Genomic DNA, 143,798 nt, shown 5'->3' with positions numbered 1-143,798 from the left:
ACACTGCGTTTTGGCGGGATCGGTAGAAATACCTGAGCGCCCCACGATGTGCCCCAAATAACGCACCGACTCGCGTAACAAATGGCATTTTTGGGGCTTAAATTTCAAATTAGCAGCCCGCATCTTTAGGAAAACCGCCCGCAACCTCTGGAGATGTTCCTCAAAAGTTTTTCCAAAGACAATGACGTCATCCAAATAAATCAGGCACGACTCCCATTGCAATCCAGCCAAAACCAATTCCATCAACCGCTGGAAAGTTGCCGGCGCTGAGTGTAAGCCCATCGGCAACCGGTTGAATTGAAACAGGCCGTGCGGAGTACGGAAAGCAGTTTTAGGCTTTGAATCATCGTCCAGAGGAAGCTGCCAGAATCCCGAAAGTAAGTCCAATGTGGAGAAGAATCGCGCTCCCGCCAAGGCGTCAAGCGATTCGTCCATCCGTGGGAGCGGGTATGCGTCGGCAACCGTAATTTTATTAAGGCGCCGAAAGTCAACGCAAAACCGCAACGAACCGTCCTGCTTCTTAACCAGGACGATCGGCGCTCCCCAAGGGCTGTTGGAGGGAGAAATTATGTCGGCGGCTAGCATGTCATCAACAGCCGATTTGACATGGTCCTTTTCGGCGGGACTCAACCGAAAAGGATTTTGGCGTATTGGCGCGCTGTCACCCGTATCAATATGGTGACGCAGCAGATGAGTGCAGCCCAAATCGTATTTATCCCGACTGAAAACGTCGGAAAATTCCCTCAGTAGTGTCTTAAGACGTTGGCGCTCTAAATTTGACAGGTCCGTCGATCCCGCGCAAAGCGCCTCGAGCCACCCTTCATCGCTGTCTGAATGTGGTCGCGGTGCAGGGGCAGCGCCGACATGACTCGCGACGGGTTCCTCACAGGGCACCGGCGTTGCGTGAGCAAGCACGGTCCCCTGTGGGACCACCACCGTCTGCGAGCCCACATTGAGGACCGCGATGAAGGGTTCTCCATCCCCTCTCACTATGGTCTGGGCCGGGAGTAAATTAGGTCCACTGACCCCGGCCCTAGACGGTCCCAGCAAAACCCCTTGAGCCCCAATGCCCTTAGCGAAGGGCCGCCGAAGTCTCAAAGGAATTAACATTTGCGCCCCCGGAGGAACGCGCACCGTTCTATCTACGAACGCCGGCACCGTCGCGAACGCCGTCCGGCTCGTAACGGGGGATGGCAAAAACGCCATGCGTCGGCCCGATGGGAGCTCAATGCATCCCTGGTCGATTAATATCCTAATCGGCATTTTGGCCAGGAAATCCGTCCCCAGCAGGCACGGAACCGCCAGCGAGGAGGAAACAAAAATCGGCCCAGATAATTTAATATCCCCGACACAAATTTGGGCTCAAATTTGTCCGATGATGCCAAGTGAACCCCCGTTAGCAGCAAAGAATGGCACATTAACAGGCATCAAAGGACGGCTCTGGGCAGGGAGAATGTTATAAATCAACTCCGAAATAATGGTCGCCGATGCTCCTGTATCGACCAGGATGCGCACCTCGACCCCATCGATGTGACCCACAACGGCCGACGACCCCGATGACGCGGCTACAACCCGATGGGCCAACACGGACCACTGGCTGGGTTCAATGTGAGTACCCAGAGCGGTGCGTGTTGGTGCCATGGTACGCGATATTTGCCCCCCCTTCGCTGCGGTGTTCGAGTGTGTGACGGGCGTGTGCGTGGGCCAAACATGAGGGGTGCCGCGACTCGCCGGATTATGATGGTGGAGCTTGTGACGAGGGCCGGCGTCCCGTTGAGGTGTCGTTCCGCGCTGCCGAGGAGAGCGGCACCCCGAGGCGACGTGGCCCCGGATGCCGCAGTTATAACAGCGTGGAAGCGCTGGTGGCGACGATGGACGTTGTAGACGGCTTGAACCGGCCCGGTCCTCCCGCGCTCCCGCTCCGTGCTGCCGTTGATGGTTGATGGCGCAAACCTCTTCCGCCGGGAGGGTGGCCGCAGCGACGGCGCGCCCGCTCGCCGCCTTGCTGGCCTTCCGTCGTTGAGAGGACAGGTTTGCGTGGAGGAGACGGGCCGCTTGGAGGGAGCACATCTCTGCATCGTCCTGTGCGACAATGACGATGTCTAAGTCGTCCGCCAGCAAAAGTATCTTCTCTGTCACCATGGCGTCGACACCCTCGTCATCCATTCGTGGAAAGGCCTCCTTCGCCAGTGCCAGGAGGCTTGTGCGGTACGCCAGGGGCGACTCCTTCGTCCCCCGCTGGCGATCGTAAAAGAGTTGGCGACAGTCCGATGGTGGACCATATACCGCCGACAGCACCTGCATCGCCTTCCGCAGCGTGGAGCGCCTCTCCTTCGAAGCCGATGTTAGAGTGGCGAGGGCGTCGCTGTCGAGAAGTGCTGGCAGCGCGCGGAGAGCCTCGGCGTCTGTCCACTGTGCCATCTCCTGGTGAGCGAGGAAGCGCCGCTGGAAGCCGCCCCAGTCGCCATCCTCGCCCACAAATTCCTTGAGTGGAGGTAGCCGCTGATGTAAGGCAGCGGCTGCAGAGGAAGAACGCACTCCCTCGTCCGCCTCACTCAACTCAGCGTCGGCACGAACCAGCGATGGCATCGCCGGTCGCACCCGTGGTGACGCGGCAGGCACTGTACTCCCGCCGTTGGACGCGATGCTTAGAGCGGCCACGCCCTCAACAGCAGCTGCGGCGATGGCGGGAGTTTCAAAATGTTGCTCCGTTGAAATGGCGGGAAGGCGCTGTGGTCGTTGGCTGCTGTCGCCTCGTGGCGGTCCCGCAGCCCCCAGCCGCGTGATGTTGTCGAGCATGGCGGCTGCGGCGTACAGCAGCTCGGCCAGCTTCGCGTGCGCCTGCCTCAGCCCCTCCGTCGACGGCTCCCCTTCCTCCAGCTGCTGTGGCGTGGATGCACCCAGCCCCGGCTGCTCGATGGCGTCTTCAGCCATCTCGGGCCCTCCGACTGCAGCGGTGTCCTCCGCCCCTGGTACTCCGACTCGAGTCGTCCGGCGTGTATCCATGTTCGTACTTTGTTTCACTTCTGACGCCAGATGTAGTAACGCTCACGACTCGTTCACACCGGAGTTGGAGGCACACTGGTTTATTTAACACCAACGTTGTGACATACACATTTGAGGGGGTATCGGCCCCCTCACCCGTCTATCTGAGGACACACCTCTCTAGCTAACCCTAGCCTGCCTCTGAGTCCTCCACTAATGGGCTAGGGGAGGCTATCTTGGCCCGACACTGGTCAGTCGGGCCCGGTACCCAGAGTCCAGACCAGCACTGGCTCTGGCTCTGGTACCACGCCACTGGCTCGAGCCTGCGCGGTCCTGATAAGGACGGCGTACCAGGGGGAGTCCAGGGCTCTATCTCAGACGTCTTCCGCCTCCTCTTCTTTAGCTAAACATCACTCCCGAGCCCTTCGATACAATCCCCTTTTATACCCAACCCCTCCCTGAGGGGTGGGGCCCCGGGGGATCATAACGACCGAATCGACCCCCCAGGGTGTCTGGCGCGGACGTCGCAGAGGGCACCTGCTTGTGCACACATGTAGCCCCGCCTACTGTGTTTGTTTACCATAGGCTGCCATGCATAACGGGCTCTCTCTCTAACACCCCTACAACAGCAAAGACGGAAGCTTGTGTTGCCTCCGAAACGTCGTGATTTTTATTTTATTTTAATTTAACTTTTATTAATTTACATTTTTTACCGACGTGACTTTACCGAAAAAACCTAAGAACCACCTCACCCACCCACCCGCCACTCACCACCTCACCCACCCACCCACTCACCCACCCATCCACCCACTCACCCACCCATCCACTCACCCAATCGCCACTCACCCACTCGCCACTCACCCAATCGCCACTCACCCAATCGCCACTCACCACCTCACTCACCCACCCACTCACCCACCCACCCATCCACCCACTCACCCACCCATCCACTCACCCAATCGCCACTCACCCACTCGCCACTCACCCACTCGCCACTCACCCAATCGCCACTCACCACCTCACTCACCCACCCACTCACCCACCCATCCACCCACTCACCCACCCATCCACCCACTCACCCACCCATCCACTCACCCAATCGCCACTCACCCACTCGCCACTCACCCACTCGCCACTCACCCAATCGCCACTCACCACCTCACTCACCCACCCACTCACCCACCCATCCACCCACTCACCCACCCATCCACCCACTCACCCACCCATCCACTCACCCAATCGCCACTCACCCACTCGCCACTCACCCACTCGCCACTCACCCAATCGCCACTCACCACCTCACTCATCCACCCACTCACCCACCCATCCACCCACTCACCCACCCATCCACCCACTCACCCACCCATCCACTCACCCAATCGCCACTCACCCACTCGCCAAAGGACAAACTAATTCGCTTCTTTAGCCCACCGGTGTGTTGAAGAGAGAATCAACAGCATTTTAAAATGCGAGTAGTTCGACGTTTCGCTGGTGACTACAATCAGCTTCGTCGGGCAAGAATGTTGAAGCATAGGGCAGCAGCAGATGGTGACGTCTTCAGTTAATTCAATCTGGTGCAGTGATTCGAGGCAAAGAGGGGGAGGGCAGAGGTGGGACAAAGTCATTGTTATGCAAGTCCAAGTCGAGTCGCAAGTCATCAAATTCATGACTCGAGTCTGACTCGAGTCCAAGTCACATGACTCGAGTCCACACCTCTGGGGGAGGGTATTGTAATTGTATCGATTGGTAATCATTCAATTGCTAGTCATTGGTGTTTGTTTCCCTTATAAGGAATTGTAATTGTATTTATTTAATAATACGCTTCCAGGCCGCACTAAGCCTGTAGTTGTCAGAGCCATTGAAGTTATTGCTGTTTTTCTCAATTTCAATGGACACATTTATAAATAACGCGATCTGACACAAAAACCTATATTATGTATGGTGGTGGTGATGGTGGTGGTGATGGTGGTGGTGATGGTGGTGGTGATGGTGGTGGTGTTAGTGATACGTTGTCGTTGTGTTGTTGTTGTGTGGTGTTGTTGTGTTGTGTGTTGTTGTGTGGTGTTGTGTTGTTGTTGTGTTATTGTGTTGTTGTGGTGTGGTGTGTTGTTGTGTTGTTGTTGTGTTATTGTGTTGTTGTGTGTTGTTGTTGTACGTAGCTCACCTGTTGGGTTGTGGCATCGCGAGTCGCGCAGCAAGCTGAGCCCCGCTGAGCGGCTGATGAGTCACTGAATGATGAAACCCAGACGCTGCCTGTGAACATCTGGGGCAGTCCACCAGACATTGGCTCAAGCTGCGCTGCTGATGAGTCACTGAATGGTGAAACCCAGGCGCTGCCTATGAACATCTGGGGCAGTTCACCAGACATTGGCTCAAGCTGAGCGGCTGATGAGTCACTGAATGGTGAAACCCAGACACTGCCTGTGAACATCTAGGGCAGTTCACCAGACATTGGTTCAAGCTGCGCTGCTGATGAGTCACTGAATGGTGAAACCCAGACGCTGCCTATGAACATCTAGGGCAGTTCACCAGACATTGGTTCAGCTGAGCGGCTGATGAGTCACTGAATGGTGAAACCCAGACGCTGCCTATGAACATCTAGGGCAGTTCACCAGACATTGGTTCAGCTGAGCGGCTGATGAGTCACTGAATGGTGAAACCCAGACGCTGCCTATGAACATCTGGGGCAGTCCACCAGACATTGGTTCAAGCTGAGCGGCTGATGAGTCACTGAATGCTGAAACCCAGACGCTGCCTATGAACATCTGAGGCAGTTCACCAGACATTGTATCAAGCTGCGCTGCTGATGAGTCACTGAATGGTGAAACCCAGACTGCCTATGAACAGCTGGGGCAGTTCACCAGACATTGGCTCAAGCTGAGCGGCTGATGAGTCACTGAATGGTGAAACCCAGACACTGCCTGTGAACATCTAGGGCAGTTCACCAGACATTGGTTCAAGCTGCGCTGCTGATGAGTCACTGAATGGTGAAACCCAGACGCTGCCTATGAACATCTAGGGCAGTTCACCAGACATTGGTTCAGCTGAGCGGCTGATGAATCACTGAATGGTGAAACCCAGACGCTGCCTATGAACATCTAGGGCAGTTCACCAGACATTGGTTCAGCTGAGCGGCTGATGAGTCACTGAATGGTGAAACCCAGACGCTGCCTGTGAACATCTGGGGCAGTCCACCAGACATTGGTTCAAGCTGAGCGGCTGATGAGTCACTGAATGGTGAAACCCAGACACTGCCTGTGAACATCTGGGGCAGTTCACCAGACATTGTATCAAGCTGAGCGGCTGATGAGTCACTGAATGCTGAAACCCAGACGCTGCCTATGAACATCTGAGGCAGTTCACCAGACATTGTATCAAGCTGCGCTGCTGATGAGTCACTGAATGGTGAAACCCAGACTGCCTATGAACAGCTGGGGCAGTTCACCAGACATTGGCTCAAGCTGCGCTGCTGATGAGTCACTGAATGGTGAAACCCAGACTGCCTATGAACAGCTGGGGCAGTTCACCAGACATTGGTTCAAGCTGAGCGGCTGATGAGTCACTGAATGGTGAAACCCAGACGCTGCCTGTGAACAGCTGAGGCAGTTCACCAGACATTGTATCAAGCTGAGCGGCTGATGAGTCACTGAATGGTGAAACCGGTCCCGGGTTGTGTCCGCGTTGACCCAATACGCACTCCGTGTCGCTGATGGAATGAGCAAAAACAAGTGGTGGTTGTTGTCGTTGTTATTGTTGCTGTTGTCGTTGTTATTTTTATTAACTTAAGGAGCAGTTGTTTGGCCTTACGACGTTTCGGGACAAGGACCTCCCTTCTTTCTCAGCACAGAACGATCTGAACTGCAAGTTGCGGCCATTGGCCAGAAGATGGCACCAGAGGAGCGGAGTCCGTGGCTCTGAACGCCGTGAGAGTCGGAGGGAGGAGGATGAGGAGCGAAACCCTCCCGCCTACCGCCGCCCCGTAGCGGCACCCGCTGGTATCACACGGGGGATGCTGCGAGGCAGGAGGGCAGGGAGTGGGGGGGGGACTGCATCGCCCCGAGAATTGAAGACAACTCAACTCACCGTCCCGGGGCTCCCATCTTTAGTCTCTAAACTTCAAAGGCCCAGGGTGACGTCATATCGCGCGCTCACCTGTGCGCCGTCTACATGGAGGGCCACGGGGTCTGCTACTTCTGCTGCAGAGGTCGCAACCGGGTACCCGATACCCCCGTACCCTACCCGATACCCGGCTACCCGTACCTGGCCGGGTACGTGTAGCCGGGTATCGGGTAGGGTACGGGTATCGGGTACCCGGTTGCGACCCTGGTGCGGCCGGGTACGGGTACGGGTAGACCGTGAGTCACTGGTGAGTCACCGTTTGTCACTCATTTCGGGTAGGGTACGGGTAGGGAACGGGTACCCGGTTGCGACCCTGGTGCGGCCGGGTACGGGTACGGGTAGGCCGTGAGTCACTGGTGAGTCACCGTTTGTCACTCATTTCGGGTAGGGTACGGGTAGGGAACGGGTACCCGGTTGCGACCCTGGTGCGGCCGGGTACGGGTAGGCCGTGAGTCACTGGTGAGTCACCGTTTGTCACTCATTTCCCAACGTCTTGTCTCTTCTCACAATTCAAGTTCCTAGAATCAACCCACCCACGCCTGCAACATGGCTTCATCCCAGAGGTCGTAATCGGGTACCCGTACCCTACCCGATACCTGGCCGGGTACGGGTACCCATTTGCGACCCTGGTGCGGCCGGGTACGGGTACAGAGGGTACGGAATCAAAACCCGTTTGCGACCTCTGCGCTGCTGCTGCCCCTCCCCCATCGTCCTCCCGTGCTCATTGATTCTGACCCGCTGCTCTGCCCTTCTGGTCTGATATTGCACCCTCCCAGTGTCGTGAGCAACTCACACTGCGGTTGGCCCCCAGTGAACCTTTTCGTTCCGCGCCCCGACAACGTGAAGCCAATTGAGGGGCACCGCATAATGTGACCGGTCCCGGGAGGGTCGGCCAATCTCCTGGCGGCGCCGGGAAACCGCGGCACTCTCCCTGTAGGGGCCCTGCGGATGAAACCCCGATGTGCCAGACAACCCCCCCTCAGTCAGGGCACCGCCACGTGGCACCACAAGCAGCGACGTTGACACAGCCTGCTGCCAAGGCCTGAGTCGTCCTCTCTCTCTCTCTCTGAGTCATTCTCTCTCTCTGAGTCGTCCTCTCTCTCTCTTAGTCATCCTCTCTCTCTGAGTCGTCCTCTCTCTCTCTCTGAGTCGTCCTCTCTCTGAGTCGACCTCTCCCTCTCTCTCCGAGTCGTCCTCTCTCTCTGAGTCGTCCTCTCTCTCTCTCTGAGTCGTCCTCTCTCTGAGTCGACCTCTCCCTCTCTCTCTGAGTCGTCCTCTCTCTCTGAGTCGTCCTCTCTCTCTCTGAGTCGTCCTCTCTCTGAGTCGACCTCTCCCTCTCTCTCTGAGTCGTCCTCTCTCTCTGAGTCGTCCTCTCTCTCTGAGTCGTCCTCTCTCTGAGTCGACCTCTCCCTCTCTCTCTGAGTCGTCCTCTCTCTCTGAGTCGTCCTCTCTCTCTCTCTGAGTCGTCCTCTCTCTGAGTCGACCTCTCCCTCTCTCTCTGAGTCGTCCTCTCTCTGAGTCGACCTCTCCCTCTCTCTCTGAGTCGACCTCCCCCTCTCTCTCTGAGTCGTCCTCTCTCTCTGAGTCGTCCTCTCTCTCTGAGTCGTCCTCTCTCTCTCTCTGAGTCGTCCTCTCTCTGAGTCGTCCTCTCTCTCTGAGTCGTCCTCTCTCTCTCTCTCTCCGAGTCGTGATGTTACAAGTTGACACGTGCGCTTCAGCAGTGGTGGTCCAGATGTCTCGTGACCCCCACTCTCCACCCCCCCCCCTATTGACCCCTCAACACTATTCGTGTCCTTAGCACATTCACTTCTCTTGCTAAACAAACTTCACTTCGACAGCAGCGACAATCTTTACCTTTTAAATCATTCAATGGGGGTGCGGGGGGGGGTCACAAGACATCTGGACCTCTCCCTCCCCGGTTCTGTTTGTGTCCATTCAGAGGCCTGGAGCCGTTGGCGATGAGAGCGACACCTCGAGACGTGAGATTATCACTTTTATTCGATTTAAAGCTTCTTTCGTGACTGCAGGGATTCATCTTCTTGGTTCTTTCGGTAAAGTCACGTAGAAGGGAAATAATAAAAATAAAACGTAATAAAATATTATGCAGGGATCCATCTTCTTGGTTCTTTCGGTAAAGTCATCACGTAGAAGGGAAATAATAAAATAATAAAAATATAACATAATAAAATACAAAAATAAAACATAATTAAATACAATTCTCAAACATAATAAAATACAATTGTGAGAATTGTATTTTATTTCGATGTAAAGCTTTCGTGACTGCAGGGATTCATCTTCTTGGTTCTTTCGGTAAAGTCACGTAGAAGGGAAATAATAAAATAATAAAAATAAAACATAATAAAATATTAAATTTCGATTTAAAGCTTTCGTGACTGCAGGGATTCATCTTCTTGGTTCTTTCGGTAAAGTCACGTAGAAGGGAAATAATAAAATAATAAAAATAAAACATAATAAAATATTAAATTTCGATGTAAAGCTTTCGTGACTGCAAAGATTCATCTTCTTGGTTCTTTCGGTAAAGTCACGTAGAAGGGAAATAATAACGTCGTGAGAATAATTTTATTATGTTTTATTTTTATTTTATTATTTCCCTTCTACGTGACTTTACCGAAAGAACCAAGACGATTATCACTTTTTATTTAGTTTGGAGGTTTAAAAAAATAATAATTCCAGAGAGATGTACCGTGACGATTAGAATAAGTCGAGATTTACCAATTGCACGCACGTGGTCGCACTGTCACACCGGCACAACACGTGGTCGTACTGTACCGGACACGTGACCTTCTTTACTAGGAACACGTGGTCGTACTGTACTCGAGCACGTGACCTACTTTACTCGGAACACGTGGTCGTACTGCGTGTAGAACACGTGGTCGTACTGTACCTGGGACACGTGACCTACTTTACTCGGAACACGTGGTCGTACTGCGTGTGGAACACGTGGTCGTACTGTACCTGGGACACGTGACCTACTTTACTAGGAACACGTGGTCATACTGCGTGTAGAACACGTGGTCGTACTGAACTCGAGCACGTGACCTACTTTACTAGGAACACGTGGTCGCACTGTACTCGAGCACGTGACCTACTTTACTAGGAACACGTGGTCGCACTGTACTCGAGCACGTGACCTACTTTACTAGGAACACGTGGTCATACTGCGTGTGGAACACGTGGTCGTACTGAACTCGAGCACGTGACCTACTTTACTAGGAACACGTGGTCGCACTGTACTCGAGCACGTGACCTACTTTACTAGGAACACGTGGTCGTACTGTACCTGGGACACGTGGTCGTACAGTGTCTTCTCACTTGAATGGCGTCTTGCGCCTTGGCCTCGTCAAGGAAGAGGAGCAGAAGTCGTCCTCCCCGTGCCATGGGACGTCTCAGCAGGTCGACATTAATCACGACGTGTTTACACATCTCTGTCTTGTTTTACACATCACGTCAGCCGCGCGCCATGACTTCGTTTTGCTCTGCTGGGATCTGCTGCGACATGCAGGGCCTCATCGGCAGTGAGAGTCGTGATTCAGGCAGTATCTGGTGACCTGATCCAGGTGTTTATACACCACGACTGGGCTTCCACAAGCAGGCCCTCATCGGCAGTCAGAGTGGGTAGAAGAATGGGTGGGTGCGTGAGTGAACGAGCGGGTAAGTGAGTGAGTGGGCGGGTTAATTAGTGGGTGGGGGAATGAGTGGATGAGTGAGTAGGTGAGTGAGTGGGTGAGTGAGTTGGTGAATGGGTGAGTTGGTGAATGAGTGGGTGAGTGAGTTAGTTGGTGAATGAGTGGGTGAGTGAGTAGGAGAGTTGGTGAGTGAGTGAGTTAGTGAATGGGTGAGTGAGTGAGTTGGTGAGTGGTTGAGTGAGTTGGTGAATGAGTGAATGGGTGGGTGAGTGAGTGAGTTGGTGAATGAGTGAATGGTGGGTGAGTGAGTAGGAGAGTTGGTGAGTGAGTTGGTGAATGGGTGGGTGAGTGAGTGAGTGAGTTGGTGAATGAGTGAATGCGTGGGTGACTGCGTGACAAGATCTGGACACAATCCCCATGATCAATGAGCTCCTCCGGCAGGCGAGGCTGCGTTGGCTGGGTCACGTAGCCCGCATGCCCAGCCACCGCATGCCCAAGCAGCTTCTGTTTGGCCGCATAGAGGGGGCTAAGCGGGCACGGCACGGGCTGGAGAAGAGATGGAGCTGATGGGTGAGTTAGTGGGTGAGTGGGTGGGTGAGTGAGTGAGTGGGTGAGTGAGTGACACGGGCTAGAGAAGAGATGGAGCTGATGGGTGAGTTAGTGGGTGAGTGGGTGGGTGAGTGAGTGGGTGAGTGAGTGACACGGGCTAGAGAAGAGATGGAGCTGATGGGTGAGTTAGTGGGTGAGTGGGTGAGTGGGTGAGTGGGTGAGTGGATGAGTGAATGACACGGGCTAGAGAAGTGATGCGGTACAGGAGGACGTGGAGCTGAGTGGACTTGCCGATGACTGGTACCAGCGGTGTAGGCCTCGGCAAGGTAAGGTAAAAGTTAAAAGGTAAAAAAAACAAGCTTACCTTACCTTTTACCTTACCACAATGCAATCTCTCTTTCCCTACCTTTTACCCTTTAGCAGGTAAGGTAAAAGGTAAAAAGCAACGAGCCTACCTTTACCCTACCTTTTACCCTTACCCCATACAAATGACCCGATTACAGGGTAATTACTGGGGTACTACACATGAACAAGGTTTACAACGGTAAATGCTAGCTAGAGCGCTTTATACATATAGAATACTCTCGATGATTCCAATTTTACACGCTTTCTTTTAACTCACTCTGTTGTTGTATCCTCAAATCTTGTAACTCAATTTTAACCCACTTCCCAATGTTGGTATCGACTGCAAACTTGGTATACTTATGTCATGCTGATGACAACACTATATTCTATCATAAAAATACAAAAATATGTTTCTAAACATTAATTTTTATACGTGATGTTTCGGCTTGGGTCTAATTGTCCACGCTCAACTGACGTTGGCTGTAAATGACCACGGTCCCTTGCGTTGTGGCAAACTTCGGGGCCACTTCCTGGAGTCGTGGAGTTCTGCCACTACTCGTACATTTCATAAAAGCGAGTTTAAAAAAAAGTAAAAAAAAAAATCACTTATTAAATGGAGGCCACGGACTGCGCCACGGAGCTTCTAGCGGTTAACTAGGTACCGTATTTACCGGGTAATTCTTCCGAGCTACCTTTACCCTACCCTTTACCTTACCCCTTGGCATGTCGACACCTTTACCATTTTACCCGGTAAAAAGGGTAAATTACCTTACCTTGCCGAGGCCTACAGCGGTGTCAAGATCGGCCTCTGTGGAGGAGGCTCGTGAAGGACGCTGCTACTGGGCAGTTGGAGGCAGTCGCCCTCCAACAACAACGGAGGGCGGAGGAGCGACGCTCACAACAACGAGCGGGGCGCCGGGCGGATAAAACGCAGCGAGTTGGCACAGTGGGGGCCACAGGTGGTGGTGCATCTGACGGCCATCTCAGTCAGTAAACCCATGGCATCTGCTCGGTCTGTCCCGTGACCTGCACCTAGCTTGGCACAGCAGTCAACCAACGGCACCTGGCTCCGTTCCGTGACCCCCTGCCAGCGAAGCCTTCCAAACTTCACGTAGCGTCATCGGAGTGCACCTAGCCTGGCACGAGCGCCGTGGTGATGTGGCCGTCACTCGGTGGTGAACATCGGCTGCTGTTGTGGCAGTGTGGGGAGCGGCGGTGCAGCGGTTAGCGCACTGCGCAATGAACCCAGCAACAACCGGAGTTCGATTCCCTGCTCACGGCCACCAAACACCGGTGACGGTGATCTGAACCGGACCTGGGCCTCCACTAGGTCGACTGGGCCTCAAATCGATACAGTAGATGGTGCGGCACAGTGCCGCCCTTCGTAGGCACTGCCGCCGCTGCTGCTCGCTAAGAGCACTTGCCCCCAATCGTTTGTCAAGGCTATATGGGGGACCTTTGTCTTTGTGCGTGCGAGTGTGCCGGTCATCCCGGCCAAGCCGTGGCCTCGTGCACCTAGCCTGGCACGGCTGTCGACGCCACGGCACCTGGGCCTGTCCCGCGGCCTCCTCCTGCCGGCAGCGAGGGCCTTCCGCGCGTCGCTTGGCGACCTCGAGGTACACCTAGCCTGGCACCGGCCGCCACGTCGCGCCCGGAGCCGTGCCCGCGTGGGACCGGCGCTCAGAGCCAAGCTGACCTGCCGAGGAGTCGCCGAACGCCGAAAACGCCGTCCGGCAGGGTCCGGGACCAAACGTCGGCCGCTCAGGGAGACAAAGGCGGCCGGGCGTGGTGCTGGTAGCCACCCACCCCCTCGTGTGCCACAGTGCCGGTAGCCTTCATAGGTGCTGCTCGCTAACAGCACTTGCCCCTGCAGTCTGTAGAGGCTACACGGGGGACCTTTGTCTGTGTCTACCTTCATAGGTGCTGCTGCTACTCGCTACTAACAGAACTTGCCCCTGCAGCCTGTTAGAGGCTACACGGGGGATCTTTGTCTGTGTCTACCTTCATAGGTGCTGCTGCTACTTGCTACTAACAGCACTTGCCCCTGCAGCCTGTTAGAGGGGCTACACGGGGGACCTTTGCTTTGTGCACGCGGCTTTGTGGGCGAGCGTGGCTGGCAGGCCCGCGCTTGCCGCGATTGGCGGCGTTCTTTGAGCCGCGCGGTGAGATCATCGGCACGCATCGGCACGCTTCGGCACGCCGCGGTCGCACGTTTCACGCTCCGCCCGGATCCACTCCGGAATTCCGGCCGCAGCGTCGGGGAGAGGCCCGGCTCTCCCCTTGCGCCGGGGGGGGGGGGGGGGGGGAGGCCACCGGACCAGCGACAGTTTGCCGGAACGCCGGAGTGGCGGCGTTCCGGCAAACACCTTGGTGGGAGAGCTGCGGCGATCGTGCCGAAAGCATTGATGCAGCGTCGCTTCGCGTAGCCACCAACACCACCACCGCCACCACCACCACTACCACCGGCACTGTAGTCACGATCCCGACCACCACCGCCACCAACTCCACCACCGCCACCGCCACCACCACCGCCACCACCACCGCCAACTCCACCGGTGGCCCAGAGGCAGATCGCCGCTCGTTGTCGCCGAGGTTCCGATCCAGCAACCCGCCCTGGTCAATACTACGGCGGCAGCGGTGATGATGGCATTGGTGTGGGTGATGGTGGTGGTTGGTGGTAGTGGCGATGATGGTGGTGGTGGCGGTGTGGGCGGTAGTGGTGGCGGTGCGGGTGGTAGTGGTGGCGATGATGGTGTTGGCGGTGGTGGCGGTGCAGGTGGTGGCGATGATGGTGTCGGCGATGATGGTGTCGGCGGTGGTGGTGGTGCGAGTGGTGGTGGTGGTAGTGGTGGTGGTGGTAGTGGTGGTGGTGTTTTCTATGTAATAATATTATAATAATATTTTTTACGACAAATGCTGCATCTGCACCCAGCCCTTTTCGCAGTTCTACGGCCTCCACGCAGAGCTCCCCGTGTCTCCACACAGAGCTCCCCGTGTCTCCACACAGAGCTCCCCGTGTCTCCACGCAGAGCTCCCGTGTCTCCACGCAGAGCTCCAGTGTCTCCACGCAGAGCTCCAGTGTCTCCACGCAGAGCTCCAGTGTCTCCACGCAGAGCTCCCGTGTCTCCACGCAGAGCTCCAGTGTCTCCACGCAGAGCTCCCCTTGTCTCCACGCAGAGCTCCTGTGTCTCCACGCAGAGCTCCCGTGTCTCCACGCAGAGCTCCGTATCTCCACGCAGAGCTCCGTATCTCCACACAGAGCTCCCGTGTCTCCACGCAGAGCTCCCGTGTCTCCACGCAGAGCTCCCGTGTCTCCACGCAGAGCTCCCGTGTCTCCACGCAGAGCTCCAGTGTCTCCACGCAGAGCTCCAGTGTCTCCACGCAGAGCTCCCGTGTCTCCACGCAGAGCTCCAGTGTCTCCACGCAGAGCTCCCGTGTCTCCACACAGAGCTCCATTGTCTCCACGCAGAGCTCCCGTGTCTCCACACAGAGCTCCAGTGTCTCCACGCAGAGCTCCCGTATCTCCACGCAGAACTCCCGTATCTCCACGCAGAGCTCCTGTTTCTCCACGCAGAGCTCCCGTGTCTCCACGCAGAGCTCCAGTGTCTCCACGCAGAGCTCCCCGTGTCTCCACGCAGAGCTCCCGTGTCTTCACGCAGAGCTCCCGTGTCTCCACGCAGAGCTCTCCGTGTCTCCACACAGAGCTCCAGTGTCTCCACGCAGAGCTCCCGTGTCTCCACGCAGAGCTCCCGTGTCTCCACACAGAGCTCCCGTGTCTTTACGCAGAGCTCCCTGTGTCTCCACGCAGAGCTCCCGTGTCTCCACGCAGAGCTCCAGTGTCTCCACGCAGAGCTCCCCGTGTCTCCATGCAGAGCTCCTGTGTCTCCACGCAGAGCTCCCCGTGTCTCCACGCAGAGCTCCCGTGTCTCCATGCAGAGCTCCGTATCTCCACGCAGAGCTCCGTATCTCCACACAGAGCTCCCCGTGTCTCCACGCAGAGCTCCCCGTGTCTCCACACAGAGCTCCAGTGTCTCCACACAGAGCTCCCGTGTCTCCACGCAGAGCTCCCGTGTCTCCACGCAGAGCTCCCGTGTCTCCACGCAGAGCTCCCGTGTCTCCATGCAGAGCTCCCGTGTCTCCACGCAGAGCTCCTGTGTCTCCACACAGAGCTCCCCGTGTCTCCACGCAGAGCTCCGTATCTCCACACAGAGCTCTCCGTGTCTCCACACAGAGCTCTAGTGTCTCCACGCAGAGCTCCCCGTGTCTCCACGCAGAGCTCCCCGTGTCTCCACACAGAGCTCCCCGTGTCTCCACACAGAGCTCCGTGTCTCCACGCAGAGCTCCCCGTGTCTCCACGCAGAGCTCCCCGTGTCTCCACACAGAGCTCCCCGTGTCTCCACACAGAGCTCCCGTGTCTCCACGCAGAGCTCCAGTGTCTCCACGCAGAGCTCCAGTGTCTCCACGCAGAGCTCCCCTTGTCTCCACGCAGAGCTCCCGTGTCTCCACGCAGAGCTCCCGTGTCTCCACGCAGAGCTCCGTATCTCCACGCAGAGCTCCGTATCTCCACACAGAGCTCCCGTGTCTCCACGCAGAGCTCCCGTGTCTCCACGCAGAGCTCCCGTGTCTCCACCCAGAGCTCCCGTGTCTCCACGCAGAGCTCCAGTGTCTCCACGCAGAGCTCCAGTGTCTCCACGCAGAGCTCCCGTGTCTCCACGCAGAGCTCCAGTGTCTCCACGCAGAGCTCCCGTGTCTCCACACAGAGCTCCAGTGTCTCCACGCAGAGCTCCCGTGTCTCCACACAGAGCTCCAGTGTCTCCACGCAGAGCTCCCGTATCTCCACGCAGAGCTCCCGTATCTCCACGCAGAGCTCCTGTGTCTCCACGCAGAGCTCCCGTGTCTCCACACAGAGCTCCAGTGTCTCCACGCAGAGCTCCCGTGTCTCCACGCAGAGCTCCCGTGTCTCCACACAGAGCTCCCGTGTCTCCACGCAGAGCTCCCTGTGTCTCCACGCAGAGCTCCCGTGTCTCCACGCAGAGCTCCAGTGTCTCCATGCAGAGCTCCCCGTGTCTCCATGCAGAGCTCCCGTGTCTCCACGCAGAGCTCCCCGTGTCTCCACGCAGAGCTCCCGTGTCTCCATGCAGAGCTCCGTATCTCCACGCAGAGCTCCGTATCTCCACACAGAGCTCCCCGTGTCTCCACGCAGAGCTCCCCGTGTCTCCACGCAGAGCTCCAGTGTCTCCACACAGAGCTCCCGTGTCTCCACGCAGAGCTCCCGTGTCTCCACGCAGAGCTCCCGTGTCTCCACGCAGAGCTCCCGTGTCTCCACGCAGAGCTCCTGTGTCTCCACACAGAGCTCCCCGTGTCTCCACGCAGAGCTCCGTATCTCCACACAGAGCTCTCCGTGTCTCCACACAGAGCTCTAGTGTCTCCACGCAGAGCTCCCCGTGTCTCCACGCAGAGCTCCCCGTGTCTCCACACAGAGCTCCCCGTGTCTCCACACAGAGCTCCGTGTCTCCACGCAGAGCTCCCCGTGTCTCCACGCAGAGCTCCCCGTGTCTCCACGCAGAGCTCCCCGTGTCTCCACGCAGAGCTCCCCGTGTCTCCACGCAGAGTTCCCGTGTCTCCACACAGAGCTCCCCGTGTCTCCACGCAGAGCTCCCCGTGTCTCCACACAGAGCTCCCCGTGTCTCCACACAGAGCTCCCCGTGTCTCCACACAGAGCTCCCGGTGTCTCCACACAGAGCTCCCTGTGTCTCCACGCAGAGCTCCCCGTGTCTCCACACAGATCTCCCCGTGTCTCCACGCAGAGCTCCCTGTGTCTCCACACAGAGCTCCCTGTGTCTCCACACAGAGCTCCCGTGTCTCCACACAGAGCTCCCCGTGTCTCCACGCAGAGCTCCCTGTGTTTCCTCACAGAGCTCCCGTATCTCCACACAGAGCTCCAGTGTCTCCACGCAGAGCTCCCGTGTCTCCACGCAGAGCTCTAGTGTCTCCACGCAGAGCTCCCCGTGTCTCCACACAGAGCTCCCCGTGTCTCCACACAGAGCTCCACGTGTCTCCACGCAGAGCTCCCGTGTCTCCACGCAGAGCTCCCCGTGTCTCCACACAGAGCTCCCCGTGTCTCCACGCAGAGCTCCCCGTGTCTCCACACAGAGCTCCAGTGTCTCCACGCAGAGCTCCAGTGTCTCCACGCAGAGCTCCCGTGTCTCCACGCAGAGCTCCCCGTGTCTCCACGCAGAGCTCCCGTGTCTCCACGCAGAGCTCCCGTGTCTCCACGCAGAGCTCCAGTGTCTCCATGCAGAGCTCCCGTGTCTCCACGCAGAGCTCCAGTGTCTCCACGCAGAGCTCCCCGTGTCTCCACGCAGAGCTCCAGTGTCTCCACGCAGAGCTCCCGTGGCTCCACGCAGAGCTCCAGTGTCTCCACGCAGAGCTCCCGTGTCTCCACGCAGAGCTCCAGTGTCTCCACGCAGAGCTCCCCGTGTCTCCACGCAGAGCTCCAGTGTCTCCACGCAGAGCTCCCGTGTCTCCACGCAGAGCTCCAGTGTCTCCACGCAGAGCTCCCTGTGTCTCCACGCAGAGCTCCCCGTGTGTCTCCACGCAGAGCTCCCGTGTCTCCACGCAGAGCTCCGTGTCTCCACGCAGAGCTCCGTATCTCCACGCAGAGCTCCGTATCTCCACACAGAGCTCCCCGTGTCTCCACGCAGAGCTCCCGTGTCTCCACGCAGAGCTCCGTATCTCCACACAGAGCTCCCCGTGTCTCCACGCAGAGATCCCGTGTCTCCACGCAGAGCTCCCGTGTCTCCACGCAGAGCTCCCCGTGTCTCCACACAGAGCTCCGTGTCTCCACGCAGAGTTCCCGTGTCTCCACGCAGAGCTCTAGTGTCTCCACGCAGAGCTCCCCGTGTCTCCACACAGAGCTCCCGTGTCTCCACGCAGAGCTCCCGTGTTTCCACGCAGAGCTCTAGTGTCTCCACACAGAGCTCCCGTGTCTCCACACAGAGCTCCCGTGTCTCCACACAGAGCTCTAGTGTCTCCACACAGAGCTCCCGTGTCTCCACGCAGAGCTCTAGTGTCTCCACACAGAGCTCTAGTGTCTCCACACAGAGCTCTAGTGTCTCCACACAGAGCTCCCTGTGTCTCCACGCAGAGCTCCCGTGTCTCCACGCAGAGCTCTAGTGTCTCCACACAGAGCTCTAGTGTCTCCACACAGAGCTCCCGTGTCTCCACACAGAGCTCCCTGTGTCTCCACGCAGAGCTCCTGTGTCTCCACGCAGAGCTCTAGTGTCTCCACGCAGAGCTCCCGTGTCTCCTGCCAGCGAGCTCACGGCGTCCTCCAGCGCCCACCGCTCCTTGAAGACCGGTACGGCGTGGGTCAGCCGCGCATGGCGGAACTCCACTCTCTCTATCACTATCTCACTCACTCACTCTCTCACTCACTCTCTCACTCACTCTCTCTATCACTATCTCACTACCTCACTCACTCACTCACACACTCACTCACACACTCACTCTCTCACTTTCTCACTCACTCTCACTCACTCTCTCTCACTCACTCTCTCTCCCTCACTCACTCACTCACTCTCTCTCACTCACTCTCTATCACTCACTCACTCTCTCTCTCTCTCTATCACTCACTCACTCACTCTCTCTCTCTCTCTCTCACTCACTCACTCACTCTCTCTCTCTCTCACTCACTCACTCACTCTCTCTCTCTCTCACTCACTCACTCTCACTCACTCTCTCTCTCACTCACTCACTCACTCACTCACTCTCTCTCACTCACTCACTCACTCTCTCTCTCTCACTCACTCACTCACTCACTCTCTCTATCACTATCTCACTACCTCACTCACTCACTCACTCACTCTCTCTATCACTATCTCACTACCTCACTCACTCACTCTCTCTCTCACTCTCTCTGTCTCTCTCACTCACTATCTCACTATCTCACTCTCTCTCACTCACACTCACTCTCTCTCACTCACACTCACTCTCTCACTCACTATCTCATACTCTCTCACTATCTCACTCTCTCTCACTCACACTCACTCTCTCTCACTCACACTCACTCTCTCACTCACTCTCACTCTCTCACTCACTCTCACTCTCTCACTCACTCTCTCACTCACTCTCACTATCTCACTCTCTCTCTCTCACTCACACTCACTCACTCTCTCTCACTCTCTAACTCTCTCTCACTCACTCACTCACTCTCCCACTCTCTCTCTTATGTTGCAGAACGTGCCCCTGAAGAGTGCCCCGAACACAACGCTCTCCACGTGCCATGTCAAGGCGCTGCACTCCTCGGGACCTGGCCGACCTACCGGACACAAACTGAAGAGACCATTTCTCTCCCCTCATTGCGGCCGCCCCTCCGTGCAGACAAACGTACAAGTCTCCCGTATTAATTCTAGATTCCGTCTTCAGGGGAAACCGTCACAGCACAATTGCTGTATCAAGTAAGTCTCTCCCGTAGCCAAACGCTGCGGTGACCTCCAGTGGAGGTTGGCACACTCCACGTTGCCATCGGCCGTCTGGCTCAGCCGAATCTCTTGCCGGGGGTAACAGATTTGTGCATTTCCTGCGGTGCCAGGGAGGATCTGCCCCACCGGTACTTACGCTGCCAGCGGCTCAAACCAATGTTCCGCCTTTTGGGGGACATCTTCAGGAAACTGGGGGTGCCCTTCTACAACAGCAGCTTCGTATCTGGGGGGTGCCTTACCTGGCTAACAAGCGCCGTGACCTCGCAAACTTCGCCTGTGCTCAGGCGAAGATGGCGGTGTTACAGAACGAGAAAAAAGATGCTGGAGGGTGACACTGACGGCTGCTCTGTGATGATTCCAATGTTCAGGGGCCTGCTTAAGGCGCTGCTCCGGCTGGAGCATGCCATGTACCACACACATGCCGGTGATGTGCGTAGCGTCTTCTTTGACTGCTGGGGAGCCGGACAAGCCTCTCTCTGTACCAGCGTGGACGGCACCCTCGTGGTGTTCACCTTCTGAAGCGCTCGCTCGTCACTGTGGCGTGCGCGATGACCACCACAACCACCACAACCACCACCACGTGGCTTTTATTTTGTGTTGTGCGCGGTGCTTTTAGCGCCACAGCGCGTGGATTTAGAGCGTTTATTTATTTGCTGGTGACTTCGTATTTCGTATCGGAATCGCCTCCAGTGCTGTTGCTGTTGGCGGTTGTTTAAAAGTCAAAAGTCTCACTCTCTCACTCTCTCTCACTCTCTCTCACTCTCTCTCACTCTCTACCATTCTCGCTCCCTCACTCAGATTCCAAATATACAGCAGCAGCAGCAGCAGGCATCGTCAGGGTCGGGATTGAACCCACGACCTCCTGTAGACCAGGCGAGGTAGTTAACAGCCGCTTGCAGCACCACGGCCGCTCCGAGTGTTGCCGCTGATTGCAAATTGTATTCATTAACTCATCCAAAACAGAACGCTCGTCTCATGTGACACCCAGACCCAGGGCTCGAACCCAGCATCTCAGCCGTGATGACTCCGTGTCTCTGACACGGCCATTATGAACCCCCTGAGAGAGAGAGAGACACCCAGACCCAGGGCTCGAACCCAGGTTCACAGCTGCGATGTCGCGGCCGATGCTTAAACCCCTTGGTGATGACGTCTCCCTTCCCGCGCGAGGGGCAGAGGCTGCGCTGCTCAAGGGTTCAGGTGGAGAGGGGCTGAAGGTGGGAAACTTCTCTGCTTTGGATGGGGGGCGGCGTGGAGGGAGGGATTTTTTAGAAATGTCCTATTACATTTTTTGGGATTTTTTTATTTTATTCTCGCGAAACCCGACCAACGCTTGCCACGCCGTGCCAAAACCTCCACCCCCCCCCTCCGTCCCTCCCCAGCGCCACGGCCGGCTGGCATCCGGCCAATCGCCGCGCCCGATGCTGGGAGGCGAATTCCCCGAGCAGCCAATCGATGCGGCCCGACTTGGAGCGGTGCCACCGTCTGGCGGGTTTGGGCGGCCTCCCCCCCCCCACCACACGGCCGCACCCCCCCGTCCCCCACCCCCCCCCACACGGCCCCCCCCCCCGCATGACCCACCCACCCGTCCCCCCCCCCGCGACCGCCCCGACGGGCCCCTTGCGTCGAACACTGTACGCGGCGGCGACGACGACGACGACGGCGACGTTCGTTACGGAATGAAATAACGGGCGGCCGCCTCCTCCTGCACGGAGAGAGAGAGCCGAGTAGCCGCGGTCGCCCATGTAGACACACCGCGCCGCAACACCACCACCCGGCAGTGCCACCACAACCGCCACCACCGCCATCACCGCCATCACCGCCATCACCGCCACCACAGCCACCACAGCCACCACCACCATCACCGCCATCACCGCCACCACCGCCACCACCGCCATCACCGCCACCACCGCCACCACTGCCACCACCGCCACCACCGCCATCACCGCCACCACAGCCACCACCACCATCACCGCCACCACCGCCATCACCGCCACCACCGCCATCACCGCCACCACAGCCACCACCACCATCACCGCCATCACCGCCACCACCGCCACCACCGTCACGACCACCCAGCACCCAGTGGCAACACCGCCACCGCAGCCACCACCACTAACCAGCACCACCACCATCACCGCCACCACCACCACGACCACCCAGCACCCAGTGTCACCACCGCCACCACCGCAGCCACCACCACCTCCGCCCACCGCCCAGCACCGTATTCATAACCCCCGAGGGAGGATGAGAGAGGGGAGAGAGAGGGGTGTGTGTTTATTTTATTACTGGGGAATTTATTATCATTTTTTTCCACACCGCAGATGATGAACTTTCTCCCCGTGTCTCTCTCTCTCTCCCAGTCCCTCCCGGCTGTGGCTGGTGGTGGTTGTTGTTGAAGAGAAAAAAAAACAAGTTGACGCGAGAAAAAAAAATTCACCGTCCGTCGACGGCGCAGGGAAGTTCCTCCACCGCACGGCCGCCGTTTGAACGCCGGCAAGACACGGCGGGGCCGTCCGTGGTGCCCCCCTCCCCCACCGCCCCCCAGCTCAGCAAAGCAGCCGATTGGCCCGCGCGTGATCACGTGACCCGCCGCCGCGGCCGCCGCCGCTTTCCTCTCGGACCCACCCATTTTTTTTTTCCACGCGAGCAAGTCTACGAGTAGAAGAGTTTTCAACGCGACACACGCCCTGCCTGGCGCTCTCCCCCCCTCCCTCTCTCCCTCCCTCTCTCCCTCTCTCTCTCGTCTCCCGCCCGCCCGCCCGTCGCCGCCTGCCGCCCGTCCGTCGCTCGCCACGCGTCCCTCCGTTCCCACGCCCCGCGGCTCGCCGGCGAGGACACGACGACCGACCCCGGCCCTGGGTACGCTCGGTGGAGATGGTGCGTCCGTGTGTGTGTGTGTCCGTGTGTGTGTCCGTGTGTGTGTCCGTGCATTCGTGTGTGTGTGTCCATGCGTCTGTGTGTGTGTGTCCGTGCGTCCGTGTGTGTGTTCGTGCATTCGTGTGTGTGTGTCTGTGTGTGTGTTCGTGCATTCGTGTGTGTGTGTGTGTCCCCGTGCATCTGCGTCTGTGTGTGTGTGTCCGTGCGTCTGTGTGTGTATCCGTGCGTGTGTTCGTGTGTGCGTGTCCTTGCGTCTGTGTGTGTGTGTCCTTGCGTCCGTGTGTGTGTCCGTGTGTGTGCGTGTCCTTGCGTCCGTGTGTGTGTCCGTGCATCCACGTGTGTGTCCGCTTGCATCCGTGTGTGTGTCTGTGCATGTGTGCGTTTGTCTGCGTGTGTGTGTCATCATGCGTGTGTGTGTCTGTACGTGTGTCGCGTGTGAGTCCGCGCGTGAATCCGCGTGTCTGTGCGTGCGCCCGTGTGCGTGAGTCCGTGTGCGTGTGCGTGAGTCCGCGTGTCGACTCCCGCGAGTACCCGCTGTGGCGGCGTGGAGTAAGCGTCGCCGCCGGGGGAGACAAAGACGGCCGGGCCGAGCGGTGGGCGTTGCCGGCCACCCGGTTGCCCCTCGTGCGCCACGCTGGCGGCCGCCGCTGCCACCGCTCCCGCCCACGTTGCCCCGTCCCTGTGGCGCGTCCCGACTCTTCTTGGCACCTTTGCTCCCCCCGTCCCCCTCCCCACCGTGTCGTGCCAGCGTGCAGGTGAGGCGGGCGGGTCGAGGTGGAGGTCGACCGCCAGGTGAGGCGGGCGGGTCGAGGTGGTGGTGGTGGTGGTGGTCGACCGCGAGGCGCTTTCCATGAAAAAAATGTTTTTCGTAATTTGCCGGCCATTTTTTTTTTCTACACTCCACCACCACGAGGGCGGCCAATGATGCGGCCAACTGCCCCGGTGTGGCGAGATGTTGACTACCTCGCCTGGTACGCAGGAGGTCGTGGGTTCGATCCCGACCCTGACGATGCCTGCTGTCTATTTGTGTGGTGAGATGTTGACTACCTCGCCTGGTACGCAGGAGGTCGTGGGTTCGATCTCGACCCTGACGCCTGTTGCTGTGTTTGTGTGTGGCTATGAAATGTTGACTACCTCGCCTGGTGCGCAGGAGGTCGTGGGTTCCATCCCGACCCTGACGCCTGCTGCTGCTGTATATTTGCGTCTTGTGAGATGTTAACTACCTCGCCTGGTACGCAGGAGGTCGTGGGTCCGATCCCGACCCTGACGACGCCTGCTGCTGCTGTATATTTGCGTTTTGCGAGATGTTAACTACCTCGCCTGGTACGCAAGAGGTCGTGGGTTCGATCCCGACCCTGACGACGCCTGCTGCATATTTTCGTCTTGTGAGATGTTGACTACCTCGCCTGGTATGCAGGAGGTCGTGGGTTCGATCCCGACTCTGACAACGCCTGCTGTATATTTGCATCTGGTGAGATGTTGACTACCTCGCCTGGTACGCAGGAGGTCGTGGGTTCGATCCCGACCCTGACGACGCCTGCTGCTGCTGCTGCTGTATATTGGGATCGCACGTGCCCCCCCTTCTCTCTGTGGTCGCGTGGATTTTTCTCCGGGTCCTCCGGTGTTTCACTCCACATTTGCAATCGGCGTTCCACGTTTTAGAGAATTTTGCCACTGCTATAAACTTGCACGTGATGATGATGATGAGCCGCTACTCCCCTACCTTGCAACTGGTAGAGTCTCCAGACATTCCCCTAGTTCACGGTAATAACAAACCAGGTCGTATTACAAGTGAAATTGCACGTATGCACGTTGAACTTATTTTGCACCATACGTAGATGACCGTGCTAATCGGAGGTGCAGTGTTGAGTCTATGGTGCAGTGTTGAGTCTATGGGCAGTGTTGAGTCTATGGTGCAGTGTTGAGTCTATTGGCAGTGTTGAGTCTATGGGCAGTGTTGAGTCTATGGTGCAGTGTTGAGTCTATGGTGCAGTGTTGAGTCTATGGTGCAGTGTTGAGTCTATGGGCAGTGTTGAGTCTATGGTGCAGTGTTGAGTCTATGGTGCAGTGTTGAGTCTATGGTGCAGTGTTGAGTCTATGGGCAGTGTTGAGTCTATGGTGCAGTGTTGAGTCTATTGGCAGTGTTGAGTCTATGGGCAGTGTTGAGTCTATGGTACAGTGTTGAGTCTATGGTGCAGTGTTGAGTCTATGGTGCAGTGTTGAGTCTATGGTGCAGTGTTGAGTCTATGGGCAGTGTTGAGTCTATGGTGCAGTGTTGAGTCTATGGTGCAGTGTTGAGTCTATGGTGCAGTGTTGAGTCTATGGTGCAGTGTTGAGTCTATGGGCAGTGTTGAGTCTATGGTGCAGTGTTGAGTCTATGGTGCAGTGTTGAGTCTATGGTGCAGTGTTGAGTCTATGGGCAGTGTTGAGTCTATGGTGCAGTGTTGAGTCTATTGGCAGTGTTGAGTCTATGGGCAGTGTTGAGTCTATGGTACAGTGTTGAGTCTATGGTGCAGTGTTGAGTCTATTGGCAGTGTTGAGTCTATGGGCAGTGTTGAGTCTATGGTGCAGTGTTGAGTCTATGGTGCAGTGTTGAGTCTATGGTGCAGTGTTGAGTCTATGGGCAGTGTTGAGTCTATGGTGCAGTGTTGAGTCTATGGTGCAGTGTTGAGTCTATGGTGCAGTGTTGAGTCTATGGGCAGTGTTGAGTCTATGGTGCAGTGTTGAGTCTATTGGCAGTGTTGAGTCTATGGGCAGTGTTGAGTCTATGGTACAGTGTTGAGTCTATGGTGCAGTGTTGAGTCTATGGTGCAGTGTTGAGTCTATGGTGCAGTGTTGAGTCTATGGGCAGTGTTGAGTCTATGGTGCAGTGTTGAGTCTATGGTGCAGTGTTGAGTCTATGGTGCAGTGTTGAGTCTATGGTGCAGTGTTGAGTCTATGGGCAGTGTTGAGTCTATGGTGCAGTGTTGAGTCTATGGTGCAGTGTTGAGTCTATGGTGCAGTGTTGAGTCTATGGGCAGTGTTGAGTCTACGGTGCAGTGTTGAGTCTATGGGCAGTGTTGAGTCTATGGTGCAGTGTTGAGTCTATGGTGCAGTGTTGAGTCTAAGGTGCAGTGTTGAGTCTATGGGCAGTGTTGAGTCTATGGACAGTGTTGAGTCTATGGTGCAGTGTTGAGTCTATGGTGCAGTGTTGAGTCTATGGTGCAGTGTTGAGTCTATGGGCAGTGTTGAGTCTACGGTGCAGTGTTGAGTCTATGGGCAGTGTTGAGTCTATGGTGCAGTGTTGAGTCTATGGTGCAGTGTTGAGTCTAAGGTGCAGTGTTGAGTCTATGGGCAGTGTTGAGTCTATGGACAGTGTTGAGTCTATGGTGCAGTGTTGAGTCTATGGGCAGTGTTGAGTCTATGGTGCAGTGTTGAATCTATGGGCAGTGTTGAGTCTATGGACAGTGTTGAGTCTATGGTGCAGTGTTGAGTCTATGGGCAGTGTTGAGTCTACGGTGCAGTGTTGAGTCTATGGGCAGTGTTGAGTCTATGGGCAGTGTTGAGTCTATGGGCAGTGTTGAGTCTACGGTGCAGTGTTGAGTCTACGGTGCAGTGTTGAGTCTATGGGCAGTGTTGAGTCTACGGTGCAGTGTTGAGTCTATGGGCAGTGTTGAGTCTATGTGCAGTGCTGAGTCTATGGGCAGTGTTGAGTCTATGGGCAGTGTTGAGTCTATGGGCAGTGTTGAGTCTATGGGCAGTGCTGAGTCTATGGACAATGTTGGGTCTATGGGCAGTGTTGAGTCTATGGTGCAGTGTTGAGTCTATGGGCAGTGTTGAGTCTATGGGCAGTGCTGAGTCTATGGACAATGTTGGGTCTATGGGCAGTGTTGAGTCTATGGGCAGTGTTGAGTCTATGGTGCAGTGTTGAGTCTATGGACTGCAGTGTTGAGTCTATGGACTGCAGTGTTGAGTCTATGGGCAGTATTGAGTCTATGGGCAGTATTGAGTCTATGGTGCAGTGTTGAGTCTATGGGCAGTGTTGAGTCTATGGTGCAGTGTTAAGTATATGGTGCAGTGTTGAGTCTATGGGCAGTATTGAGTCTATGGTGCAGTGTTTAGTCTATGGGCAGTATTGAGTCTATGGTGCAGTGTTGAGTCTATGGACAGTGTTAAGTATATGGTGCAGTGTTGAGTCTATGGTGCAGTGTTGAGTCTATGGGTAGTGTTGAGTCTATGGGTAGTGTTGAGTCTATGGGCAGTGTTGAGTCTATGCGCAGTGTTGAGTCTAAGGGCAGTGTTGAGTCTATGGGCAGTGTTGAGTCTATAGGTAGTGTTGAGTCTATGGGCAGTGTTGAGTCTCTGGGCGGTGTTGAGTCTATGGTGCAGTGTTGAGTCTATGGGCAGTGTTGAGTCTATGGGCAGTGTTGAGTATATGGTGCAGTGTTGAGTCTATGCGCAGTGTTGAGTATATGGGCAATATTGAGTCTATGGGCAGTGTTGAGTCTACGGTGCAGTGTTGAGTCTATGGGGCAGCGTTGAGTCTCTGCGCAGTGTTGAGTCTATGGGCAGTGTTGAGTCTATGGTGCAGTGCTGAGTCTATGGTGCAGTGTTGAGTCTATGGTGCAGTGTTGAGTCTATGGGCAGTGCTGAGTCTATGGGCAGTGTTGAGTCTATGGGCAGTGCTGAGTCTATGGGCAGTGTTGAGTCTATGAGAGGGGAGTGGAGTGAGACGAGAGGGAAGAGGTAGGAGAGTGCGTGGAGGGGAGTTGGAGTGAGATGAGAGGGAAGAGGTAGGAGAGTGCGTGGAGGGGAGTAGAGTGAGATGAGAGGGGAGAGGTGAGAGAGTGCGTAGAGGGGAGTGAGATGAGAGGGGAGAGGCAGGAGAGTGCGTGGAGGGGAGTGGAGTGAGATGAGATGAGAAGGGAGAGGTGGGAGAGTGAGTGGAGGGGAGTGGAGTGAGATGAGAGGGGAGAGGTAGGAGAGTGCGTGGAGGGGAGTAGAGTGAGATGAGAGGGGAGAGGTGAGAGAGTGCGTAGAGGGGAGTGAGATGAGAGGGGAGAGGCAGGAGAGTGCGTGGAGGGGAGTGGAGTGAGATGAGATGAGAAGGGAGAGGTGGGAGAGTGAGTGGAGGGGAGTGGAGTGAGATGAGAGGGGAGAGGTAGGAGAGTGTGTGGAGGGGAGTGGAGTGAGATGAGATGGGAGAGGCAGGAGAGTGCGTGGAGGGGAGTAGAGTGAGATGAGAGGGGAGAGGTGGGAGAGTGCGTGGAGGGGAGTGGAGTGAGATGAGAGGGGAGAGGTAGGAGAGTGCGTGGAGGGGAGTGGAGTGAGATGAGAGGGGAGAGGTGGGAGAGTGCGTGGAGGGGAGTGGAGTGAGATGAGAGGGGAGAGGTAGGAGAGTGTGTGGAGGGGAGTGGAGTGAGATGAGAGGGGAGAGGCAGGAGAGTGAGTGGAGGGGAGTGGAGTGAGATGAGAGGGGAGAGGTAGGAGAGTGCGTGGAGGGGAGTGGAGTGAGATGAGAGGGGAGAGGTAAGAGAGTGTGTGGAGGGGAGTGGAGTGAGATGAGAGGAGAGAGGTAGGAGAGTGTGTGGAGGGGAGTGGAGTGAGATGAGAGGGAAGAGGTAGGAGAGTGCGTGGAGGGGAGTGGAGTGAGATGAGAGGGGAGAGGTAGGAGAGTGTGTGGAGGGGAGTGGAGTGAGATGAGAGGGGAGAGGCAGGAGAGTGAGTGGAGGGGAGTGGAGTGAGATGAGAGGGGAGAGGTAGGAGAGTGCGTGGAGGGGAGTGGAGTGAGATGAGAGGAGAGAGGTAGGAGAGTGCGTGGAGGGGAGTGGAGTGAGATGAGAGGGGAGAGGTAGGAGAGTGAGTGGAGGGGAGTGGAGTGAGATGAGAGGGGAGAGGTAGGAGAGTGAGTGGAGGGGAGTGGAGTGAGATGAGAGGGGAGAGGTAAGAGAGTGTGTGGAGGGGAGTGGAGTGAGATGAGAGAGGTAGGAGAGTGTGTGGAGGGGAGTGGAGTGAGATGAGAGGGAAGAGGTAGGAGAGTGCGTGGAGGGGAGTGGAGTGGAGTGAGATGAGAGGGGAGAGGCAGGAGAGTGCGTGGAGGGGAGTGGAGTGAGATGAGAGGGGAGAGGTAGGTGAGTGCTTGGAGGGGAGTGGAGTGAGATGAGAGGGGAGAGCCAGGAGAGTGCGTGGAGGGGAGTGGAGTGAGATGAGAGGGGAGAGGTGGGAGAGTGGGTGGAGGGGAGTGGAGTGAGATGAGAGGGGAGAGGCAGGAGAGTGCGTGGAGTGGAGTGGATTGAGATGAGAGGGGAGAGGCAGGAGAGTGCGTGGAGGGGAGTCGAGTGAGATGAGAGGGGAGAGGTAGGTGAGTGCGTGGAGGGGAGTGGAGTGAGATGAGAGGGGAGAGGCAGGAGAGTGCGTGGAGGGGAGTGGAGTGGAGTGAGATGAGAGGGGAGAGGCAGGAGAGTGCGTGGAAGGGAGTGGAGTGAGATGAGAGGGGAGAGGTAGGTGAGTGCGTGGAGGGGAGTGGAGTGAGATGAGAGGGGAGAGGTAGGTGAGTGAGTGGAGTGAGATGAGAGGGGAGAGGTGGGAGAGTGAGTGGAGTGAGATGAGAAGGGAGAGGTAGCAGAGTGGATAGTCCGTCTAGGTGACCGCTATCCATTAATGGTCCAGCCTCTCTGGGTCACCCATTCGTCAACTCGCCTGTCCCGTGTTCCCCAGTGAGGTATGATGGTACTGCCCTTCTGGGTGTCCCCCACCTCCAAGCAGTCCCCGGGTAACGGCAGGGTTAGGTTCCCGAGAACGATCCAGAAACCCGAATTTCCCGTACGTCGGAAACTGAACAATTCTCCTCCCTCCCCCAAAATAAACGATGAAATCCCATAGCCGGAAGTAGTTGTAGCCTCCCTTACTACCCCAATGATTGGGACCGGGTTCCTTTTCTCTCAGTGCCGTATGTCTTTGTCTCCCGGCATCGCTGTGCGTACGTTCTGCACCTCCTACGATTCTTTGATTTCATCGGATATCTACCCCTAACACTACCCTGACCCGTAGTTAAACTAATGGGACGTAGACTGCATGCAATTGTTTACGAATACCATGAAACATTTTAAAATGTTGTTAACAGAAAGAAGTCGCTTCCGAATGTTCGTTTAGCGCGCACTAGGCCAGGCCTCGACTTGTCCGAGGGCCGTTGGCTGGCTGAGCAACAAATGCAAATGGTGTCCAACAAATTGCACGCGGCAAATAACTCGCGAATTAAACGTACGTTTAAGGAAAGAGGAAGAAAGAAATAAAATAACACACGTGGGTGGGGGCGGGAAGACCGTCCCAGACGCAGAAAACAATTCGCGTGGTGCGGCGAGAGGATTAAAAGTTGCGTCGTGCTACGAACAATTCTGTTCTCCTGGTTCCTCGTGGATCTCGGCGAAGTCGTCTTGGTGCAGCGAAGAGGCATCAGGGCGGGCGACCGCCACCTTACGCCTCCTCACTCCGCCGTATTCATCCGCAAACCTCACCGCGTCACTTACAGATGTGTCGTAACCCTCCACCACCCGACACGGCCAATCAGTAACAAAAAAGTGTCACGTTGACAAAAGACAAAATAGTTCACTGCTTTAGCCCACCGGTGTGTTGAAGCGTGAAACAACATTTACACATTTTTTTTGTAAATGTTGTGGTTTCACACTTCAACACACAACACACCGGTGGGCTAAAGTAGTGAACTATTTTGTCTTTTGTCAACGTGACACTTTATTTGCTGATTGGCCGTGTTGGGTGGTGGAGGATTACGACACATTTATAAGTAACGCGATCTAAACCCACAAACGTCGATTATGAATAATATTGGTCTCGAAAGCCTCACACGTGTTAGACTGACAAACCTCACCGCGCGGCACTACTTGCTCTCACGTAACTAACGCAAACATTTCCGCATGTTCATTCTGTTTACATGACGTATGGGAGCTTTACGTAAGTCGTCGGGTCTTCCGCAACCCTTGGACTTTATCAATGTCTAACCCGTCTGTGTCACCCCCTCCGTGTGACAATGGTCTATTCCATCTTGGTCACCCCTTCGTGTGATAATGGTCTAATCCATCTTGGCCACCCCCTTCGTGTGATAATGGTCTAATCCGTCTGATTCACCCCTCCTCGTATTAATGGTTCAGTCCGTCTGGTCCACCCCTCCTCGTATTAATGGTTCAGTCCGTCTGATTCACCCCTCGTATTAATGGTTCAGTCCGTCTGGTCCACCCCTCCTCGTATTAATGGTTCAGTCCGTCTGGTCCACCCCTCCTCGTATTAATGGTTCAGTCCGTCTGGTCCACCCCTCCTCGTATTAATGGTTCAGTCCGTCTGGTCCACCCCTCCTCGTATTAATGGTTCAGTCCGTCTGGTTCACCCCTCCTCGTATTAATGGTTCAGTCCGTCTGATTCACCCCTCCTCGTATTAATGGTTCAGTCCGTCTGATTCACCCCTCGTATTAATGGTTCAGTCCGTCTGGTTCACCCCTCCTCGTATTAATGGTTTAGTCCGTCTGGTTCACCCCTCCTCGTATTAATGGTTCAGTCCGTCTGGTTCACCCCTCCTCGTATTAATGGTTCAGTCCGTCTGGTCCACCCCTCCTCGTATTAATGGTTCAGTCCGTCAGGTCCACCCCTCCTCGTATTAATGGTTCAGTCCGTCTGGTCCACCCCTCCTCGTATTAATGGTTCAGTCCGTCTGGTCCACCCCTCCTCGTATTAATGGTTCAGTCCGTCAGGTCCACCCCTCCTCGTATTAATGGTTCAGTCCGTCTGGTCCACCCCTCCTCGTATTAATGGTTCAGTCCGTCTGGTTCACCCCTCCTCGTATTAATGGTTCAGTCCGTCTGGTCCACCCCTCCTCGTATTAATGGTTCAGTCCGTCTGGTCCACCCCTCCTCGTATTAATGGTTCAGTCCGTCAGGTCCACCCCTCCTCGTATTAATGGTTCAGTCCGTCTGGTCCACCCCTCCTCGTATTAATGGTTCAGTCCGTCTGGTTCACCCCTCGTATTAATGGTTCAGTCCGTCTGGTCCACCCCTCCTCGTATTAATGGTTCAGTCCGTCTGGTCCACCCCTCCTCGTATTAATGGTTCAGTCCGTCTGATTCACCCCTCGTATTAATGGTTCAGTCCGTCTGGTCCACCCCTCCTCGTATTAATGGTTCAGTCCGTCTGGTCCACCCCTCCTCGTATTAATGGTTCAGTCCGTCTGGTCCACCCCTCCTCGTATTAATGGTTCAGTCCGTCTGATTCACCCCTCGTATTAATGGTTCAGTCCGTCTGGTCCACCCCTCCTCGTATTAATGGTTCAGTCCGTCTGGTCCACCCCTCCTCGTATTAATGGTTCAGTCCGTCTGATTCACCCCTCCTCGTATTAATGGTTCAGTCCGTCTGGGTGTCCCCCCCCCCCCTGCTGAGGTGTAATGGTGAAGTCTGTCTGGGTTTCCCACTTCTGATTGGACGAGAACGTGTGAGTGAAGCTCACACACACACAGACACAGACGCTGTATAATAATCTATAATTATTCATGATGACGATGATGATTATTGACACATACACAGCTATTGTACGTACACTGTCCAATCACAATCCTATTGCGTGCACAATTATAATCGAACACATAGACAAAGGTCACCCTTGTAGCCTGTAACAGGCTGCAGGGGCAAGTGCTGTTAGCGAAGCAGCACCTATGAAGGCCGGCACGGCACACGAGGGGGTGGGTGGCCAGCACCACGCCCGGCCGCCTTTGTCTTCCCTACTACACACCGCACCAGGTACTCATTTGAGGCTAAGTCGACCTAGGGGAGGCCCAGGACCGGTTCAGATTAACGTCACCGGTGTTAGCCATGAGCGGGAATCGAACTCGGGTCGACGGGTTCGTAGCGCAGCATAGCGCTAACCACTACACCCACCGCTCCCCACAGACACACACACACACCCACCAACACCCACACACACCCACCAACACCCACAACAACAACCGCGGTGACGTCACCACGACGCTTGTGCCAGGCCATGTGCACCTTGAGGCCACGTGAAGTGTTGAACGCCCGCTGGCAGGAGGTCACGGGGCAGACCCAGCAGGTGCCACGGGTCGACTGACTGAGATGACCGAGACGAGTGGCTGACGCACCACCTGTGCCCCCTACTGTGCCAACTTGCTGTACTTTAGTCACCCGGCGCTCCGCTCGTTGTTGTGAGTGGCGCTCCTCCGCCCTCTGTTGTTGTTGGAGGGCGACTGCCTCCAACTGCCCAGTAGCGTCCTTCACGAGCCTCCTACACACACACACCCACACACACACCCACATCCACACACCCACACACACCCGCACACACACCCACACACACACACCCACACACACTCACACCACACACACACACACCATACCCACACACACCCACCTACACACACCCACACACACCTCCACACCACACACACCCACACACCCACACACCCCACACACACCCACACATACACCCACATACACACACACCATACCCACACACACCCACCTACACACACCCACACACCCCCACACCACACACACCCACACACCCCACACACACACATACACACACACACCCCACACACCCACACACCCCACACACACCCACACACCCACACACACACCCACACACACACATACACCCACATACACACACACCATACCCACACACACCCACCTACACACACCCACACACATCCCCACACCACACACACCCACACACCCACACACCCCACACACACACACACACATACACACACACACCCCACACACCCACACACCCCACACACACCCACACACATACACACACACACATACACACCCCACACACCCACACACCCACACACACCCCACACACACCCACACACACACATACACCCACATACACACACACCATACCCACACACACCCACACACACCCCCACACCACACACACCCACACACCCACACACCCCACACACACCCACACACACACATACACCCACACACCCACACACCCCACACACACCCACACACACACACCCCCACACCACACACACTCACACACCCACACACCCCACACACACCCACACACATACACACACACATACACACACACACCCCACACACACGCACCCCCCACGCCCTCTCCGTCACTGGCAGGCGGCTGGGAGAGGTTCCCTGCAGCGCCACCAGCGTCGTGCTGGACGCCTCCAGCACCCGCAGCATGACGAGCGCTGCTGCTGATGATGCTGCTGATGATGATGATGCTGATGATGCTGCTGATGATGCTGCTGATGATGCTGATGATGATGATGCTGCTGATGATGATGATGCTGATGATGCTGCTGATGATGATGATGCTGATGATGCTGCTGATGATGATGATGCTGATGATGCTGATGATGATGCTGCTGATGATGATGATGCTGCTGATGATGATGATGCTGCTGATGCTGATGATGCTGCTGCTGATGATGCTGCTGATGATGCTGCTGATGATGATGATGCTGCTGATGCTGATGATGATGCTGCTGATGATGCTGATGATGATGCTGCTGCTGACGATGCTGCTGCTGATGATGATGATGCTGATGATGCTGATGATGATGATGCTGATGATGATGGTGCTGATGATGCTGCTGATGATGATGATGCTGCTGATGCTGATGCTGCTGATGATGATGCTGCTGATGATGATGATGATGCTGCTGCTGCTGATGATGCTGCTGCTGCTGCTGATGATGCTGATGATGATGCTGCTGCTGCTGCTGCTGATGATGATGATGCTGCTGCTGCTGATGATGCTGCTGCTGCTGCTGATGATGCTGGTGATGATGCTGCTGATGCTGCTGATGATGCTGATGATGATGATGCTGCTGCTGATGATGATGATGCTGCTGCTGATGATGATGATGCTGCTGCCGATGATGCTGCTGATGCTGCTGCTGCTGATGCTGCTGCTGATGCTGATGCTGCTGGGTGTAGTTGGGCTGAGACTGCAGTGGGCTGTGTCAGTCACTGCCCGTGTCTCTGTGTATGTCTGTGTCTCTCTGTGTGTGTCTCTCTGTGTGTCTCTGTATGTTTCTCTGTGTGTGTCTCTGTGTGTTTGTGTGTCTCTCTCTGTGTGTCTCTCTCTGTGTGTCTCTCTCTGTGTGTCTCTGTGTGTGTCTCTCTGTGTGTCTGTCTGTGTGTGTCTGTGTGTGTCTCTCTCTGTGTGTCTCTCTCTCTGTGCGTCTCTCTGTCTCTGTGTCTGTCTTTGTGTGTGTCTGTGTGTGTCTCTCTGTGTGTCTCTCTTCCCGTGTCTCTCTTCCCGTGTCTCTCCCCGTGCCTCACCCCGTGCCTCTCCCCGTGTCTCTCCCCGTGTCTCTCTTCCCGTGTCTCTCCCCGTGTCTCTCCCCGTGCCTCTCCCCGTGTCTCTCCCCGTGTCTCTCCCCGTGTCTCACTCTCCCTGTGTCTATCCCCGTGTCTCTCCCCGTGTCTCACTCTCCCTGTGTCTCTCCCTGTGCCTCTCCCCGTGCCTCTCCCCGTGTCTCTCCCCGTGTCTCACTCTCCCCACGTCTCTCTCCGTGTCTCTCCCCGTGTCTCACTCTGCCCGTGCCTCTCCCCGTGTCTCTCCCCGTGTTTCTCCCCGTGTCTCACTCTCCCCGTGTCTCTCCCCGTGTCTCTTCGTGTCTCACTCTCCCCGTGTCTCTCCCCGTGTCTCACTCTCCCCATGTCTCTCCCCATGTCTCTCTCCGTGTCTCCCCGTGTCTCACTCTCCCCACGTCTCTCTCCGTGTCTCTCCCCGTGTCTCACTCTCCCCGTGTCTCTCCCCGTGTCTCCCCGTGTCTCACTCTCCCCGTGTCTCTCCCCGTGTCTCACTCTCCCCATGTCTCTCCCCATGTCTCTCTCCGTGTCTCCCCGTGTCTCACTCTCCCCACGTCTCTCTCCGTGTCTCTCCCCGTGTCTCACTCTCCCCGTGCCTCTCCCCTTGTCTCTCCCCGTGTTTCTCCCCGTGTCTCACTCTCCCCGTGTCTCTCCCCGTGTCTCCCCGTGTCTCACTCTCCCCGTGTCTCTCCCCGTGTCTCCCCGTGTCTCACTCTCCCCACGTCTCTCTCCGTGTCTCTCCCCGTGTCTCACTCTCCCCGTGCCTCTCCCCTTGTCTCTCCCCGTGTTTCTCCCCGTGTCTCACTCTCCCCGTGTCTCTCCCCGTGTCTCCCCGTGTCTCACTCTCCCCGTGTCTCTCCCCGTGTCTCCCCGTGTCTCACTCTCCCCATGTCTCTCCCCATGTCTCTCTCCGTGTCTCCCCGTGTCTCACTCTCCCCACGTCTCTCTCCGTGTCTCTCCCCGTGTTTCTCCCCGTGTCTCACTCTCCCCGTGTCTCTCCCCGTGTCTCCCCGTGTCTCACTCTCCCCGTGTCTCTCCCCGTGTCTCACTCTCCCCGTGTCTCTCCCCGTGTCTCCCCGTGTCTCACTCTTTCCATGTCTCTCCCCATGTCTCTCTCCGTGTCTCCCCGTGTCTCACTCTCCCCACGTCTCTCTCCGTGTCTCTCCCCGTGTTTCTCCCCGTGTCTCACTCTCCCCGTGTCTCTCCCCGTGTCTCCCCGTGTCTCACTCTCCCCGTGTCTCTCCCCGTGTCTCCCCGTGTCTCACTCTCCCCATGTCTCTCCCCATGTCTCTCTCCGTGTCTCCCCGTGTCTCACTCTCCCCACGTCTCTCTCCGTGTCTCTCCCCGTGTTTCTCCCCGTGTCTCACTCTCCCCGTGTCTCTCCCCGTGTCTCCCCGTGTCTCACTCTCCCCGTGTCTCTCCCCGTGTCTCACTCTCCCCGTGTCTCTCCCCGTGTCTCCCCGTGTCTCACTCTCCCCATGTCTCTCCCCATGTCTCTCTCCGTGTCTCCCCGTGTCTCACTCTCCCCACGTCTCTCTCCGTGTCTCTCCCCGTGTTTCTCCCCGTGTCTCACTCTCCCCGTGTCTCTCCCCGTGTCTCCCCGTGTCTCACTCTCCCCGTGTCTCTCCCCGTGTCTCCCCGTGTCTCACTCTCCCCATGTCTCTCCCCATGTCTCTCTCCGTGTCTCCCCGTGTCTCACTCTCCCCACGTCTCTCTCCGTGTTTCTCCCCGTGTCTCACTCTCCCCGTGTCTCTCCCCGTGTCTCCCCGTGTCTCACTCTCCCCGTGCGTCTCCCCGTGTCTCACTCTCCCCGTGTCTCTCCCCGTGTCTCCCCGTGTCTCACTCTCCCCGTGCCTCTCCCCGTGTCTCTCCCCGTGTCTCTCCCCGTGTCTCCCCGTGTCTCACTCTCCCCGTGCGTCTCCCCGTGTCTCACTCTCCCCGTGTCTCTCCCCGTGTCTCCCCGTGTCTCACTCTCCCCGTGTCTCTCTGTGCTTGGCACTGAGCGATACAAATCCGTGATGGGCGTTCCTGCAACAACTCCTGCTGTGTTCTCTTGAGATGATGATGTTGATCGTGATAATGATGATGTTGATTGTGATGATTGTGATGTTGATTGTGATTATGTTGATTGTGATGTTGATTGTGATAATGATGTTGATTGTGATAATTGTGACGTTGATTGTGATGTTGATTGTGATGATAATGATGTTGATTGTGATAATTGTGATGTTGATTGTGATGATGTTGAATGTGATGATGATGTTGATTGTGATGATGTTGATTGTGATGTTGATTGTGATGATAATGATGTTGATTGTGATGATTGTGATGATGTTGATTGTGATGTTCATTGTGATGATGATGATGTTGATTGTGATGATGATTTTGATGTTGATTGTGATGATGTTGATTGTGATGATTGTGATGATTGTTATGATGATGATGTTGATTGTGATGATTGTGATGATGATTGTGATGATGATGATGGTAGCGGTGATGTCGGGGACGATGTTTATATTTTGGGGGGGGGGGGGAGCGGTGGCACAGCGGTTAGCGCACTGCACTACGAACCCGTAACATGTGTGTAACACGCGTGTGTAACGTGTGTGTGTGTGTAACATGTGTGTAACGTGTGTGTGTAACATGTGTGTAACACACGTGTGTGTGTAACGTGTTACACACACACGTGTGTGTGTAACGTGTGTGTGTGACACGTGTGTAACATGTGTGTGTGTTACATGTGCGTAACATGCGTGCGCAAACCCCAACCCTTCGTGTGTTCCAGGTCACCACGAAGTCTGCATCAAGGGCTTATCAGTGTAAGTCACAAGCTACACCTAGCCACGGTGGCCAGGAGGTGTTCACCACCTCGCCTGGTACGCAGGAGGTCGTGGGTTCGATCCCGACCCCGACGCCTGCTGCTGTTGCTGCTGCTGTTTGTGTGTGGCCAGGAGGTGTTCACCACCTCGCCTGGTACGCAGGAGGTCGTGGGTTCGATCCCGACCCTGACGCCTGCTGTTGCTGCTGCTGTTTGTGTGTGGCCAGGAGGTGTTCACCACCTCGCCTGGTACGCAGGAGGTCGTGGGTTCGATCCCGACCCCGACGCCTGCTGTTGCTGCTGCTGTTTGTGTGTGGCCAGGAGGTGTTCACCACCTCGCCTGGTACGCAGGAGGTCGTGGGTTCGATCCCGACCCCGACGCCTGCTGCTGCTGCTGCTGTTTGTGTGTGGCCAGGAGGTGTTCACCACCTCGCCTGGTACGCAGGAGGTCGTGGGTTCGATCCCGACCCCGACGCCTGCTGCTGCTGCTGCTGCTGTTTGTGTGTGGCCAGGAGATGTTCACCACCTCGCCTGGTACGCAGGAGGTCGTGGGTTCGATCCCGACCCCGACGCCTGCTGTTGCTGCTGCTGTTTGTGTGTGGCCAGGAGGTGTTCACCACCTCGCCTGGTACGCAGGAGGTCGTGGGTTCGATCCCGACCCCGACGCCTGCTGCTGCTGCTGCTGTTTGTGTGTGGCTAGGAGGTGTTCACCACCTCGCCTGGTACGCAGGAAGTCATGGGTTCGATCCCGACCCCGACGCCTGCTGTTGCTGCTGCTGTTTGTGTGTGGCCAGGAGGTGTTCACCACCTCGCCTGGTACGCAGGAGGTCGTGGGTTCGATCCCGACCCCGACGCCTGCTGTTGCTGCTGCTGTTTGTGTGTGGCCAGGAGGTGTTCACCACCTCGCCTGGTACGCAGGAGGTCGTGGGTTCGATCCCGACCCCGACGCCTGCTGTTGCTGCTGCTGTTTGTGTGTGGCCAGGAGGTGTTCACCACCTCGCCTGGTACGCAGGAGGTCGTGGGTTCGATCCCGACCCCGACGCCTGCTGTTGCTGCTGCTGTTTGTGTGTGGCCAGGAGGTGTTCACCACCTCGCCTGGTACGCAGGAAGTCATGGGTTCGATCCCGACCCCGACGCCTGCTGTTGCTGCTGCTGTTTGTGTGTGGCCAGGAGGTGTTCACCACCTCGCCTGGTACGCAGGAAGTCGTGGGTTCGATCCCGACCCCGACGCCTGCTGTTGCTGCTGCTGTTTGTGTGTGGCCAGGAGGTGTTCACCACCTCGCCTGGTACGCAGGAGGTCGTGGGTTCGATCCCGACCCCGACGCCTGCTGTTGCTGCTGCTGTTTGTGTGTGGCCAGGAGGTGTTCACCACCTCGCCTGGTACGCAGGAGGTCGTGGGTTCGATCCCGACCCCGACGCCTGCTGTTGCTGCTGCTGTTTGTGTGTGGCCAGGAGGTGTTCACCACCTCGCCTGGTACGCAGGAGGTCGTGGGTTCGATCCCGACCCCGACGCCTGCTGCTGCTGCTGCTGTTTGTGTGTGGCCAGGAGGTGTTCACCACCTCGCCTGGTACGCAGGAGGTCGTGGGTTCGATCCCGACCCCGACGCCTGCTGCTGCTGCTGTTTGTGTGTGGCCAGGAGGTGTTCACCACCTCGCCTGGTACGCAGGAGGTCGTGGGTTCGATCCCGACCCCGACGCCTGCTGTTGCTGCTGCTGTTTGTGTGTGGCCAGGAGGTGTTCACCACCTCGCCTGGTACGCAGGAAGTCATGGGTTCGATCCCGACCCCGACGCCTGCTGCTGCTGCTGCTGTTTGTGTGTGGCCAGGAGGTGTTCACCACCTCGCCTGGTATGCAGGAAGTCGTGGGTTCGATCCCGACCCTGACGCCTGCTGCTGCTGCTGCTGTTTGTGTGTGGCCAGGAGGTGTTCACCACCTCGCCTGGTACGCAGGAGGTCGTGGGTTCGATCCCGACCCCGACGCCTGCTGCTGCTGCTGCTGTTTGTGTGTGGCCAGGAGGTGTTCACCACCTCGCCTGGTACGCAGGAGGTCGTGGGTTCGATCCCGACCCCGACGCCTGCTGCTGCTGCTGCTGTTTGTGTGTGGCCAGGAGATGTTCACCACCTCGCCTGGTACGCAGGAGGTCGTGGGTTCGATCCCGACCCCGACGCCTGCTGTTGCTGCTGCTGTTTGTGTGTGGCCAGGAGGTGTTCACCACCTCGCCTGGTACGCAGGAGGTCGTGGGTTCGATCCCGACCCCGACGCCTGCTGTTGCTGCTGCTGTTTGTGTGTGGCCAGGAGGTGTTCACCACCTCGCCTGGTACGCAGGAGGTCGTGGGTTCGATCCCGACCCCGACGCCTGCTGTTGCTGCTGCTGTTTGTGTGTGGCCAGGAGGTGTTCACCACCTCGCCTGGTACGCAGGAAGTCATGGGTTCGATCCCGACCCCGACGCCTGCTGTTGCTGCTGCTGTTTGTGTGTGGCCAGGAGGTGTTCACCACCTCGCCTGGTACGCAGGAGGTCGTGGGTTCGATCCCGACCCCGACGCCTGCTGCTGCTGCTGTTTGTGTGTGGCCAGGAGGTGTTCACCACCTCGCCTGGTACGCAGGAGGTCGTGGGTTCGATCCCGACCCCGACGCCTGCTGCTGCTGCTGTTTGTGTGTGGCCAGGAGGTGTTCACCACCTCGCCTGGTACGCAGGAGGTCGTTGGTTCGATCCCGACCCCGACGCCTGCTGTTGCTGCTGTTGTTTGTGTGTGGCCAGGAGATGTTCACCACCTCGCCTGGTACGCAGGAAGTCGTGGGTTCGATCCCGACCCCGACGCCTGCTGTTGCTGCTGCTGTTTGTGTGTGGCCAGGAGGTGTTCACCACCTCGCCTGGTACGCAGGAGGTCGTGGGTTCGATCCCGACCCCGACGCCTGCTGTTGCTGCTGCTGTTTGTGTGTGGCCAGGAGGTGTTCACCACCTCGCCTGGTACGCAGGAGGTCGTGGGTTCGATCCCGACCCCGACGCCTGCTGTTGCTGCTGTTTGTGTGTGGCCAGGAGGTGTTCACCACCTCGCCTGGTACGCAGGAGGTCGTGGGTTCGATCCCGACCCCGACGCCTGCTGCTGCTGCTGTTGTTTGTGTGTGGCCAGGAGGTGTTCACCACCTCGCCTGGTACGCAGGAGGTCGTGGGTTTGATCCCGACCCCGACGCCTGCTGTTGCTGCTGCTGTTTGTGTGTGGCCAGGAGGTGTTCACCACCTCGCCTGGTACGCAGGAGGTCGTGGGTTCGATCCCGACCCCGACGCCTGCTGTTGCTGCTGCTGTTTGTGTGTGGCCAGGAGGTGTTCACCACCTCGCCTGGTACGCAGGAGGTCGTGGGTTCGATCCCGACCCCGACGCCTGCTGTTGCTGCTGCTGTTTGTGTGTGGCCAGGAGGTGTTCACCACCTCGCCTGGTACGCAGGAGGTCGTGGGTTCGATCCCGACCCTGACGCCTGCTGCTGCTGCTGCTGCTGTTTGTGTGTGGCCAGGAGGTGTTCACCACCTCGCCTGGTACGCAGGAGGTCGTGGGTTCGATCCCGACCCTGACGCCTGCTGTTGCTGCTGGGTATTTGGAGTTTGTGTCTCTCTCTCTATCCCCGTGGTGGTCGCGTGGATTTTTCTCCGGGTTCTCTGTTCAGAGGGCAGATCAGCTCCACGGTAGGTCCTGGTGTCAAGGACATGGGCTCGCATCCGCTGGTCCGTCACTATGTAGTCCAGCAGATGTTCTTGCTTGGACCCGGCATGCATCCATGATGTTGTGTGGATGCGCCGATGCCGGAACAGCGTGTTGTTAATTACAAGCCCATGGGCTGCACAAAAATCTAGCAGCCTCCTACCGTTGTTATTGAGCTGATCTGGCCCATGCCCTCCAATCACTCCAGACCAGGTGCCATCATCATGACCAACTTGGGCATTGAATTCACCCAACAAGATGACTATCCCGAGTGGCCACTTTAGCCAGCACCTGTAACAAGAGGTCATAGAGGGCATCTGACTCATTGACTTTGCCTGCATCCCTCCACAGATGTTCGGCTTCGGTGGGAACATAAGTAGCCACGACCAGCACTCCTCGCCTCCGGTTAATGGGAAGGCGAGCCCAAAGTAGCCTGGGGCTTACAACTTCCCACACCTCACCGCCACGCTCCCACGCCCCCGTCAATCTTTTGTTCAGAAGAAGAGCCACTCCCTGTTGTTTGGCAGTCTCCTGCCCCGAGTAGAGGACTGTCCACCCCTCATGGTGGCAGGAGCCAGAGCCGGTCCACCGGACCTCCTGAATGCCACAGAGATCCAGGCGGTACTGGTCCAGCTCCCGACAGAGGAGTGGCAGCCTCTCCTCCGCAGTGAGCGTTCGAACATTCCACGTGGCCATCCGTAGTGGCTTTTCGTTGTTTCTGGACGAGCCCCGAGGATAAAGATTCAATCTCCTGGTTCCTCATAGACGCCTGACCCCCGGGGGCCTTCGGCACAAGCTTATTAATTAGATATTTTGCACGTGGTTTAGTGGTCATTTATTGAGGGTGGAGGGGTTACCAGTCCCTCGCACCCGTCCAGAGCCCCCGTTTAGCCGCTGTGGTGGTCACAGACGCCATGAGGGGAAAGGCCAATCGGAATTGGCCCTCCCCCACATGGCAATGTCCACGACAGCGTTGCCCGCCCGGCACCACGAGGAGGTAGGGGGTTGTTTTTCCCGAACCGTCACCATCACCGCCACCGCCACCAACACCACCGTCACCATCACCGCCATCACCACCACCACCACCACCGTCATCGCCATTTTCTCTCAACCACCGCTCAAGGCTCACCGAGTTGGGGGCCTTTAGGTGAGCGGTGAGCGGAGGAGGAGGCGGAGGCGGAGTGGAGGAGGAGTGGAGGAGGAGTGGAGGAGGAGGGCATGGAGGCGGTGTCGTCTCCGTCGCTGTCTCCGTCGCTGGTGGGGCACCACCACCACCACCACCACCAGCAGCACCACCAGCACCACCACCAGCAGCAGCAGCACCAGCAGCACCAGCAGCAGCAGCACCAGCACGTGGGGCGCGAGGCGGCGTCCCCCCGCGACCCGCGCTGGCTCACGCTGGAGGTGTGCCGTGAGTTCCAGCGGGGCGCGTGCACGCGGCCCCACGCCGACTGCCGCTTCGCGCACCCCCCCGCGGCCTGCCACGTGGAGGGCGGCCGCGTCACCGCCTGCTTCGACTCGCTCAAGGCGAGCCCACGCACACACGCACTCACTCACTCGCTCGCACATACACTCACACACACGCACTCACTCGCATATACACTCGCACACATACACACACATACACTCACACATTCGCGCACACACACACGCACACTCACACACACAAACTCGCACACACTCACGCACTCGCACGCACACACGCACACTCGCATACACACACACTCGCACACACACTCACACACACACTCGCACACCCCACACACAACAACCGCGATTTGCCACTAAGTGGCGGTGACATCACCACGACGCTTGTGCCAGGTCACGTGCACCTTGAGGCCATGTGAAGTGTCGAATGCCCGCTGGCAGGAGGTCACGGGGCAGACCCAGGTGCCACGGGTCGACCGACTTGAGACAACTGGCCAACGCCCTCCCCCCCACCGCTCCCCCCACCGCTCCTCCCACCGCTCCCCCCACCGCTCCCCCCACCGCTCCCCCCGCCGGTCCCCCCGCCGCTCCCCCCGCCGCTCCCCCCGCCCGGCGATTGCCGCTGGTGTTCGCGGCTGCGTGTGTCCTGCAGGGTCGCTGCGCTCGGGAGAACTGCAAGTACCTGCACCCGCCACCGCACCTGAAGACGCAGCTGGAGATCAACGGGAGGAACAACCTGATCCAGCAGAAGCTGCTCACACAGCAGATGCACAGCCTGGCCGGGCCCGCCGTGCTGCCTGGCCAGCCCATGCAGTCCCTGGTGAGTGTTGCCAACGGGATGGTGGGTGGGGTGGGCGAGTGGGCGAGTGGGTGATTGGATGGGTGAGAGGGTGAGTGGGTCAGTGGGTGCGTGGGTGAGTGGGTGGGTGCGTGAGTGATTGAGTGAGAGTGATTGAGTGAGTGAGTGATTGAGTGGGTGGGTGAGTGAGTGAGTGAGTAAGTGGGTGGGTGAGTGAGTGAGTGAGTGATTAGAGTGAGTGAGTGATTGAGTGAATGGGTGGGTAAGTGAGTGAGTGATTGAGTGAGTGGGTGAGTGAGTGATTGAGTGAGTGGGGTGTTGAGTGAGTGATTGAGTGATTGAGTGAGTGATTGAGTGAGTGAGTAAGTGAGTGTCTCTCTCTCTGTCTGTCTGCCTCCTCCTCAGATCTTTCCTTTCGGCGCCAGTCTGGGCCTGGGCCCGGGGGCGAGTGGCGGGCCCCACGGCTTCGGCCCTTACCTGGGGCCCGTGTCTCCCGGCCTGGGCCTGCTCCCCCACGACCTCCTGCCGCCCCCCGGGGGGGCCGCCGTCGTGCTGCCGGGGGGCGCCGGGGGCGGCCACGCGGGACACCTGCAGGGCCTGCACGCGGCACCCCGCACCGACCGCCTCGAGGTATGGCCAAGGGGTCACGTGACCCAGGGACCATGTGACCAAGGGGTCATGTGACCCAGGGGTCATGTGACCCAGGGGTCATGTGACCCAGGGGTCATGTGACCAAGGGGCCATGTGACCCAGGGTCATGTGACCAAGGGGCCACGTGACCCAGGGGTCATGTGACCAAGGGGTCATGTGACCCAGGGGTCATGTGACCAAGGGGCCATGTGACCCAGGGGTCATGTGACCAAGGGGCCATGTGACCCAGGGGTCATGTGACCAAGGGGCCATGTGACCCAGGGGTCATGTGACCAAGGGGCCATGTGACCCAGGGGTCATGTGACCAAGGGGTCATGTGACCCAGGGAGTGCGATGTAGTGAACATCTCGCCGCTGTGATGATGACGACGACGGTGAAGACGATGACGATGAGAGATTTGAAATATACAGCAGCAGGCCTGGTCAGGCTCATGTATACCAGGCGAGGTGGTCAACATCTCCTCGCCCCCCTCGCCCCCCCCCCCCGGTCCCCCTGGCCCAGGTGTGCCGCGAGTTCCTGCGTGGCAACTGCTGCCGCGGCGAGTCGGAGTGCCGCTTCGCTCACCCGGCTGGCGAGGGCGGCACGGCGGCCCCTGCCGACCCCTCCGCCTCCTGCGGCGCCGCCTCCTCCTCCTGCACCGGTGGCGCTGGTGGCGGTGGCGGCGCCGTGACGGTGTGCATGGACCACGTGAGGGGCCGCTGCTGCAGGGAGCGCTGCCGCTACTTCCACCCCCCGCCCCACCTGCAGGCCAGGCTCAAGGCGGCGCAGCAGCAGCAGCAGCAGCAGCTCCTCTTCGCTGCTGGCCACCACCACCACCAGCAGCAGCAGCAGCAGCAGCAGCAGCTCCTGCACCACCACCAGCAGCAGCAGCAGCACCAGCAGCAGCAGCAGGCGGCAGCTGCTGTCACTGCCATGGTGGGTGGGGTGGGAGAGTGGGGAAGGGGGGGAGAGTGGGGAGAGGGAGAGTGGGGGGGGGGGGAGTGGGGGAAGAGTGGGGGGGTTGGGGGGGTGGGAGAGTGGGCAGGGGAGAAGAGTGGGGGGGGGCAGTGGGGGGGGGGGAGAGTGGGGGGGTTGGGGGGGTGGGAGAGTGGGGGGGGAGTGGGAGTCGGGGGGGTGGAAGAGTGGGGAGAGGGGGAGAGTGGGGGGGGGGAGAGTGGGGAGGGGGGGAGAGTGGGGAGAGGGAGAGTGGGGGGGGAGTGGGGGAAGAGTGGGGGGGTTGGGGGGGTGGGAGAGTGGGGAGGGGAGAAGAGTGGGGGGGGGGAGTGGGGGGGGAGAGTGGGGGGGGTGGAAGAGTGGGGGGGGGGAGTGGGAGTCGGGGGGGTGGGAGAGTGGGGAGGGGGGTGGGAGAGTGGGGGGGGAAGTGGAGGATTGACGTGCAGCAGGGTGAGCGCCGTGGCTGGGTGAGTGTGGTGGCTGAGTGGTGGCTCAGTGAGTGTGGTGTTGTCCCCAGGCGCTGGCTGGGTACGCCGTCGTTCCCCAGCAGGCGGCGTTCCTGCACCCTGGAGGTACCAATGCAGCACCACCTTTGTCTCTTCCCCCCCCCCCCCCGGCTCGCGTGAGTGAGTGGGTGAATGGGTGGGTGGGTGAGTAGGTGGTTGAATGAATGAGTGGGTAAGTGAGTGAGTTGGTGAATGGGTGGGTGAGTGCGTGAGTGTGTGAGCAAGTGAGTGGGTGAATAGGTGGGTGGGTAAATGTGTGGATGTGAGTGAGTGGGGGAATGAATGAGTGTCTATGCGAGTGAGTGGGTGAGTGGGTGGGTGAGAGGGTGAGTGGGTGAGTGAGTGGGTGAGTGTGTGAGTGAGTGGGTGAGTGAGTGTGTGAGTGAGTGGGTGAGTGGGTGAGTGAGTGTGTGAGTGGGTGAGTGAGTGTGTGAGTGAGTGGGTGAGTGTGTGAGTGAGTGGGTGAGTGTGTGAGTGAGTGGGTGAGTGTGTGAGTGAGTGGGTGAGTGGGTGAGTGAGTGTGTGAGTGGGTGAGTGAGTGTGTGAGTGAGTGGGTGAGTGTGTGAGTGAGTGTGTGAGTGAGTGTGTGAGTGTGTGGGTGAGTGTGTCAGTGAGTGGGTGAGTGTGTCAGTGAGTGTGTGAGTGGGTGAGTTGCGTAACCTCACCCACAATCCATTGAGATTCGTTACCTTCTGATTTTTGTCTCCCCCCCCCCCGTGTCTCTCTCCCACTTGGAATGGTCCTTCAGCATCAATCTTCTGCATGACCCCCGGAAGTGGGAACATTGGTACGTCCCGTGGCTGTCAGGGGACCGGGTCTCAGGGTCAGAGTCTGGGGTGAGACTCGGGGAGACTGTAATTTTACTGCAGATTAAATTTGTTTAAATGCAAGAATAACTTTGATGATGATGGTGGCGACTGTGACGACGCTGACGACGATGATGATGTCACAGTTCCCATGATGCACGCTGGCACGCCTGCCACCATCTCCACGACAACCGCCTCGCCCAGCACCGTGCCCTTCATGGCAACGGCCAATCAGGTGAAGGCAACGCCTCTTCACCACAGACATCCACACCACGTGGACATGCTGCCTTATTTGACCAGTCTAATAAGGGCCCAATGCTGAGCTTCTAACGTAGCTCTCGTGCCTGGGCCGTGGCAAATTGACAGCAGCAGCTCAACGGGGAGTGGCTGATGGTCGCGTGGACATTTATAGTCAAGAACCCTTTCAACGCGTGGTGACGGCGATTCGACATTGTGGAGGGGAAAAAACCGGAGGACCCGGAGAAAGATTCCACGGGAAGAGAGAGACACGCAGACTCCAAATATACAGCAGCAGCAGGCATCGTCAGGGTCGGGATTGAACCCACGACCTCCTGTAGACCAGGCGAGGTAGTTAACAGCCGCTTTCAGCACCACGGTCGCTCCGAGTGTTGCCGCTGATTGCAAATTGTATTCATTAACTCATCCAAAACAGAACGCTCGTCTCATGTGACACCCAGACCCAGGGCTCGAACCCAGCATCTCAGCCGTGATGACTCCGTGTCTCTGACACGGCCATTGTGAACACCCTGAGAGAGACACACAGAGAGAGAGAGACACAGAGAGAGACACACAGAGAGACACCCAGACCCAGGGCTCGAACCCAGCATCTCAGCCGGGCTGACTCCGTGTCTCCGACACGGCCATTGTGAACACCCTAAGAGAGACACAGAGAGAGAGAGACACAGAGAGAGAGAGACACACAGAGATAGAGACACAGGGAGAAAGAGAGACACAGAGGGAGAGAGAGAGACACCCAGACCCAAGGCTCGAACCCAGCATCTCAGCCGTGCTGAACACCCTCATCTCTGTGGTCGTGAACGATGTGTGGATGTCTCCGTAACGTTCGTCTCATTTAACCCCCTCCCTCCTTCCCACTTCCCGCAGATCATTCAATGAATGAATTAATTAATAATCGCAACAAAAGTAAATATTAAATAGAGACGACGATAAAAATCTGCAAAAAAAATTAAAAAACTGAACGATATTCTGCCTACAAAGATGGCGCCCGTCGGCCCCCAAAACTTTACCGTCGCCACTTGTGGAGATCATCGGTCGCAGCGGCGGCGGTGGCAGCTCCCCGCTCGCTCCCCCCAACCACCGACCCGCCTCTTCTGCCACACGACCGACCGTGGGGCTCCGGCGCAGCCAGCCACCAGCGCCAGCGACCGGCGCCCACCTCGGGAGCCCAAACGCCAGGGAGAGGCCCACCCCGTTGTGCCACCACCACCACCGCCGCCACCACCACCGCCACATCTACCGCCGCCGCCGGCGCCGCCACCACCACCGCCACCACCACCACCGCCAGCGCCAGCCCTCCGCCCCCGCCAGCCGCGCCAGCGCGGGGAGCGCTCGGCAGGCAGAGAAGGCGCTTCCCCCGTGAGGCCCCAGCCAACCTACGTCCACTCAGCCTCCACCCCCCACAGAGACTCCAGGTGGAAGTGGGGGGGGGGGGAGCTTGTGGGGTCGGTGGATCAGCGGCGGCGGCGGCGGCGCCATCTGTGCGAGTGGCGGCACAGCGACAGGATCGTGGCCGCGATGGTGGTGGGGGTGGATTTACACCGACGTTGGGGGGGTGGATGTTCGTTCTACCCCATGGCGGTGACGAAGGGAGATCCGAGTCCCCCCGGGGAGCGCGAGAGAGAAGTGTTCGTGGCTCCCGCGGGGGAGTTCCATCCCCCAAGGGGTCACTCCGCCTCTCTCTCGCACACACACACACAGAGAGGGAGGGACCTCCCCAAGTGGAGACGGAATCAAAGAGTCCGGTTTGGTGGTGGCGGCGGCGGCGGTGGGCGTGGACGGTGCACGGTTAGGTTTACTTTTTAGGTTTATTTTTTGTTTATTTTTTAGGTTTATTTTTTGTTTACTTTTTAGGTTTATTTTTTGTTTATTTTTTAGGTTTATTTTTTGTTTACTTTTTAGGTTTATTTTTTGTTTATTTTTTAGGTTTATTTTTTCTTCAAATGTACGAGTAGAAAGTGTAAAAGGGCTTCATGTTCACGGGTGCCGGGGGGTGGTGGTGGTGGTGCGGTGGTGGTGATTGACGGTGGTTGGCGTGGGGGGTGGTAGCGCCCACAGACTGCACATTTGCATTGGAACCGCAAACGGCCTCCAAACCGCTGCCACTGGCGATGACGTGGTTGCCATGATGACGGCGACGCGGTTTCCACGGCGACGACGGCGACGCGGTTTCCACGGCGACGACGGCGACGCAGTTTCCACGGCGGCGACGACGCGGTTGCCGCGGCGACGACGGCGCAGCTGCCATGGCGGCGGCGAAGACGGCGCGGTTGCCGTGGCGGTGGTGAGGACGACGCGGTTGCCACGGCGACGACGGCACGGTTGCCGTGGCGATGGCACGGTTGCCATGGCGACGGCGAGGACGACGCGGTTGCCGTGGCGGTGGGGACGCGGTTGCCGAGCTCGTTAGAAACTCAATCGGTTGCAAGCGACCAATCGGAATCGAGGATTATTTGCACAAGGTGTGACGACGACGAGGAGGAGGAGGATGAGTGCCTATTGGTGGAGATTGGGTGGGAGGAGCAGACGAGGGGATCGATCAGGTGACTTGCGGCGACCAATCTGGAGTGAGGGAGGACACTGTGACGTAGCGGACGTCACGTGCCCCTCAGCCCCCCCCCTCCCCCCGTTTGCACTACAATCACCGCTCGGCTAGGAAACCGAACGTCTCAGCGACGACGCACAGACGTTGGAGGAGGCCGGCCGGGTGGGTGGGTTTCTTGGGGGAGGTTGGGGGAGGTTGGGGGAGGTTGGGGGTTGGTGGGTGGGTGGGTTGGGGGAGGTCGGGGGAGGTTGGGTGGGTGGGTGGGTTTGGGGAGGTTTGTGGCGGTTGGGGGGGAGGTTTGTGGCGGTTGGGGGGGAGGTTTGTGGCGGTTGGGGGGGAGGTTTGTGGCGGTTGGGGGGGAGGTTTGTGGCGGTTGGGGGGGAGGTTTGTGGCGGTTGGGGGGGAGGTTTGTGGCGGTTGGAGGGGAGGTTTGTGGCGGTTGGGGGGGAGGTTTGTGGCGGTTGGGGGGGAGGTTTGTGGCGGTTGGGGGGGAGGTTTGTGGCGGTTGGGGGGGAGGTTTGTGGCGGTTGGGGGGGAGGTTTGTGGCGGTTGGGGGGGAGGTTTGTGGCGGTTGGGGGGGAGGTTTGTGGCGGTTGGGGGGGAGGTTTGTGGCGGTTGGAGGGGAGGTTTGTGGCGGTTGGAGGGGAGGTTTGTGGCGGTTGGAGGGGAGGTTTGTGGCGGTTGGAGGGGAGGTTTGTGGCGGTTGGGGGGGAGGTTTGTGGCGGTTGGGGGGAGGTTTGTGGCGGTTGGGGGGGAGGTTTGTGGCGGTTGAGGGGGAGGTTTGTGGCGGTTGGGGGGGAGGTTTGTGGCGGTTGGGGGGGAGGTTTGTGGCGGTTGGGGGGGAGGTTTGTGGCGGTTGGAGGGGAGGTTTGTGGCGGTTGGAGGGGAGGTTTGTGGCGGTTGGAGGGGAGGTTTGTGGCGGTTGGAGGGGAGGTTTGTGGCGGTTGGAGGGGAGGTTTGTGGCGGTTGGAGGGGAGGTTTGTGGCGGTTGGAGGGGAGGTTTGTGGCGGTTGGGGGGAGGTTTGTGGCGGTTGGGGGGGAGGTTTGTGGCGGTTGAGGGGGAGGTTTGTGGCGGTTGGGGGGGAGGTTTGTGGCGGTTGGGGAGGAGGTTTGTGGCGGTTGGGGTGAGGTTTGTGGCGGTTGGAGGGGAGGTTTGTGGCGGTTGGGGGGGAGGTTTGTGGCGGTTGGGGGGGAGGTTTGTGGCGGTTGGGGGGAGGTTTGTGGCGGTTGGGGGGGAGGTTTGTGGCGGTTGGGGGGGAGGTTTGTGGCGGTTGGGGAGGAGGTTTGTGGCGGTTGGGGGGGGGAGGTTTGTGGCGGTTGGGGGGGAGGTTTGTGGCGGTTGAGGGGGAGGTTTGTGGCGGTTGGGGAGGTGGTTTGTGGCGGTTGGGGGGGAGGTTTGTGCCGGCGAGAAGAGAAGAAACGGCCCAAGATCGACGACGGAAAATGAGGGCGGAGATCTCCGCACTGCGGGGTGGAGGGGGGCGGGTGGAGGGGGGCGGAACAAAATGTTAAACGTTTTTAAAAAGTTGTCGCGTACGTAATCTACTCACCTCTTCACACACCTTTGCGCAAACCAAGACCCCTTCACTGACCCCATAGACTCACACTGACCCCATAGACTCACACTGACCCCATAGACTCACACTGACCCCATAGACTGACACTCACCCCATAGACTCACACTGACCCCATCGACTCACACTGACCCCATCGACTCACACTGACCCCATAGACTCACACTGACCCCATAGACTCACACTGACCCCATAGACTCACACTGACCCCATAGACTGACACTCACCCCATAGACTCACACTGACCCCATCGACTCACACTGACCCCATAGACTCACACTGACCCCATAGACTCACACTGACCCCATAGACTCACACTGACCCCATAGACTGACACTCACCCCATAGACTCACACTGACCCCATAGACTCACACTGACCCCATAGACTCACACTGACCCCATAGACTCACACTGACCCCATAGACTGACACTCACCCCATAGACTCACACTGACCCCATCGACTCACACTGACCCCATAGACTCACACTGACCCCATAGACTCACACTGACCCCATAGACTCACACTGACCCCATAGACTCACTCTGACCCCATAGACTCACGCTGACCCCATAGACTCACACTGACCCCATAGACTCACACTGACCCCATAGACTCACACTGACCCCATAGACTGACACTCACCCCATAGACTCACACTGACCCCATAGACTCACACTGACCCATAGACTCACACTGACCCCATAGACTCACACTGACCCCATAGACTCACAGTGACCCGATAGACTCACACTGACCCCATAGACTCACACTGACCCCATAGACTCACTCTGACCCCATAGACTCACGCTGACCCCATAGACTCACACTGACCCCATAGACTCACACTGACCTCATAGACTCACTCTGACCCCATAGACTCACACTGACCCCATAGACTCACTCTGACCCCATAGACTCACGCTGACCCCATAGACTCACACTGACCTCATAGACTCACACTGACCCCATAGACTCACACTGACTCCATAGACTCATTGACCCCATAGACTCACACTGACCCCATAGACTCACACAGAGACCCATAGACTCACACTGACCCCATAGACTCACACTGACCCCATAGACTCACACTGACCCCATAGACTCACACTGACCCCACAGACTCACACTGACCCCATAGACTCACACTGACCCCATAGACTCACACTCACTCCATAGACTCACACTCACCCCATAGACTCACACTCACCCCATAGACTCACACAGAGACCCATAGACTCACACTGACCCCATAGACTCACACTGACCCCATAGACTCACACTCACCACATAGACTCACACTCACCCCATAGACTCACACTGACCCCATAGACTCACACTGACCCCATAGACTCACGCTTACCCCATAGACTCACACTGACCCCATAGACTCACACTGACCCCATAGACTCACACTGACCCCATAGACTCACACTGACCCCATAGACTGACACTCACCCCATAGACTCACACTGACCCCATAGACTCACACTGACCCATAGACTCACACTGACCCCATAGACTCACACTGACCCCATAGACTCACGCTGACCCCATAGACTCACACTGACCCCATAGACTCACACTGACCCCATAGACTCACACTGACTCCATAGACTCATTGACCCCATAGACTCACACTGACCCCATAGACTCACACAGAGACACATAGACTCACACTGACCCCATAGACTCACACTGACCCCATAGACTCACACTGACCCCACAGACTCACACTGACCCCATAGACTCACACTGACCCCATAGACTCACACTCACTCCATAGACTCACACTCACCCCATAGACTCACACTCACCCCATAGACTCACACAGAGACCCATAGACTCACACTGACCCCATAGACTCACACTCACCACATAGACTCACACTCACCCCATAGACTCACACTGACCCCATAGACTCACACTGACCCCATAGAATCACGCTTACCCCATAGACTCACACTCACCCCATAGACTCACACAGAGACCCATAGACTCACACTCACCCCATAGACTCACACAGAGACCCATAGACTCACACTCACCCCATAGACTCACACAGAGACCCATAGACTCACACATGCACCTACATTCACCCAACAGACTTACATTTATTGATTACAATCTTTTAATTATTTGCACTATAAAAATAATTCAGTAATCAAAGCAAGATCTGCCTTCTTCAAATATTAAGCCACCCACACGGACACGCGCAGCTGATTGGGCTGGAAGGGGCTGAGAGGGTGAGGGCGTGAGAGAGCGTGGGGGTGAGAGAGTGTGGGGGGGGAGAGCGAGGGGGTGAGCGAGGGGGTGAGTGAGGGGGTGAGCATGGGGGTGAGTAAGGGGGTGAGCATGGGGGTGAGAGCGAGGGGGTGAGCGAGGGGGTGAGAGCGAGGGGGTGAGCGTGGGGGTGTGAGCGAGGGGGTGAGGTGAGCGTGGGGGTGAGCGAGCGAGGGGGTGAGAGAGCGAGGGGGTGAGGTGAGCGAGGGGGTGAGAGAGCGTGGGGGTGAGCGAGCGTGGGGGTGAGCGAGCGAGGGGGTGAGCGAGGGGGTTAGCGAGGGGGTGAGGTGAGCGAGGGGGTGAGGTGAGCGTGGGGGTGAGCGAGCGAGGGGGTGAGCGAGCGAGGGGGGTGAGCGAGCGAGGGGGTGAGCGAGGGGGGTGAGCGAGGGGGTTAGCGAGGGGGTGAAGTGAGCGAGGGGGTGAGGTGAGCGAGGGGGTGAGGTGAGCGAGGGGGTGAGCGAGCGAGGGGGTGAGAGCGAGGGGGTGAGCGAGCGAGGGGGTGAGAGCGAGGGGGTGAGCGAGCGAGGGGGTGAGAGCGAGGGGGTGAGCGAGCGAGGGGGTGAGCGAGGGGGTGAGGTGAGCGAGGGGGTGAGAGCGAGGGGGTGAGCGAGCGAGGGGGTGAGAGCGAGGGGGTGAGCGAGCGAGGGGGTTAGCGAGGGGGTGAGGTGAGCGAGGGGGTGAGAGCGAGGGGGTGAGCGAGCGAGGGGGTGAGAGAGCGTGGGGGTGAGAGCGAGGGGGTGAGCGAGGGGGTGAGAGAGCGTGGGGGTGAGCGAGCGAGGGGGTGCGGGATCTGCTGTGGCGTGCTCGTGTCGCGTACTGTCCGCTCACAACAAGCTGGATTCCCAGCCCGCCTGGATTCCCAGCCCGCCTGGATTCCCAGCCCGCCTGGATTCCCAGCCCGCCTGGATTCCCAGCCCGCCTGGATTCCCAGCCCGCCTGGATTCCCAGCCCGCCTGGATTCCCAGCCCGCCTGGATTCCCAGCCCGACTGGATTCCTAGCCCGACTGGATTCCTAGCCCGACTGGATTCCCAGCCCGCCTGGATTCCTAGCCTGGCTGGATTCCTAGCCCAGCTGGATTCCTAGCCCGCCTGGATTCCTAGCCCGGCTGGATTCCTAGCCCGGCTGGATTCCCAGCCCGCCTGGATTCCTAGCCCGGCTGGATTCCTAGCCCGCCTGGATTCCCAGCCCGCCTGGATTCCCAGCCCGCCTGGATTCCCAGCCCGGCTGGATTCCTAGCCCGGCTGGATTCCTAGCCCGGCTGGATTCCTAGCCCGGCTGGATTCCCAGCCCGCCTGGATTCCTAGCCTGGCTGGATTCCTAGCCCGCCTGGATTCCTAGCCTGGCTGGATTCCTAGCCCGGCTGGATTCCCAGCCCGCCTGGATTCCTAGCCCGGCTGGATTCCTAGCCCGCCTGGATTCCCAGCCCGCCTGGATTCCCAGCCCGCCTGGATTCCTAGCCCGGCTGGATTCCTAGCCCGGCTGGATTCCCAGCCCGCCTGGATTCCCAGCCCGCCTGGATTCCTAGCCTGGCTGGATTCCTAGCCCAGCTGGATTCCTAGCCCGCCTGGATTCCTAGCCCGGCTGGATTCCTAGCCCAGCTGGATTCCCAGCCCGCCTGGATTCCTAGCCCGGCTGGATTCCTAGCCCGGCTGGATTCCTAGCCCGCCTGGATTCCTAGCCCGCCTGGATTCCCAGCCCGCCTGGATTCCCAGCCCGCCTGGATTACCAGCCCGCCTGGATTCCCAGCCCACCTGGATTCCCAGCCCGCCTGGATTCCCAGCCCGCCTGGATTCCCAGCCCGCCTGGATTCCCAGCCCGCCTGGATTCCCAGCCCGCCTGGATTCCTAGCCCGACTGGAGTCCTAGCCCGACTGGATTCCCAGCCCGCCTGGATTCCCAGCCCGCCTGGATTCCCAGCCCGCCTGGATTCCTAGCCCGACTGGAGTCCTAGCCCGCCTGGATTCCCAGCCCGCCTGGATTCCCAGCCCGCCTGGATTCCCAGCCCGCCTGGACTCCTAGCCCGCCTGGATTCCTAGCCCGCCTGGATTCCTAGCCCGCCTGGATTACCAGCCCGCCTGGATTCCCAGCCCGGCTGGATTCCTAGCCCGCCTGGATTCCCAGCCCGCCTGGATTCCTAGCCCGGCTGGATTCCTAGCCCGCCTGGATTCCCAGCCCGCCTGGATTCCCAGCCCGCCTGGATTCCCAGCCCGCCTGGATTCCTAGCCCGGCTGGATTCCTAGCCCGGCTGGATTCCCAGCCCGCCTGGATTCCCAGCCCGCCTGGATTCCTAGCCCGGCTGTATTCCTAGCCCAGCTGGATTCCTAGCCCGCCTGGATTCCTAGCCCGGCTGGATTCCTAGCCCAGCTGGATTCCCAGCCCGCCTGGATTCCTAGCCCGGCTGGATTCCTAGCCCGGCTGGATTCCTAGCCCGCCTGGATTCCTAGCCCGCCTGGATTCCCAGCCCGCCTGGATTCCCAGCCCGCCTGGATTACCAGCCCGCCTGGATTCCCAGCCCGTCTGGATTCCCAGCCCGCCTGGATTCCCAGCCCGCCTGGATTCCCAGCCCGCCTGGATTCCCAGCCCGCCTGGATTCCTAGCCCGACTGGAGTCCTAGCCCGACTGGATTCCTAGCCAGCCTGGACTCCTAGCCCGCCTGGATTCCTAGCCCGCCTGGATTCCTAGCCCGCCTGGATTACCAGCCCGCCTGGATTCCCAGCCCGCCTGGATTCCCAGCCCGGCTGGATTCCTAGCCCGCCTGGATTCCTAGCCCGGCTGGATTCCCAGCCCGCCTGGATTCCCAGCCCGGCTGGATTCCTAGCCCGGCTGGATTCCTAGCCCGGCTGGATTCCCAACCCGCCTGGATTCCCAACCCGCCTGGATTCCCAACCCGCCTGGATTCCCAGCCCGGCTGGATTCCCAACCCGCCTGGATTCCTAGCCCGCCTGGATGCCTAGCCCGGCTGGATTCCTAGCCCGCCTGGCTTCCCAGCAGCAGCAGCGGCATCCAGGCGGTGACCCAGGAAATATGCAAACGTCGGGCCAACGTTGATGTGATGACCGTCGCTCCTCTGCTGTTGCTGGAGGGCGACTGCCTCCCAGCTGCCCAGTAGCCTCCTCACAGTGCACCTAGCCTGGCACGCGCCCCGGAGCGTCCACCGCGAGCCGCCTCCTCCACGGAGGTCGATCTTGACACCGCTGGTACCATTCAGCACGCTCACTCCACACACACCACACACACACACCACACACACACACCACACACACTCTGCACACACAATCTACACACCACACACACTCCACACACACACTGCACACACACCACACACACTCCACACGCACCACACACTCCACACACACACCACACACTGCACACTCCACACACACACTCCATACACACTCCACACACACCACACACACACTCCACACACACACACACCACACACCCGCATGGGCAATCCTGCGTCTATCTGTACGGCGTCGCTTGAGAGGAAACGGAGCTTCGTGCTGACTTTGCAAATCTTGAGTCGGTCGACAGAATTCCACACGTTGCTCCCCCATCCCTCCTCTCCCTCCTCTCCCTCCCTCTCCATCCCTCTCTCCCCATCCTCCCTCTCCCCAGCCTCCCTCCCTCCCTCACGCGCAGTTGAATTGACACACGGCCGTAGGTTGATCTGTCTAGTGCCTAGTATTGACGCTGATGGTGTCACGTCGGTGCGCTTAACTGAGAACTTGACTTTCGCTGTACGAGGAGAGACGAAATGAAATGCCACTTCGATGCAATTGAAGGGAGTTCTTTCCCTGTGCTTGTTACAAGAAGACACAGGACGTCGGAACGCACGCAGTTGCACACACAGTGACGAGCTCAAGCCCTGAGTGAGTGACTCAAGCCTTGAGTGAGTGAGGTGAGTGAGGTGAGTGAGTGAGGTGAGTGAGAGTGAATGTGAGTGAGGTGAGTGAATGTGAGTGAGTGACTCAAGCCTTGAGTGAGTGAGGTGAGTGAGGTGAGTGAGTGAGAGTGAGTGAGTGAATGTGAGTGAGTGAATGTGAGTGAGGTTAGTGAATGTGAGTGAGGTGAGTGAATGTGAGTGAGTGACTCAAGCCTTGAGTGAGTGAGGTGAGTGAGAGTGAGTGAGGTGAGTGAGTGAATGTGAGTGAGTGAATGTGAGTGAGGTGAGTGAGGGAGTGGGTGAGTGAGGGAGTGGGTGAGTGAGTGAATGTGAGTGAGGTGAGTTCAGTGAGAGTGAGTGACTCAAGCCTTGAGTGAGGTGAGTGAGTGAGAGTGAGTGAGGTGGGTGAGTGAGGTGAGTGAGTGAATGTGAGGTGAGTGAGTGAGGTGGGTGAGGGAGTGAGTGAGGTGAGTGAGGTGGGTGAGTGAGGTGAGTGAGTGAATGTGAGGTGAGTGAGGTGGGTGAGTGAGTGAGGTGGGTGAGTGAGGTGAGTGAGCGAATGTGAGGTGAGTGAGTGAGGTGGGTGAGTGAGGGAGTGAGTGAGGTGAGTGAGGTGGGTGAGTGAGGTGGGTGAGTGAGGTGAGTGAGTGAATGTGAGGTGAGTGAGTGAGAGTGAATGTGAGTGGATGTGAGTGAGTTGGTGAGTGAGGTGAGTGAGGGAGTGAGTGAGGTGAGGGAGTGAGTGAGGTGAGTGAGGTGGGTGAGTGAGTGAATGTGAGGTGAGTGAGTGAGGTGGGTGAGTGAGGTGAGTGAGTGAATGTGAGGTGAGTGAGTGAGAGTGGATGTGAGTGAGTTGGTGAGTGAGGTGAGTGAGGGAGTGAGTGAGGTGAGGGAGTGAGTGAGGTGGGTGAGGTGGGTGAGTGAGGTGAGTGAGTGAATGTGAGGTGAGTGAGTGAGGTGGGTGAGTGAGGTGAGTGAGGTGGGTGAGTGAATGTGAGTGGAAGTGAGTTGGTGAGTGAGTGAGTGTGAGGTGAGTGAGGTGGGTGAGTGAGTGAATGTGAGGTGAGTGAGTGAGAGTGAGTGAGAGTGGATGTGAGTGAGGTGAGTGAGGGAGTGAGTGAGGTGAGTGAGGTGGGTGAGTGAGGTGAGTGAGCGAATGTGAGGTGAGTGAGTGAGGTGAGTGAGGTGGGTGAGTGAGGTGAGTGAGTGAATGTGAGGTGAGTGAGTGAGGTGGGTGAGTGAGGTGAGGGAGTGAGGTGGGTGAGTGAGGTGAGTGAGTGAATGTGAGGTGAGTGAGTGAGGTGAGTGAGGTTGGTGAGTGAGGTGAGTGAGTGAATGTGAGGTGAGTGAGGGAGTGAGTGAGGGAGTGAGGTGGGTGAGTGAGGTGAGTGAGTGAGGTGAGGGAGTGAGGTGGGTGAGTGAGGTGAGTGAGTGAATGTGAGGTGAGTGAGGTGAGTGAGTGAGCTCCAGGCCAGGCTATGACTCGGACATTGGAGAGCACCGATATCAACCCACGAGTCTGATCGAGTCTCTCTGCAGACATTCGTGTGTGTCCGTGTGTGTGTATCCGTGTGTGTGTAGTGTGTGTGTCCGTGTGTGTGTGTGTCCGTGTGTGTGTGTCCGGAGGTCTCATTCCGAATTAGTCAGCATTATCTTTTCATCGGTTGCGTAACGCTGTTGTGTGGAAGCTGCCTGGTCTGTCGCTCCGCACGAAGCTTCGGGTCTTCTCGGCCACGGTCATTCCCTCCCTTCTCTACGCTTGCGAAACGTGGACCCCCCTAATGAAGCATCTTCGCCGGTTATAAACATTTAGGCTGGCCTGCCTACGATCCATCCTGGGTTTAACCAGGCTGGATTGTGTGAGGAGCTCATAAATCCTTGAAAGATCTGGGCAAAGTCCCATCGGTGAGCTCCTCCGGCAGGCAAGGCTGCGTTGGCTGGGTCATGTAGCCCGCATGCCCAGCCACCGCATGCCTAAACAGCTTTTGTTCGGCCGGATCGAGGGGGCTAAACGGGCGCGGCACGGGCTAGAGAAGAGATGGAGTGATGTGGTACAGGAGGACGTGGAGCCGAGTGGACTTGCCGATGACCGGTACCAGCGGTGTCAAGATCGGCCTCTGTGGAGGAGGCTCGTGAAGGACGCTACTGGGCAGTTGGAGGCAGTCGCCCTCCAACAACAACGGAGGGCGGAGGAGCGACGCTCACAACAACGAGTGGAGCGCTGGGTGGCTAAAGCATAGCAAGTTGGCACAGTAGGGGGCAAAGGTGGTGCATCAGCCACTCATCTCGGTCATCTCAGTCAGTCGACCCGTGGCACCTGCTGGGTCTGCCCCGTGACCTCCTGCCAGTGGGCGTTCGACACTTCACGTGGCCTCAAGGTGCACTTGGCCTGGCACAAGCGTCGTGGTGACGTCACCGCCACTTAGTGGCGAATGGCGGTTGTTGTGTGTGTCTGTCACTGTGTGTGTACGTGTGTGTGTGACCGTGTGTGTGTCCGTGTGTGTCTGCGTGTGTCGTTTGCCTCTTCCACACGCAACATAGTCGAGCGGTTTGCTGGATTATTGTTTTTGTAAAGTCCTTACGAGAGGCAAACATAATGTAAACATTGTTGTGATGTTGTTTGGTTGGTGATGATGGCGATGATAACGATGGTGGTGGTGATGGTGACGGCGATGTTAATGGTCGTGGCGATGATAACGATGGTAATGATGATGGCGATGGTATTAAACAGTGGAATCGTGTTACCGGTTGGCTGCTGATGATGGTTACTGGTGGAAGGTGGTGATGGTAACTGGGAATTGGTGATGGTGTTGATGGTCAATGTTGAAACGAGAGGAACAGCGGGGAGACACGGAGGGCGTTGCTAGCGTTTTGAATCGAAGCTGCCCATGAGATTAAAACCAAAGATCCCCCTCCCCCCCCTCACCCCCCTCTCACTCCCCCCCCCCTCTCACCCCCCTCTCACTCCCCTCCACCCCCCCCCCTCTCACTCCCCTCCACGAGTGTATAGCCCACGACCTCCTGTGTGCCAGGCGAGGTAGTTAACATCTCCTAGCCACACTTATACATCAGTGTGAGTGTCTATCCCACGACCTCCTGTGTGCCAGGCGAGGTAGTTGACATCTCCTAGCCACACAAATATACATCAGTGTGAGTGTCTATCCCACGACCTCCTGTGTACCAGGCGAGGTAGTTGACATCTCCTAGCCACACAAATATACATCAGTGTGTGTGTCTATCCCACGACCTCCTGTGTGCCAGGCGAGGTAGTTGACATCTCCTAGCCAGACAAATATATATCAGTGTGAGTGTCTATCCCACGACCTCCTGTGTACCAGGCGAGGTAGTTGACATCTGCTAGCCACACAAATATACATCAGTGTGAGTGTATAGCCCACGACCTCCTGTGTACCAGTTGAGGTAGTTGACATCTCCTAGCCACACAAATATATATCAGTGTGAGTGTCTATCCCACGACCTCCTGTGTACCAGGCGAGGTAGTTGACATCTGCTAGCCACACAAATATACATCAGTGTGAGTGTATAGCCCACGACCTCCTGTGTACCAGTTGAGGTAGTTGACATCTCCTAGCCACACAAATATATATCAGTGTGAGTGTCTATCCCACGACCTCCTGTGTACCAGGCGAGGTAGTTGACATCTGCTAGCCACACAAATATACATCAGTGTGAGTGTATAGCCCACGACCTCCTGTGTACCAGTTGAGGTAGTTGACATCTCCTAGCCACACAAATATATATCAGTGTGAGTGTCTATCCCACGACCTCCTGTGTACCAGGCGAGGTAGTTGACATCTCCTAGCCACACAAATATATATCAGGATGAGTGTCTTTCCCACGACCTCCTGTGTACCAGGCGAGGTAGTTGACATCTCCTAGCCACACAAATATACATCAGTGTGAGTGTCTATCCCACGACCTCCTGTGTACCAGGCGAGGTAGTTGACATCTCCTAGCCACACACATATACATCAGTGTGAGTGTTTAGCCCACGACCTCCTGTCTGCCAGGCGAGGTAGTTGACATCTCCTAGCCAGACAAATATACATCAGTGTGAGTGTCTATCCCACGACCTACTGTGTACCAGGCGAGGTAGTTAACATATCCTAGCCACACACAAATATACATCAGTGTGAGTGTCTATCCCACGACCTCCTGTGTACCAGGCGAGGTAGTTGACATCTCCTAGCCACAAATATACATCAGTGTGAGTGTCTAGCCCACGACCTCCTGTGTACCAGGCGAGGTAGTTGACATCTCCTAGCCACACAAATATACATCAGCGTGTGTGTCTATCCCACGACCTCCTGTGTACCAGGCGAGGTAGTTGACATCTCCTAGCCAGACAAATATACATCAGTGTGAGTGTCTATCCCACGACCTCCTGTGTACCAGGCGAGGTAGTTGACATCTCCTAGCCACACATATACATCAGTGTGAGTGTCTATCCCACGACCTCCTGTGTGCCAGGCGAGGTAGTTGACATCTCCTAGCCACAAATATATATCAGTGTGAGTGTCTATCCCACGACCTCCTGTGTGCCAGGCGAGGTAGTTAACATCTCCTAGCCACACACAAATATACATCAGTGTGAGTGTCTATCCCACGACCTTCTGTGTGCCAGGCGAGGTAGTTGACATCTCCTAGCCACACAAATATACATCAGTGTGAGTGTCTATCCCACGACCTCCTGTGTGCCAGGCGAGGTAGTTGACATCTCCTAGCCACACACAATATACATCAGTGTGAGTGTCTATCCCACGACCTCCTGTGTGCCAGGCGAGGTAGTTGACATTTCCTAGCCACACAAATATACATCAGTGTGAGTGTCTATCCCACGACCTTCTGTGTGCCAGGCGAGGTAGTTGACATCTCCTAGCCACACAAATATACATCAGTGTGAGTGTCTATCCCACGACCTCCTGTGTGCCAGGCGAGGTAGTTGACATCTCCTAGCCACACAAATATACATCAGTGTGAGTGTCTATCCCACGACCTCCTGTGTACCAGGCGAGGTAGTTGACATCTCCTAGCCACAAATATACATCAGTGTGAGTGTCTAGCCCACGACCTCCTGTGTACCAGGCGAGGTAGTTAACATCTCCTAGCCACACACATATACATCAGTGTGAGTGTTTAGCCCACGACCTCCTGTCTGCCAGGCGAGGTAGTTGACATCTCCTAGCCAGACAAATATACATCAGTGTGAGTGTCTATCCCACGACCTACTGTGTACCAGGCGAGGTAGTTAACATATCCTAGCCACACACAAATATACATCAGTGTGAGTGTCTATCCCACGACCTCCTGTGTACCAGGCGAGGTAGTTGACATCTCCTAGCCACAAATATACATCAGTGTGAGTGTCTAGCCCACGACCTCCTGTGTACCAGGCGAGGTAGTTGACATCTCCTAGCCACACAAATATACATCAGCGTGTGTGTCTATCCCACGACCTCCTGTGTACCAGGCGAGGTAGTTGACATCTCCTAGCCAGACAAATATACATCAGTGTGAGTGTCTATCCCACGACCTCCTGTGTACCAGGCGAGGTAGTTGACATCTCCTAGCCACACATATACATCAGTGTGAGTGTCTATCCCACGACCTCCTGTGTGCCAGGCGAGGTAGTTGACATCTCCTAGCCACAAATATATATCAGTGTGAGTGTCTATCCCACGACCTCCTGTGTGCCAGGCGAGGTAGTTAACATCTCCTAGCCACACACAAATATACATCAGTGTGAGTGTCTATCCCACGACCTTCTGTGTGCCAGGCGAGGTAGTTGACATCTCCTAGCCACACAAATATACATCAGTGTGAGTGTCTATCCCACGACCTCCTGTGTGCCAGGCGAGGTAGTTGACATCTCCTAGCCACACACAATATACATCAGTGTGAGTGTCTATCCCACGACCTCCTGTGTGCCAGGCGAGGTAGTTGACATTTCCTAGCCACACAAATATACATCAGTGTGAGTGTCTATCCCACGACCTTCTGTGTGCCAGGCGAGGTAGTTGACATCTCCTAGCCACACAAATATACATCAGTGTGAGTGTCTATCCCACGACCTCCTGTGTGCCAGGCGAGGTAGTTGACATCTCCTAGCCACACACAAATATACATCAGTGTGAGTGTCTATCCCACGACCTCCTGTGTGCCAGGCGAGGTAGTTGACATCTCCTAGCCACACAAATATACATCAGTGTGAGTGTCTATCCCACGACCTCCTGTGTGCCAGGCGAGGTAGTTGACATCTCCTAGCCACACAAATATACATCAGTGTGTGTGTCTATCCCACGACCTCCTGTGTACCAGGCGAGGTAGTTAACATCTCCTAGCCACACAAATATACATCAGTGTGTCTATCCCACGACCTCCTGTGTACCAGGCGAGGTAGTTGACATCTCCTAGCCACAAATATACATCAGTGTGAGTGTCTATCCCACGACCTCCTGTGTACCAGGCGAGGTAGTTAACATCTCCTAGCCACACAAATATACATCAGCGTGTAGGTTTAGCCCACGACCTCCTGTGTACCAGGCGAGGTAGTTGACATCTCCTAGCCACACACAAATATACATCAGTGTGAGTGTCTATCCCACGACCTCGTGTGCCAGGCGAGATAGTTGACATCTCCTAGCCACACAAATATACATCAGTGTGAGTGTCTATCCCACGACCTCCTGTGTGCCAGGCGAGGTAGTTGACATCTCCTAGCCACAAATATACATCAGTGTGTGTGTCTATCCCACGACCTCCTGTGTGCCAGGCGAGGTAGTTGACATCTCCTAGCCACACACAAATATACATCAGTGTGAGTGTCTGTCCCACGACCTCCTGTGTGCCAGGCGAGGTAGTTGACATCTCCTAGCCACAAATATACATCAGTGTGAGTGTCTATCCCACGACCTCCTGTGTGCCAGGCGAGGGAGTTGACATCTCCTAGCCACACAAATATACATCAGTGTGAGTGTCTATCCCACGACCTTCTGTGTGCCAGGCGAGGTAGTTGACATCTCCTAGCCACACAAATATACATCAGCGTGAGTGTCTATCCCACGACCTTCTGTGTACCAGGCGAGGTAGTTGACATCTCCTAGCCACACATATACATCAGTGTGAGTGTCTATCCCACGACCTCCTGTGTACCAGGCGAGGTAGTTGACATCTCCTAGCCACACACATATACATCAGTGTGAGTGTCTATCCCACGACCTCCTGTGTACCAGGCGAGGTAGTTAACATCTCCTAGCCACACAAATATACATCAGTGTGTCTATCCCACGACCTCCTGTGTACCAGGCGAGGTAGTTAACATCTCCTAGCCACACAAATATACATCAGTGTGTCTATCCCACGACCTCCTGTGTGCCAGGCGAGGTAGTTGACATCTCCTAGGCAGCGTGGTCGCCTCTTCGTATTTCCCCGTGACGAGGCGTGACGAGGCGGATTTCCCTGTGACTCACGCCTTCGTCACGAGGCTATTTTCGGTATGGACGTAATCGATTCCCATCGACCTTATATAACGAACGCGATTCGATTACAATTGTGTTTTCAATGAGGCATACAAACATCGAATTATCTTCACGTTTTTTGAAGATAGGGTATGGTGCGCTACTCTAATTATTTAGCAAGTGAGGTTACGTTGGAATATTAACGATAACGATGTTATAGACAGTACTGTAGTTGTTTTACCAAAGGAATCGATCCAGTGAGTTGAACTGTAGTCGATTAAGCGGGGACGCGCGTGTCTTAGGTCGACATGGGCAAGGGGTGACATTCCAACACGTGCCTTATTTCAAATGCATTATTACACGTTTTAAACTCGAGTTTACAATTTAAACGTGTACTAGTAACGGCAATATTATGTATCTAAGTCTTAAGTAGCACTACATTTAACAGAATAAGTTAATTATATGATAACGTCGAAAAATTTATTAAATTATCCCCCTCATTGTGAATGGTGCAGTCCGGAGTGGACGTGACGACCTGGGGCAACGCGCTCCACGCGGGCTGTACCAAGTGCAACTTATTCATCGGGGTTATTGCTCAACAAACGTTTAAACGAATATTTCGCAATATTTTCTATCGAAATTACCGTAACAACGCGACAGATGAATGATTAATTCTCATCAACATTATCAACAGCTTTATATCCAACGCGTTAATTATATTTTTTGTAAACAAAAAGTACGATTGGTTAATTCATTATTATTGCCAACCCCTAAGAATCGTTAATGCGACCCCCACTGATAGTGAGCAGTTAGGCTCGTCCATGACGTTGCGCGCTCTGGACCAATCAGGACACCGCATTGACAACCCCCTCACGGCCTTCGTCCCTCACGAGTTTCACTCCCGCGTCTACGCCGCCTCAACAGTCACAGCCTGCCGCAGCTCCGCTCTCAGTGTCATCATCATCATCATTAACCATTATTATTCATCATCATCATCATCGTTAGCAGCCCCGTCCTATGATCATCCCCAAGGCCCGCCGCGTAAACTTTTCGAGTAGGCCAACTTCAGATCGCTCCCGCGCGCTGGTTCCGAGCCGAGTTTCAGACGAGGAGGCCGGGCGGCCCGGCTAGGCAAGCGGCAGGCTTCGAGCGAGAGGGTGAGAGACGCCAGGCCTCGGCTTTAAGTTAATTGCTCAATTAAGCCACAGATATATGTTGGCTTCGCGGCTCGCGTTAAATGATCTATAACTCGATCGTGTCGTCGTTAGCGGCGTTTGTGGGCGCCTTAGACGCGAGCCCCTTCGCGTGTTTCGGTGTTGCTGTGTGTGGCTCGTAGTGACGGCAGATCGTCTGTTGGCTGCCTTCTGTGTGGACACTCTTTGAGGAGAGTACCAACATCAACAATAACAACAACAATTTGTCGTCTTTGTAGGTGGATGTCTTCATGCACGAGGTGAACGCGTGAGCATCGTGTCGTGACCAGCATCGCAGTAAGTAAACCTGCGCCGAGCCTTAACGACGGTGTGAACGCTCAGACACACTCGCTACTTGTATATTTGTGTCCGTGTGTTGTTTTATATTCAACCCTCGTATATTTGTATCGTATTTACCGGGTTGTCACGTAAACAGAACGTGCCAATTCGTCACTAGTACAGCACTAGTGTATAGTGTAGTGTATAGTGTAGTGTATAGTGTAGTATACTAGTACAGCACTAGTGTGTAGTGTATAGTGTAGTATACTAGTACAGCACTAGTGTGTAGTGTATAGTGTAGTATACTAGTACAGCACTAGTGTGTAGTGTATAGTGTAGTATACTAGTACAGCACTAGTGTGTAGTGTATAGTGTAGTATACTAGTACAGCACTAGTGTGTAGTGTATAGTGTAGTATACTAGTACAGCACTAGTGTGTAGTGTATAGTGTAGTATACTAGTACAGCACTAGTGTGTATTATATAGTGTAGTATACTAGTACAGCACTAGTGTATAGTGTAGTGTAGTATACTAGTACAGCACTAGTGTATAGTGTAGTGTATAGTATACTAGTACAGCACTAGTGTGTAGTGTATAGTGTAGTATACTAGTACAGCACTAGTGTATAGTGTAGTGTATAGTGTAGTGTATAGTGTAGTATACTAGTACAGCACTAGTGTATAGTGTAGTGTATAGTGTAGTGTATAGTGTAGTGTAATAGTACAGCAGTGTTGGAGAGCCAAGCCACAGCATTTACAATCGGAGTACGACGTTTCGCCAGTAATTACAACCAGCTTCATCAGGCGTTGCTCAGCTCAATACTGTTGTGGCTATAACACTTAGGATACTTACGCTGCTGTTAACTTTGACCTTACTTGTATTGGCCGACTTACGTAAAGTGTTCTTTTTTAATTTCACGCTTAACAATGATAGTTGCCGCGCGGAATGCAGAAGTGACAATAATGCTGCTGCTTCTGCCTCATGAGGAGGCGTGGGTGTTGCTCATTCATAGTTTCGTTTATAGTGTGAGCCGCCTTGGGGGGGTTGTCACATCTCTAATTCAAACTTCCGTTTTCTTTCGTGTGCGGTGTTGGTTGTTAGGTTTCGGATCATCGAAACTTTTTGTGCGCGATGACATTCTTTTAGAGCCGACAAAACCCAAACAGGTTGAGTGCTCCGGCGATTGGTTCAATTACGGCTTTGAACAACAGCAAACCATCCTTAATGTATTTTCACTCTTCGCATCACAGCTGCGCCCACCATTACGCGTACTATCTCCTATATTTAACCCACATCGTCGCCCTGGCCTGCCTCGGGTCTTGCGACACAATTTGCCCAACTACCGACCCCTGCTGTTCTCTTCAAATCGAGCCCAAGCATCAGCAACAGCAGCAGCAGCTTCCCCGTCTTGCGCTCCTCAAGCGGCCATGGCAAGTCCCGTCGTCGATCGCCGTCCAAATTCTCCCGAGCGAGGCTCCGTCGTGTTGCTCCGCCAGGAGGACCGCTCGCCCGCCCGCCCGCACTGACGCCAACGCCAAGATGCCGGCCGAGAGAGCGGCCGCAGCCTACGCCAGCGCCTACGAGCTTCCGACCGTCGCCGGCCTCTGCGGCAATCCGGCCTTCGCGAGCCAGTTAGATTCCGTGGCCGCCGCCACCGTCGTCGCTCTCCGTGGAATTGCCGCTCGGACGTGAGCGAGCGAGTTGGCGAGCGGTGGTGCGGTTGGGGCGGCTGGTGGGGTGGTGGGGGTGCGTTGCTGGTGTTTTGTCGGAGAGCGATCGGCAACATCCGGGCGACAGAGCCGAGTCCGGTTGCAACGGCGTTGCCCGAGCGTGCCGAGACGGAGGGAAGAAGAGGAGGAATGGCGGGCGCCGCCTCCTCGCTGGAGTGGACCGTGGCCACGTGGGGGATCGCCTCCCGCGTGGTGGGGCCGGCCGCCCGCGCCCTGCGCTGGCTCCTCTTTTGGGCCTACCTCTTGGCTCGCGGCTCTCGCGGTTCCGACGCCGCCACGGCCGCCGTGCCCACGGTGGACTCTGGAGGGCCGTCGACTAAGCCGCGCGACGAGTTTTGCCGCAAACGTCGAGAGGGCGATGACGGCGATAGTAGCGGCGGCGGAGGCGGTGTTTGGGGTGAATGGGGTGGGTGCCCGAGTGGTGGTGGAGATGGTGTTGGTGGTGGCGGTGTTTTTGACTGTGAAGCGACTGGAAGATGTTTGGTGAGGGTTGGCGGCGGTGGCGATGATGGAAATGTTCACCGCGATGGTGACGCCGAGGATGGTGAAGACGACGTCAGGACTAAGGGAGGAGATGATGACAGAGGCGGTGGCGATGCAGACGTTGTGACTCTGACTACAGGAGCGGACGTTGGTGGTGATGGTGGTGGTGATGATAATGGCGGTGAAGTTATCATCGTGAACTTTAAACGTGGCGACGGTGGCGATGACGCCACCGTTGACTCTGAGAAAGACGATGACGACGATGCCGGCTTGGACTTCCTCGCGCCCTTCGTGGTCGTGGCCGGGCCCTGCACGTCGTCGCGGCCCGTCCACCTCGCCGTGGCGACGTTCTGCCAGGCGGCGGCGGCGTCGTCGCCGCGCGGGGACTCGGCGTTCAACAGCCTCGAGTCGGAGGACTTCAGTTCCCCCCACGCCGCCACCGTAACCACCGTAACCACCGCCGCCGCCGGCGGCAACTTCGTCACCACGAAACCGGCGGAAGCGCCGTCGCCGCCGCGTTGCCGCAACCGCAACATCGCCATCATCCTCGGCCTTCAGCGAGCCAGCGACGATTCCGACGACGATTCCGACGACGATTCCGATGACGACGATTCCGACGACGAAGACGACGACGGTTTTGGCAGCGACGCCAGCTGGAGCTCGGAGGGCGACTGCGCTCAGCGGCGCCTGTGGGACGCCTTCCGTACCGCCGGCGATCCCTACGACCTGCTCAACTTCACCGCGTGCACGGGCGGCGCACGGCGAGGCGGCGGGGAGCCGGGCGGTGGCCGGGCGGTGGGCCAGGTCGCCCCGCGCGGTCCCGAGGCCCCGGAGAAGCCCTGCACCGCCCGGCACCCCGTGCCCGCCGCGGACCGGCGTTGTCCGCCGGTGCGGGAGAGCCTCCCCGGCGAGTCGCCCGCCGCCGCCGCCGGGAACCTCGGGCGGGAGCGGCGGACGGGAGGGACGTGGACCGACGAGCCGGACGGCGCGTGGCCCAGGGCCTCCGCTTCCGAAGCGCCGACTCCTGGCGACGACGCTGGCGACGACGCTGGCGACGACGCTGGCGACGAGCCTGGCAGCGGCGCAGGAGGGGGGGACGTGAGGGGCGGCGAGCTGGGAGCCACGCCAGCTGCGACGACACGCACGCGGAAAACGGTGGGTGGTGGCGATGGGGTCGTGAGATTACGGCCGGGTTCTTGTTTGCGTGCGTTTCTCTGTTTCTCTCTGTCTCTCTCGCTGTCTTTTTCTGTCTCTCACTGTCTCTCTCTCGCTGTCTCTCACTCTTTCTCTCTGTCTCTCGCTCTTTCTCTCTGTCTCTCGCTCTTTCTCTGTCTCCCTTGCTCCGTCTCTTTATTTCGCTCTGTCTCTATCCAGTCTCTGTCTATTGTGCTGTCTCTCTCTCTCGCTGTTTCTCTGTTTCTCTCTCTGTCTCTCTCTCTCTCTGTCTCTCTCCTGTTTCTCTCTGTCTCGGTCTCTCTCTCGCTGTTTCTCTCTCACGCTCTTTCTCTCTCACTGTTTGCGCACCGTTTTGGCGAGATGTCAACTACCTCGCGTGGTGTGCGAGAGGTCATGGGTTTGATCCCGATCCTGACGCCTGCTGTATATTTGTAGTTTGTGTGTCTCTGTCCCTCCACGTGGTCGTGTGGATTTTTCTCCGGGTCCTCCGGTTTTTTCCCCTCCACATTTAGAATCGACACCTCTGCACATCTCGAGTATTTGGCTGGCCACTATAAATGTCCACACGATGATGAGGAGCCACTTTGCCGAGCTGTCGTTTGTTGATGGCCACTTTGCTTCTGAAAGCAGCTCAGTGGTGGGGGCCGTACCAGGTAAATAAAAAAATGGTATAAAAAAATAGATGAAAGAGAATCTGTCCCCCTATCTCTCTCTCTCTGTCTCTCTGGCAGGTGAGCTTCTCCCCGTGGGTCTTTTCTCCCCCTGAGCGAGACGTCCAGAATCGGGGCTTTTGTGCACCCAGGATCTCGGCAATTCTGGTTCCTTGCCCGCCGTGGCCATAATGACCCACCCCCCATCCCGGGACAGCCACCCAGACCCAGGGCTTGAACCCACGGCTTGAACCCACGGCTTGAACCCAGGGCTTGAACCCACGGCTTGAACCCAGGGCTTGAACCCAGGGCTTGAACCCAGGGCTTGAACCCAGGGCTTGAACCCAGGGCTTGAACCCAGCGCTTGAACCCAGGGCTTGAACCCAGCGCTTGAACCCAGGGCTTGAACCCAGGGCTTGAACCCAGGGCTTGAACCCAGGGCTTGAACCCAGCGCTTGAACCCAGGGCTTGAACCCAGCGCTTGAACCCAGGGCTTGAACCCAGCGCTTGAACCCAGGGCTTGAACCCAGGGCTTGAACCCAGGGCTTGAACCCAGGGCTTGAACCCAGCGCTTGAACCCAGGGCTTGAACCCAGGGCTTGAACCCAGGGCTTGAACCCAGGGCTTGAACCCAGCGCTTGAACCCAGGGCTTGAACCCAGGGCTTGAACCCAGGGCTTGAACCCAGGGCTTGAACCCAGGGCTTGAACCCAGGGCTTGAACCCAGCGCTTGAACCCAGGGCTTGAACCCAGGGCTTGAACCCAGGGCTTGAACCCAGGGCTTGAACCCAGGGCTTGAACCCAGGGCTTGAACTCAGGGCTTGAACCCAGCGCTTGAACCCAGGGCTTGAACCCAGGGCTTGAACCCAGGGCTTGAACCCAGGGCTTGAACCCAGCGCTTGAACCCAGGGCTTGAACCCAGGGCTTGAACCCAGGGCTTGAACCCAGGGCTTGAACCCAGGGCTTGAACCCAGGGCTTGAACTCAGGGCTTGAACCCAGCGCTTGAACCCAGGGCTTGAACCCAGGGCTTGAACCCAAAGATTGAACCCATGGCTTGAACCCAGCGCTTGAACCCAGGGCTTGAACCCAGGGCTTGAACCCAGGGCTTGAACCCAGGGCTTGAACCCAGGGGCTTGGACCCAGGGGCTTGGACCCACTTGAAGCTTTCGTGATTGCAGCAATTCATTTTGTTTGTGTCTTTCGGTAAAGGCACGTAGATAGGTTCAAAGGAAATAAGAAAACACTGCGACGTTTCGATTGCCAACACAAGCGTTCGTCACCAGGGAAAGGGTGGTGGTGGTGATGACCGCTTGTGTTGCGATCGAAACGTCGTAGTTTTTTTGTTATTTTATTTTAACCTGTCTACGTGACTTTACCGAAAGACCCAAACAATACACACAAACACAATACACACAAACACGATAGGAATGCAAACTATATGAAAGGTCTTCTTGGTTCTTTCGGTAAAGAACCAAGAAGATGAATCACTGCAGTGACGAAAGCTTTAAATCGAAATTTATATGAAAGGTCTTCTTGGTTCTTTCGGTAAAGAACCAAGAAGATGAATCACTGCAGTGACGAAAGCTTTAAATCGAAATTTATATGAAAGGTCGTGGAGAGATGGCCCCAAGCACACACAAGTACTGCGCTAAACCATCCCTGTCCTACCAGGCCACTGAGGTGTTAACTTCTTCTTTAGAAGCGGACTGGCCACAAATAAATATCTCAACAAAGTTGCTTCTCATTTGGTCATTTTCAGCCACAAAACAATGATCTAGGGTGGAGGTGGGGGGGATTGGCTGCGTTTCCCTGGGGTGTCATCATTGCTGTGTTACCAGTTAGTCGGGGGGGGGGGGGTAGCCTGCGTGTAGATCAGCACAGAGCTGAGTCACTGTTACATTCCTAACGCTTGACACCCGGCCTCCTGCTGCTGCTGCTGCTGTGTTGACTCAATTACAGCATCATCATCATCACGGTCATCACCCGGCGATGCTTACACGCAGTTACAACATCGTCGTCATCATCTATCTATACCACCATCGTGATGGTTACACATTCACACATCATCATCTAAACCACCACCATCGTGATGGTTACACATTCACACATCATCATCTAAACCACCACCATCGTGATGGTTACACATTCACACATCATCATCTAAACCACCACCATCGTGATGGTTACACATTCACACATCATCATCTATCTACACCACCATCGTGATGGTTACACATTCACACATCATCATCTAAACCACCACCATCGTGATGGTTACACATTAACACATCATCATCTATCTACACCACCATCGTGATGGTTACACATTCACACATCATCATCTAAACCACCACCATCGTGATGGTTACATATTCACACATCATCATCTAAACCACCACCATCGTGATGGTTACACATTCACACATCATCATCTATCTATACCACCATCGTGATGGTTACACATTCACACATCATCATCTAAACCACCACCATCGTGATGGTTACACATTCACACATCATCATCTATCTACACCACCATCGGTGATGCTTACACATTAACACATCATCATCTAAACCACCACCACCACCACCATCATCGTGATGCTTACATAGTCATATAATCTAAACCATCATCAACTCTCGTGATTTCGATTTAAAGCTTTCGTGACTGCAGGGATTCATCTTCTTGGTTCTTTCGGTAAAGTCACGTAGAAGGGAAGTAATAAAATAGACGTTGTCTCCCCGACAGACCTGGTCTTCACCTGAGGACGGCTGCTTGCGTTGTGGCCGAAACGTCGTGAGAATTATTTTATTATGTTTTATTTTTATTATTTTATTACTTCCCTTCTACGTGATGACTTTACCGAAAGAACCAAGAAGATGAACTCACGTGATGTTGAGTTTGATATGCAGAGTAGAGATCAGCGATTATCCGCTGGCTTCATGGGGGGAGAGTGGGCGCTGGATTTTTTTCAACGCCGGATAATCGCTCATCATTGTTACTTAACATCGCTTATTTTTGCACTTTCTTCGATGACATTATGTTGGTAGGTTCGTAATAAAGGTTCTTGGGTTAGATCGCGTAAGTATAAATGTGTCAGTTTATAACACGTAGGCTTTCGCGACCAATATTCATATTCAACGTTTTTGGGTTTAGATCGCGTTATTTATAAATGTGTCGTAACCCTCCACCACCCGACACGGCCAATCAGTAAAAAAGTGTCACGTTGACAAAAGACAAATAGTTCACTGCTTTAGCCCACCGGTGTGTTGAAGCGTGAAACCACAACATTTACAATTTGAGTAGTACGACGTTTCGCTGGTAATTGCATCCAGCATCATCGGGCAATTCACCACCCGACACAGCCAGGAAGGTTGGTCACTTAAACAACGCCCCAATGAGTCACCACTTGAGCCCACCGGCGTGTTGGAGAGCAAATCCACAACATTTACAATTCGAGTCGTGGTTTTTTTAGTGTTTCAAATTATTTTGCGAGCTGAGATTGCCGTAGAGAAACGTCAAAATATACCAAAATAAATGTATGTCTATACGAACATAAATATTCGGTAAATATAGTAACGTATTTACTGTAGCGTACTTACCGGGCCAGGCTCGAAGATTCTGCATCATGGGGTGATGTATCCATGTGCAGTATTTCCATTGTTTAGGCTGCATGTAGTGCATAACAGAGGTGGGACAAAGTCATTGTTATGCAAGTCCAAGTCGAGTCGCAAGTCATCAAATTCATGACTCGAGTCTGACTCGAGTCCAAGTCACATGACTCGAGTCCACATCTCATAGGTGGGACAAAGTCATTGTTATGCAAGTCCAAGTCGAGTCGCAAGTCATCAAATTCATGACTCGAGTCTGACTCGAGTCCAAGTCACATGACTCGAGTCCACACCTCTGGTGCATAATGTCGTCGTCGTCGTTTTTAATATTTAACACCGAAATCACAGCGGCCTTTACGTTCACGTGCACGCAGTGCTGCCGCTCCCCCTACCGGGGTTACAGCGTTTGGTGAGATTTTTGCCGGTTGTTTGCCGGATCGGCCTTTGACAGCCGAATAATCGATGGTCGACTGAGTTATGGCGGCACCGTCTGTCCGTGCGAGGAGTTTATTTGAATGGAGTTGCACAGAAGACCCGCGGTTAGAATTGGCACGTCGCTGCGAAGGTAATTGGGGAGATTCTGGAAAAGTCGCTTGACTCAGCTGCTGGTTGTGGTCGTTGTTATCACCGGCGTCACGCCACCACGTGATTGAATTGTAAATGTTGCTGTGGGTTTACACTATACACTACACTATACACTACTAAGCACTACACTATACACTACACTATACACTACTAAGCACTGCACTATACACTACACTATACACTACACACTACACTATACACTACTAAACACTACACTATACACTACTAAGCACTGCACTATACACTACACTAGACACTACACACTACACTATACACTACTAAACACTACACTACACACTACACTATACACTACTAAGCACTACACTATACACTACACTAGACACTACACTATACACTACACTATACACTACTAAGCACTACACTATACACTACACTACATTACACACTACACTATACACTACACTATACACTACTAAGCACTACACTATACACTACACACTACACTATACATTACACACTACACTATACACTACACTATACACTACTAAGCACTACACTACACTATACACTACACTATACACTACTAAGCACTACACTATACACTACACTATACACTACACACTACACTATACACTACACTATACACTACACACTACTAAGCACTGCACTATACACTACACTATACACTACACACTACACTATACACTACTAAACACTACACTACACACTACACTATACACTACTAAGCACTACACTATACACTACACTAGACACTACACTATACACTACACTATACACTACTAAGCACTACACTATACACTACACTATACATTACACACTACACTATACACTACACTATACACTACTAAGCACTACACTATACACTACACACTACACTATACATTACACACTACACTATACACTACACTATACACTACTAAGCACTACACTACACTATACACTACACTATACACTACTAAGCACTACACTATACACTACACACTACACTATACACTACACTATACACTACACTATACACTACACTATACACTACTAAGCACTACACTATACACTACACACTACAGTACACACTACACTACACACTACACTATACACTACACTATACATTATACACTACTAAGCACTACACTATACACTACACTATACACTACACACTACACTATACACTACACTATACACTACTAAGCACTACACTATACACTACACACTATACTACACACTACACTATACACTATACACTACTAAGCACTACACTATACACTACACTATACACTACACTATACACTACTAAGCACTACACTATACACTACACTATACATTACACACTACACTATACACTACACTATACACTACTAAGCACTACACTATACACTACACTATACACCACACACTACACTATACACTACACTATACATTACACACTACACTATACACTACACTATACACTACTAAGCACTACACTATACACTACACTATACACTACTAAGCACTACACTATACACTAGACACTACACACTACACACTACACTATACACTACACTATACACTATACACTACTAAGCACTACACTATACACTACACTATACACTACACACTACACTATACACTACACTATACACTACTAAGCACTACACTATACACTACACACTACACACTACACTACACACTACACTATACACTACTAAGCACTACACTATACACTACACTATACACTACACACTACACTATACACTACTAAGCACTACACTATACACTACACTAGACACTACACTATACACTACACTATACACTACACTATACACTACTAAGCACTACACTATACACTACATTATACACTACACTATACACTACACTATACACTACACTATACACTACTAAGCACTACACTATACACTACACTATACACTACACTATACACTACACTAAACACTACACTACTAAACACCACTATACACTACACTACTAAACATTACACTATACACTACACTATACACTACACTATACACTACACTATACACTACACTAAACACTACACTACTAAACACCACTATACACTACACTACTAAACACTACACTATATACTACTAAGCACTACACTATACACTACACTACTAAACATTATACTATACACTACACTACTAAACATTACACTATACACTACTATACACCACTATACACTACACACTACACTACTATACACTATACACTACACTATACACTACACTATACACCACACTACTATACACTACTATACACTACACTACTATACACTACACTACTATACACTACACTATACACTACACTATACACCACACTATTATACACTACACTATACACTACACTATAGTTGTAAACGTTGCTGTGGGTTTACTTTCTGACACACAACGAGCGGTGAGTGCTGAATCGGTCACTAAGTTGTGCACCTTGTGTTCACGTGACGCAAGCCTCGCTACTGATTAGCTGTCGGGTGGTGATGGTGATGGTGGCGGCGGCGGCGGGTTTAACGACACCGCATTTATATTTACGCAATCTCACCCAAACAAAAACACTTTCAATGCATTGGAATCGAGTTGCATAGAGATCCGTAGGGCACCGTCCAAGTCGCGTTGGCAGTGGTGGCGGTCACAGGACCAACGCAGGGTGGGAACATGCAAACTCACCAGAGCAGCAGCAGCAACAACAACAACAACAGATGATTCACGTGAGAGGCAGCCCAGAGCCCACTTCACACGGGATCAACAATGAACAGGCCTTGCACGCGTGTAAGTAGTGCTTCATTACACGGTCACAACAATAACAACAACAACCACCGTTCACTACAAAGTGGCGGTGACATCGCCACTGCGCCCGTGCCAGGCTGACTGCTGGCAGGAGGTCACGGGGACAGACCCGGCAGGTGCCATGGGTCGACTGACTGAGATGAGTGGCTGATGCACCACCTGTGCCCCCTACTGTGCCAACTCTCTGCGTTTTATCCACCCGGCGCTCCGCTCGTTGTTGTGAGCGTCGCTCCTCCGCCCTACGCTGTTGCTGGAGGGCGACTGCCTCCAACTGCCCGGTAGCCTCACAGTGCACCTAGCCTGGCACTCGCCCGGTAGCGTTCTTCACGAGCCTCTTCCTCCACAGAGGCCAATCTTGACACGACTGTTACTGGTTTTCATACATAAACAAACATCTCCCATGTCGCCTTAGCAAATGCTGTGAGCGGGTGGCCGCACCTATGAACGTCGGCACAGCACACGAGCGGGTGGGTGGCCAGCACCATGCGCGGCCGCCTTTGTCTCCCCAGTAGCGATGTTTACACACCACACCAGGTACTCATTTGAGGCTGAGTCGATAATCGTGACTGGTGTTGGCCGTGAGCGGGAATCGAACTCGGGTCGCCAGGTTCATAGCGCAGCGCGGGAACCACTACACTACCACGCCCAGACAGTGGCACACACAGCGACACACACAGTAACACACACAGTGACACACAGTGACACACATTAACACACACAGTGACACACAGTGACACACACAGCGCCACACACAGCGACACACACAGCAACACACACAGTGACACACAGTGACACACACAGTAACACACACAGTGACACACAGTGACACACATTAACACACACAGTGACACACACAGTGACACACACAGCGCCACACACAGCGACACACACAGCAACACACACAGTGACACACAGCAACACACACAGTGACACACACAGCGACACACAGTGACACACACAGTGGCACACACAGCGACACACACAGTGACACACACAGTGACACACAGTGACACACATTAACACACACAGTGACACACACAGCGACACACACAGTGACACAGTGGCACACACAGCGACACACACAGTGACACACACAGCGACACACACAGCGACACACACAGTGACACACACAGCGACACACACAGCGACACACACAGTGACACACACACAGTGACACACACAGTGACACACACTGACACACACACAGTGACACACACACAGTGACACACACAGTGACACACACAGCGACACACACAGTGACACACACAGTGACACACACAGCGACACACACAGTGACACACACAGTGACACACACACAGTGACACACACACAGTGACACACACACAGTGACACACACACAGTGACACACATAGTCATCAGGGTAAACGGATTACAACAATGGGATCTCTGGCCGTTCCATTCTAGTGCTTGTATGTATGTGTGTGTGTCTGTGTGTGTGTCTGTGTGTGTGTGTCTGTGTGTGCGTGCTTTCTCATTGTTACATTGCGCCGCCACCGCCGCTTTAAAAAACAACAACATCAACATCCAAGCATTGTGCGACTTCCTGCTCCCGCTCGTGGTTGCTCTCTGTGACCCCCCCCCCCAGCACGTTCGTGTGCTTGTGCACGTTTGCGTGCGTGCGTGTACGTGTGTACGTGTTCGCGCGTGCGAGTTGTTTGGCACTCTCGGAGAGAGAGGCGATGGATTCGGATGTGCAGGGAAGTCACAGCCAACGGTTGCCCCGAGCTCTGGGGTCCTACAGTGGGCTGTGTGGCCTGCTCCGTTCACGAGTGCCGTGCCGTGTAATTCGCGTCTCTCTAACGCGGGGGCGAGGAGTGGGGAGTGCTTAGCGCTACGCCGCGCTGCGAATCCGGCAGTGGCTCACGGCCACCGACACCGCCAGTGACGATTATCTGAACCGGTCCTGGGTCTCCGTTAGGTCGACTCGGCCTCAAAATCGGTACCTGGCGCGGGGGCCTCGTGAACGTCGCCGCTAGGGAGACAGGCGGCCGGGCATGGCGCTGGCCACCCGCCCGCTCGTGCACCGTGCCGGCCTCCATCGGCGCTGCTCCGTGTCTGTGCTCATGTCTCTCTGTGTCTCTGTGTCTCTGTGTGTCTGTGGGTCTGTGCTCATGTCTCTCTGTGTCTCTGTGTCTCTGTGTCTGTGCTCATGTCTCTCTGTGTCTCTGTGTCTCTCTGTGTCTCTGTGTCTGTGCTCATGTCTCTGTCTCTCTGTGTCTCTCTGTGTCTCTCTGTGTCTCTGTGTCTCTCTGTGTCTCTGTGTCTGTGCTCATGTCTCTCTGTGTCTCCGACAGGTGCGGTTCTCCCCGTGCGTGCGCGTGCGTCCGCTCTTTGCGTGGGACTTTGCGCTGCGCGCCGCCCGCCCGGGCCCCTGGGAGGCGATGGCTCGCGACCGCCAGCGCTTCCAGCGGCGAGTCCACGACGCCGCCGCCACCCTGGAGCCCTGCCTCCTGCCGGCACGCCGACTCGCAGCCTGGGAGCGCTTGCAGCGGCAGCAGGAGCAGCAGGAGGAGCAGCAGGGACAGCAGCAGGAGGAGCAGCAGCAGGAGCAGCAGCAACAAGAACAGGGACAGCAGCAGGAGGAACAGCAGCAGATGGAACAGCAGCAGTAGAAGGAACAGCAGCAGCAGGAACAGCAGCAGTAGAAGGAACAGCAGCAGCAGGAACAGCAGCAGCAGGAACAGCAGCAGTAGAAGGAACAGCAGCAGTAGAAGGAACAGCAGCAGTAGGAACAGCAGCAGTAGAAGGAACAGCAGCAGTAGGAACAGCAGCAGTAGAAGGAACAGCAGCAGCAGGAACAGCAGCAGCAGCAGGAACAGCAGCAGTAGAAGGAACAGCAGCAGCAGGAACAGCAGCAGCAGTAGGAACAGCAGCAGTAGAAGGAACAGCAGCAGCAGGAACAGCAGCAGCAGCAGGAACAGCAGCAGTAGAAGGAACAGCAGCAGTAGGAACAGCAGCAGTAGAAGGAACAGCAGCAGTAGGAACAGCAGCAGTAGAAGGAACAGCAGCAGTAGGAACAGCAGCAGTAGAAGGAACAGCAGCAGCAGGAACAGCAGCAGCAGTAGGAACAGCAGCAGTAGAAGGAACAGCAGCAGCAGGAACAGCAGCAGCAGGAACAGCAGCAGTAGAAGGAACAGCAGCAGCATGAACAGCAGCAGTAGAAGGAACAGCAGCAGCATGAGCAGCAGCAGTAGAAGGAACAGCAGCAGTAGGAACAGCAGCAGTAGAAGGAACAGCAGCAGCAGGAACAGCAGCAGTAGAAGGAACAGCAGCAGCATGAGCAGCAGCAGTAGAAGGAACAGCAGCAGTAGGAACAGCAGCAGTAGAAGGAACAGCAGCAGCAGGAACAGCAGCAGTAGAAGGAACAGCAGCAGCATGAACAGCAGCAGTAGAAGGAACAGCAGCAGCAGGAACAGCAGCAGTAGAAGGAACAGCAGCAGCATGAACAGCAGCAGTAGAAGGAACAGCAGCAGCAGGAACAGCAGCAGTAGAAGGAACAGCAGCAGCAGGAACAGCAGCAGTAGAAGGAACAGCAGCAGCAGGAACAGCAGCAGTAGAAGGAACAGCAGCAGTAGAAGGAACAGCAGCAGTAGAAGGAACAGCAGCAACAGCAGGAACAGCAGCAGTAGGAACAGCAGCAGTAGAAGGAACAGCAGCAGCATGAGCAGCAGGAAGAACAGGAACAGCAGCTGCAGCAGCAGGAGCGGCAGCTGCAGGACGAGCAGCAGCAGGAGCAATGACAGCAGCAGGAACAGAAGTAGGAATAGCAGCAGCAGGAGCAGCAGCAGCAGGAGCAGCAGCAGCAGGAGCAACAGCAGCAGGAGCAACAGCAGGAATAGCAGCAGTAGGAACAGCAGCATCAGGAGCAACGACAGCAGCAGCAACAGCATCAGAAACAGCAGCAGCAGCAGCTATTGTACAAGAAACAACATCACAGCAGCGGAGGGGGAGGAGTGAACGTGTGCGAGAGAGACGGAGACTCTCTGACAATCAGGTGGTTGCTAGCACCCCTCCCCCCCCCGGTGCGACGGGGCCGCGGGCACCATCGACGCCACCCCCCCCCCCTCCACGGTGAACGTTTGCCGGACGTCGCGGGAGAGCCCGTTTTGTGGGGGGTGGGTGGGTGGGGGTGTAACTGGACGGGATAATTCAGTTCCCGAGGGAGCTCCCAAATCGACGTCGAGCTAATTCTGTGACCCGCTGCTGGCAAATGCAGCGTGGGACACAATGGCAAGTGGCGGCGGCGGTGGCGGCGAGAAGTTGTTGTCTCCCTCGCCGGGTGTGCAGGAGGTCGTGGGTTCGATGTGCGACCCTGAGGGCGACGCCCGCTGCTCTGACGTTTGGAGTTTGTGTTTCGCGTTCTCCCCCGTGGTGGATTTTCCCTCCGGGTCTCTCCGGGTTTTTTCCCCACCACATTTTTTCGTCGTTTTCAGTTTGTTCTTCCCGCCCCACCCCACACACCCTCGGACTTAGCACGGCTGGCTGCATAAGTACGGCGAGAAATGAGTTCAACAAACGTGCACGCGCGCATTTAGAAGCAACGTCGCGCGTTTAGATGATTTGCCCGCTAGCTACAATTTTCCACACGACGACGACGATGATGACGATGATGACGATGATGATGAGCCACTTCATTGGGCGATCATTTGCGTTGGCCAGGTCGCTTCTGAACAAGGGCTAAGTGGGCCTTACCTGGTGAAGTAAAATTTCATTCAGCGGTAAGAGCTCAATTCCTACACGGGGGGCCACCTCCGTAAAAAATCTGTTTCTGTTTCAGAATCCGAATCGGGATGTTTACTTTTGTAGTGTCTTTGAAAATCAAGTCACCTTCTTACACTTTATTAACCTGCGTTTGCACCACTTGTAGGCACGCCTATCGCTATCTATACGGCCACTTCTTGTTCACCTGTTCCCCACGCTTATCTACGTTACACCTCAACATGCACACAGCAGCTCCTCAGCACCCAGCAGCTTCTCACACTCTGCCCTCGCCTCCGCTCCCTCAGAGCCGCTCACTCGTCTGTCCCGGGCGGGGGGATCGACCTTCGCCCGCCCGGCGACGCGTCAGGGTCGAGGTCCGTGAAAAGCTTGAGCGGCAGCGGCGAGATGTCTTCACTCTTGTCCCCAGCAACAACCAACCCCGCTCCGCTCACGCTCACCTCCTGAAATCCTCCTGCCAATGATCCGAGACCTCCCCCGTGTCTCTACTAGCCCCGCCTGGCCGGCGCCTGGATGCCCATTCATCAACCCTCGTCACTCCGGCAACACCTCTGGTGTCAGCGGTCGACCCCGTTTGGACCCGCTTAGCCCCTGAATTAGGTGGCGCTTTGTTCGCGCAACCGCGTGGTGCACACGCGCAACCGCGTGGTGCACACGCGCAACCGCGTGGTGCACACGCGCAACCGCGTGGTGCACACGCGCGCTGCGTGTTTTACTCCACACTTTTACCGGTGGAATCCGATGAGCTATAAAGCTCTTTATTAACGGATGCCTCCACACAGACGCTCCCCCCGCCCGCACTCTCCTTCAGCAAACGAAAACCCCCATTCATCATCATCGTCGTCGTCGTCGTCGTCATTATTATCAACAAATGCATATACATCAGTTATAATAATCATGGCTAACACGTTCTCTGGGGCGCCGTCTGACCGGAGTGGACCGCCCCCAACACTGCGGCCACCACCGCCCCTGCCTGGGCCCGGGGCTACTTCAGCGGTAGTTCTCTTTTCCCCGCGTGATTTCGACCGCGCCAGTCGCCCCCCCGTGCACTTTACCGACAATAAAAAAAGAGCGGAGCGGGGGGCCGGTGGGGATGTTTGTCACCGCGATTATTGACACTCCCCCCCCCCCCTCCCGTTTAAAACGTGTTTGGGTTGGGCTCGTGATTGTTTAAACAATTATATTTATACTTTCCTTCCAGTTCCTCACGAATCTAGAGGGGGGCAACGCGTAGACCGTGGACTCGTTGGGTCGGAGGCGGCAAATGTCGTGCCCCCCTCCACCACCCGACACGGCCAGCTGATAAAGTTGTCACCTGATTGACGGACGTGCCCCCGATATGTCCATCAGCAGCACTCCGCCGGAAACTATTCTGGGGGAGAGCGCGATCCCCACGCCACCTCGTCACTTTACGATCGCCGTCCATGTCGGCGCCCGGCCGCTTCACGGTGTCAGACCGTGAAGTCGAAGAGCCCCGGGGTGGAGGAGGGGGCGGCCCCCCAAAGCGAGGGGCCCGTGGCCGTCGCCCCCGATTGTCCTTTACCCCCTAGGGATGGCGGCTTCTGTCGGCCGTAGCGTCGCGCCCTCCGGCGTTACCGTGGGAATTGGACACGCGATGGACACGCGATGGACACGCGACGCACACGCGACGCACACGCGACGCACACGCGACGCACACGCGACGCACACGCGACGGACACGCGATGGACACGCGACAGACACGCGACGGACACGCGATGCTCGAAGTTCCGAGCGCTTCAGCAGTGTCCCTCCACACTTCGTAATCGTCGTTCCGAGCTGTTTGGCTACTGCTGTAAATGTCCACGATGATGATGATGAAGCCACTCCGTTGAGCCGTCATCGTCGTCGTCATTTGTCGTCATCATTTGTGATGGGCAGGGGGGTGGCTTCTGGAAAAGTGCCCCCTAGCATCCTAGTAGTGGTGGGGCCTTCCCTGGTGAAGTGTAAATTCGCTCGCCCTGTCGGGTGCCAGGAGCGTGCACAACACGGGCCATCGTGGCGCGGTGATCCCCCCGGAAATCCGTTGCGTGATCTGGAAATGTTTGTTCTCTTAATCGGCGTGGGGGGGGGGGGAGTTTTAAAGACGGTCGCATGATGTAAGTTATTATTATAAGTGTTGTATTGAGTTCGCGGCATCAACAACAACAACAACGTCTTTCTCAATCCTGGATCTCATCGTCATCAAGCATCGTCACGACTGGAATTTCAATGGACAAGAACCGTTATAAGCATCATCATCATCATCAGCATCCATCGAGATCATCCTCCATCATAATCACCTTCACTGTCATCATCATCCATCAATCATCACCATCATCGTGATCATCATCATCATCCTCCATCATAATCACCTTCACTGTCATCATCCATCAATCATCATCCATCAATCATCATCGTGATCATCATCAGCCTCTATCATCGCCATCACCGGTAGAAGTGGACAAGCTTTTTGGTGACGACGCTGCTGCTGCTGCTGTTGGCGGCGGTGGCTGTGCTCCAGCACAACAACAACAACAGCACGTGGTTCCCCCATCAACAACAAACACTGTGTGCCCGACGTTTCGGGCAGCAACCCTTGCTCACTTGCGTATGGGTCCGTGCTCCGAGGGGAAGGGCCGTTGCCCCGAAAACGTCGCCCATGGGTTTGTTTTGTTTCCCCGGTCCGTTTTCTCTGCGTCTCGAGGCCCCCGGCCCCCCCCTCCCCCCGCCATGTGCGTTGGCGACCGCGAGTTGCCAAGCCACAGGGAGAGCGAGACGGAGAGAGAGAGAGAGGGGCGAGGGACGTGTCGGGGAAGGACGTCGATTTTTAAATATTTTTTTAATTTTTAATTCGAGACAAATTAAGCGCTGAATCTGATTCGGCGCTGGGGACTGGAACCCAGGATCTCATGGGCTGCCGGCCTCGGAGCCTCTGACCTCCGAGCCCACCCCCTGCCTCCCCGGCCACGTCTCGAGCGGGGGGGGGGGACGTGGATCTCTCTCTGTCACGACACCCCGTGCCGTATCGTGGCCGGGTGTGTGGGGGCGCCTGTGGTGGCGCTGAAATGTTGACTACCTCGCCTGGTTCGCAGGAGGTCGCGGGCTCGATCCCCGGCCCCCACCGATGCCTTGTTGCACATTTGGAATCTGCGTGTCTCAGCATCACAGTGGCGAGATGTTAACGACCTCGCCTGGTGTACAGGAGGTCGTGGGTTCAATCCCGACCCTGACGACACCTGTTGTACATTTGGAATCTGCGTGTCTCATCATCATCACAGTGGCGAGATGTTAACGATCTCGCCTGGCACACAGGACGTCGTGGGTTTGATTCCGACGACACCGGTTTGTTATTTGGAATCTGCGTGTCTCATCATCATCATCATCACAATGGTCGATATGTTAACGACCTCGCCTGGTCGTGGGTTCGATCCCAACCCGGACACTGCCTGTTGTGTATTAGGAGTTTGCGTGTCTCTCTCATCATCATCACAGTAGCGAAATGTTTATTTTGCTCGCCTGGTATACAGGAGGTTGTGGGTTTAATCCCGACCCTGATGCCTGCGGTTTATTTGGAGTTTGCGTGTCTCTCTCACCATCATCAGATTGACGAGATGTTTACTACCTCGCCTGGTATGCAGGAGGTCGTGGGTTTGAGCCCGACCCCGACTGCTGTATCTTGAGTTGATCTTTCGTGACTGCAGGAATCCACTCTCTCTGCTTCTTTCGGTAAAGTCACGTGGGCAGAAAACATAACAGAAAAACACGACGCTTCAGTCGCAACACAAGCGTCCGTCTTCATCGTCGCAGTGACTCTACCGAAAGAACCGGAGAGGATGGATGCCTGCTGTATATTTGAAGTGTGGGTGCGTCTTCCTCTCTATCTCCCCGTGGTCGCGTGGATTTGTCTCAGAGCCCTCCGGTTTTTCCCCCTCCACGTTTAGAATCGGCATCACGCGTCTTGGAGTATTTGGCAACTGCTGGAAATTGCCACGCGGTGATGGGCCGCGGTAATTTTTGAAAAAGATCCGTAGCTCAGTGGGGCCTTACCCGGTAAAATAAAGTTTAGTTTACTGTTTCACGACGCAAACCGCGGAGTTTGTGCGTTGAGAAAACATCACAATTGGTGGTTAAAAGATGTTAAGTTCACATTTGGCATTAACTTAAAAAAAACATCCACGTTCATGTGGCAGGGGGGGGGGGGGGATGAGGCTCTACACTTTTATTTGACCAGGTAAGGCCCACTACTTCGCTCTGGAGATCTTCTTCAAAAGTGTTCTTTTATCATCATCATCATCATCACCACGTGGAAATGTATAGCAGCAGCCAATTGCCTCAACGCCTTGACGCCGATTGTCAGCGTGGAGGGGGGAAACCGGAGGGCGACCATACGGGGAGAGAGCGAGAGAGACACGAACTACAAACAGAGCAGCAGCAGCCGGCGTCAGGGTTTGGATCGAACCCACGACCTCCTGCGTACCAGGCGAGGTAGTTAACATCTCGTCACTGCGATTATTATGAGAACACGCAAACTACAAATATACAGCAGCAGCAGCAGGCGTCAGGGTCGAGATCGAGCCCACGACCTCCTGCATGCCAGGCGAGGTAGTTAACATCTCGTCACTGCGATTATTATGAGAACACGCAAACTACAAATACACAGCAGCAGCAGGCGTCAGGTTCGAGATCGAGCCCACGACCTCCTGCACGCCAGGCGAGGGAGTTGACATCTCGGGCACCCAGTTTATTGCCCTATCACAAACTGGTAGGTATTTTATCTCCCTCCCCAAGCGACGATGATGAGGATGCTGATGACAATAAATGCTGACCGCGTGGATGACCTCTGAGCTCAGTTAAGCTTGGCGGCGTTCTAGTAGCCGTGAGTTCGCACGCGATTCGGCGTGGAGGCAACGCAGAGATTTGCAGTGGGGTTGGTGGTTCGTGCAAGGATTGCAGCGAGCCTCTCTGGCGGAGGTTGATTCGCAAATCCAGGTGCAATGTAGCGAGTGGTTTTAACTTGTCTTGCCATAGAGCGATGTTCGTCGTGATTTTAACTTTGACCAAACGGGCGGCTCGCGTTCTCTTAAAGCCTTCTGTTGAATTGGAATTCCTCTTGTGCATTGACTAATAAATTATCTTTATTCCTTTGCTTGGTGGTGGTGGTGGTTGTTGATTGTGGTGCTGACATTCTCCTCCGCTGGTGGTGATGGTGGTGATGGTGGTGGTGATGGGGGCACGACCACAAACCCGGCAATGACGACCGCTCGTGTTGCGATCGAAACGTCGTTTTTTTTTGTAATTTTCTTTGAACCTATCTACGTGACCTTACCGGAAGACCCAAAGAATGTGATTTCCTGCAGTCACGAAAGCTTTAAGTCAACATTTAATGACTAATTAGAACTAAACTACTTTTTTATTTTACTGAACTCGGAGTTAATTTTCAGAAGCGACCTGGCCGATCACAAATGACCCAACCATACCGGACGTCTGTGGACAAAGAGCTCCACAGCTCATCGGATTGCTCCTCCTGGAGTCTGAATAAAGATTCTCTTACTGGTAGGAACCTCCTGGTTACACCAGCCCACGGGATTATTGTGTCCTTCCGTCCGTCGTGCATCCAAAAATGGGAGGGGTGGGGCTGGGTGGAGAGGGGCTGGGTGAGGGGAGGGGCTGGGTGGGGAGGGGCTGGGTGGGGAGAGTGGGGCTGGGTGAGGGGAGGGGCTGGGTGGGGAGGGGCTGGTCACCCCGTGGTGCCCTTATAAAACTCAACGTTTAACCTACTCACGCCGGCTTGTGCCCGCCCTCACAGTCGGCCATATTTGCGGAATACACCACGCCGCCGTTGACCCTGCAGGCCATTGACCGAGCAACCCGACGTTCCTACCAGCTCCCTCCGCAGGAATGTGTTCTTAGCTCGGTGAAGTGGCTTGTCGTCGTGTGACGTCATGTTACCAGGCACGCCCGAGCGCGGCCCGCCCAACCGCTAAGATGACGTCACGATCAAAGACGTCATCTTGCCGTTATGCGTCACCCCGCCCCCCACCCCCAGGGCAGGAACTCCAGTGACGTCACCACCCCAACCCCCCCCCCCCCCAACTTATGCCCCTCCCCCAACACCCCCCCCCCCTTTCCCCACCGCGTGTTTAGATTCCCCAGCGCGGATAAGCGACACCCCCGCCAACCGATTGGCCCACCCCCCCCCCCACATGTCACGAGGCGCGCGCCTCGTCCAATGAGCGCAGAGCCGAGTCGCGGATCCGAGCTAATTTTTCAAATCCCGCGCCGCTGCCGCCGCCATTGTAGCGTCCCGCGTCTCCTCCACCTCCTCATCGCCTCCTCCTCCTCCTCTTCCTCCTCCTCCTCCACCTCCTCCTCTTCCCAGCGCCAGGTGACTCCTCCCGCTCCCCTTCGTGGCACGCTCGCGGTCCCACCACGACCACAACCGCCGGTGCTGCACGGTCACCCTCCCCCCCCCACCCCACCACCAACCGGGGCACGGGTTGGGAGGGTGGGGGGGCAGAGGCGCCTCGAAACCCGCGAGGAATCTAGGCGAGCCCGAGGCCCCGCTGCGAGGGGAGGCCGCATCGGGTTCGGGACGAGTGTGAGGGGGGGGAGTCGCTCGGCGCTTGCTCCGGGTTGGCGGAGTCGCTTGCCGCGTGCCTGGCAACTCGGCTCGGCGCTGCGGCAACTCTGCTAGCCCCCGTTTGTGTTGCGAGGAGTGCGGAGTGTGTGTGAGGGGGGAGCGGTGGGTGTAGTGGTTAGCGCTACGCTGCGCTACGAACCCGGCGACCCGAGTTCGATTCCCCGCTCACGGCCACCAACACCACCGCTGACGATGATCCGAACCGCTACCCGAGCTCTCCCCTAGGTCGCCTCAGCCTCAAATGTAGTGCCCGGTGCGGTGTTGTCGTAGACATCGCCGCCGGGGAGACCAAAAGGCGGCCGGGCGTGTTGCTGGCCACCCACCCCCTCGTGTGCCCGGCCTTAATAGGGGCTCGCTAACACCACTTGCCCCAACTGTCTGTGCAGGCTACACGGGGGATCTTTGTCTTTGCCAAGTTCGCGACGCGTGGCTTCGGGCAGGAATCCCCCGCGTGGCGAGCGCGGAGTGCTGCGCTCGTCAGTCACGTCCGAGTCTATGGTGCAGTGTTGAGTCTATGGGCAGTGTTGAGTCTATGGGCAGTGTTGAGTCTATGGGCAGTGTTGAGTCTATGGTGCAGTGTTGAGTCTATGGGCAGTGTTGAGTCTATGGGCAGTGTTGAGTCTATGGTGCAGTGTTGAGTCTATGGGCAGTGTTGAGTCTATGGTGCAGTGTTGAGTCTATGGTGCAGTGTTGAGTCTATGGGCAGTGTTGAGTCTATGGTGCAGTGTTGAGTCTATGGTGCAGTGTTGAGTCTATGGTGCAGTGTTGAGTCTATGGGCAGTGTTGAGTCTATGGGCAGTGTTGAGTCTATGGGCAGTGTTGAGTCTATGGTGCAGTGTTGAGTCTATGGGCAGTGTTGAGTCTATGGGCAGTGTTGAGTCTATGGTGCAGTGTTGAGTCTATGGGCAGTGTTGAGTCTATGGTGCAGTGTTGAGTCTATGGTGCAGTGTTGAGTCTATGGGCAGTGTTGAGTCTATGGGCAGTGTTGAGTCTATGGGTAGTGCTGAGTCTATGGGCAGTGTTGAGTCTATGGGCAGTGTTGAGTCTATGGGTAGTGCTGAGTCTATGGGCAGCGTTGAGTCTATGGGTAGTGTTGAGTCTATGGGTAGTGCTAAGTCTATGGGCAGTGTTGAGTCTATGGGCAATGTTGAGTTTATGGGCAGTGATGAGTCTATGGGCAGTGTTGAGTCTATGGGCAGTGTTGAGTCTATGGGTAGTGCTGAGTCTATGGTGCAGTGCTGAGTCTATGGTGCAGTGCTGAGTCTATGGTGCAGTGCTGAGTCTATGGTGCAGTGTTGAGTCTATGGTGCAGTGTTGAGTCTATGGGCAGTGTTGAGTCTATGGGTAGTGCTGAGTCTATGGTGCAGTGCTGAGTCTATGGTGCAGTGCTGAGTCTATGGTGCAGTGCTGAGTCTATGGGTAGTGCTGAGTCTATGGGTAGTGTTGAGTCTATGGGCAGTGTTGAGTCTATGGGTAGTGCTGAGTCTATGGGTAGTGTTGAGTCTATGGGCAGTGTTGAGTCTATGGGCAGTGTTTAGTCTATGGTGCAGTGCTGAGTCTATGGGCAGTGTTGAGTCTATGGGCAGTGTTTAGTCTATGGGCAGTGCTGAGTCTATGGTGCAGTGTTGAGTCTATGGGCAGTGTTGAGTCTATGGTGCAGTGTTGAGTCTATGGTGCAGTGTTGAGTCTATGGTGCAGTATTGAGTCTATGGTGCAGTGCTGAGTCTATGGTGCAGTGTTGAGTCTATGGTGCAGTATTGAGTCTATGGTGCAGTGTTGAGTCTATGGTGCAGTGTTGAGTCTATGGTGCAGTGTTGAGTCTATGGTGCAGTGCTGAGTCTATGGTGCAGTGCTGAGTCTATGGTGCAGTGCTGAGTCCATGGTGCAGTGTTGAGTCTATGGTGCAGTGCTGAGTCTATGGGCAGTGATGAGTCTATTGGCAGTGTTGAGTCTATGGGCAGTGCTGAGTCTATGGGCAGGGTTGAGTCTATGGGCAGTGCTGAGTCTATGGGCAGTGTTGAGTCTATGGTGCAGTGCTGAGTATATGGGCAGTGTTGAGTCTATTGTGCAGTGTTGAGTCTATGGTGCAGTGTTGAGTCTATGGGCAGTGTTGACTCTTTGGGCAGTGTTGGGTCTATGGGTAGTGTTCGGTCTATGGTGCAGTGTTGAGTCTATGGTGCAGTGTTGAGTCTATGGGCAGTGCTGAGTCTATGGTGCGGTGTTGAGTCTATGGGCAGTGCTGAGTCTATGGGCAGTGTTGAGTCTATGGTGCAGTGTTGAGTCTATGGGTAGTGTTGGGTCTATGGTGCAGTGTTGAGTCTATGGTGCAGTGCTGAGTCTATGGGCAGTGCTGAGTCTATGGTGCAGTATTGGGTCTATGGTGCAGTGTTGGGTCTATGGTGCAGTGTTGAGTCTATGGGCAGTGTTGAGTCTATGGGTAGTGTTGAGTCTATGGTGCAGTGCTGAGTCTATGGGTAGTGTTGAGTCTATGGGTAGTGTTGAGTCTATGGGCAGTGCTGAGTCTATGGGTAGTGTTGAGTCTATGGTGCAGTGTTGAGTCTATGGGTAGTGTTGAGTCTATGGGTAGTGTTGAGTCTATGGGCAGTGTTGAGTCTATGGTGCAGTGTTGAGTCTATGGGTAATGTTGAGTCTGGTGCAGTGTTGAGTCTATGGGCAGTACTGAGTCTATGGGCAGCGGTGAGTCTATGGGGAGTGTTGTATGTATGTTGAACTTCTTTCGCACCGCACGTAACCCAACCGTGCTCATCGGAGGTGTGAAATATAAGTGCAAAATTGCTTGAGTACCTATAATTCGGTGCGGTATTCCACCCAGAAACATTTGTTTCAGCAACCCTATTTCTGCTGATGAGACCCAGACGGGGGAAACCGCTGCAAGAGAGAGTGGACTTCAAGCGAACGCCGCTGACGATGTGAATATTCATTTGCTGGTTGGCATCTGAACGGTTCTTTTCATCGCCATTTATTATTCGGAATACGGTGGGCACATTCGTTCATCGATTCAACTCAACCCTTACGCCCTCGATGCACACATTTTGTGTACGTGGTGGTAGTGAATTTTCAGTAACACATGGTGTATGCCACGTTAACTTTTGCGGTTATGCTAATGCACCTGAATGTCTTTGTGTAGAGACGGTAATGCAGCGGTCAGCGCGCCACGCCACGAACCCGGCTACCCAAGCTCAAATCCCGTTCACGGCCAACACCGGTGACAATTATTTGAATAGGTGCTGGACCTCCCCTCGGTCGACTTAGCCACAAAATGAGTACCCTGGTGCGGTGTGTAGTAAACATCGTCACTGGGGAGACAAAGGCGGCCAGGCGTGGTGCTGGCCACCCACCCCCTCGTGTGCCACATGCTACTCGCTGACAGCACTTGCCCCAGCAGTCTGTTAAGGGGACACGGGCGATCATTGTCTTTGTAGAGACAAAGACAAGAATTGTACAGCTTGGCCTGGTAGTGCACCTAGCCTGGCACAGGCGCGGTGGTGAAGTCTCTATTGTTGTTGTTGTTGTGGTAGAAACGGCAACCAGTCTCATTGTTTGGGGACCCCTCCAGAGAGACCATCTGTGCCACTTCTCTTCTTCCGTATGGCTGATGTAGATGAAGAGCCACAGCTACAATTTAACATTCTAAGCTAAACTATTAAACTCAACTATATTTTATTTATTTTACGAGGTAAGGCCCACTCTTTTTCAGACGCGACCTGGCCATGGGAAATGATAGCTCAACGAAGTTGCTTTTCATCATTAGGTGGAAATTTATATCTGTAGCCAAATCCTTTAAATGCGTGACGTCGATTCTAAATGTGGAGGGAAAAACCGGAGGACCCGGAGAAAAATCCAGATGATCGCGGGGGGAGAGAGAGAGAGAGAGAGACGCAAACTCCAAATATACAGCAGCAGGCGCCAGGGTCTGGATAGAACCCACGACCTGCATCCCAGGCGAGCGAGTTAACATCTCCTAGCCACCATGATTATGATGATGAGAGAGAGAGACACGCCAACTCCAAATATACAGCAGCAGCAGGCGTCGTCAGGGTCGGGATAGAACCCATGACCTCCTGCATACCAGGCGAGGGAGTTAACATCTCTTAGCCACCATGATGATGATGATGAGAGAGAGAGAGACACACGCCAACTCCAAATATACAGCAGCAGGCGTCGTCAGGGTCGAGATAGAACCCATGACCTGCATACCAGGCGAGGGAGTTAACATCTCCTAACCACCCAGACCCAGGACACCGATGGTCGATGTTCGGTCGCTGAGTTGATAGAAATTCGTCGCGATTTCTCACTCGGTACGAGTGGGCCGTGTGAAGGCTGCCGTCGATCACTCCTTTGTGCCACTGAACCTTAGACGGACGTCAGGATATGTCTATGGTGCAGTGCTGAGTCTATGGTGCAGTGCTGAGTCTATGGTGCAGTGTTGAGTCTATGGTGCAGTGTTGAGTCTATGGGCAGTGTTGAGTCTATGGGTAGTGCTGAGTCTATGGTGCAGTGCTGAGTCTATGGTGCAGTGCTGAGTCTATGGTGCAGTGCTGAGTCTATGGGTAGTGCTGAGTCTATGGGTAGTGTTGAGTCTATGGGCAGTGTTGAGTCTATGGGTAGTGCTGAGTCTATGGGTAGTGTTGAGTCTATGGGCAGTGTTGAGTCTATGGGCAGTGTTTAGTCTATGGTGCAGTGCTGAGTCTATGGGCAGTGTTGAGTCTATGGGCAGTGTTTAGTCTATGGGCAGTGCTGAGTCTATGGTGCAGTGTTGAGTCTATGGGCAGTGTTGAGTCTATGGTGCAGTGTTGAGTCTATGGTGCAGTGTTGAGTCTATGGTGCAGTATTGAGTCTATGGTGCAGTGCTGAGTCTATGGTGCAGTGTTGAGTCTATGGTGCAGTATTGAGTCTATGGTGCAGTGTTGAGTCTATGGTGCAGTGTTGAGTCTATGGTGCAGTGTTGAGTCTATGGTGCAGTGCTGAGTCTATGGTGCAGTGCTGAGTCTATGGTGCAGTGCTGAGTCCATGGTGCAGTGTTGAGTCTATGGTGCAGTGCTGAGTCTATGGGCAGTGATGAGTCTATTGGCAGTGTTGAGTCTATGGGCAGTGCTGAGTCTATGGGCAGGGTTGAGTCTATGGGCAGTGCTGAGTCTATGGGCAGTGCTGAGTCTATGGTACAGTGCTGAGTCTATGGGCAGTGTTGAGTCTATGGTGCAGTGCTGAGTATATGGGCAGTGTTGAGTCTATTGTGCAGTGTTGAGTCTATGGTGCAGTGTTGAGTCTATGGGCAGTGTTGACTCTTTGGGCAGTGTTGGGTCTATGGGTAGTGTTCGGTCTATGGTGCAGTGTTGAGTCTATGGTGCAGTGTTGAGTCTATGGGCAGTGCTGAGTCTATGGTGCGGTGTTGAGTCTATGGGCAGTGCTGAGTCTATGGGCAGTGTTGAGTCTATGGTGCAGTGTTGAGTCTATGGGTAGTGTTGGGTCTATGGTGCAGTGTTGAGTCTATGGTGCAGTGCTGAGTCTATGGGCAGTGCTGAGTCTATGGTGCAGTATTGGGTCTATGGTGCAGTGTTGGGTCTATGGTGCAGTGTTGAGTCTATGGGCAGTGTTGAGTCTATGGGTAGTGTTGAGTCTATGGTGCAGTGCTGAGTCTATGGGTAGTGTTGAGTCTATGGGTAGTGTTGAGTCTATGGGCAGTGCTGAGTCTATGGGTAGTGTTGAGTCTATGGTGCAGTGTTGAGTCTATGGGTAGTGTTGAGTCTATGGGCAGTGTTGAGTCTATGGTGCAGTGTTGAGTCTATGGGTAATGTTGAGTCTGGTGCAGTGTTGAGTCTATGGGCAGTACTGAGTCTATGGGCAGCGGTGAGTCTATGGGGAGTGTTGTATGTATGTTGAACTTCTTTCGCACCGCACGTAACCCAACCGTGCTTATCGGAGGTGTGAAATATAAGTGCAAAATTGCTTGAGTACCTATAATTCGGTGCGGTATTCCACCCAGAAACATTTGTTTCAGCAACCCTATTTCTGCTGATGAGACCCAGACGGGGGAAACCGCTGCAAGAGAGAGTGGACTTCAAGCGAACGCCGCTGACGATGTGAATATTTATTTGCTGGTTGGCATCTGAACGGTTCTTTTCATCGCCATTTATTATTCGGAATACGGTGGGCACATTCGTTCATCGATTCAACTCAACCCTTACGCCCTCGATGCACACATTTTGTGTACGTGGTGGTAGTGAATTTTCAGTAACACATGGTGTATGCCACGTTAACTTTTGCGGTTATGCTAATGCACCTGAATGTCTTTGTGTAGAGACGGTAATGCAGCGGTCAGCGCGCCACGCCACGAACCCGGCTACCCAAGCTCAAATCCCGTTCACGGCCAACACCGGTGACAATTATTTGAATAGGTGCTGGACCTCCCCTCGGTCGACTTAGCCACAAAATGAGTACCCTGGTGCGGTGTGTAGTAAACATCGTCACTGGGGAGACAAAGGCGGCCAGGCGTGGTGCTGGCCACCCACCCCCTCGTGTGCCACATGCTACTCGCTGACAGCACTTGCCCCAGCAGTCTGTTAAGGGGACACGGGCGATCATTGTCTTTGTAGAGACAAAGACAAGAATTGTACAGCTTGGCCTGGTAGTGCACCTAGCCTGGCACAGGCGCGGTGGTGAAGTCTCTATTGTTGTTGTTGTTGTGGTAGAAACGGCAACCAGTCTCATTGTTTGGGGACCCCTCCAGAGAGACCATCTGTGCCACTTCTCTTCTTCCGTATGGCTGATGTAGATGAAGAGCCACAGCTACAATTTAACATTCTAAGCTAAACTATTAAACTCAACTATATTTTATTTATTTTACGAGGTAAGGCCCACTCTTTTTCAGACGCGACCTGGCCATGGGAAATGATAGCTCAACGAAGTTGCTTTTCATCATTAGGTGGAAATTTATATCTGTAGCCAAATCCTTTAAATGCGTGACGTCGATTCTAAATGTGGAGGGAAAAACCGGAGGACCCGGAGAAAAATCCAGATGATCGCGGGGGGAGAGAGAGAGAGAGACGCAAACTCCAAATATACAGCAGCAGGCGCCAGGGTCTGGATAGAACCCACGACCTGCATCCCAGGCGAGCGAGTTAACATCTCCTAGCCACCATGATTATGATGATGAGAGAGAGACACGCCAACTCCAAATATACAGCAGCAGCAGGCGTCGTCAGGGTCGGGATAGAACCCATGACCTCCTGCATACCAGGCGAGGGAGTTAACATCTCTTAGCCACCATGATGATGATGATGAGAGAGAGAGAGACACACGCCAACTCCAAATATACAGCAGCAGGCGTCGTCAGGGTCGAGATAGAACCCATGACCTGCATACCAGGCGAGGGAGTTAACATCTCCTAACCACCCAGACCCAGGACACCGATGGTCGATGTTCGGTTGCTGAGTTGATAGAAATTCGTCGCGATTTCTCACTCGGTACGAGTGGGCCGTGTGAAGGCTGCCGTCGATCACTCCTTTGTGCCACTGAACCTTAGACGGACGTCAGGATATGTAAACAATGCTGTGTGGCTGGTGTTCGAACTCGGATTATTGTTGGACTTTGTTCGGAGCCGTTTCGCTGTGCAGTAAAACTGGTGACGTTAACCGGGGGGGGGGGGGGGGTCATAATGGCCATGCCTGAGCCCGTGAGTCAGCCACCTGATTTTGAAGCCAACCCAAAAAAACTGTTATGGATGGCAGCTATGTTAGTGGTGATGGTGGTGGTAATGATGGTAGCTATGTGAGTGGTGATGGTGGTGGTAATGATGGTAGCTTTGTTAGTGGTGATGGTGGTGATGTATGTTAGTGGTGATGGTGGTGATGATGGTAGCTTTGTTAGTGATGATGGTGGTGATGATGGTAGCTATGTTAGTGGTGATGGTGGTGATGATGGTAGCTTTGTTAGTGGTGATGGTGGTGGTGATGGTAGCTTTGTTAGTGATGATGGTGGTGGTGATGGTAGTTATGTTAGTGGTGATTGTGGTGGTGATGATGGTAGCTTTGTTAGTGGTGATGGTGGTGGTTAGTGGTGATGGTGGTGGTAATGATGGTAGCTTTGTTAGTGGTGATGGTGGTGGTGATGGTAGCTATGTGAGTGGAGTGTGTACGTTGAACTTCTTTCGCACTGTACTGTACGTAGCCACCCGTGCTAGTCCATGGTGCAGGGGGAAGGACAACAGCCCATTCATGATCAGGCTGATCAGATGCTGAAAGACAAGTGGGGCAATGTTGAGTTGGGGCCAACCTTGGACTCTGACTCACAGCTCAATGATGAGTCTCCCCTGTCTAGATAAACGAGCAGTTGCCCACGGATCAGTGTCACGCTTCTTCGCTGTGTCTCCTGTCCATCCTGTGCGCTGGTCTTTTCCAAATATTCTGCGCAGGCCACCGCCGCTCCTCTGGTGTTGGCATTGCCAGACCTTGAGGAGTGCATTGTGGGTGCTGCGGGGCAGCTCGGGAGATGGTCCACGTGGCTTGCTTCGCCTGACGAGTACACATCGGTTGGTTGCGCGGAAGCCATTTGGAATTGGAGCCAGAGGCGAGCTCCTCACCGCGGCCGATTGCTTGCCGGCTCCATCCCCATTCCATTTTGGCAGAGGGACATTTCTGGCAGATTCCGTTGATGCGTTGCGAGCGGTTACACATACGAAAAAATAAGCAGAGGTTTTACCCTTCATGGCAATAAAAGGAATCATGTCCTTGCATGGTTCCTTGCAACACCTGTTTTATTGCCACTAAGGGTAAAACGTATTCTTATTGTTAAATCCTTTATATTAAGTTCACTTGCTTGCTTGCTTGCGCGCTTACGACCGTGCAAATCTTTCGGTCGTTTTTTAACCCACTTCCCGTGATCCAATCGAGCTGACATTTTGCACACAGACTCGTTGTGCGTGACAATTTATTTTCGTGTAAATTTTTTTTTCCAAAATTTTACACTTTTTAGGAAAAAATAAATTATATTTAATTACCAATTGCTTAATGGTGGCAGGCAATCATCTGACCCATAGGTGGCAGCCATATCAAGCCAGAGGACGAGAGGACTCTAGCCGCCACGCATATGAAGGATTTATAGTGAAAAACTTTGTTTTTACGGGTTAATTTTTCGTACTTTGATGCTGGCAAAAAAGGTCCCACGGTGGCGACACGGTGGCTACAAGAAGCTGTTTGTCGACGAGAGACCGACGGCGGTGGTGCTGGCTCATGGCCACGTAGCAGACGACGGATGTCTCCCTCCGTGGACTTGCCGCTGGTGGTGGTGGTGGTGATGGTGGTGGTGGTGGTGGTGGTCACCCCGCTTGGTGCAGTGACGGCGGCGCCCGTAGTTGGTGGATCGCAACAATCTTGTGAAACTCCCTTCCCTCGCCGTGGGTTGTCCTGGTGCAATGCCCTGGCTCTCCAGGAGAATTCCTCTACTCATGAATGAGTTTGGTTCCAGAGGTCTGTGTCCATAAGTCATTGGTGGTGGTGGTGGTCACCCCGCTTGGTGCAGTGACGGCGGCGCCCGTAGTTGGTGGATCGCAACAATCTTGTGAAACTCCCTTCCCTCGCCGTGGGTTGTCCTGGTGCAATGCCCTGGCTCTCCAGGAGAATTCCTCTACTCATGAATGAGTTTGGTTCCAGAGGTCTGTGTCCATAAGTCATTTTGTTCGGAAGGCCAACTTTGCTCCTGTCGATTGCAAACGCGTTGTACGGCGTGTACACTAAACATGGGTAATGGTTTTAAAAGTTATATAATCTCCTGTCGATGCCACTGGATCTTGTTCTGCAGATGTAGATACCACTGGTCTTCACGTTCTGCAGATGTAGATGCCACTGATTCTTCACGTTCTGCAGATGTAGATGCCACTGATTCTTCACGTTCTGCAGATGTAGATACCACTGATTCTTCACGTTCTGCAGATGTAGATACCACTGGTCTTCACGTTCTGCAGATGTAGATGCCACTGGTCTTCACGTTCTGCAGATGTAGATGCCATTGATTCTTCACGTTCTGCAGATGTAGATACCACTGGTTCTTCACGTTCTGCAGATGTAGATACCACTGGTCTTCACGTTCTGCAGATGTAGATACCACTGGTTCTTCACGTTCTGCAGATGTAGATGCCACTGATTCTTCATGTTCTACAGATATAGATGCCACTGGTTCTTCACGTTCTGCAGATGTAGATGCCACCACCACCGTCTATTGCGCGGCGGTTGAACTTGCGACTCTCGGTTCGTACAGGCAACTGGACATACGGACCAGGTTTGTTCGTATCTGTGAATATTCGTGAGTCGAATGTTTGCAAGTAGAGGAGTCTGAATAGACCGGCGGTTCTTAACCTCTTACTGCAGCCTGCACTCCTTGGGTTCCCAATTGTAAAAAAAAAACATTTTACGGTGGTGATAAACATTTCGGGCATCGATGAAACAAAGTACGTTGTTACTTACTGCCCGTGCTTAATTTGACCTTCAAAAAAAATCCGGCCACGTCCCCGCGCCCCCGGAAAGGGCATCTCGCACCCCCAGTGGGTGCAGCGTGAAGCCGAGGCCGAGAAGATGCCCCACTGAAGTCGAGGATGCCTGCCACGCCACGTGGAGCGGTGGGATTGGCTCGCGCCAAGGTGATGTTGGTGGACGTCGCGAAAACCACAGGAGGTGTCATTGGCGTTGGGAGGCCTTCATTCAGCAGTGGATTGATCGTGGCTGATGACGATCATTTGGTGCAGTGGTGGCGAGATGTTAACTCCCTCGCCTGGTCTACAGGAGGTCGTGGGTTCGATCCCGACCCTGACGCCTGCTGCTGTATATTTGGAGTTTACGTGTTTCTCTCTCTCATCATCATCTTTGTGGCTAGGAGAAGTTAACTACCTCGCCTGGTCTACAGGATGTCATGGGTTCGATCCCGACCCTGATGACGCCTGCTGCTGTATATTTGGAGTTTACGTGTTTCTCTCTCTCATGATCATCTTTGTGGCTAGGAGATGTTAACTACCTCGCCTGGTCTACAGGATGTCATGGGTTCGATCCTGACCCTGATGACGCCTGCTGCTGTATATTTGGAGTTTACGTGTTTCTCTCTCTCATCATCATCTTTGTGGCTAGGAGATGTTAACTACCTCGCCTGGTCTACAGGATGTCATGGGTTCGATCCTGACCCTGATGACGCCTGCTGCTGTATATTTGGAGTTTACGTGTTTCTCTCTCTCATCATCATCTTTGTGGCTAGGAGAAGGTAACTACCTCGCCTGGTCTACAGGAGGACGTGGGTTCGATCCCGACCCTGATGACGCCTGCTGCTGTATATTTGGAGTTTGCGTGTCTCTCTCATCATCATCATCATCACGGTGGCTAGGAGATGTTAACTACCTCACCTGGTATATAGGAGGACGTGGATCCCAACCCTGACGCCTGTTGTATGTTTGGAGTTTGCGTCTCTCTCTCTCCCCGTGGTCGTGTGGTTTTTTTTCCTGGTCCTCCGCTTTTTCCCTCCCCACATTTTATATCAACGTCACGCGTTTGTGGAGTATTTTGCTGCTGCCGTAAAGTTCCACGCGATGATGACGATGTTGGCGATGATGACGATGTTGGCGATGATGACGACGATGATGACGGTGATGATGACGATGATGACGATGATGACAATGATGACGATGACGACGACGATGACGGTGATGATGACGATGATGGCGATGATGGCGATGATGACGATGATGACGATGATGACGATGGTGACGACGGTGATGACGATGAAGACGATGATGACGATGATCAGCCACTTGGTTCAGCTGTCGTTTGTGTTGGCCAGGTCGCTACGTAGCAGCTCACTGGGGCCTTCTATCACCTTACTCAAATACAATAAATAAAGTAGTTTACCCAGGGAGGCCCCACTATGTGTCTCAAGACAACTTTGTAGCAGCAGCAGGAGCAGCAGCGCTGTTCTTCATTGGGATGTTTGTCCACGGATTCCATTTGCGACGAGTCGTTGGGATTGTTGTGTGTGGGGCGGGAGACGAGGCGACTCCACACGTCCTCCGGTAGTGCCAAGAGAGGCTCCACACGGATAGAGTCTCAAGTCCATTGCCGCACCACCGCCACCACCTCTTGCAGCACATGCCCGGTAGTACACCGGGTATCGCGAGATGTGTTCTCGGTGTAGTCCGAATTGTGAGTAATTCAGTTTGTGTGAGAGAGAGAGAGACCACCATCATCATCATCAAGTCAGGCTCGTGTGGACAGCGCAGTGAGCCAGGCAGGGTCTGGTGAAGTGACCCAGGCAGGGCCTGGTGAAGTGAGTGGTGAAGTGAGTCAGGCAGGGTCTGGTGAAGTGAGTGGTGAAGTGAGTCGGGCAGGGTCTGGTGAAGTGAGTGGTGAAGTGACCCAGGCAGGGCCTGGTGAAGTGAGTGGTGAAGTGAGTCAGGCAGGGTCTGGTGAAGTGAGTGGTGAAGTGAGTCAGGCAGGGTCTGGTGAAGTGAGTGGTGAAGTGAATCAGGCAGGGCCTGGTGAAGTGAGTGGTGAAGTGAGTCAGGCAGGGTCTGGTGAAGTGAGTGGTGAAGTGACCCAGGCAGGGCCTGGTGAAGTGAGTGGTGAAGTGAGTCAGGCAGGGTCTGGTGAAGTGAGTCAGGCAGGGCCTGGTGAAGTGAGTGGTGAAGTGAGTCAGGCAGGGTCTGGTGAAGTGAGTGGTGAAGTGAGTCAGGCAGGGTCTGGTGAAGTGAGCCAGGCAGCACAGCGATGGAGCCCAGAATGGGTGAAGGAAGTTGTCGGGTCGCTGTGATGATCCACACCCATTTCTAGCGGCACAGTGGGGGCTTGGCAGGGTATGAGAGGGTGGGTGTGTGAGAGTGTGTGGGTGTGAGAGTGTGGGTGGGTGTGTGAGTGTGTGAGTGTGGGTGTGTGAGAGTGTGTCAGAGTGTGGGTGTGTGAGGGTGTGAGGGTGTGTGAGAGTGTGAGTGTGTGTGGGTGTGTGAGAGTGTGTGGTTGTGGTTGTGTGTGAGAGTGTGGATGTGTGTGAGTGTGTGTGAGTGTGGGTGTGAGAGTGTGTGAGGGTGTGATTGTGAGTGGGTGTGGGTGTGTGTGTGGGGGAGCGGTGGGTGTAGTGGTTAGCGCTACGCTGCGCTACGAACCCAGCGACCCGAGTTCGATTCCCGCTCACGGCCAACACCGCCAGTGACGATTATCTGAACCGGTCCTGGGCCTCCCCTAGGTTGACTCAGGCTCAAATGAGTACCTGGTGCGGTGTGTAAACATCGCCACTGGGGAGACAAAGGCGGCCGGGCGTGGTGCTGGCCACCCACCCCCTCGTGTGCCGTGCCGGCCTTCATAGGTGCTCGCTAACAGCACTTGCCCCAACAATCTGTTCAGGCTATACGGGGGATCTTTGTCTCATCGTGGGTGTGTGCGTGTCGTATGGAATGTCGTGGGGATGGGTCGTGTAGCGGGTAGCGCGCGGTTTCGCTTGCGGTCCTGGGCCTCCCCTAGGTCAACTCAGCTTCAAATGACAGGCGTGGTGCCGGCCACCCACCCACCTTCTCGTGTGCCACGGTAACAGCACTTTCCCCAACAGTCTGTTGAAGGCTACACGGGGGATCTTTGTCTTTGTGTATGTTAACGAGTGTTCTCAGTCAAGCTACAGAGGGGTGGGGGTGGTGGTGGCGGCAGGCACGAGAGGAGTATTCCTGTGTCAGCTTGCACCAGTCGCGCAGAGACCCACAGACTCGCGCAGAGAGCCACAGACTCGCGCAGAGACCCAGAGACTCGCATACAGAGCCACAGACTCACGCAGAGAGCCACAGACTCGCATAGAGAGCCACAGACTCACGCAGAGAGACCCACACTCACATAGAGAGCCACAGACTCGCGCAGAGAGACCCACAGACTCGCGCAGAGACCCAGAGACTCGCATAGAGAGCCACAGACTCACGCAGAGAGCGCCACAGACTCACGCAGAGAGACCCACACTCACATCGAGAGCCACAGACTCGCATAGAGAGCCACATATTCGCGCAGAGAGACCCACAGACTCACGCAGAGAGACCCACAGACTCACGCAGAGAGACCCACAGACTCGCACAGAGAGACCCACAGATTCGCGCAGAGAGACCCACAGACTCGCACAGAGACCCACGGACTCACACACAGAGACCCACAGATTCGCGCAGAGAGACCCACAGACTCACACGCAGAGACCCACAGACTCGCACAGAGACCCACAGACTCGCACAGAGACCCACAGACTCGCACAGAGACCCACAGACTCGCACAGAGACCCACAAACTCGCACAGAGAGACCCACAGACTCGCACAGAGAGACCCACAGACTCGCACAGAGAGACCCACAGACTCACGCAGAGAGACCCACAGACTCGCACAGAGAGACCCACAGACTCGCACAGAGAGACCCACAGACGCGCACAGAGACCCACAGACTCGCACAGAGACCCACAGACTCGCACAGAGACCCACAGACGCGCACAGAGACCCACAGACTCGCACAGAGACCCACAGACTCGCACAGAGACCCACAGACTCGCACAGAGACCCACAGACTCGCACAGAGAGACCCACAGACTCGCACAGAGAGACCCACAGACTCGCACAGAGACCCACAGACTCGCACAGAGAGACCCACAGACTTGCACAGAGAGACCCACAAACTCACACACAGAGACCCACAGACTCGCATAGAGACCCACAGACTCGCACAGAGACCCACAGACTCGCACAGAGACCCACAGACTCGCATAGAGACCTACCCGCTCATTCACCTAATAATCATTTACTGACCCATTCACCCACTCACCCACACACTCACTCACCCACTCACCCACACACTTCACCATCTCACTCACCCACTCACCACTGTTCATTATAAACCTCAGAACTCTTCCACTGGTGAGTCTCTATCTCTATTGGTCTCTATGGGTCTCTATGAGTCTCTATTGGTCTCTGTTGGACTCTATGGGTCTCTATGGGTCTCTATGAGCCTCTATGAGTCTCTGTGTCTCTATGGGTCTCTGAATCTCTATTGGTCTCTATGAGTCTCTATGTATCTCTATGGGTCTCTATGAATGGGCGAGTGAGCGAGTGAATGGTTGAGTGAGCGAGTGAATGGTTGAGCGGGCGAGTGAATGGTTGAGCGAGCGAGTGAATGGTTGAGCGAGCGAGTGAATGGTTGAGCGAGCGAGTGAATGGTTGAGCGAGCGAGTGAATGGTTGAGCGAGCGGGCGAGTGAATGGTTGAGCGAGCGGGCGAGTGAATGGTTGAGAGAGCGGGCGAGTGAATGGTTGAGAGAGCGGGCGAGTGAATGGTTGAGAGAGCGGGCGAGTGAATGGTTGAGAGAGCGGGCGAGTGAATGGTTGAGAGAGCGGGCGAGTGAATGGTTGAGAGAGCGGGCGAGTGAATGGTTGAGAGAGCGGGCGAGTGAATGGTTGAGAGAGCGGGCGAGTGAATGGTTGAGAGAGCGGGCGAGTGAATGGTTGAGAGAGCGGGCGAGTGAATGGTTGAGAGAGCGGGCGAGTGAATGGTTGAGAGAGCGGGCGAGTGAATGGTTGAGAGAGCGGGCGAGTGGGCGAGTGAATGGTTGAGTGGGCGAGTGAATGGTTGAGTGGGCGAGTGGGCGAGTGAATGGTTGAGTGAGTGGGCGAGTTGACGGTGGGTCGCGGCCAGTGTCTTGGAGGAGGAGCAAATGCCACAGCGAGGAGGAGGAGCGACGCTGTGCGGTGTCCCGGGATGTGCGACGCTGTTTATTGCGCACTTGGAGCTGGGTGCTCGTGGTGGCATTCGAGGCACGCGGCGCCGTTACTGCCGCCCCCTCCGCCACCCCCGCAGGGCACCGCGGTGAAAGTGGCAACCGAACCGGTTTGAACGGCACCCACCGTGTCCGTCACCTCCCCGGAACACTGTACGCACTGTACGCACTGTATGCACTGTACACACGCGGCGGGTCAGCCCAGTGGTGTCGGTGGTGCGGGTGGTGCGGGTGGTGCGGGTGGTGCAAAAAACAGCGACGCCGCGTGGCCTTAACGCGGCGTGTGTACAAGAGGCGACGTCTGGGGAACGTTGTTGTTGCGTGTGTGTGTCTGTCACTGTGTGTGTCACTGTGTGTATCACTGTGTGTGTGTGTCTGTCACTGTGTGTGTGTGTGTCTGTCACTGTGTGTGTCACTGTGTGTGTCACTGTGTGTGTGTCACTGTGTGTGTGTGTGTCTGTCACTGTGTGTGTGTGTCTGTCACTTTGTGTGCCACTGTGTGTGTGTGTCACTGTGTGTGTGTCTGTCACTGTGTGTGTCTGTCACTGTGTGTGTCACTGTGTGTGTCACTGTGTGTGTGTGTGTCACTGTGTGTGTGTCTGTCACTGTGTGTGTGTGTGTCTGTCACTGTGTGTCACTGTGTGTGTCACTGTGTGTGTGTGTGTCACTGTGTGTGTGTGTGTCTGTCACTCGTGTGCCGTGCCGGCCTCCATAGGTGCTGCTCGCTGACAGCACTTGCCCCAACAGTCTGTTCAGGCTACACGGGGATCTTTGTCTTTGTTTTGTCTGTCACAGTGCGAGTGCGCGTCGGCCTTCATCGCTGCTACTCGCAGGCAGCTAACAAGTTTGGGGGAATCTTTGTCTTTGTGCCTGTGTGTGACGCACGCACGCACACACCCGTGCACCCACGCACGCACGCACACACACACACACCCGTGCACATACACACGCGCACGCACGTACACGCATGCACGCGCCCGCACACACACACGTACACACACACACACGTACGAACGCACGTACGCACACGCACACGCCCCCGCGTGCCCCTGCAGGCGCGTGTGAAGGATGTCGGACAACGGGGAGGCGGAGGACAAGCCGCCGGCGCCGCCGATGCGCATGACGAGCACCATCCTGGGCAGCAAGGAGGCCCCGGCGCCGCACCACGGCTCCAAGCCGCTGCCCTCGGCGCCCCCCGACGAGAAGAAGTCCAAATCGCGCGTCCTCGGCTCCATCTTCGGGGACCGGCGTGAGTGGGGAGTGGGGCGGGGAGGGTGTGTGACGCTGTGTGTGTGATGCTGTGTGTGTGATGCTGTGTGTGTGTGTGTGACGCTGTGTGTGTGGGTGTGTGTGACGCTGTGTGTGTGGGTGTGTGTGACGCTGTGTGTGTGGGTGTGTGTGACGCTGTGTGTGTGTGTGTGTGACGCTGTGTGTGTGTGTGACGCTGTGTGTGTGTGTGACGCTGTGTGTGTGTGACGCTGTGTGTGTGTGACGCTGTGTGTGTGTGACGCTGTGTGTGTGTGACGCTGTGTGTGGGTGTGACGCTGTGTGTGGGTGTAATGCTGTGTGTGACGCTGTGTGTGTGTGTGACGCTGTGTGTGGGTGTGACGCTGTGTGTGTGAAGCTGTGTGTGTGTGTGTGACGCTGTGTGTGTGTGTGTGACGCTGTGTGTGTGTGTGACGCTGTGTGTGTGTGTGACGCTGTGTGTGTGGCACTGTGTGTGTCACTGTGTGTGTGACGCTGTGTGTGGGTGTGACGCTGTGTGTGTGAGTGTGACGCTGTGTGTGTGGCACTGTGTGTGTGGCACTGTGTCTGTGACGCTGTGTGTGTGTGTGTCACTGTGTGGGGAGCGGTAGTGTAGCGGTTAGCGCGCTGCGCTACGAACCTGGCGACCCGGGTTCGATTCCCGCTCACGGCCAACACCAGTGACGATTATCTAAACCGGTCCTGGGCCTCCCCTAGGTCGACTCAGCCTTAAATGAGTACCTGGTGCGGTGTGTAAACATCGCCACTGGGGAGACAAAGGCGGTCGGGCGTGGTGCTGGCCACCCACCCCCTCGTGTGCCGTTCCGGCCTTCATAGGTGCTCGCTAACAACACTTGCCCCTACAGTCTGTGAAGGCTATACGGGGGATCTTTATCTTTGTCTTTGTTGTGTGCGTAGCCAACAAGAAGAAGGAGAAGGAGCGCCCCGAGATTTCGCTGCCCTCCGACTTTGAGCACACGGTGCACGTCGGCTTTGATGCCGTCACGGGGGAGTTCACGGTAACCGCTCACCACCACCGCGCTCACCACCACCTCACCACCGCACTCACCACCACCACCGCACTCACCATCACCACACTCGCCACCACCGCACTCACCACCACCACGCTCACCACCACCACACTCCCCACCACCGCACTCACCACCACCACCGCACTCACCACCACCACACTCACCACCACCGCACTCACCACCACCGCACTCACCACCACCACGCTCACCACCACCTCACCACCGCCACGCTCTCCACCACCACACTCACCACCGCCACGCTCGCCATCACCGCGATCACCACCACCGCTCTCACCCCCACCGCGCTCACCACCACCGAACTCACCACCACCACCGCACTCACCACCACCACGCTCACCACCACCACCGCACTCACCACCACCGCAATCACCACCACCACGCTCACCACCACCGCACTCACCACCACCACCGCACTCACCACCACCACGCTCACCACCACCACAACTCTCACCACCACCGCGCTCACCACCACCGCGCTCACCACCACCACGCTCACCACCACCACAACTCTCATCACCACCGCACTCACCACCATCACCGCGCTCACCACCACCACGCTCACCACCACCACAACTCTCACCACCACCGCGCTCACCACCACCACGCTCACCACCACCGCGCTCACCACCACCACAACTCTCACCACCACCATGCTCTACGTGCGCGTGTACACACATGCATGTACGCGTGCGTGCCTGCATGTGTACGCTCGTGCCTGTGCGTGCACGCCTGTGTAGTGACGTCCTATGTCACTACACCTGCATGTGGTGTGCGCGTGTCTGTGTCTGCCTGTACTGGCGTGTATGTCCGTGCCTGTACTCGTGCGTGCCTGTACATCTGTGTGCGCGTGTCCGTGCGTGCGTCTGTACGCGTGCGTGTCCGTGTGTGCGTCTGTACACGTGCATGTCCGTGTGTGCGTCTGTACGCGTGCGTGTCCGTGTGTGCGTCTGTACGCGTGCGTGTCCGTGCGTGCGCCTGTACACGTGCGTGTCCGTGTGTGCGTCTGTACACGTGCGTGTCCGTGCGTGCGCCTGTACACGTGCGTGTCCGCATGTGCGTGTGCGTGCGTCTGTACACGTGCATGCGTCTGTACGCGTGCTTGCACGTGCATGCGTCTGTACACGTGCGTGTCCGTGCGTGCGTCTGTACACGTGCGTGTCCGTGCGTGCGTCTGTACGCGTGCGTGTCCGTGCGTGCGCCTGTACGCGTGCGTGTCCGTGCGTGCGTCTGCGGGGAGCAGGGGATGCCCGAGCAGTGGCTGCGCCTCCTGTCGACGTCCAACATCAGCAAGTCGGAGCAGAAGAAGAACCCGCAGGCCGTGCTGGACGTGCTCAAGTTCTACGACTCCAAGGAGAGCGTCAACCAGAAGTACATGAGCTTCACGCCCGTCCTGGGTGAGCGCCCCGTCGCCCCCCCCCCCCGCGGGCTTAGTGGTCGAGGCAAGGCTGGGAGTGTAGCGCCAATGACGCGGCGGGGGGTGGGTCTCGTGGCACGCGGAGGAGCGGAGTCTTGCTTCTTCACGTTTGAGAAGCGGCCGCCACCTTTGTTGTGTGCGTGTTGAGTGTCTCGAGTTGGTGGTCTAGGCAAGGCTGGGAGCGTTGTGGTGCTTGCGGTGGCAGTCCTGGTGGTGGTGGTTATAGTGGTGACAGTGGTGGTGGTGGTTGTTATAGTGGTGACAGTGGTGGTGGTTATAGTGGTGACAGTGGTGGTGGTTATAGTGGTAGGAACCTCCTGGTTACAGCAGCCCACAGGGGATTATTGTGGGAGGGGTGGGGCTGGGTGGAGAGGGGAGGGGCTGGGTGGGAAGGGTGGGGTGGGGCTGGGTGGGGAGGGGCTGTGGATGGGTTGGGGAGGGTGGGGAGGGGCTGGGTGGGGAGGGGCTGGGTGGGGAGGGGCTGGGTGGGGAGGGGCTGGGTGGGGAGGGGCTGGGTGGGGAGGGGCTGGGTGGGGAGGGGCTGGGTGGGGAGGGGCTGGTCACCCCGTGGTGCCCTTATAAAACTCAACGTTTAACCTACTCACGCCGGCTTGTGCCCGCCATCACAGTTGGGCATATTTGCGGAATACACCACGTTGCCCTGGCCGTTGACCCTGCAGGCCATTGACCGAGCAACCCAACGTTCCTACCAGCTCCCTCCGCAGGAATGTGTTTGTGGTGACAGTGATGGTGGTGGTGGTTATAGTGGTGACACTAGCAGTGGTGGTTATAGTGGTGAAGGTGGTGGTGGTTATAGTGGTGACACTAGCAGTGGTGGTGGTTATAGTGGTGACAGTGGTGGTGGTGTTGGTTATCGTGGTGACAATGAGGAGCGGTGGTGCAGCGGTGAGCACTGTGCAGTGCTACGAACTCGGCAGACACCCGAGTTGGACTCCCGCTCACAGCCACCACCACCACCACCACCACGGATAGCGATGATCTGAACCGGTCCTGGGCCTCCCCTAGTTCGACTCAGCCTCAAACGAGTACCTGGTGTAGCGGCGAGAGTCTGTGAAGGATACACGGGGGGGGGGGGTCTTTGTCTTTGCGGCGGTGACGGTGGTTTGTAAGAACGTTCGGACGCGTCGATGACATTCGGTTTTTCGTTTTTATTTCGCAGAAAAAGTTGAAGCTTACACAGGAACCGCACAGGTGAGAGGGGCTCGTACCATCATCGGCGAGAAATCATCATCAGCAGCAGCTGCTACAGCTATAAAATCATCATCAGCAGCTGCTACAGCTATAAAATCATCATCATCATCAGCTGCTGCTACAGCTCTAAAATCATCATCATCAGCTGCTGCTACAGCTCTAAAATAATCATCATCAGCAGCTGCTACAGCTCTAAAATCATCATCATCATCAGCTGCTGCTACAGCTCTAAAATCATCATCATCAGCAGCAGCAGCTGCTACAGCTCTAAAATCATCATCAGCAGCAGCTGCTACAGCTCTAAAATCATCATCAGCAGCAGCGTCATCACCATCATCATCAGCAGCGGCAGCATTACAACCGCCACGATGCTACCCGCATCGCGTATGAACATCCATCCGTTGGCTGTAAACGTCTTGATACGTCGAGGCCTGCAGAGCTTGGGCGATTGCAAGTAGCGCCGGCTCACCAGCGACCAGCGCTGTCGGTCCGTGGGTTCTGGGCGTTTGTGAGAAGGCGAGGGGTGGCTAGTACCGACGGGGACGACGATGCGTGTCGTCGTCATCGTCGTCATCGTCGTCGTCGTCGTCATCGTCGTCGTCATCAGCAAGATGGCCATTCCCGTGGCTCCCGCGTGCACGCAACGGCTCTCTCTGTGCGGCGAGCGCCGGATCGTGGCGGCGAGCGCTACGCCGCCCTGCAAACCTGGCCACGACCCGAGTTCGATTCCCGCTCACGGCCACCACCACCACCACCACCACCACCACACGGGTGCGATGGCGATTATCTGAACCGGTCCTGGGCCTCCCCTAGGTCGACTCGGCCTGAACGAGTAGCTGTGCGCGACGTGTAGCAAACGTCGTCACTGCGGAGAGAGCGAAAAACAAAGTTGGCCGCCCCCCCGCCCCGTGTGCAGTGATGGCGTTCGTAGGCGCTGCTCGCTTAAAGGCACTTGCCCCAGCAGTCTGTCGAGGCTACACGGGGAACCTTTGCCTTTGTGCAGGTGACGAAGGTGGACGTGGGGTGTGCGGAGGCCGAAGAGGATGACGATGACGACGACGCCTCGCCGCCTCCGATCGTCGCTCCGAGACCAGAGCACACCAAGTCGGTACGTCTCGCTCACAAACACACCACAACCACCGCCACCAAGCGCCTGTGCCAGGCTAGGTGCACGTTGAGGCCACGTGAAGGTCATGGGACAGACCCGGGTGCCATGGATTGGCAGATGAGTGGCCGACGCACCACCTGTGCCCCCCCAATGTGTCAACCCATAGAGACACACCCATACCAATACTCGCCATTTGCCACTAAGTGACGGTGACATCACCACGGCACCTGTGCCAGGCCAGATGCACTTTGCGGCTACGTGAAGTGTCGACGCCTCGCTGACAGCAGGTCACGGGACAGACCCAGGTGCCATGGGTTGGCTGACTGAGATGACCGGTAGATGCACCACCAGCTGTACCCCCCACTGTGCCAACTTGCTTCGTTTATCTGCCCGGCGCCTCCGCTCGTTGTTGTGAGCGTCGCTCCTCCGCCCTCTGCTGTTGCTGGAAGGCGACTGCCTCCAGCTGCCCAGTAGTAGCAGCAGCAGCAGCAGCGTCCTTCACGAGCCTCCTCCTCACACCAACACCAACGCCCCGCGCCATTCGCCACCGAGTGACGGTGACGTCGCCACGGCGCCTGTGCCAGGCCAGGTGCACTTTGAGGCCATCGAAGCCTTTCGGGCCCCGGGTGCCGTACGGGCTGGCCGCCGTGCCAGGCTACTACGTGCAGGAGGAGGAGGGGGTCACGGGACTAACCCAGGTGCCGCGGGTTGACCGACCGAGACGCGGACGCGGTCACGGGGCGCAGGAGACGGCGGTGCAGGGGGGGAGGGGGCGGGGGGGTAGAGTGTTTCTCCCCTTCGCTCGTGGGGGTCTCCCCCACGGTTGCTCGGGTTGACACCCCGCACGCCATGACGGCTGCTCCACGCCATGACGGCTGCTCCACGCCATGACGGCTCCACGCCATGACGGCTCCACGCCATGACGGCTGCTCCACGCCATGACGGCTCCACGCCATGACGGCTCCACGCCATGACGGCTGCTCCATGCCATGACGGCTCCACGCCATGACGGCTGCTCCACGCCATGACGGCTCCACGCCATGACGGCTCCACGCCATGACGGCTGCTCCACGCCATGACGGCTCCACGCCATGACGGCTCCACGCCATGACGGCTGCTCCACGCCAATGACGGCTCCACGCCAATGACGGCTCCACGCCATGACGGCTCCACGCCATGACGGCTCCACGCCATGACGGCTCCACGCCATGACGGCTGCTCCACGCCATGACGGCTCCACGCCATGACGGCTCCACGCCAATGACGGCTCCACGCCATGACGGCTGCTCCACGCCATGACGGCTGCTCCACGCCAATGACGGCTGCTCCACGCCATGACGGCTCCACGCCATGACGGCTCCACGCCAATGACGGCTCCACGCCATGACGGCTGCTCCACGCCATGACGGCTGCTCCACGCCATGACGGCTGCTCCACGCCATGACGGCTCCACGCCAAGACGGCTGCTCCACGCCAATGACGGCTCCACGCCAATGACGGCTCCACGCCATGACGGCTGCTCCACGCCATGACGGCTGCTCCACGCCAATGACGGCTCCACGCCATGACGGCTCCACGCCATGACGGCTCCACGCCAATGACGGCTCCACGCCATGACGGCTCCACGCCATGACGGCTCCACGCCAGTGACGGCTCCACGCCATGACGGCTGCTCCACGCCATGACGGCTGCTCCACGCCAATGACGGCTCCACGCCATGACGGCTGCTCCACGCCATGACGGCTCCACGCCAATGACGGCTCCACGCCATGACGGCTGCTCCACGCCATGACGGCTCCACGCCATGACGGCTCCACGCCAATGACGGCTCCACGCCATGACGGCTGCTCCACGCCATGACGGCTGCTCCACGCCAATGACGGCTGCTCCACGCCAATGACGGCTGCTCCACGCCATGACGGCTCCACGCCAATGACGGCTCCACGCCATGACGGCTGCTCCACGCCATGACGGCTGCTCCACGCCATGACGGCTGCTCCACGCCATGATGACGGCTGCGTGCAGATGTACACGCGCTCCGTCATCGAGCCCCTGCGGCCACCCCAGCCGGCCAAGGACGGCGTCGGCGTCGGAGGGGGGGCCCCGTCCCCGGGGGGCCCCCCACCCCACCACGGCGGGGAGGCCGGCTCAGGTGGGACCCCCCACAAGGGGACCCCCGACAAGCCGGGGCCCGACGGCGGCGTCGCGGGCGACAAGAGCAAGAAGAAGGCCAAGATGTCGGACGACGAGATCCTTGAGAAGCTTCGTACGGCACCACCACCACCACCACCACGCACAGCACAACCACCACCACGCACAGCACAACCACCACCACCACGCACGCTACACCACCACCACCGCCACGCACCACCACCACACTACACCACCACCACCACCACGCACGCTACACCACCACCACGCACGGCACCACCACCACCGCCACGCACCACCACCACCACCGCACCACCACCACACTACACCACCACCACCACGCACGGCACCACCACCACGCTACACCATGCTCCACCACCACCACCATGCTTGCACCACTACTACCACCACGCACGGCATCACCACCACGCACAGGACCACGCTCCACCACCACCACCACCACGCTGCACCACCACCACCACGCTGCACCACTACTACCACCACGCACAGCACCACGCTCCACCACCACCACCACGCTGCACCACCACCACCACGCTGCACCACTACTACCACCACGCACGGCATCACCACCACGCACAGCACCACGCTGCACCACCACCACCATGCTGCACCACCACCACGCACAGCACCACACACCGCACCACCACCACCGCTCACGGCCAACACCGGTGACGATTATTTGAACCGGTCCTGGGCCTCCCCTGAGTCGACTCAGCCTCAAATGAGTACCTGGTGCGGTGTGTAAACATCTCCACTGGGGAGACAAAGGCGGCCGAGCGTGGTGCTGGCCACCCACCTTCTCATGCGCTGCGCCAACCTTCATAGGCGCTCGCTAACAGCACTTGTCCCAACAGTCTGTTAAGTCTTTACGGGGTGTCTTTGTGTGTACGTGTGGTGTGTGCGTGGTTTGCGTGTGGTGTGTATGTGGTCTGTGTGTGTCGTGTGCTGTTTGATGTTTGTGTGTGCTGTGTGTGATGTGCCTGTGTGTTCGTGTGTGTGTTTCTGTATGCTGTGTGCGTGTGTGCTGTGTGTGTGTGTGATGTTTGTGTGCGATGTTTGTGTGCTGTGTGTGATGTTTGTGTGTGCTGCGTGCGTGTGTGCAGCGTGTGCATGTCTGTGTGCTGTGTGTGATGTCTGTGTGTGCTGTGTGCTGCATGTGCTGTGTGTGATGTTTGTGTGTCTGTGTGCTGCGTGTGATGTTTGTGTGTGTCTGTATGCTGTGTGTGCTGTGTGTGATGTTTGTGTGTCTGTGTGCTGCGTGTGATGTTTGTGTGTGTCTGTATGCTGTGTGTGCTGTGTGCTACGTGTGATGTTTGTGTGTGCTGCGTGCGTGTGTGTGATGTCTGTGTGTGCTGTGTGTGATGTCTCTGTGTGCTGCGTGCGTGTGCTGTGTGTTTGTGTGTGATGTGTGTGATGTTTGTGTGTGCTGTGTGCTGTGTGCTGTGTGTGATGTCTGTGTGTGATGCGTGCGTGTGCTGTGTGTTTGTGTGTGATGTGTGTGATGTTTGTGTGTGCTGTGTGCTGTGTGTCTGTGTGTGTGCACAGGCAGCATAGTGAGCGTCGGGGACCCCAAGAAGAAGTACGCACGGTTCGAGAAGATCGGACAGGGGTCAGTAAACAACCCCTACCACCCCCCATCCCCTACCACCCCCTATCCCCTCTACAATAGCCCCCCCGCTACCCCTATCCCCTTTTCCATAACCCCTACTTCTATACCGTGTACATTAGGCCCGGTTCTGGGCCTTCCCTAGGTTGACTCGGCCTGAAATGAGTACCGGGTGCAACGTGCATACAACAGGAATTGGGGAGACAAAGGTGGCCGGGTGTGGTGCTCACTCCCGCAACCCCTTGCTGCTGCTGCTGCTGTGTATTTGTAGTCTGCGTCTCTCTCTCTCCCTGTGGCCGCGTGGAGTTTGATCCGGGTCCTCCCGCATTTACATCCGACGTCAGCACGCGTCTGGAGTGTTTGGCCACTGCTATGAACTTGCACGTGATGGTGGTGATGGTGATATCCGCCACGTTGTTGAGCTACGCAGCTGATTGGGCCTGATCTGCCAAGATGGAACACCGCTGAATCGTTGTGCAGCTGCTCGCTAATAGCACTTGACCCCCAACCGTCCGTGTGAGCTGCACGGGGTATTTTGTTTTCTGTGTGCAGTGCATCAGGGACGGTCTACACAGCGTGTGACGTGTCTACGGGACAGGAGGTGAGACGAGACTTCTTAACCTGCTGCTCCTGTGTGTCCGTGTGTTCTGTGTGTGTGTCCGTGTATTCTGTGTGTGTGTATTCTGTGTGTGTCCGTGTGTTCTGTGTGTCTGTGTATTCTGTGGGTGTGTGTGTGTGTCTGTGTATTCTGTGTGCACAGTCTCGGTGTCAGTGTATGCTGTGTTTACGTGTGTTCTGTGTGCTGTATATTTGGAGTTTGCGATTTCTCTCTCCCCGTTGTCGCATGGAATTGTCCCCGGGTTCTCCGGTTCCCTCCCCCCCCCCACCGTATCTCCGCGTCTCCCCGTATCTCCCCGTGTCTCCCCGTGTCTCCCCGTGTCTCCCCGTGTCTCTCCGTGTCTCTCCGTGTCTCCCCGTGTCTCCCCGTGTCTCCCCGTGTCTCCGCGTGTCTCCCCGTGTCTCCCCCGTGTCTCCCCGTGTCTCCCCGTGTCTCCCCGTGTCTCCCCGTGTCTCCCCGTGTCTCCCCGTGTCGCCCCGTGTCTCCCCGTGTCTCCCCGTGTCGCCCCGTGTCTCCCCGTGTCTCCGCGTGTCTCCCCGTGTCTCCCCGTGTCTCCCCGTGTCTCCCCGTGTCGCCCCGTGTCGCCCCGTGTCGCCCCGTGTCTCCGCGTGTCTCCCCGTGTCTCCCCGTGTCTCCCCGTGCGTCCCCGTGTCTCCCCGTGTCTCCCCGTGTCTCCCCGTGTCTCTCCGTGTCTCCCTGTGCCTCCCCGTGTCTCCGCGTGTCTCCCCGTGTCTCCCCGTGTCTCTCCGTGTCTCTCCGTGTCGCCCCGTGTCTCCCCGTGTCTCCCCGTGTCTCCCCGTGTCTCCCCGTGTCTCTCCGTGTCTCCCCGTGTCTCCCCGTGTCTCCCCGTGTCTCCGCGTGTCTCCGCGTGTCTCCCCGTGTCTCCCCGTGTCTCCCCGTGTCTCCCCGTGTCGCCCCGTGTCGCCCCGTGTCTCCCCGTGTCGCCCCGTGTCTCCCCGTGTCTCCCCGTGTCGCCCCGTGTCTCCCCGTGTCTCCCCGTGCGTCCCCGTGTCTCCCGGTGTTTCCGGGCGACATGTTTAAGAGTTATTTGGCCACGTGGCGATGACGACGACGATAATCAGCCACTTCCTTGAGCTGGCACTTGCGGTGGCCTCGGTCGCTACTCCGTGGGGCCTTGACATCCGGTAAAATCAAACCGGCGGTGGATCACCGATTATACGATGACTTCGGGGGTGCTGGATTAAAAAAAACGCGGGATAATCACGAATCATCATCATTATTTAAAACAGCTTACTTCTGCACATCCTCGTACGACACGTTTGTAGGCGTCGTGTGTGCGTCGTTAAGTGTTTTAAAATTGTTTACCGAATGATATAGCTACAAATAAACATAAAAATAGACGAACACAAATATCTCTACTTGACTGTACCGTGCTTACCGCTCCAATCTCGTAGACTCCGCATCAATGGGGCGATGTATCCGCGTGCGTTATTGTCTACTAAGTTGTGTGTAGTGTATCATGTAGTGTATGTGATATTTAACACTGAACTCAAGCGTAGCCATGCCCACACGGTGATGGGTGTTCACAGCCTTTGGGGAGGTTTTCGCCGGATCGGACCGGGACCGCAGCCGGATAACGTTGGAAGCTGCCCGGATATAATTGCGCGGTGCCGGGTAATCGATGACCCACTGTGGTTTTCTCGTAGTTTTCTATCTCCCGGTTCGTCACGGGGGAGGGGGGGGGGGCGTGGGAGAATCGCCGCTGGCTCACGAGGTGGGGGGAGGGACCTTTTTATCTGCTTTGCCTTTTCCCGCTCCGCCAGGTGGCGATCAAGCAGATGAACCTGCAGCAGCAGCCCAAGAAGGAGCTGATCATCAACGAGATCCTGGTGATGCGCGCCAACAAGAACCCCAACGTCGTCAACTACCTGGACAGGTGAGCGGGAAAGGGAAAACAATAACTTCACAGCTCATCGGATTCCGGGTCTCCGCCATGGCTGGCCAATCGCAGGCGGCACTTGCATTGCGGTTGTCGTTGTTGTGCAGCGGTTGTTGTGGTTGTGGTGGTGGTGGTGGCATTGTGACTGGTACCGTGGTGGGTGAGGAGCCGTGGGTGTGGTGGGTGTGGTGGTTGTGGCGTTGAGCGACTGGCCACCGTGGTTACCGTGGTGGTGGTGGTGGCGGCGTTGTGAGCGACTGTCACCGCGGTTACCGTGGTGGTTGTGGCGTTGAGCGACTGGCTCCGTGGTGGTTGTGGTGGTTGTGGTGGTTGTGGTGGTTGTGGTGGTTGTGGCTTTGTGAGCGACTGTCACGGTGGGTCACCCCCCAGCTACCTGGTGGGCGAGGAGCTGTGGGTGGTGATGGAGTATCTGGCGGGTGGCTCACTCACCGACGTCGTCACGGAGACGTGCATGGACGAGGGGCAGATCGCAGCCGTGTGTCGTGAGGTGACGCTCTCACCCCCACCCACCCACACCGCCCACTCACTCACCCCCACCCACACCCACCCACACCCCCCCACCCACACCCCCCACTCACGCCCCCCGACTCACCCACTCACCCACACCCACCCACACCCCCCACTCACTCACCCCCACCCACCCACACCCACCCACACCCCCCCCACCCACTCACACCCCCACCCAACCACCCACACCCACCCGCCCCACTCGCCCCCCTCACTCACTCACACCCCCCCACCCACACCCACTCGTCCCCCCCACCCACACCCCCACTCACACCCCCCACCCACTCACCCCCCCTACCCACACCCCCCCACTCACCCCCCCCACTCACCCCCCCTACCCACACCCCCCCACTCACCTCCACCCCCCCACCCACACCCCCCACACCCCCCCCCCACTCGCCCCTCCCACTCACACCCCCCCAACTCGCCTGCACCAAGACCACTCTGGCCTGCTACTGCTGCTACTACTGCTGCTGCTGCTGCTACTGCTGCTGCTACTGCTGCTACTGCTGCTGTTGCTGCTGCTGCTGCTACTGCTGCTACTGCTGCTACTGCTGCTACTACTGCTGCTGCTGCTGCTGCTACTGCTGCTGCTACTACTGCTGCTGCTGCTACTGCTGCTGCTGCTGCTGCTGCTACTGCTGCTGCTACTGCTGCTGCTGCTACTACTGCTGCTGCTGCTGCTACTGCTGCTGCTGCTGCTGCTGCTACTGCTACTGCTGCTGCTGCTGCTGCTGCTGCTGCTACTGCTGCTGCTGCTGCCCGCTAAAGGCCACGTGGGTGGTGCTGGGGGCACCTCTGTCTGTGTGCCGACGTGCAGTGCTTACAGGCGCTGGAGTTCCTGCACGCCAACCACGTCATCCACCGGGACATCAAGAGCGACAACGTCCTGCTGGGCATGGACGGCTCCGTTAAGCTCAGTGAGACCCGGGGGTGGGAGGGACACGCACGGTGACAACACGGAGACGCACGGGGAGACATGGGGAGACGCATGGGGACACATGGGGAGACACGGGGACGCACGGGGAGACACGGGGAGACGCATGGGGACACATGGGGAGACACGGGGACGCACGGGGAGACACGGGGACACACGGGGAGATGCGGGGACACATGGGGAGACACGGGGACGCACGGGGAGACACGGGGACGCACGGGGAGATGCGGGGACACATGGGGAGACACGGGGACGCACGGGGAGACACGGGGACGCACGGGGAGACACGGGGACGCACGGGGAGATGCGGGGAGACACGGGGACGCACGGGGAGATGCGGGGAGACACGGGGAGACACGGGGAGACACGGGGAGACACGGGGAGACACGGGGAGACACGGGGAGATGCAGGGACACATGGGGAGACACGGGGATGCACGGGGAGACACGGGGATGCACGGGGAGACACGGGGAGACACGGGGAGACACGGGGAGACACGGGGAGATGCAGGGACACATGGGGAGACACGGGGAGACACGGGGACACACGGGGAGACACGGGGAGACACGGGGAGACACGGGGACGCACGGGGAGACACGGGGAGACACGGGGAGACACGGGGAGATACGGGGAGATGCAGGGACACATGGGGGAGACACGGGGAGACACGGGGAGACACGGGGAGACACGGGGACACATGGGGGAGACACGGGGAGACACGGGGAGATGCAGGGACACATGGGGGAGACACGGGGAGACACGGGGAGACACGGGGAGACACATGGGGAGACACGGGGAGACACGGGGAGATGCAGGGACACATGGGGGAGACACGGGGAGACACGGGGAGACACGGGGACACACGGGGAGATGCAGGGACACATGGGGGAGACACGGGGAGACACATGGGGAGACACGAGGAGACACGGGGAGACACGGGGAGATGCAGGGACACATGGGGGAGACACGGGGAGACACATGGGGAGACACGGGGAGACACGGGGAGACTCGGCACATAGCGACACGATGACATGGGGAGCATAGCTCCTCAGAGATAGGGAGCCATGGGGGCGTGGGGTGGGGGGACACGGAGACCTCCCCACCAACCACCCTGCCGCCTCCCCACCAACCACCCCCTGCTGCCTCCCCACCAACCACCCCCTGCTGCCTCCCCACCAACCACTCCCTGCCGCCTCCCCACCAACCACCCTGCTGCCTCCCCACCAACCACCCCCTGCCGCCTCCCCACCAACCACCCCCTGCCGCCTCCCCACCAACCACCCCCTGCTGCCTCCCCACCAACCACACCCTGCTGCCTCCCCACCAACCACTCCCTGCCGCCTCCCCACCAACCACCCTGCTGCCTCCCCACCAACCACCCCCTGCCGCCTCCCCACCAACCACCCCCTGCCGCCTCCCCACCAACCACCCCCTGCTGCCTCCCCACCAACCACACCCTGCCGCCTCCCCACCAACCACACCCTGCCGCCTCCCCACCAACCACACCCTGCCGCCTCCCCACCAACCACACCCTGCTGCCTCCCCACCAACCACCCCCTGCTGCCTCCCCACCAACCACACCCTGCTGCCTCCCCACCTACCACACCCTGCTGCCTCCCCACCAACCACTCCCTGCCACCTCCCCACCAACCACACCCTGCGAGCCTCCCCACCAACCACCCTGCTGCCTGCCCACCAACCACACTCTGCCGCCTCCCCACCAACCACACCCTGCTGCCTCCCCACCAACCACTCCCTGCCGCCTCCCCACCAACCACACCCTGCGAGCCTCCCCACCAACCACCCTGCTGCCTGCCCACCAACCACACCCTGCTGCCTCCCCACCAACCACACCCTGCTGCCTCCCCACCTACCACACCCTGCCTCCTCCCCACCAACCACACCCTGCTGCCTCCCCACCAACCACACCCTGCTGCCTCCCCACCAACCACCCTGCCGCCTCCCCACCAACCACCCCCTGCTGCCTCCCCACCAACCACACCCTGCCTCCTCCCCACCAACCACACCCTGCTGCCTCCCCACCAACCACCCTGCCGCCTCCCCACCAACCACCCTGTTGCCTCCCCACCAACCACACCCTGCCTCCTCCCCACCAACCACACCCTGCTGCCTCCCCACCAACCACCCTGCCGCCTCCCCACCAACCACCCCCTGCTGCCTCCCCACCAACCACACCCTGCCTCCTCCCCACCAACCACACCCTGCTGCCTCCCCACCAACCACCCTGCCGCCTCCCCACCAACCACCCTGTTGCCTCCCCACCAACCACACCCTGCTGCCTCCCCACCTACCACACCCTGCCTCCTCCCCACCAACCACACCCTGCTGCCTCCCCACCAACCACACCCTGCCGCCTCCCCACCAACCACCCTGTTGCCTCCCCACCAACCACACCCTGCTGCCTCCCCACCAACCACACCCTGCTGCCTCCCCACCAACCACACCCTGCCGCCTCCCCACCAACCACCCTGCTGCCTCCCCACCAACCACACCCTGCTGCCTCCCCACCTACCACACCCTGCTGCCTCCCCACCAACCACACCCTGCTGCCTCCCCACCAACCACACCCTGCCTCCTCCCCACCAACCACACCCTGCTGCCTCCCCACCAACCACACCCTGCCGCCTCCCCACCAACCACCCTGTTGCCTCCCCACCAACCACACCCTGCTGCCTCCCCACCAACCACACCCTGCCTCCTCCCCACCAACCACACCCTGCCTCCTCCCCACCAACCACACCCTGTTGCCTCCCCACCAACCACACCCTGCTGCCTCCCCACCAACCACACCCTGCCTCCTCCCCACCAACCACACCCTGCCGCCTCCCCACCAACCACCCTGTTGCCTCCCCACCAACCACTCCCTGCTGCCTCCCCACCAACCACCCCCTGCTGCCTCCCCACCAACCACACCCTGCTGCCTCCCCACCAACCACACCCTGCCTCCTCCCCACCAACCACCCCCTGCCGCCTCCCCACCAACCACCCCCTGCCGCCTCCCCACCAACCACCCCCTGCCGCCTCCCCACCAACCACACCCTGCTGCCTCCCCACCAACCACACCCTGCCGCCTCCCCACCAACCACCCTGCTGCCTGCCCACCAACCACACCCTGCTGCCTCCCCACCAACCACTCCCTGCTGCCTCCCCTGGCTGCCAGCGGTGAACTCACGCCTCCCCCCCTCGTGTCTCCTTCCCTGTCTCAACCACGTGTCTCTTCCCCCCCTCCACCCCGTGTGTCTGCCCCCCAAAATCTCCTCCACCCCCCACCACAGCGGACTTTGGCTTCTGCGCCCAGATCTCTCCGGAGCAGAGCAAGCGCAGCACCATGGTGGGCACCCCCTACTGGATGGCGCCCGAGGTGGTGACACGCAAGGCCTACGGGCCCAAGGTGGACGTCTGGAGCCTGGGCATCATGGCCATCGAGATGGTGGAGGGGGAGCCGCCCTACCTCAACGAGAACCCGCTCAGGGTGAGTGGGTGGGGCGAGCGGGCGTGTGGGCGAGCGGGCGTGTGGGCGTGTGGGTGAGCGGGCGTGTGGGTGAGCGGGCGTGTGGGTGAGTGAGATGGTGGAGGGGGAGCCGCCCTACCTCAACGAGAACCCGCTCAGGATGACTGAGTGGGTGGGCGGGCGCGGGCGAGTGGGCGGGTGGCTGAGTGGGTGGGTGAGTGGGTTGGTGGGTGGGTGGGTGAGAGGGTGAGAGGCTGGGTTGGTGGGTGGGAGGCTGGGTTGGTGGGTGGGAGGCTGGGTTGGTGGGTGGGAGGCTGGGTTGGTGGGTGGGTGGGTGAGTGGGTTGGTGAGTGGGTGGGAGGCTGGGTTGGTGGGTGAGTGAGTGGGTGAGAGGCTGGGTTGGTGGGTGGGTGAGTGGGTGGGTGAGTGGGTGGGAGTCTGGGTTGGTGGGCGAGCGAGCGGGCGGGCGGGCGAGCGGTTGAACGTGAACCCAGCGCTGTGTGTGTGTAAACATAATCAGCACAGGTGGCGGGAGGAGAGACAAAGGCGGCCGGGCGTGTGACGCTGTCCCACCCACACCCCCCCACGTGCGCCGTGGCGGCCTTCGCAGGCGCCGGCACCCCCCACCGACCGTCTCGTTGAAGGCTACGCGAGGCGGTGACCTTTGTGCCGTGTCCGTGCCGTGTCGGTGCCGTGTGTAGGCCCTGTATCTCATCGCCACCAACGGCACCCCAGAGCTCCAGAATCCTGAGAAGCTGAGTCCCGTGTTCCGCGATTTCCTCAACCGCTGCTTGGAGATGGACGTCGACCAGCGCGGCTCTGCGCGCGACCTCCTGCAGGTGACGCCGGGGCCTCCCCTAGGTCCACTCGGCCTCAAATCAGTTGCCCGGTGGGGTTTGTGTGCAAGGTTAAACAACAAAGGTTGATCGTGGCGTGGGGTTTAACCACGACAACCCTTCGTGTGCCACAGTGCCGGCCTTCATAGTTGCTGATAACCGCTAACAGCACTTGCCCCAACAGCCTGTTAGAGGCTATATTGGGGGGGGGGGGGGTCTTTGCCTTCGTCTTGTGGGGGGCGGGGGGCGGGGAGCGGTGGCGCAGTGGTTAGCGCTGTGCTACGAACCCGGGCAGAGACCCGAGTTCGATTCCCGCTCACGGCCACCACCAACACCGGTGACGACTCTGAACCGGGCCCGGGCCTCCCCTAGGTGTCCTCAGCCTCAAATGGGTCCCTGGTGCGGTGTGCAGTAAACATCGGCACTAGGGGAGACAAAGGCGGCCGGGCGTGGTGCTGACCACCCACCCCCTCGTGTGCCAGTGCCGGTAGCCTTCATAGGTGCTCGCTAACAGCACTTGCCCCAACAGTATGTTAAGGCTATACGGGGGATCTTTGTCTTGTTTTATGTGTATGTGTCTGTGTATTTATGTCTGTATTTTATTAAGGTGTGTGTGTATTAATGTCTGTATGCGTGTGTCTGTGTGTATCTGTGTGCGTGTATTAATGGACCACAGGGGACAGGTTCCTGTAGGATTGGAAGGACAGGCCGCACCTAGCCTGGCACATGCGCCGTGGTGCCATCACCGTCAATTAGTGGCGAAGGGCGGGTGTTGGTATTGGTGTATTAATGTGCGTGTGTGTGTGTTGTGCGCGTGTGTCTGTGTGCAGCATCCGTTTTTGAAGCTTGCCAAGCCCCTGGCCAGCCTTACTCCCCTCATCCTGGCAGCCAAGGACGCCATCAAGAACAATCGCTAGCACAGGCGCACACGCGCACACACTGTTACCCATACTCGCACAGACGCAGGCACACACTCATACTCACACGCAGGCACACACTCATACTCACACGCATACACACACTCTCGCATACACACTCATACTCGTACACACTCCACGCATACACACTCATACTTGTACACACACTCGCACACACACTCGCACACACACTCATACTCGCACGCACACACACTCATATTTACGTACACTTACACCCATGCACTCATACACACACACGCACACATTCATACCCATACCCACACAGCTACTCATACCCACAGGCACCCATACCCACCCATACCCACCCCCACACAGCTACCCATACCCACCCATACCCACCCATACCCACCCATACCCATACCCACACAGCTACCCATACCCACAGGCACCCATACCCACCCATACCCATACCCACACAGCTACCCATACCCACCCATACCCACCCATACCCACCCATACCCACCCCCACACAGCTACCCATACCCACCCATACCCACCCATACCCACCCATACCCATACCCACACAGCTACCCATACCCACCCATACCCACCCATACCCACCCATACCCACCCCCACACAGCTACCCATACCCAGAGGCACCCACACGCACCCATACCCACACAGCTACTCATACCCACAGGCACCCATACCCACACATACCCATACCCACACATACCCACCCATACCCATATCCACACCAACTGATACCCACACGCACCCACACCCACATGTAGACACACACTCCTGGCTGCCCGCATGCTCTGACACACACACTCCCTGCACAACACTCGGAAGCACAAGCAGCCATTGTGGGTGTGCACGCACACACACACACAGCACAAAGGTGCACAGTGGGGGTTTGGGGTACGTGCGTGTGTGTGCGTGCGCGTGCGAGGGTGTGCGTGCGAGGGTGTGCGTGCGAGGGTGTGCGTGCGTGCAGTTCGCGTGCGTACACATTAGCCGGTCGGTTTGTCAGTGTGTGTACAAGGGCCTGTGTGCGTCTTGTGTGTGTCTTGTGTGTGAGCACATGTGTGTGTGCAGCTGTGTGTGCACGTGTGAGCAACGTGTGCATTCCGCTGCGTGTGTGGAGCCGTATGAGTGTCTGCAAGTCGCGAACGCTGTACTACTAATTACCCTGAGCCCCCCGCCCCCTTTCGTAGCACCCACCCAGTCTCTGTTGGTCTGTCGTTCACCTCGCCCACGCGTGTCGGGGCGCCGAGAGAGTTAATGGAGCCTCTGGTTCCTGCGTTGTTGTACATTGCCTGTCCCCCGGTGGGGGGGTAGGGGTGGGGAGTTGGGAGGATTCAATTTGAGTCGGGGCGGAGCTCCTGCATCGGATCAAGCAGCATCCAATACTTGGGCGGTGGAGACATTCGCTCGCCGCTCACTCACCCTCTTGCTTGCCCGCTCACTCACCCATTCGCTCGCTCACCCGCCGGCTCACCCTCTCGCTTGCCCGCTCACTCACCCATTCGCTCGAACGCCCGCTCACTCACCCTCTCGCTTGCCCGCTCACATTCTCGCTTGCCCGCTCACTCACCCTCTTGCTTGCCCGCTCACTCACCCATTCGCTCGCTCACCCTCTCGCTTGCCTGCTCACTCACCCATTCGCTCGCTCACCCGCCGGCTCACCCTTTCGCTTGCCCGCTCACATTCTCGCTTGCCCGCTCACTCACCCTCTTGCTTGCCCACTCACTCACCCATTCGCTCGCTCACCCGCTTGCTTGCCTGCTCACTCACCCATTCGCTCGCTCACCCGCCGGCTCACCCTCTCGCTTGCCCGCTCACATTCTCGCTTGCCCGCTCACTCACCCTCTTGCTTGCCCGCTCACTCACCCATTCGCTCGCTCACCTGCTTGCTTGCCTGCTCACTCACCCATTCGCTCGCTCACCCGCCGGCTTACCCTCTCGCTTGCCCGCTCACTCACCCATTCGCTCGAACGCCCGCTCACTCACCCTCTCGCTTGCCCGCTCACTCACTCACCCATTCGCTCGCTCACCCTCTCGCTTGCCTGCTCACTCACCCATTCGCTCGCTCACCCGCCTGCTCACCCTCTTGCTCGCTCACCCTTTCGCTGGCTCTCCCGCTCGCCCGCTCATCCGCCAACCTGCTGGCACGCTCGCCCTTCAGGCGGGGGGGGGGGGTCATGGATCACCATCTGACACCCCCCCACCCCCCCCTGTTCCCCCAGGGGGGGGTGGGGGGGTGTCCACACCTCGGTAAAAAAGAGGTATACTGTCGGGTTTTTTTTTTACACGGTTATTATTGCTATTGCGGGATATGTTGGTTTATTTTTCTCGTCGTTTCCCGTACCTGGGAAATCTGCAATGGTTTGGGGGGACGGGGACACTGCAGCCTCCTCTTGATCTGTGCGCGTACGCAGGAATATAATAATATAATGATGTTACGGAATTAAATCGCCCGCTGTAGGACACTACAAACCCCTGTGCCCTGACACCCGGGGCCCAGATTCCAACCCATCGCCTCTGACACTACCCACCTGAAACCCCCCCAGTGAGTGGCAGGGGAGAACCCACACTGGGGGTGGTTCAGCATCAGAATCTTTATCCTGGAGGAGTCCACCCATGAGATATGAAGCTTTGTCACAGATGGTGTCCAGTGGGGGGGGGGGGGTCACAAGATGTCCAGTAGACTTCAGATGTCCAGTAGTTTCACAGGTGTCCAGCAGGGGTCAGATGTTCACTTTGCTCTCAGCACTGCCATCTTCTTGGTCTTGCGAAGCGTTTATCATGAAACATCATCACAATCCTCCATTTCCCCTCTCCCAAGTGCATCATCATTGCTACTGAGAAGCCGCCATGCGGGGCCCCTTGGAGCAGTGGTCTTAGTTTGAGGTGTAGGTGTGCATGTGCGTGCATGGGGTGCCATTGCTGCTGCTGCTACAGTGAGTTGGCACAGTTACAGGGGGGAGGGTGGTACAGCAGATGTGCATCTCAGTAGGTCAGCCCATGGCCACCACCAGCCAGCCACAGCCTCACAGTGCACCTGGCCTGGCGCGCTCACTCCGTGACATTGCCAGGCCAGGCACAAGGTCGGGCCTGGTGCAGTCACTCTGTAGCTTTGCCAGGCCAGGCACAAGGTCGGGCCTGGTGCAGTCACTCTGTAGCTTTGCCAGGCCGGGCACAAGGTCGGGCCTGGTGCAGTCACTCTGTAGCTTTGCCAGGCCAGGCACAAGGTCGGGCCTGGTGCAGTCACTCTGTAGCTTTGCCAGGCCGGGCACAAGGTCGGGCCTGGTGCAGTCACTCTGTGGCTGCTGTTGGCTGTTGGCTGTTGCTGTTGGCTGTTGCTGCTGGCTATTGCTGTTGCTGCTGGCTATTGCTGCTGCTGCTGCTGCTGTTGGCTATTGCTGCTGCTGTTGGCTATTGCTGCTGCTGCTGCTGTTGGCTGCTGCTGCTGCTGTTGGCTGTTGCTGCTGCTGCTGCTGTTGGCTGTTGCTGTTGGCTATTGCTGCTGCTATTGCTGCTGCTGCTGCTGCTGTTGGCTATTGCTGCTGCTGCTGTTGGCTATTGCTGCTGCTGCATCCCCCTGGTGGTGCGAGTGTGAGAGTCTCTCCCCAGGGCCTGAGTCGTTGGGTGGTGGTGGTATCAGTTCTCTCAAGTGCATTTCGTAGAGATGAGTCTTGGTTTTGGGGTTTATAGTTTCTCTCTCTCTCTTACAGATCTGTTATAAATGTGGTTTGCGTGCTTTTAATTTGCGGGGGGGGGGGGGGAACAAGTGGAGTTTGTTTATTTGTTGTTGTTGGTTTTTAACAAGACGTCGCCTAGGTTTGATTAAAAATTTTATTAACGCAAAACCTTGGGGGGTGGGGGGGGGCGCCTCCCCCCCCCCCCCCACTCCATCCCCACTCCCTCTTTGCAAGTTGCTTTCCTGTTGAAGTGTGGTGCAGGTGTGTGTACGGTTGTGTTTGTGTGTACGGTTGTGTTTGTGTGTACGGTTGTGTTTGTGTGTACGGTTGTGTTTGCGTGTACGGTTGTGTTTGCGTGTACGGTTGTGTGTGTGTGTGTACGGTTGTGTTTGTGTGTGTACGGTTGTGTTTGCGTGTGTACGGTTGTGTTTGCGTGTGTACGGTTGTGTTTGTGTGTACGGTTGTTTGCTGTGTTAAGAATCTAAAGCAGACGATTCTGAACTGGGCCTCCCCTAGGTCGACTCATCCTCAAATGAGCACCTGCTGCAGTGGTGTGTAGCAGTAAACATCGCCCTCTTGTGCCATGGTGCTGCGTGCCATGGTGCTGCCTTCATAGGGGCTGCTGCTGCCTGCTGCTGCTACCAGCTAACAGCACTTGCCCCAAGTCTGTGAAGCTTACACAGGGGGGGGGATCTTTGTCTTCTGCTCGCTCTTACACTACTTGAATGCCCAAGTGGGTCACTCTGCACCATGAGGTCAGAACCATTGAAAGAGATTAGCCACGATCAGCTCGATAACAACCTCTTCACATGGTTGACACTTTATTTACATACGTGAGTGTGTGTGGTGTGTCCCAATGTGTCTTTGTGCATGTCTACACGTGTGTCACGTGTTCGTGTGTCACGTGTTCGTGTGTCACGTGTTCGTGTGTCACGTGTTCGTGTGTCACGTGTTCGTGTGTCACGTGTTCGTGTGTCACGTGTTCGTGTGTCACGTGTTCGTGTGTCACGTGTTCGTGTGTCACGTGTTCGTGTGTCACGTGTTCGTGTGTCACGTGTTCGTGTGTCACGTGTTCGTGTGTCACGTGTTCGTGTGTCACGTGTTCGTGTGTGCCTGTACAAGGCAGTGGCTCCCTTGGCCATGTGGGGCGGCGGTGGTGGTGGTCACCGTGGCCTCGTAGTGGTGGGTCCCGTAGCCGTGGTGGTCCCCGTGGTGGTCACTGCGGTGGTCACTGTGATGGTCACTGCGGTGGTCAGGCGCCGTGCGGTGGTCACTGCGGTGGTCAGGCGCCGTGCGGTGGTCACTGCGGTGGTCACTGCGGTGGTCAGGCGCCGTGCGGTGGTCACTGCGGTGGTCACTGTGGTGGTCCGGCGCCGTGCGGTGCCAGTGGCCGTGTGGGCCCCCTGGTGGTCACCGTAGAGCCCCAGGGCCTGGCGTCTCTACGCCGTGGGGAGCTCCGGTGCTGCGTTCCTCCGCTTCACCACGAACACGCGGCCGGCGGACGTCGTGAGCACGTAGGAGAACTCCCCAAACACCACTGGGGAGTGGGGGGGGGGTACAGGGGGTGAGGGGGTAGGGGGGGGGTATGGGGGGGGGTACGGGGGGGGGGTACGGGGGGGGTAGGGGGGGGGGGTATGGGGGGTGTACAGGGGGTGGGCCCAGAGGGGAAGGGGATAGGTGGAGGAGGGATACTCGTTTTAAAGAGCGTAAAAAGTTTTAAGTTGTAGTACCGTGCATACTGTGGCACGGCACCCCGCTCTCGCTCGCTCCCTTAGAGAGAGCGAAGCAGCAACTCGGGGAGAGAGGGGACGACTCGGAGCGGACGACTCGGAGCGGACGGCTGAGGCTGTGGGTCAGTGTGGAGGCTGGGGGTCGGTGTGGAGGCTGGGGGTCGGTGTGGAGGCTGGGGGTCAGTGTGGAGGCTGGGGAGATCAGTGTGGAGGCTGGGGGTCAGTGTGGAGGCTGGGGATCAGTGTGGCGGCTGTGGGTCAGTGTGGAGGCTGGGGGTCAGTGTGGAGGCTGGGGGTCAGTGTGGAGGCTGTGGGTCAGTGTGGAGGCTGGGGATCAGTGTGGAGGCTGTGGGTCAGTGTGGAGGCTGTGGGTCAGTGTGGAGGCTGGGGGTCAGTGTGGAGGCTGGGGGTCGGTGTGGAGGCTGGGGGTCGGTGTGGAGGCTGGGGAGATCAGTGTGGAGGCTGGGGATCAGTGTGGAGGCTGGGGATCAGTGTGGAGGCTGGGGGTCAGTGTGGAGGCTGGGGGTCAGTGTGGAGGCTGGGGGTCAGTGTGGCGGCTGTGGGTCAGTGTGGAGGCTGGGGGTCAGTGTGGAGGCTGGGGGTCAGTGTGGAGGCTGTGGGTCAGTGTGGAGGCTGGGGATCAGTGTGGAGGCTGTGGGTCAGTGTGGAGGCTGGGGATCAGTGTGGAGGCTGTGGGTCAGTGTGGAGGCTGTGGGTCAGTGTGGAGGCTGGGGGTCAGTGTGGAGGCTGGGGGTCGGTGTGGAGGCTGGGGGTCGGTGTGGAGGCTGGGGAGATCAGTGTGGAGGCTGGGGATCAGTGTGGAGGCTGGGGATCAGTGTGGAGGCTGGGGATCAGTGTGGAGGCTGGGGGTCAGTGTGGAGGCTGGGGGTCAGTGTGGAGGCTGGGGGTCAGTGTGGCGGCTGGGGGTCAGTGTGGAGGCTGGGGGTCAGTGTGGAGGCTGTGGGTCGGTGTGGAGGCTGTGGGTCGGTGTGGAGGCTGTGGGTCGGTGTGGAGGCTGTGGGTCGGTGTGGAGGCTGTGGGTCGGTGTGGAGGCTGTGGGTCGGTGTGGAGGCTGTGGGTCGGTGTGGAGGCTGTGGGTCGGTGTGGAGGCTGTGGGTCGGTGTGGAGGCTGTGGGTCGGTGTGGAGGCTGTGGGTCGGTGTGGAGGCTGTGGGTCGGTGTGGAGGCTGTGGGTCGGTGTGGAGGCTGTGGGTCGGTGTGGAGGCTGTGGGTCGGTGTGGAGGCTGTGGGTCGGTGTGGAGGCTGTGGGTCGGTGTGGAGGCTGTGGGTCGGTGTGGAGGCTGTGGGTCGGTGTGGAGGCTGTGGGTCGGTGTGGAGGCTGTGGGTCGGTGTGGAGGCTGTGGGTCGGTGTGGAGGCTGTGGGTCGGTGTGGAGGCTGTGGGTCGGTGTGGAGGCTGTGGGTCGGTGTGGAGGCTGTGGGTCGGTGTGGAGGCTGTGGGTCGGTGTGGAGGCTGTGGGTCGGTGTGGAGGCTGTGGGTCGGTGTGGAGGCTGTGGGTCGGTGTGGAGGCTGTGGGTCGGTGTGGAGGCTGTGGGTCGGTGTGGAGGCTGTGGGTCGGTGTGGAGGCTGTGGGTCGGTGTGGAGGCTGTGGGTCGGTGTGGAGGCTGTGGGTCGGTGTGGAGGCTGTGGGTCGGTGTGGAGGCTGTGGGTCGGTGTGGAGGCTGTGGGTCGGTGTGGAGGCTGTGGGTCGGTGTGGAGGCTGTGGGTCGGTGTGGAGGCTGTGGGTCGGTGTGGAGGCTGTGGGTCGGTGTGGAGGCTGTGGGTCGGTGTGGAGGCTGTGGGTCGGTGTGGAGGCTGTGGGTCGGTGTGGAGGCTGTGGGTCGGTGTGGAGGCTGTGGGTCGGTGTGGAGGCTGTGGGTCGGTGTGGAGGCTGTGGGTCGGTGTGGAGGCTGTGGGTCGGTGTGGAGGCTGTGGGTCGGTGTGGAGGCTGTGGGTCGGTGTGGAGGCTGTGGGTCAGTGTGGAGGCTGTGGGTCAGTGTGGAGGCTGTGGGTCAGTGTGGAGGCTGTGGGTCAGTGTGGAGGCTGTGGGTCAGTGTGGAGGCTGTGGGTCAGTGTGGAGGCTGTGGGTCAGTGTGGAGGCTGTGGGTCAGTGTGGAGGCTGGGGGTCAGTGTGGAGGCTGGGGATCAGTGTGGAGGCTGGGGGTCAGTGTGGCGGCTGCTACCTGTGAGTCGGCGGAATGGCGGCTGGCCCTGGGTGGTGGTTGGGAACTTGGAGGCGGTGCTGACGAGCGCCATGAGCACCCCGGCCACACGCTCGTCATTGTCCAGGTCCCCCGAGGACTGCAGAGGGGGGTGGGGGCGACACACGGAGTCGGGGTTCAAGTTGGTTCGGCTGTGTGACCGGAATAGCGGTCTCATTCGCAAGGGTGGCCTGCGTTGCCACCAAAAAATGATGTAGACACCCATAGAGACACACAGACACCCATAGACACAGACACCCATACCAATGCGCGACGGTGATGTCACCACGGCGCCTGTGCCAGGCCTTGCTGACAGCAGGTCACGGGACGGACCCAGGTGCCATGGGTTGGCTGACCGAGATGACCGGTAGATACACCATCAGCTGTACCCCCTACTGTGCCAACTTGCTGCATTTTAGCCACCCGGCGCTCCACTCGTTGAGGGTCGCTCCTCCGCCCTCCGTTGTTGCTGGAGGGCGACTGCCTCCAACTGCCCAGTAGCAGCATCCTTCAGGAGCCTCCTCCAGAGACTGATCTTGACACCGCTGGTACCAGTTGTCGGCAAGTCCACTCGTGCGCATTTAGCACCTCTATTAGGCCAAACAGAAGCTGCTTTGGCATGCGGTGGCTGGGCATGCGGGAAACATGACCCAGCCAACACAGCCTTGCCTGCCGGAGGAGCTCACTGATGGGAATGTGTCCAGATCTTTCAAGGATTTGCGAGCTCCTCACACAATTAAGCCTGCTTAAACCCAACATGGATCGTAGGCACAGACATTCCACCAGAGGAGTCGAAACCTTTCACAAGCGTAGAGAAAGGAGGGAATGACTGGCTAAAGAAGACCCGAAGCTTCGTGCAGAGCGATAGACCAAGGTAGCTTCCACACAGCATTGCACAGCCGATGAAAAGCTAATGCCGCCCGACTGATTCAGAGTGAGATCTCTGTCAAACCAGAGCTGGTCAAAAGCACACTGCCCAGGTATGGGAAACTGCACTCTCTCCAACCGCTCCATCACAAATGGGTAGTTTGGTGGCAAAAAAATACTGAGGCAGGGGCTTCGTTTTGGTGGGGCTGCTGGTAAGGCCCCACCCCTTGGTGACAAGCTCCAGGTTCAGCAGCAGCGCCTCCAACTCCTCCTCTGAGTGAGCAGCAATCACCAGATCATCGGCATACATAACGTGGTTGAGCAATAGGGAGCCATCTCTCGACCACACCCGGGCATCGATCAGCCTCCCATTGTATCTGCACCAGATGGAAATTCCTCCGGTACAGCCATGGAAAGCTGCTCGAACTATGTGGTCAAAGATGTTAAATAATGTGGGAGCCAAAGGACATCCCTGTCGCACCCCAAAAGTGAATAGGGAAAGGCTCCGACTCCTACGTAGCTTTATCTGGTCCTGCCCACCATCATGAAGGCCCTTAATGATTGAGCAGATAATCAGGGACTCCGGAAGCATGAAGAACAGCCCAGAGGCCAGGCCTACTGATGGTATAGGCCTTAACTAGGTCAATAAAGCAGAGATGTAGGTCTTGTTGGAATTTCGTACACCTCTGCTGTAGCAGACTGACAGAAAATATGGCATCTGTGCAGGACCGCCCTGGTCTGAAACCACATTTGGGCTCCGCAAGCACAAATACCCATAGAGATACATAGATACCCACAGAGATACACAGAGATAGAGACACAGAGACCCAGAGATAGTCACACACATACCCAGAGATATAGAGAGACAGAGACCGATAGAGATACATAGAGACACACAGAGACCCATAAAGATCCAGAGACACACAGAGACCCATAAAGATCCAGAGACCCACAGAGATACATTGACACCCATAGAGATACAGAGGCCCATAGAGAGACCCATAGTGATAGAGACACAGTTACATATACACCCATAGAGATTCATAACAAAGGTTATTTTTTTGCAACCCACAGAGATACACAGACCCAGAGATGGAGACACAGAGTAAATAAAGAAACAGAGACCCATAGAGATACACAGAGACCCATAGAGATACACAGAGACCCATAGAGATACACAGAGACCCATAGAGATACACAGAGACCCATAGAGATACACAGAGACCCATAGAGATACACAGAGACCCGTAGAGATACACAGAGACCCATAGAGATACACAGAGACCCATAGAGATACACAGAGACCCATAGAGATACACAGAGACCCATAGAGATACACAGAGACCCATAGAGATACACAGAGACCCATAGAGATACACAGAGACCCATAGAGATACACAGTGCCCCTCAGAGATACACAGTGCCCCTCAGAGATACACAGAGACCCATAGAGATACACAGAGACCCGTAGGTCTGATGACACAAAAATAATAAGTTTTCACCCTTTCCAGCAATAACAAGATGTTCAAACACCAAATCGACTGTGAATAATCATCGCAAGGCCTCAAAAGCGGTGGGGAGCACAGTTGGCGGTGCATCAGCCGGTCATCTCAGTGGGACAACCCACGGCAACCTGCTGGGTCTGTCCCGTGACCTCCTGCACCTAGCCTGGCACAGTTGGCGGTGCATCAGCCGGTCATCTCAGCCGACCCATGGCACCTGCTGGGTCTGTCCCGTGACCTCCTGCACCTAGCCTGGCACAGTTGGCGGTGCATCAGCCGGTCATCTCAGCCGACCCATGGCACCTGCTGGGTCTGTCCCGTGACCTCCTGCACCTAGCCTGGCACAGTTGGCGGTGCATCAGCCGGTCATCTCAGCCGACCCATGGCACCTGCTGGGTTTGTCCCGTGACCTCCTGCACCTAGCCTGGCACAGCTGACAGTGCATCAGCCGGTCATCTCAGCCGACCCATGGCACCTGCTGGGTCTGTCCCGTGACCTCCTGCACCTTAGCCTGGCACAGCTGACAGTGCATCAGCCGGTCATCTCAGCCGACCCATGGCACCTGCTGGGTTTGTCCCGTGACCTCCTGCACCTAGCCTGGCACAGCTGACAGTGCATCAGCCGGTCATCTCAGCCGACCCATGGCACCTGCTGGGTTTGTCCCGTGACCTCCTGCACCTAGCCTGGCACAGCTGACAGTGCATCAGCCGGTCATCTCAGCCGACCCATGGCACCTGCTGGGTTTGTCCCGTGACCTCCTGCACCTAGCCTGGCACAGCTGACAGTGCATCAGCCGGTCATCTCAGCCGACCCATGGCACCTGCTGGGTTTGTCCCGTGACCTCCTGCACCTAGCCTGGCACAGCTGACAGTGCATCAGCCGGTCATCTCAGCCGACCCATGGCACCTGCTGGGTCTGTCCCGTGACCTCCTGCACCTTAGCCTGGCACAGCTGACAGTGCATCAGCCGGTCATCTCAGCCGACCCATGGCACCTGCTGGGTTTGTCCCGTGACCTCCTGCACCTAGCCTGGCACAGCTGACAGTGCATCAGCCGGTCATCTCAGCCGACCCATGGCACCTGCTGGGTTTGTCCCGTGACCTCCTGCACCTAGCCTGGCACAGCTGACAGTGCATCAGCCGGTCATCTCAGCCGACCCATGGCACCTGCTGGGTTTGTCCCGTGACCTCCTGCACCTAGCCTGGCACAGCTGACAGTGCATCAGCCGGTCATCTCAGCCGACCCATGGCACCTGCTGGGTTTGTCCCGTGACCTCCTGCACCTAGCCTGGCACAGCTGACAGTGCATCAGCCGGTCATCTCAGCCGACCCATGGCACCTGCTGGGTTTGTCCCGTGACCTCCTGCACCTAGCCTGGCACAGCTGACAGTGCATCAGCCGGTCATCTCAGCTGACCCATGGCACCTGCTGGGTTTGTCCCGTGACCTCCTGCACCTAGCCTGGCACAGCTGACAGTACATCAACCGGTCATCTCAGCCGACCTACGGCACCTGCTGGGTTTGTCCCGTGTCAAACCCAGCAGGTGCCATGCACAAGCACTGCGGTGGCACCAACGTGTAGGCATCTGCGTCTCTCACCGCCAGCATCCCGTCGTCGCTGATCATCAAGAATCCCTGCTGGTCTGGGATCAGCTCCACTCCCTGTGCCAGAACATTCGCCTGTGGACACACAGAGACAAACATCCCCCGTGTAGCCTTAACAGACGGTCGGGGCAAGTGCTGTTAGCGAGTAGCAGCGCCTCTGAAGGCTACCGGCACTGCGGCACACGAGGGGGTGGGTGGCCAGCACCACGCCCGGCCGCCTTTGTCTCCCTCGCGGCGATGTTTAACTACACACCGCACCAGGTACTCGTTTGAGGCCGAGTCGACCTAGGGGATGCCCAGGACCGGTTTCCTATCTCTTATCATTGGCCCCATACTACTATACACTACACTACACCACACATTACACTACTATACACTACACCACACATTACACTACTATACACTACACCACACACTACACTACTATACACGACACCACACACTACACCACACATTACACTACTATACACTACACCACACATTACACTACTATACACTACACCACACATTACACTACTATACACTACACCACACATTACACTACTATACACTACACCACACATTACACTACTATACACTACACCACACTACTATACACTACACCACACACTACACTACTATACACTACACCACACATTACACTACTATACACTACACCACACACTACACTACTATACACTACACCACACATTACACTACTATACACTACACCACACATTACACTACTATACACTACACCACACATTACACTACTATACACTACACCACACACTACACTACTATACACTACACCACACATTACACTACTATACACTACACCACACATTACACTACTATACACTACACCACACATTACACTACTATACACTACACCACACATTACACTACTATACACTACACCACACACTACACTACTATACACTACACCACACATTACACTACTATACACTACACCACACATTACACTACTATACACTACACCACACTATTATACACTACACCACACATTACACTACTATACACTACACCACACATTACACTACTATACACTACACCACACATTACACTACTATACACTACACCACACACTACACTACTATACACTACACCACACATTACACTACTATACACTACACATTACACTACTATACACTACACCACACATTACACTACTATACACTACACCACACATTACACTACTATACACTACACCACACATTACACTACTATACACTACACCACACATTACACTACTATACACTACACCACACTACTATACACTACACCACACACTACACTACTATACACTACACCACACATTACACTACTATACACTACACCACACATTACACTACTATACACTACACCACACATTACACTACTATACACTACACCACACTACTATACACTACACCACACACTACACTACTATACACTACACCACACATTACACTACTATACACTACACCACACATTACACTACTATACACTACACCACACATTACACTACTATACACTACACCACACACTACACTACTATACACTACACCACACATTACACTACTATACACTACACTACTATACACTACACCACACATTACACAACTATACACTACACATTACACTACTATACACTACACCACACATTACACTACTATACACTATACAACACATTACACTACTATACACTACACCACACATTACACTACTATACACTACACCACACATTACACTACTATACACTACACCACACATTACACTACTATACACCACACATTACACTACTATACACCACACATTACACTACTATACACTACACCACACATTACACTACTATACACTACACCACACATTACACTACTATACACTACACCACACATTACACTACTATACACTACACCACACTACTATACACTACACCACACATTACACTACTATACACTACACCACACATTACACTACTATACACTACACCACACATTACACTACTATACACTACACCACACATTACACTACTATACACCACACATTACACTACTATACACCACACATTACACTACTATACACCACACCACACACTACACTACTATACACTACACCACACACTACACTACTATACACTACACCACACATTACACAACTATACACCACACATTACACTACTATACACTACACCACACATTACACAACTATACACTACACACTACACTACTATACACTACACCACACATTACACTACTATACACTACACCACACATTACACTACTATACACTACACTACTATACACTACACCACACTACTATACACTACACCACACATTACACTACTATACACTACACATTACACTACTATACACTACACCACACATTACACTACTATACACTACACCACACTACTATACACTACACCACATATTACACTACTATACACTACACCACACATTACACTACTATACACCACACATTACACTACTATACACTACACCACACATTACACTACTATACACTACACCACACTACTATACACTACACCACACATTACACTACTATACACTACACCACACATTACACTACTATACACCACACATTACACTACTATACACCACACATTACACTACTATACACTACACCACACATTACACTACTATACACTACACCACACATTACACTACTATACACTACACCACACATTACACTACTATACACTACACCACACATTACACTACTATACACTACACCACACACTACACTACTATACACTACACCACACACTACACTACTATACACTACACCACACATTACACTACTATACACTACACATTACACTACTATACACTACACCACACATTACACTACTATACACTACACATTACACTACTATACACTACACCACACACTACACTACACTACTATACACTACACCACACATTACACTACTATACACTACACCACACATTACACTACTATGCACTACACTACTATACACTACACCACACTACTATACACTACACCACACTACTATACACTACACCACACTACTATACACTACACCACACTACTATACACTACACCACACTACTATACACTACACCACACATTACACTACTATACACTACACCACACATTACACTACTATACACTACACCACACATTACACTACTATACACTACACCACACATTACACTACTATACACTACACCACACATTACACTACTATACACTACACCACACATTACACTACTATACACTACACCACACATTACACTACTATACACTACACCACACATTACACTACTATACACTACACATTACACTACTATACACCACACATTACACTACTATACACCAGAGGTGGGACAAAGTCATTGTTATGCAAGTCCAAGTCGAGTCGCAAGTCATCAAATTCATGACTCGAGTCTGACTCGAGTCCAAGTCACATGACTCGAGTCCACATCTCATAGGTGGGACAAAGTCATTGTTATGCAAGTCCAAGTCGAGTCGCAAGTCATCAAATTCATGACTCGAGTCTGACTCGAGTCCAAGTCACATGACTCGAGTCCACACCTCTGCTATACACTACACCACACATTACACTACTATACACTACACCACACATTACACTACTATACACTACACCACACATTACACTACTATACACTACACCACACACTACACTACTATACACTACACCACACATTACACTACTATACACTACACCACACATTACACTACTATACACTACACATTACACTACTATACACTACACCACACATTACACTATACTGTCCTAGCTGGGTGCCGTCCATAGCGAAGGCTTCCAAGGGGGCGTGGGGTAGGCCTCGCCCGGCCGACTCCGAGCCTAGCCGAGGTAGGCCGGCTCAGTCTCCAACTCACCATTGTCGTATCTCCTCCTCCTCCTCCTCGTCGTTGTCTTCACGAGAGACAGAGACACACAGAGAGACAGAGACACACAGAGAGACAGAGACACACAGAGACACAGGGAGAGGGAGAGAATCCACGCACCACGCGGGTCTGCGATGCTGCAGAGGGAAATTGAACTGCGGGGAGAGGGTCGACTTTAAATGGCGGTCACGTGGTGGTGGTCACGTGGTGACGAGGGGCAGGGCTTAGTACCCCGCCTCACCCGCTGCCCCCCCCCCCCTAGTGGAGACAGAGCGGTGGTGCGACTGTGGCCATGCAAACCAAACGATGGACCACATCAGTCAACACACAGAGACTCCGAGACACACAGAGACACGTAGAGACACACAGAGACACACAGAGACCCACAGAGTCACACAGAGACACACAGAGACACAGAGTCACACAGAGACCCACAGAGACTCACAGAGACACACAGAGACACACAGAGACTCACAGACACACGGAGACACAGAGTCACAGAGACACACAGAGACTCCGAGACACACAGATACTCACAGAGACACACAGAGACACGTAGAGACACACAGAGACACACAAAGACCCACAGAGACACACAGAGACCCACAGAGACACACAGAGACACACAGAGACTAACAGACACACGGAGACACACAGAGTCACAGAGACACACAGAGACTCCGAGACACACAGAGACTCACAGAGACACACAGAGACACGTAGAGACACACAAAGACACACAGAGACCCACAGAGACACACAGAGACCCACAGAGACACACAGAGACCCACAGAGACACACAGAGACACACAGAGACTCACAGACACACGGAGACACACAGAGTCACAGAGACACACAGAGACTCCGAGACACACAGAGACTCACAGAGACACACAGATACACGTAGAGACACACAGAGACACACAGAGACCCACAGAGACACACAGAGACCCACAGAGACACACAGAGACTCACAGACACACAGAGACACACAGAGTCACAGAGACACGTAGAGACACACAGAGACACACAGAGACCCACAGAGACACACAGAGATCCACAGAGACCCACAGAGACACACAGAGACTCACAGACACACAGAGACACACAGATTCACAGAGACCCACAGAGACACACAGACACACAGAGACACACAGAGTCACACAGAGACACACAGAGACTCACAGAGACCCACAGAGACACACAGAGACACACAGAGACCCACAGAGACACACAGACACACAGAGACACACAGAGTCACACATAGTCACACAGAGACTCACAGAGACCCACAGAGACACACATAGACCCACAGAGACACAGAGACTCACAGAGACCCACAGAGACCCACAGAGACACACAGAGACACACAGAGTCACACATAGTCACACAGAGACTCACAGAGACCCACAGAGACTCACAGAGACCCACATAGACACACAGAGACTCCGAGACACAGAGACACACAGAGACACACAGAGACTCACAGAGACCCACAGAGACCCACAGAGACACACAGAGACCCACAGAGACACACAGTATCACAGATACACACAGATACACACAGAGGGTCAACTTTAAACGGCGGTCACGTGGTGGTGGTCACGTGGTGACGAGGGGCAGGGCTTATTACCCCGCCTCACCCGCTGCCCCCCCTAGTGGAGACAGAGCGGTGGTGCGACTGTGGCCATGCAAACCAAACGATGGACCACATCAGTCAACACACAGAGACTCCGAGACACACAGAGACTCACAGAGACACACAGAGACACGTAGAGACACACAGAGACACACAGAGACCCACAGAGACACACAGAGACCCACAGAGACACACAGAGACTCACAGACACACAGAGACACACAGAGTCACAGAGACACGTAGAGACACACAGAGACACACAGAGACCCACAGAGACACACAGAGACTCACAGACACACAGAGACACACAGAGTCACAGAGACACGTAGAGACACACAGAGACACACAGAGACCCACAGAGACACACATAGACCCACAGAGACCCACAGAGACACACAGAGACTCACAGACACACAGAGACACACAGAGTCACAGAGACCCACAGAGACACACAGACACACAGAGACACACAGAGTCACACAGAGACACACAGAGACTCACAGAGACCCACAGAGACACACAGAGACACACAGAGACTCACAGAGACCCACAGAGACACACAGAGACACACAGAGACCCACAGAGACACACATACACACAGAGACACACAGCGTCACACATAGTCACACAGAGACTCACAGAGACCGACAGAGACTCACAGACACACAGAGACACACAGAGTCACAGAGACCCACAGAGACACACAGACACACAGAGACACACAGAGACACACAGAGTCACACAGAGACCCACATAGACACAGAGAGACTCACAGAGACCCACAGAGACCCACCGAGACACACAGAGACACACAGAGACTCACAGAGACCCACAGAGACACACAGAGACTCCGAGACACAGAGACTCACAGAGACCCACAGAGACACACAGAGACCCACAGAGACTCACAGAGACACACAGAGACACACAAAGGCACACAGAGTCACACAGAGACACACAGAGACTCACAGAGACCCACAGAGACCCACAGAGACACACAGAGACACACAGAGACCCACAGAGACTCACAGAGACCCACATAGACACACAGAGACCCACAGAGTCACACAGAGACACACAGAGACACACAGAGTCACACAGAGACCCACAGAGACACAGAGAGACCCACAGAGACACACAGAGACCCACAGAGACACACAGAGTCACACAGAGACTCACAGAGACACACAGAGACACACAGAGACCCACAGAGACACACAATATCACAGATACACACAGAGACACAGAGTCACACAGAGACCCACAGAGACACAGAGAGACTCACAGAGACCCACAGAGACACACAGAGACACACAGAGACCCACAAAGACACACAAAGACACACAAAGTATCACAGAGAGTCCCAGACTACACCAAGAACACAGTTTAACACGTAGGCTTTCGCGACCAATATTATTTATAATAAAGGTTAGGGGCCGTCCATAAATGACGTCACGCGTCACAAAAAGTCAGACCCCCCCCTCAAATATGACGTCACAAAGCTCTGCCCCACCCTCAAAAAATAAAACATGCTTCAAATCGCTTTAAACTGTTGTCATTGTAGTGCGTGTTTAGTGTGGCGCTGCACTCTGATGTTGTAGGAGAAAACATTTATTAAAAAGTATATTTAATTAAGCAGAACGTGTTGTCTGTATTTATTTGAAGTTCTCAAACTCACCCCCCCGCCCTCGTCACACATCGTCACAGATATCTGACCCCCCCCCCCCCCTAGGTGCGTGACGTCATTTATGGACCGCCTTATTGGGTTCAGCGATGATGACGTCACAGGAGCGGGTGGGGGGCTTCACTCTGCTGGGGAAGTCATCACCAGCGAGACGTCGCACTACTCAACCATTGTAAATGTCGTGGATGCACCCTTCAACACACACCGGTGGGCTAAAGTAGTGAACGCTGATTGGCCGTGTCGGGTGGTGGAGGGTTGCGACACATTTATACTTAATGCGATCCAACCCAAAATCTTTTATTACCAAGACAACAACAACAACAGTCCCACACCACACCAAGACAACAACAACAACAGTCCCACACCACACCAAGACAACAACAGTCCCACACCACACCAAGACAACAACAGTCCCACACCACACCAAGACAACAACAACAACAGTCCCACACCACACCAAGACAACAACAACAGTCCCACACCACACCAAGACAACAACAACAGTCCCACACCACACCAAGACAACAACAGTCCCACACCACACCAAGACAACAACAACAGTCCCACACCACACCAAGACAACAACAACAGTCCCACACCACACCAAGACAACAACAACAACAGTCCCACACCACACCAAGACAACAACAACAACAGTCCCACACCACACCAAGACAACATCAACAGTCCCACACCACACCAAGACAACAACAACAACAACAACAGTCCCACACCACACCAAGACAACAACAACAGTCCCACACCACACCAAGACAACAACAACAACAGTCCCACACCACACCAAGACAACAACAACAACAGTCCCACACCACACCAAGACAACAACAACAACAGTCCCACACCACACCAAGACAACAACAACAACAGTCCCACACCACACCAAGACAACAACAACAACAACAGTCCCACACCACACCAAGACAACAACAACAACAACAACAGTCCCACACCACCCCAAGACAACAACAACAGGTGGCAACGCGGTTGGGGCGCTGCGCTACGAACCCGGCGGCCCCAATTCGATTCCCGCTCACGGCCACCAAGTGGCGATTATCCGAACCGCTCCTGGGCCTCCCCAAGGTCGACTCAGCCTCAAATGAGTACCCGGTGTGGTGTGTAGTAAACATCGCCACTGGGAAGACAAAGGCGGCCGGGCGTGAGGAGAGCCACCCAACCCCCTCGTGTGCCGTTCCGGCCTCCGCCGGTGCTCGCTAACAGCATTGCCCCACGTCTGTTCAGGCTCCGCGTCTGGGGGTGAAGTACCCCCGATGTTTATCGGCAACGTCTGGGTTTGACGTTCAGTGTCTCAGCAGCAG

The 143,798-nt window shown here is 56.2% G+C and overlaps 4 protein-coding genes and 1 long non-coding RNA gene across 8 annotated transcripts; 4 read left to right on the top strand and 1 right to left on the bottom strand.

Annotated features, from left to right (window-relative positions):
* The first annotated feature begins 22,264 nt into the window (after positions 1–22,264).
* Positions 22,265–49,965, top strand: LOC144952444 (muscleblind-like protein 3). The gene is made up of 10 exons (XM_078882852.1): positions 22,265–22,987; positions 38,147–38,180; positions 43,023–43,402; positions 43,956–44,123; positions 44,508–44,732; positions 45,255–45,668; positions 46,204–46,258; positions 46,941–46,979; positions 47,145–47,233; positions 48,124–49,965. The coding sequence occupies exons 3-10, from the start codon at positions 43,094–43,096 to the stop codon at positions 48,133–48,135; spliced, it is 1,311 nt and encodes a 436-aa protein (XP_078738978.1). The 5' UTR covers positions 22,265–22,987; positions 38,147–38,180; positions 43,023–43,093; the 3' UTR covers positions 48,136–49,965.
* Positions 49,966–57,948: 7,983 nt separating this feature from the next.
* LOC144952358 (uncharacterized) lies at positions 57,949–60,288 on the top strand. 4 transcript variants are annotated; one of them, XR_013640618.1, is made up of 6 exons: positions 57,986–58,064; positions 58,157–58,205; positions 58,327–58,352; positions 58,460–58,517; positions 58,733–58,857; positions 58,995–60,288. It is a non-coding gene; the product is annotated as an uncharacterized LOC144952358 (long non-coding RNA). The 4 variants fall into 4 exon arrangements; XR_013640617.1 differs by having other exon boundaries at positions 58,327–58,517; XR_013640619.1 differs by having other exon boundaries at positions 57,949–57,993; positions 58,161–58,517.
* A 5,611-nt stretch (positions 60,289–65,899) lies between these two features.
* Positions 65,900–87,380, top strand: LOC144952423 (uncharacterized). Its single transcript, XM_078882820.1, has 4 exons — positions 65,900–66,182; positions 66,458–66,515; positions 67,599–69,865; positions 79,810–87,380. The coding sequence occupies exons 3-4, from the start codon at positions 68,357–68,359 to the stop codon at positions 80,125–80,127; spliced, it is 1,827 nt and encodes a 608-aa protein (XP_078738946.1). The 5' UTR covers positions 65,900–66,182; positions 66,458–66,515; positions 67,599–68,356; the 3' UTR covers positions 80,128–87,380.
* Positions 87,381–88,485: 1,105 nt separating this feature from the next.
* PAK2 (p21 (RAC1) activated kinase 2) lies at positions 88,486–124,923 on the top strand. The gene is made up of 15 exons (XM_078882722.1): positions 88,486–88,619; positions 105,704–105,897; positions 106,812–106,912; positions 108,186–108,339; positions 109,540–109,571; positions 110,575–110,679; positions 112,705–112,945; positions 114,397–114,460; positions 115,010–115,058; positions 116,861–116,973; positions 117,367–117,484; positions 118,325–118,424; positions 121,738–121,934; positions 122,615–122,752; positions 123,580–124,923. The coding sequence occupies exons 2-15, from the start codon at positions 105,717–105,719 to the stop codon at positions 123,664–123,666; spliced, it is 1,680 nt and encodes a 559-aa protein (XP_078738848.1). The 5' UTR covers positions 88,486–88,619; positions 105,704–105,716; the 3' UTR covers positions 123,667–124,923.
* A 3,011-nt stretch (positions 124,924–127,934) lies between these two features.
* LOC144952347 (ragulator complex protein LAMTOR4-like) lies at positions 127,935–140,721 on the bottom strand. The gene is made up of 4 exons (XM_078882723.1): positions 139,130–140,721; positions 135,230–135,310; positions 131,247–131,364; positions 127,935–128,872 (listed from the first exon to the last, which is right to left on the bottom strand). Exons 1-4 carry the CDS (start codon positions 139,130–139,132, stop codon positions 128,775–128,777), a joined length of 300 nt encoding a protein of 99 aa, XP_078738849.1. The 5' UTR covers positions 139,133–140,721; the 3' UTR covers positions 127,935–128,774.
* Positions 140,722–143,798: the final 3,077 nt, after the last annotated feature.

The sequence above is a fragment of the Lampetra fluviatilis genome, chromosome 67, assembly GCF_964198595.1.
Source record: "Lampetra fluviatilis chromosome 67, kcLamFluv1.1, whole genome shotgun sequence".
Classification (NCBI taxonomy): domain Eukaryota; kingdom Metazoa; phylum Chordata; class Hyperoartia; order Petromyzontiformes; family Petromyzontidae; genus Lampetra; species Lampetra fluviatilis.
This window is presented reverse-complemented; position numbering and strand designations above follow the sequence as displayed.

Excerpts from the sequence above, each read along its gene's own strand:
- LOC144952347 (XM_078882723.1), bottom strand. Across the intron at positions 131,365-135,229 it reads GCGACGACGGGATGCTGGCG|TCCTCGGGGGACCTGGACAA; the intron begins GTGAGAGACGCA and ends CCCCCTCTGCAG. Across the intron at positions 128,873-131,246 it reads GCCATTCCGCCGACTCACAG|TGGTGTTTGGGGAGTTCTCC; the intron begins GTAGCAGCCGCC and ends CCCACTCCCCAG.
- LOC144952444 (XM_078882852.1), top strand. The coding sequence starts at position 43,094 with ATGGAGGCGGTGTCGTCTCCGTCGCTGTCTCCGTCGCTGGTGGGGCAC. Across the intron at positions 44,124-44,507 it reads GCCAGCCCATGCAGTCCCTG|ATCTTTCCTTTCGGCGCCAG; the intron begins GTGAGTGTTGCC and ends CCTCCTCCTCAG. Across the intron at positions 44,733-45,254 it reads CCCGCACCGACCGCCTCGAG|GTGTGCCGCGAGTTCCTGCG; the intron begins GTATGGCCAAGG and ends CCCCTGGCCCAG.
- LOC144952423 (XM_078882820.1), top strand. The coding sequence starts at position 68,357 with ATGGCGGGCGCCGCCTCCTCGCTGGAGTGGACCGTGGCCACGTGGGGG. Across the intron at positions 69,866-79,809 it reads CGACACGCACGCGGAAAACG|GTGCGGTTCTCCCCGTGCGT; the intron begins GTGGGTGGTGGC and ends TGTCTCCGACAG.
- PAK2 (XM_078882722.1), top strand. The coding sequence starts at position 105,717 with ATGTCGGACAACGGGGAGGCGGAGGACAAGCCGCCGGCGCCGCCGATG. Across the intron at positions 106,913-108,185 it reads CCGTCACGGGGGAGTTCACG|GGGATGCCCGAGCAGTGGCT; the intron begins GTAACCGCTCAC and ends TGCGGGGAGCAG. Across the intron at positions 115,059-116,860 it reads ACGTGTCTACGGGACAGGAG|GTGGCGATCAAGCAGATGAA; the intron begins GTGAGACGAGAC and ends CCGCTCCGCCAG.